This window comes from Salvia hispanica, chromosome 1, assembly GCF_029641045.1.
Source record: "Salvia hispanica isolate PSC_SH4W2 chromosome 1, Shi_PSC_v1, whole genome shotgun sequence".
Taxonomy (NCBI): Eukaryota; Viridiplantae; Streptophyta; class Magnoliopsida; order Lamiales; family Lamiaceae; genus Salvia; species Salvia hispanica.
Window position 1 is genome coordinate 22,090,685 of NC_142692.1, and position 144,179 is coordinate 22,234,863.

General features: G+C 36.8%; 9 protein-coding genes, 2 long non-coding RNA genes and 3 pseudogenes across 17 annotated transcripts in view; 5 read left to right on the forward strand and 9 right to left on the reverse strand.

Annotated features, from left to right (window-relative positions):
• Window positions 1-4,022: 4,022 nt before the first annotated feature.
• Window positions 4,023-9,707, forward strand: LOC125221830 (protein argonaute 4-like; annotated as a pseudogene). The gene is made up of 23 exons (XR_016134470.1): window positions 4,023-4,158; window positions 4,406-4,706; window positions 4,801-5,006; window positions 5,093-5,317; window positions 5,385-5,525; window positions 5,612-5,705; window positions 5,804-5,901; window positions 5,987-6,155; window positions 6,248-6,364; window positions 6,466-6,573; window positions 6,701-6,763; window positions 6,855-6,971; window positions 7,050-7,215; window positions 7,305-7,417; window positions 7,517-7,654; window positions 7,846-7,976; window positions 8,098-8,163; window positions 8,287-8,350; window positions 8,462-8,573; window positions 8,662-8,735; window positions 8,945-9,038; window positions 9,130-9,161; window positions 9,265-9,707. The product of XR_016134470.1 is annotated as a protein argonaute 4-like (transcript).
• A 1,225-nt stretch (window positions 9,708-10,932) lies between these two features.
• On the reverse strand, window positions 10,933-12,504 carry FLU (Tetratricopeptide repeat (TPR)-like superfamily protein). Its single transcript, XM_048124107.2, has 4 exons — window positions 12,266-12,504; window positions 11,777-11,945; window positions 11,377-11,694; window positions 10,933-11,303 (listed from the first exon to the last, which is right to left on the reverse strand). Exons 1-4 carry the CDS (start codon window positions 12,458-12,460, stop codon window positions 11,101-11,103), a joined length of 885 nt encoding a protein of 294 aa, XP_047980064.2. The 5' UTR covers window positions 12,461-12,504; the 3' UTR covers window positions 10,933-11,100.
• A 4,426-nt stretch (window positions 12,505-16,930) lies between these two features.
• LOC125221525 (sulfoquinovosyl transferase SQD2-like) lies at window positions 16,931-20,357 on the forward strand. The gene is made up of 11 exons (XM_048123643.2): window positions 16,931-17,299; window positions 17,643-17,709; window positions 17,911-17,981; window positions 18,127-18,244; window positions 18,378-18,451; window positions 18,724-18,779; window positions 18,852-18,935; window positions 19,099-19,186; window positions 19,265-19,342; window positions 19,437-19,493; window positions 19,602-20,357. Exons 1-11 carry the CDS (start codon window positions 17,184-17,186, stop codon window positions 20,095-20,097), a joined length of 1,305 nt encoding a protein of 434 aa, XP_047979600.1. The 5' UTR covers window positions 16,931-17,183; the 3' UTR covers window positions 20,098-20,357.
• A 6,760-nt stretch (window positions 20,358-27,117) lies between these two features.
• LOC125221524 (HXXXD-type acyl-transferase family protein) lies at window positions 27,118-28,626 on the reverse strand. Its single transcript, XM_048123641.2, has one exon. It carries the CDS (start codon window positions 28,548-28,550, stop codon window positions 27,204-27,206), a length of 1,347 nt encoding a protein of 448 aa, XP_047979598.2. The 5' UTR covers window positions 28,551-28,626; the 3' UTR covers window positions 27,118-27,203.
• Window positions 28,627-36,132: 7,506 nt separating this feature from the next.
• On the reverse strand, window positions 36,133-43,277 carry LOC148933445 (uncharacterized; annotated as a pseudogene).
• Window positions 43,278-65,612: 22,335 nt separating this feature from the next.
• Window positions 65,613-66,979, reverse strand: LOC125219567 (transcription factor DIVARICATA-like). Its single transcript, XM_048121578.2, has 2 exons — window positions 66,392-66,979; window positions 65,613-66,208 (listed from the first exon to the last, which is right to left on the reverse strand). Exons 1-2 carry the CDS (start codon window positions 66,754-66,756, stop codon window positions 65,827-65,829), a joined length of 747 nt encoding a protein of 248 aa, XP_047977535.2. The 5' UTR covers window positions 66,757-66,979; the 3' UTR covers window positions 65,613-65,826.
• Window positions 66,980-73,157: 6,178 nt separating this feature from the next.
• Window positions 73,158-74,125, forward strand: LOC148933446 (protein FAR1-RELATED SEQUENCE 5-like; annotated as a pseudogene).
• A 3,996-nt stretch (window positions 74,126-78,121) lies between these two features.
• Window positions 78,122-79,125, forward strand: LOC125185675 (8-amino-7-oxononanoate synthase). Its single transcript, XM_048082252.2, has 2 exons — window positions 78,122-78,520; window positions 78,606-79,125. The coding sequence occupies exons 1-2, from the start codon at window positions 78,194-78,196 to the stop codon at window positions 79,041-79,043; spliced, it is 765 nt and encodes a 254-aa protein (XP_047938209.2). The 5' UTR covers window positions 78,122-78,193; the 3' UTR covers window positions 79,044-79,125.
• On the reverse strand, window positions 78,412-80,577 carry LOC125185676 (uncharacterized). 3 transcript variants are annotated; one of them, XR_007170208.2, is made up of 5 exons: window positions 80,417-80,577; window positions 80,177-80,283; window positions 80,040-80,105; window positions 78,861-78,979; window positions 78,412-78,549 (listed from the first exon to the last, which is right to left on the reverse strand). It is a non-coding gene; the product is annotated as an uncharacterized LOC125185676 (long non-coding RNA). The 3 variants fall into 3 exon arrangements; XR_016134685.1 differs by having other exon boundaries at window positions 80,177-80,568; XR_016134686.1 differs by lacking the exon at window positions 80,040-80,105 and having other exon boundaries at window positions 80,177-80,542.
• Window positions 80,578-84,878: 4,301 nt separating this feature from the next.
• Window positions 84,879-87,145, forward strand: LOC125185402 (protein OCTOPUS-like). The gene has a single exon (XM_048081925.2). It carries the CDS (start codon window positions 85,058-85,060, stop codon window positions 86,855-86,857), a length of 1,800 nt encoding a protein of 599 aa, XP_047937882.2. The 5' UTR covers window positions 84,879-85,057; the 3' UTR covers window positions 86,858-87,145.
• A 7,924-nt stretch (window positions 87,146-95,069) lies between these two features.
• Window positions 95,070-101,988, reverse strand: LOC125220036 (Transducin/WD40 repeat-like superfamily protein). Of its 4 annotated transcripts, none has more exons than XM_089067710.1 (20): window positions 101,833-101,988; window positions 101,517-101,735; window positions 100,976-101,084; window positions 100,515-100,883; window positions 100,369-100,424; window positions 99,622-99,859; window positions 99,495-99,550; window positions 99,123-99,369; window positions 98,863-99,026; window positions 98,582-98,724; window positions 98,396-98,497; window positions 97,984-98,119; window positions 97,724-97,810; window positions 97,500-97,661; window positions 97,023-97,370; window positions 96,695-96,843; window positions 96,490-96,611; window positions 96,129-96,364; window positions 95,819-95,995; window positions 95,070-95,627 (listed from the first exon to the last, which is right to left on the reverse strand). In XM_089067710.1, exons 1-20 carry the CDS (start codon window positions 101,875-101,877, stop codon window positions 95,298-95,300), a joined length of 3,495 nt encoding a protein of 1,164 aa, XP_088923836.1. In that variant the 5' UTR covers window positions 101,878-101,988; the 3' UTR covers window positions 95,070-95,297. The 4 variants fall into 4 exon arrangements, with proteins under 4 accessions (XP_088923836.1, XP_088923834.1, XP_047978107.2 ...); XM_089067708.1 differs by having other exon boundaries at window positions 95,819-96,025; XM_048122150.2 differs by having other exon boundaries at window positions 96,490-96,614.
• Window positions 101,989-104,242: 2,254 nt separating this feature from the next.
• Window positions 104,243-106,431, reverse strand: LOC125219107 (protein OCTOPUS-like). Its single transcript, XM_048120984.2, has one exon. It carries the CDS (start codon window positions 106,303-106,305, stop codon window positions 104,401-104,403), a length of 1,905 nt encoding a protein of 634 aa, XP_047976941.2. The 5' UTR covers window positions 106,306-106,431; the 3' UTR covers window positions 104,243-104,400.
• A 27,158-nt stretch (window positions 106,432-133,589) lies between these two features.
• On the reverse strand, window positions 133,590-136,037 carry LOC125221028 (uncharacterized). The gene has a single exon (XM_048123152.2). The coding sequence runs from the start codon at window positions 136,035-136,037 to the stop codon at window positions 133,590-133,592; it is 2,448 nt and encodes an 815-aa protein (XP_047979109.1).
• A 7,660-nt stretch (window positions 136,038-143,697) lies between these two features.
• Window positions 143,698-144,179, reverse strand: part of LOC125218185 (uncharacterized) — a 964-nt gene continuing 482 nt past the window's right edge. The window contains exons 3-4 of the long non-coding RNA XR_007175897.2: window positions 143,970-144,160; window positions 143,698-143,769 (exon numbers count right to left, since the gene is read on the reverse strand). This is a non-coding gene — a long non-coding RNA (uncharacterized LOC125218185). The remainder of the gene's footprint in view (window positions 143,770-143,969; window positions 144,161-144,179) is intronic.

The following is a 144,179-nucleotide window of genomic DNA, read 5'->3' on the forward strand; positions in this document are numbered from 1 at the left end:
GTCATATGTACATTCAATTCTTTATTAAGATAGTCATTGAGAAAAAAAAAAAAAAAAAAAAAAGATGTATAGTACTGTAATCTTCTTCTTTTTTTTGTCCGAAAGAAAACTTAGAATAATTATATGATTTGCATTAGTAATCTTGAAGTCATGAACGGATATCTGAATGGTTAACTAGTAATTGATTTTTAATATCAATATTTAAAATAATTATAAGAAATAAATAATGTAAGATTTTGAGTGTTCCATTGTTTATATATCTAATTGGAAATATAAATATATGTATTTTCATTTGTCAAAGATCTATTGGTAGGAACATGCCAAATAGGATTGATACATTGGTATGTGGGATCAGTGAATTTTTTCTCATCAATCGGGTCATTGATTGGAGATAAAATAAAATCTAGTACTACTACAATTCAATGTTTACTCTTTAATAGATTAATCAGGGGTCATTTGATTGTGGATAAGATAAAATCTAGTACAATTCAATTAGAATGTGCTGCAATTATATTTAAGTAAGTTAAATTAGAAATTATATTTTTATTTTGACAAAATTAAATAATTTATGTATAAAATTTTTTATATGCTTTTAAATTTTTGTTTGATAAATGAAATAAGTTTCTAACTAAATTTTGCATTGATTTTAACTTAAATAATTTATTTAGCTTCATATATTAAATTTTAACTCTACCTTATTTGTTTGAGTGAACTACACTAATAGGTCCCGATCTTGTCGAAAAATGCACCAATGGTCCCTAAAAAATTTTATAGCCTATTTGGCCCCTAAAAATTTCATTTTGGTACATGTCGGTCTTTTATACTCCTCTGCATTCGAAAAATCTCCTAAATGCCATGGAGGACATTTTCGGTATCTGGAAATTACAGTTTTGGTACCTCTTCAATCATGCAATTATTTTGGACATACATAAAAGCACCTTTTACAACAAATTTTTTTTTCTTTTGAATTAATTCACTTAAATTTTTTAAATAATTGCTTGAATAACGTATAGATTAAGCTTTATAATGAAAAATTTACTATAATTCACTTTAATATTTTTAGTAAAACAATATTACTTGCAAGAGTTCGCTTTAATTTATAGATATAATTCACTTAAATTTTAATTATTATATTTAAAAATATTTTTCACTATACTATATTTGAATTAACGTAATTAAAATATTTATATTTCACTATCAGTAACATTTAAATATTTAAATAATACTTTTTAAATAAAAATTTACTATAATATTTTTTCTTCTCAAATTTAAAAAATTTAAGTAAAATTTTTAAATAAAAATAAATCTCACAAGGAATTTTCTATAATTCACTTTAACAATTATATTAAAAAAATGTTACTATTGAATATACTTTTTTCTTCGCAAATATACAGATTAAGCTGTATAATAAATAAAATTTAAATTTAAAAATAAATAAAGCATAATTAGAACATTTGGTTTCTTATTTAAATTTTTTAAATCATAAAGCATCAAATATTATTCAAATGAAAGTATAATTGAGTTTATAAAAGATTGGTGATGGAAGAAAAAATGAAAAAAAAATTAAAATGAGAGTAGAAAGGTCTAAAATGCCCCAGAACTTTAAATATTCACCCTATCGTACCAAAAATGATACTCCATTCCATGGGCGAATCTACATGTATTAGTAGTGGGGCAATTGCCCTTGTTCAAAAATGTTCTTCTATGATAATTTTTCTTTAAATTAAAATATTTATTTGAGTTTCTTCTTAAATGCCCCTTCTCAATTCTTCAATTATTTGCTTATGTATATTTTTGCCTCTCTTGAATTTAATTCCTGGCTCTGCCCCTGCTCCATTCGTATTAAAAAAATAGAAACATTTGAAATGGCACGGCTTTTAATGCACAATTGGTGAAGTAAGAGAGAAGAAAAGAAATTGAGTAAAGTAAGAGATAAGAAGAGAAAAAATAGTGAAAGTAGAATTAGTCAAATGTGGGGTCTATTATCTAAAATAGTTGCTATTTTTAAAAAATAGAAGAAGTATAAAAAGCTTTTAGGAACGATTAATTCATTTTTCAATAAGATCAAAGACCACTAGTGTACTTCAATCTATTTGATTTAGAAATTTTGAATGCATGTAATGCTAGCATGTGTGATATATGTCTCGTGTCTACATAGTGTGTCTTATAGGTAAATACGTCATTTTGAGTATGTCTTGTATGTATCTTTTGACCGTCATTTTAGTAATACGTCAAAGTCGTAGTCTAATTAAGGTTAGTTGAACTGTAATTTTTTTGTTTTAAATTTATTTGAAGGTAAATATATATATGAAAAATGTATGTCGCGAAATTTAGTCATTAAAATTATTTTAGATTTTAGATTAGTATATAAACACAGTACGTAGTGATACGACCACCACCTAAATCTGTGACCGTTGGATATAGAATTGTGAGGTGGCCCTACGCAAATCGACGGCTTCAGGATCACATCAATTCTTCCATCTTTATTTGTCAGCCCAATACCTCTTTCACTCCGGAGCGGATCTCCAAATTCATTTTTCCTACACCATTCCTAATACATCTATCAGAACTTAATTAATTTATTAAGTTGTGAGAGATGTATTAGAAATGGTGTAGAAAAATGGATTAGGAGATCCACTCTGCTTTCACTCACACTCTCTTCTCTATAATCGCGCTGATCTTCTTCTTTCTTTCTTCCCAAGCTTCCTTTGTAGGGTTTTCCTTTCTCAACCACTCTTTACATCGTCTTTTACTTCCATTTCGTTTCTAGTTTGTCGTTCCTAGCGTCAGTTTCTGCTCTATGGCTTTTCTCTGTAAACCTTTTTTTTCTTCTAAATTCATCGATTTTTACCGGAAATGGAAGTTTCTTTGTTGCATTGCCGAATTCACTATATTTTGGTTGTAATGTCGGCGAAATTTTTATGGATTTCGCTTTGGCGATTTCTCGTTTTAAATTTTTTTGATAAGTGTGTTTTTACAGGTTCTACCACTTCATCTCAGTAGCCCTAAATTTCTGGAATTTGTCTTTACAAACGAATTTGTTTTCCTAATTTGAAAAATGAGCATGTTGGTTCATAAATGATTCTGTTTTTCCTATCTATAGTGTGACATGCATTGACTGGTACGACTCTTCTCCACCGCCAATTGACTCTGGGAATTTGGAAAACTGCTTGCCCTGTTTATTTATTTATTTTTTTTTTTTTATAATTTCTTTGACATGCTTTGATCTTTCAAGAATTTTTAAAATCATTTTGATGATTTTTTTAGCACTTCCGTCACATTAAACATTTTTCATGCAGGCATAATAAATGTTCATTTGAACGGTTTTCTAGCTATATCTTATGGTCAACGTCTTGCAAGCAGTGACGGAACCAGAAAATTAACTAAGCCGGGGCTGATTTTTTTCAAAAAATTTAATAATATTAAAATATTTAATCTGTTCAACATTTACGACATAACTATTTTCCACTGAGTCGCCATGCCTTGAAATAATCGAAGAATAGTCTTATTTAGAAATTTTTTAAAAAAATTCTATTACTACTAAGAAGTAAGAATCATTCATCCATTCTGTCTCTCGTTCTATTCGCAAATGTATCTTAATAAGTTTTATTAAAGAAGTTGCAATCGTATCATTCCTACAATAAAATACCGATATATAACTATAAATCAATAACAAAAAAATTTCTTAGTGTTAGCTATATATTAATTCAAGACAAATAAATTTACTAACTACTATTTGAATAGTATAAAAACTTTTATATTAATTCTAATTTAAATTTAAAACTACCAAGTGGTTCAAATCCAAATACCATTAAAATTAAACATTGAGGCAAACAAAATATACTATATAAAACTTGTGAGACGTAATGCACTCAAGTATTGCTGCAAATAAGATTATTTATTTGATAAAATTACTTCTATAATTATATCAAATAGTCAATTAGATGATACGAATTACAGTGATACCCATCAATTCTTACTGTGATAAAAACAGCCCAACTACAAACTATTTGGCCCAAACCTAATAGGCCCAAATTATCTTCTTCTTCCTAAATCCTAATTCAGAATTCAATTTCAGAAAGCGGCGCTGCGGCTGGTGTACGGTTGGAGTGTTGGGCTGCTTTGGGGCGGAGACTACTTGGAAGATGGCTGTATAAGGTTGGGTCGGGGTCTGGTGCCGGCCAAGCCCCCGCTGGCGCGGGAGCTTGGCCCTACGTAGTTCCGTCACTGCTTGCAAGAGTTACTCTATGTTCATTGTATTCAATTTTCTGTCTGCATATAGTTCAACAGTAGGACTTGTTGAAAATTTTCATGTTAGTGTCATTTTTAGCTCTGTAACAGATGCTATGTTCAGGCGATCTATGTTGGTGTTCACGACTCATGAGGACTTTATATGTTTTGATAGATCTGAGAATGGATCCGCCGGAGCATAATGGTAATGGGGCACCACCTGAGCATGAAGGTAATGTGGCTCTCCCTGAGGGTAATGGTAATGGGGCACAGCCCGAGCATGATGGGGGTAATGTGGCTCCTCCAGTTCCTTCAACTATTACTCCTTTGCTGATCCAGAACCAGTATCCAAAAAGGTTTTGAGGATCCCAATGGCTAGACGAGGCTTTGGAACAAGTGGAAATAGGGTCCCTGTCCTAACAAATCACTTCAAAGTGAATGTGGCCAGTGTTGATGGGCACTTTTTTCACTACAGTGTATGTACTATTGCTGGAAAATTGTCACTTCTAATGTTTTTAAAAGCGTATGATTGCTCAGTCTGACTTTTCTACCCTTTTATGTTACCTATAGGTTGCCCTTTTCTATGAGGACGGGCGTCCAGTTGATGGAAAGGGTGTTGGCAGGAAAGTGCTTGATCGAGTACGTGAGACATATGATACTGAGTTGGCCAGCAAGGAGTTTGTTTATGATGGAGAGAAAAGCTTGTTCACCGTTGGTTCTCTTCCTCATAATAAACATGAGTTCATTGTTGTTCTTGAAGATGTTACGTCGAGTAGGTATGTATGGTATCTGTTCTTTTCCGGCTGTGACTATTTTACAAGTTTTGTTTTGTCTCTTTACACTGGTGAGTCGTTGCATACAGGAACAATGTCACATCCAACAATGGTAAATCCAGCCCTGGAAATGAAAGTGATAGGAAAAGGTTGAGACGTCCATACCAATCAAAAACATTCAAAGTGGAGATTAGCTTTGCTGCTAAGATTCCTATGCAGGCAATTGCAAATGCTTTGCGTGGCCAAGAATCAGAGAACTCTCAGGAAGCCCTACGGGTTTTAGATATCATATTAAGGCAGCATGCAGCAAGGCAGTAAGCATATTTTTTTCTTCACTGAAGTTCATCCTGAATTTATATCTCATTGTATGCTTAATGTCAGGGGTTGCTTGCTGGTTCGTCAATCCTTCTTTCATAATGATGCACATAATTTTGCTGATGTTGGGGGTGGTATTCTTGGTTGCCGAGGATTCCATTCCAGCTTTCGCACCACCCAAAGTGGATTATCATTGAATATTGGTAAACTATGATCTGTATTAGATTTATTTTAGGCAGATATTCCTTTTGTTAATTGCTAAAATTCTAACTATGGCTAAAATTCTAACTATGATCTACTACCATGATTATCCGTCCTGGGTCTGTCGTGGAATTTCTGGTTGACAATCAAAATGTGAGAGATCCCTACTCTATTGATTGGGCTAAGGTTAGAAGAAAGCATCTTGGTCTTTTTGTGATTGGCTGATTTTATGTATGTATTATTTCTTTATTTACTAAACTTTCTTCAAATTCTAATTTTACCAGGCCAAACGCACACTTAAGAATTTGAGGATTACGACTAGTCCAACAAATCAAGAGTACAAAATAACTGGGTTAAGTGAAATGCCTTGCCGAACCCAGCAGTACGGTTCCTTGTTTTCACGATTTTTTATTACCTGGTTTTCTCCTTAGTTTTTTGTGTGGTTAACCTTCTGAGAATGTCTTTAGGTTCACTTTAAAGCAGAAAAACAATGATGCTGGCGTTGAAGATCAAGAAAAAGAAGTGACTATCTACGATTACTTTGTAAACATCCGAAAAATTGATTTGCGATTTTCTGCGGACTTACCTTGCATTAATGTTGGAAAGCCTAAGCGGCCAACTTATGTCCCTATTGAGGTTGAAATGCTGATTGGATTTTATTTTTCTATGAGACTATGGCATACCTACTTTCAATCATATATTGTTGATTGCTTCTATTTTTTTATTAGCTATGTTCTCTAGTCTCTTTGCAACGTTACACAAAAGCTCTATCAACATTCCAACGATCCTCCTTGGTGGAGAAATCTCGGCAGAAACCACAAGAAAGGATGTCGGTTCTGAGTAATGTAAGCCTTATTTGTTAGTCCGTCGTAGTATCTGGTATAGTATCTGACTGTTGTGTTACTATTAAGTGTTTCTAAGTTCTTTTATTGCTTTCTGATTGTAGGCTTTGAAAATCAATAACTATGGTGCTGAGCCAATGCTTCGTTCTTGTGGGGTTGCAATCAGTAGTAGCTTTAGTCAGGTTGAAGGGCGTGTTCCCCCAAGGTATGATGTGCTGCACCTTGCTTCTGTATACGTATTGCACATGTATATGCATATGTAGAAGTTGGTTCAAAATAGTTTATTACTATATTTTGTGAATGGTCGCTGGTGCTTACTTTGCTAGCAAACAATTGCAGCTCAAAGTTGGTAATGGTGATGATTTGTTTGTTCGTAATGGGAGATGGAACTTTAACAACAAGGTCAGCTGCATAGTGCATATCATTATTTTCTTTATACGATATCCAAATTTTAGTCTGAGCAGATCTTCCAATTACGTCATCTTTTGGTCAGAAATTTGCTAATCCATGTAAGATAGAGCGTTGGGCTGTTGTCAACTTCTCTGCCCCCCGCTGTGATACAGATGGCCTGATTAGAGACCTGAAGAAAGTTGGCGAAGCGAAAGGAGTAGTATGTTCTCTCCATGTCCTATTAACATGCTTTGTGCTTGAAGTATTTCCCTTGATCATAGTACATTTCTTTTGGCAGTCTGTAGAAGATCCCTTTGGTGTGTTTAACGAAAATCAGCAGTATCGACGAGCACCTCCCCTAGTCAGGGTGGAGAAACTGTTGGAAGAGATGCAGTCAAACCTTCCTGACGCACCTAGGTTTCTGCTTTGTTTGCTTCCAGAGCGAAAAAACTGTGACATTTATGGTATGCTTTTATATATCCATGATCTGGAATATTTCAATGAAAAGTAGATTAGTTCAGGATGTGATTGTAAATTGAACTGTTGTTTGTAGGCCCTTGGAAGCGTAAATGCTTGTCTGATTTTGGAGTTGTTACACAATGTCTAGCTCCAACACGAGTGAATGATCAATATCTGACAAATTTGCTTCTGAAGATCAATGCAAAGGTTAACCATGCATGAAATTTTTAATCATGTGATGCTGAGGATCAACGTCTAGGTTCTGTATATTTTGTAGCATTCATGTTGACAGTTTCTTCCTGTCAGCTCGGTGGTGTGAGCTCAATGCTAGCAGGTGAGTTGCCCCCTACTCTTCCTGTGGTTTCAAAGATCCCCACTCTTATTCTCGGAATGGATGTGTCTCATGGCTCACCTGGACAGTCAGATATTCCATCCATTGCCGCGGTTAAGTTCCTTAAGTTTCATGTCTTTAAATATCTTTTATTCTCCTAGCCATTTTCCATATATCCATTGGGATATTACCCCTCTACCATTCATATAGATTTAAGGTTTTCATTATTGTCTTTAAGCAAGGTATTATGGTCTTCATGGAATGTGGATTCTCAATCAAAGACTTCTGTTGTTTTTACTTTCAGGTAGTTAGCTCGAGACAGTGGCCGTCAATTTGTCGTTATAGGGCTGCTGTTCGAACTCAATCTCCCAAGCTTGAAATGATGGATTCCCTATACAAACGGGTATCAGAAACTGAAGATGATGGCATTATGCGGTGAAGTTTTTTACTCCCTGCAGCATGACAGTTCCTTACCAAACAATTCTTTTATATATGTGGTCTGCATGTGAGTTTTAATGATCTTCATTTTCTGGCCCTTGTTTACCTCAATTTGCAGTGAACTTCTTATGGATTTCTATGTTAGTTCTGGGAAAAGGAAGCCGGACCAGATAATCATATTCAGGTAATGGTTGAACCTATATTCACAGTGCTGAGATCATGTTCAGACACCATCTGATTCCACCACTTAGTTCTATTTTGCTTTGTTTTGTTTGTTCTGAGATCTTTGCTTGCATGAACTCTGCAGAGATGGTGTAAGTGAATCCCAGTTTAATCAGGTTCTGAATATTAAACTGAATCAGATTATAGAGGTAGGCCCTCAAGCCAACACCTTAATACATAAGGCTTATGGTGCCTTTCTTTTTCTCTCATGAAGATGATAAAGCATATCCAATTTCATAACTTTATTCTACTTTCCCCAGGCATGCAAGTTCCTCGACCCGAACTGGTCTCCCAAATTTGTGGTCATTATTGCACAGAAAAATCACCATACAAAATTCTTCCAGACAAATTCTCCTGATAATGTGCAGCCTGGTGAGACACACTCACATTCAATCCAATCCAATCAAAAGTATGTGGATGAATTTATAACACTGTTAATTAATACTATTCTGATTTGCAGGGACAATAATTGACAATAAAGTTTGCCATCCCAAGAACTATGACTTTTATTTGTGTGCACACGCAGGGATGATTGTGAGCTTTCTTTTATCTCATATAGAATAATTTATCTTTAGTTAGCTTACTTATGGCTGATTATTTGGTGATGTAATGTTGCATTCATAGTATGTTCAACTATGACGGATATTACCTCCTTTATCTGTTCTGCCCCCAATAAATTTCTCTTTTATGTTGCCATGTCTTCAAAATTTGTACCTCTTTCAAATGAATGCTTTCATTTGCAGGGGACGACAAGGCCAACACATTATCATGTCCTATTGGTGAGGTTGACTTTTCGCCCGATGAGCTGCAGGAGCTTGTTCACTCGCTGTCATATGTGTAAGCTGATGGATGAAAACATTGAAAACATACGCAGTGCAATTCATCAAATCCTATTCTCATCCTATGATTATTTTGATCTTCATTGCAGGTACCAGCGCAGCACCACTGCGATATCTGTTGGTAATGAAATCTACTGCTTACAAACTTGTTTAAATTGTTTTTCTTCATTGCAATTTGTTTGTGGCTTTCCAGGTTGTTGTTTAACACTGTTGCTGTATTGCAGTTGCGCCCATATGCTATGCCCACTTGGCTGCGAGCCAGTTGGGGCAGTGGATGAAGTTTGAAGACGCATCAGAGACATCATCTAGCCACAACGAGACAGGGTTGGGTGTTGCTGCTCCCCCTGTTCCTCCAATGCCTAAGTTAAACAAAGGTGTACATAACTCCATGTTCTTCTGTTAGGCTTTCATGCATGCTGCTCTGTTTACTCTTTTGGGCACAGTAGCTTTTGGTTCAATATTGATCTTTGCTGGTAGCTCGTTATGTTTTCATCATCGACCCCAGAACTCGTAGATATTAATAGGTCGTTTGGCCCTACTTAGCAAAGCTTTTGATTTTGTAAGCAGTGTTTTGTCTATTCTAAGGATGCAACCTACTTGTTACTAGTATGCGACATTGGCTCCTAATTTTGGGTTTGTATCTGTATATTATGCCATCAAAGTTTAAGTGTGGTCCCAAAATAACAAATTGTTGTGGTGATGGCATTTTTACGAAATTCCTATACAAAAAAAGTGTTATGGTGGCGTTATAGTTGGAGCAGTTTTACTTCCACATATAAAAGCATCAAACTTCGTCGTGGAATTCCAGCAATCTATATAGTTTCGTTACATTGTTTTTCTTACTGGTTGGCCTTTCGTCGTGGAATTCCAGCAATCTATATAGTTTCGTTACATTGTTTTTCTGACTGGTTGGCCTTGCTCTCGTAAGGTCAGGCCAAAGAAGAGCCCGGTCACTAATGTGTGCAGCATGTTTGTGGCTGCTGCTTTCAAGCTATTCCAACCATTCACACAGCAAATATTACAAGAAGGGCGGTAGACATCAGAGTGAAATCTAGTCACGTTGAAGTTTATTTGGCACTTGAGGGTTTTCCGTCGTCTAATTCCGTTTAGTTCATCACTGTAAATATATATAATGGGAATTAGAAGAAAAGAGGCTATAGTATAGCAGTTACTTGGAATCTGGGAATTCAGATGGCTGCACAAAGCTGCCACCATATTGCCTGCAGATTTGAGTGAAAACGAGCAAGCAACGAACAAATGAAGACTCTGCTCGGTAGCACAAGTGTAGATTACCTTTGTCATATTGGGATAGTGACCTAGCAGGCTCACGGAAGGTATACCATCCCAGATATGACAAAGCAGGCTAACGGGGCAAGTACACCAGCCATATGAATTGGAGTGGCCATGATCTCCATCTCCACAGTTCTATGTTGCATCGCTGCAGCTGTTGTAGAGACACAGAGAATCAAAGTTGTCGGAAAATAAGGTTTACTCAACAAGCCAGACGAGAACATCCCAACAAACATACCATGGCTGAGTTTCCAGGAATCCTGATCGCGCTTATTTCTGGGTGCTGGCGTGCTTGTGGCTTTACATTACAAATGCCATAAGCAGGACGTGCCAAAACAAGACGAGACAGCTGCTGATAGCTGAAATCAAGTGGAACAGCATCTCGTGTTGCTCTGCTTCAAGAGTCGGATCAAAATTGATGCCAACCCCCTCACATTTGTTCATGCTTTTGGCCACTGAACATATGACCAACTTGACATATACCAACTCGAGAAATTCTGACCACAAAATTAATACTATACTAAAGATTATGGCTTAGTTTCTATCACATGTATTCTATCATCACTATGGCAGCTATTTAAATGAAATAACAAAATAATATGTTTAGGTGTTTATTGGAATTTCCTTGAGAGATATTTTCAATTCAAATCAGAAGGAGGTCAAAGATACAAGTACATTCGATCTACAACAAAATTTATCATCCATACAAGCTCAACCTATGCATCACGTCTGCAACCAAAGGAAAGATAGAGATCACACGAATTGAAAGATCAGTCGGACTGTAACCTCGCAATATACTGATCATAGTTTGTTGCAGCTTTCTCAAGATCTCCAAGCTCAGTGTAACAATCAGCTATAGCACCGTATGCTTCTGTATTTCCAGACTCCTCTCCTTCCTTTTGCGAGATTTCCAAAACCATGGAGTGGTACTTGATGGCATCCCTATACTTTCCCTGCCTTTGCAGCGACGCCCCTAAGAATAGTTAACCATATTCATCAATAAGAGAGGACAAGTTAAAAGTAAGGCAATTATGATATAGAAATACCTAAGCCCCTTGCAGCCTTTTTTGCTTCAATTGGATCTTCGAGATTCTCAGCAAGCTCAAGTGCCGCCTTGAACTCAGAAAACGCCCTCCCGGGGTCCTGATTCCTTAGGAAATTCTTCCCATTTTTGAGACGGGAAATCAAATCTTGCTTCCTTGAATCAACAATGATTTCGTTCTCTGCAATGCGGCCGCTAGGAGCATAACTCAAACCGGGCGCATAAGATTCAATCTTAGCCTGCCTTCTCAGCGCGGAGTTGATCTGTCGCAGCTGTTCATTCAACCTAAGTAGCTCACCTCTCCTCTGCCGTGCAAGAAGCCCTATATTATTCGAATATTAAGCAATAGCAAATGGAAAAGGTAAAGGCAAAATGAAATTCTAAAATGAAGAGAAACAGCTTACCTCCAACAGTTGCCCCAATGAGGGAAAAGAAAAGCAACAATGGCATATTCATGTTGAAAACAGAATTGTCAGCTTCACATGTTTCAGCTAGTGCTTGAAAAGGATTAGCAAACAATATGGCATTGGTGACTATGATTGATGTTGCTGGAAGCCTCAAGACCACTCTCTCCTGACATTATGAAAAGGGAATAACTTCACTTAATTCAGACCTACCAAACTCTGCATTTGAGCATAATTCCACACACTGATATTTCACAATGGATAAATAAACACAAATACTACAACAAATCAACATCGCATAGCTCATCAAAGCTCAAATCAAGCATTAAAAAACATTCTCATATCTTTAAAAGAAAAGGGGGAGAAAATAACAACACGTAATTCACATTCAAGAACGGCAGCAAGATTCAATTTTTATTGAGACTCAACACCAACAAATAACATTTTTCAACCAAAAATAAACAAACTAGGTCTCAATAGCTATAGCACCTTGAGATCGTTTTCCGGTAGCAGAAGAACTTTATCTTCTCCGGTAGAAGCACCTGCAATGCCATTGATCGAAGCAAAGATTTTGAAAAAGGAGTTGGGCTTGGGGTTTTTCGGTATCTTGAGAGATGAGTGAGAAACCCTAGAGAGAGTGTGAGGCCATTGACAAGGGCTCAATGTCAGAATCCCTTGCTTCATCGTCGTCGTCGTAATCCTCTTCTCTATCCTTTTCACTTTGCTACCGATGTTACTTACTCTATTATTTTTATTTTTATTTTTATTTTTATTTTATTTTATTTTATTTATTTTAATTTCGAATGTAACTTTTTTTGTTTTGAACTTTTAATTAACTAGTATTCACGTTTGATAGCAAGTTAGTATTAACTCCATATTTACTTTCAACTTTATAATCCTAAATTAATCATTAGTCTCGTTAAAATGGACATATCTTATTCAACGTGAAATTTTATATAATTTTATTTTATTAGATTTTTTCAGATTTTATATAATTTTATTTTATTATCTTTTCTCTAATTGATTTGTGTTTTATACAAATTGTTTCAAGGGCTTCACAATGCAACCATTCTCAGCGTAGACCAGCGAACTAATCGGGTTGCTACCGATAAAATTAACTTGCTTAATCCAATAAATAATGGTGAAAATTAGTTATATTTATAAAATGTAAAATATTTAATTATGATATATTTGAGATATATGCTTACACTCAAACATAAACACGATCATATGCTAATATTTTAGAAATTTAAATACTCCCTCCATCCCTGAAAATTTGTCATCTATTTCCTTTTTCGTCCCTCCCTAAAAATTTGTCACTTTTCACTTTTACCATTTTTATTAGTGGACCCTACATTCCACTAACTCATTCACACTCACATTTTATTATAAAACTAATGTATAAAAATAAGACCCACATACCAGTAACTTTTTCAACTCACTTTCTATTACATTTCTTAAAACTCGTACCGGGTCAAATAGTGACGAATTATTAGGGACAGAGGGAGTATATTTTTTAGTGAATTTGAAGTTTCTAATTTATATATCTATTATTATGTTAATATATAAAATTGAAAGTTATTTTTTTAGTAATCTATATCATAAAATAACCAATGAAGTGTCGAATTAGAGTCAAACAAATAGAACGATAGAAATTTTATCGGGTTTCCGGGCCAGCCCATCGGGTTTTCAGGTTTGGCCCTAACGGGTTGCGGGCTAGTCGGGCTGTAATTTTATCGGGCTAGAAATTTTCAACTCTAACCTTGTAAATTTGGCAGGTTATTCGGGTCGGGCCATGGATTGTGGGCTACATTGACATTCCTAATAGTGATAAAACTGAATAGAGTCATAGGTGCATATGTGATGAGATATTATTTGGAAGAGAATAAAGAGGAGAGAGAATCAACATTGCCAAGCCTATTAGTCTATAGAAGTTTGTATATCAAAAGAACACTCTTGCTATTGAAAGGTTAGTTACAAATTATTTTTTCGACAACTTACGCTGGGTGAAGCAACTTTTCAACGTTGTTTTCGTATTCGTAGGGATGACGAATGCGATTACTTGGCCAATTGACAAGTACCTCCACGTTGCGGACATGGACGTAGGGCTGGTAAAATATACCGAAATATCGAAATACCGCACTTACCGTACCGAAAATACTGAATTTTCGGTACGGTATGATACATTACCGACAGATTTAGGTACGACAAAGGTATGAATATTGTATATACTGCGGTATACCGCATTATACCGCAATTACCGTATATACCATAAATTTGCGGTATATACCGTAATTTTGCGTTATATACTGTTAAATAATTATATTTAACATATTTATTATTTATAATATTTTATATTTTCAAATTCTTAAATTATTGATAAATAACGCTGTGTTTTTATTAAATAAATACTCCAAAATAAATAATCGCTTATTTTTTCTTTCAATATTTGAGTTTCAACAAATACAATGGATCATTAATATTTTATTACTATTTGATTTAAATTTAGTTAGTATTATCCTTTTGGAAGTTATATGAATTTTGAATATCATGAATTATGTTTAATTGTGATGGAATTTTATCATTTTGGACATTATCTAGATAGATAAAATGTTGTTTTTATTATTTTATATATCAAACAGGTATGATTTGCAGTTTTACCTGTATACCGCGGTATACTGCATCACGGTCGGTATACCGAAATATCGTATCGGTATACCGCATCACGGTACGGTAATACTGAAATGTCGATAAGGTAAAGGTTTTCATATTTTGATCTACCGATTTTTCGGTATACCGAAATGTGGTATAACGCAAAAATCGGTACGATATGGTATCGTGTTTTCTCATATCGTATTTTTCGGTATGGTATGCGGTATGCTCATTTCGGTACGGTATACCGTATCGTGCCAACCCTACATGGGCGGGCGTTGCACAAAAGCAACCAACGCATTTCATGCATTGACAGTTAAATAAACTCTCTCAGTTCTATAGCAAATTTCCTTGTTCGTCCGTTCTATAGAAATAATAGTATTATCCATTTATGGAAACCTTTTATCCTTTAATTTTCACTCTATTATTTATGGGTTCCACCATCCACTATATTATTTCAATCATTTTTTTATTTCTCTCTTACTTTACAAATTATGGTATTACGCATTAAAACTCATGTCATCTCCAATTAGTTTATTTTTATGGACCGATCGTATATCAATATAGATAATATAATAACATAATCAAATATTTTTATATATTATAACATATGAAGTGATAGAATCTTGTTTCAAGAAATATAAAATTCAATTTATATATAATAATATTAAAATTCATCGTTACAAAGTACAGTTTAATTATAAAGTCATCTGGTTACTATAGAATTATAGAATTTCTCTATTAAACTTAATTTCACATTAACATCTACTTCCCAATGATCATACTAACTTTAAAACTAGAGAGGTCAATCATGTTAATCCGTTCAAATTCAGGTAAATCCTATCATAATTCATATTATTGGGCTATTAAGTTACTATATGCATTCAGATTGTAATACTTTTGTGTCATAAATTGTCAATACTAACTATAAACTTTTGAATTCTGAACAATAAAAAAAAATAAAATGAATGTGATCTTGTTTCGAGCAATAAAAACCAATTCACATGCATATAACAATATTAAAATTCATAGTGTCACTATGATTTTATTTACTCACTATATACATAAAATCAATGAGTATTTAAGTACTTTGACAGCGAATCAATATTAACTATTAGCAGTTTAGCATAAACTACAAACTTGAATAATTTAATTATTTTCATGACTGGAAAAGAACTCTATAGTTTGTCATTACACAACATATATGATGCGTCTAATAATTACTCAAGTAAGGAGTAGGATATTCTTATTTGAATATCTTATATCCGAATATATTGGTGAGATCAACTTGCCTTAACGTTTTCAAAATTGTGACGATTTCTTGAACCATAGGCCAAGAAAAAAAATATTATACTACATATTTTTCCTATTTGAAAGTCAACAAATTCGTGATAACGAAAACAATCGAAACCGACCACTTGTTTTTTTATAAAGAATTGCATTTTATTTTTGAATTATTATATCTAAATATAGGTTCAAGAAAAAGAAAAAGAAAAATAAATGTAATGAAAGCAACAAAAACAAATACTATGAATATGTAATCAATGGAGAACAAATTATTGAATTGAGAATTTGAAATTACGTACTCTATTACGGAACAAAATCATCCCGAAATAAAAACATAAAATTTATGAGACGTATACCATGATTATGAATATATTTCATTTTCCTATAAAAAATATTTTTGCTCCTATTATTATAAAATAATGAAAGTAGCAACTTCCAGCATTTGCGAACCACAATTGAACTGGCTGTGCAGCAGATGTGTAACACAGAAAAGTGAAATCGAAATGGATTTTAAGCAATATTGTCATGTGAGTTAATAAATAGAGAGAGGATAATGAGAGATGAAATAATAGAGATTGTGCTATTTTAATTTTAGATTATGTTTCATTTTTAATGGAATATCCTAAAAAGAAAAATATTTCATTTTTAATAAAATAAATGTAGAATGAGCTAATGGCGATGCACAAAGGAAGACCATGAGAGAATGGGCAGTGGTGAGATTCAATATATTTATTTGAGGATAAGACAAATGATTATATAACGTCGCGTTAGTAGTCTATGTCGTATCACCATCAAATTATCGCCAGCCACACAGCGTCGCAGATAGAAGCCATATGAGTGTCGACTCTCTTTGTAGATTTCAGCCAAGATAACTTGCTTTTAGTTTATACTCATACCAAAGCAGTTTCATAAACAAGATAACTCATCAATTTTGGAATTCAAGACAAAAAAAATTGACTAAAATACTTATACTACTACTACTACTTTGTTTATCGTTATCTTTTCTAACAAAATGCCATCTATAATTAATCTTGGCTAGTTGGCTTAACCCACCACATCCCAAAATGATCTTCTCCTATATAGCAAAATTGCCCGATGGTACTAATAATTCGGTTTATTCCAGTTACACAAATTGGTGGAAAGCATATGCTTTATTAGCTCCCAAATTATTCCTCATTCGCCCTTCCTCCAAGAGAATATCCAATTGGAAAGTCCCTTCTCTACTTCTCTCACCCATTAATCTATACCAATTTCCAGCCCCACAAGCATCAATAAATTCCAATAACCCTTCAAAAACCACAATGTTTTTTCTCTGCTTTCTTACAAGCCACCAATAATTCTGCCTAGTTGTCGCATGTAGTACTAGTAATTAAATGGGCGAAACCATAGCCTTTCTCTTTCTATAAAGGTTGAATCTTTGCGCTTGACAAGAGAGAGAAACTCTGCTTCGTTAAGCTGTATTAGCAACATGACTATTCGAGAATTCAAAGATGGGAAAGAGGAAAGATCTCCTCCTCTGTTTGAGGCCGAAGTCAATGCTAAGCCTCTGCGCATTGCTCTGTTTGTTGAGCCCTCTCCCTTTGCGTGAGTCTTGTTTTCGCTTATTTATGAGTTAAACACTTCAATTTCATCATGTTTTCTATGATTTGTTGTATTGTTCTACAAATTCAGCTCTAGTGTTCATTATTAAGGTCTTAATCTGTGATTTGTTGATAGTTAATGACTCCCAGATTCTTTAACATCCCAAAGTCAGTTAATTTAGTTGCTTAATTAGGTAACTTAAGCTAGAATTAAGCATTAAATTCAATAATTAGATTGGTATTTACAACATTAACCATTTAGATTCAAAGATTTTAGATGTAATTATATTAGCAGCAGATTTGTGTTTGATTTTGTGTTGACTAGAGGCCTTTTGAACTGTTTGCAGTTATATCTCTGGATACAAAAATAGGTTCCAGAATTTCATTAAATATCTAAGAGAAATGGGTGATGAGGTATGCACTTCTTGCTTTTGGTTGTGTCTTCTAAATATTTAGAGAATTTGGCATACTTCTACCAATTTTCGTGTGTTTGAAAATGAAACAAGATCACAATGCGAAATTCATGATTATAAGTTATAGTACTAACTCACACTACGGACTCAATCATACTTCCTATAAAATAAGGTTGTTCGACTTGCATTTTTGAATGTTCAGGTCATGGTCGTGACAACTCACGAAGGAGTACCAGAGGAGTTTCACGGAGCTCACTTGATTGGCTCAAGAAGGTCAGTTCTCGAGTTCTTGTCTGATGAAGAAGGATGTTGATCTTAAATCTTGATCAAACCAATGGATAATGTGTCTCCTCTGATTCAACTACTTGTCTACCAACCAATTTATTTTCGATGTAATAACAGCTAACTCTCATTTCAGCTTCCCCTTTCCGTGGTACCAGAACGTACCCCTGTCACTTGCACTCAGTCCAAGAATAATATCAGCAGTTTCCCAATTCAAGCCGGATATCATACATGCTTCATCTCCTGGCATTATGGTGAAGTTTCAAAATCCGATTCTCCTAATGCTTCTTACGTAGATAATAATGTTGTATTCACTTTGAAATAACTTTGGAAAATAACTGTGTGACGTGTCCCTCCTTTAATTTTCGTTTCTTTTTTCTGGTGTAGGTATTTGGTGCTCTCACTATTGCAAAATTACTATCTGTTCCGTTAGTGATGTCGTATCATACCCATGTTCCAGTGTATGTTTGAACTGTCTTTATAGCTTTCATGTTCTTTCCTTTATAGTATTTGATAACTTGATCTTGAAACTTCCTTTCAGTGTCTCGCTTAACAATCATGAACTTTTCCTCGTGCACCAAAAATAATGTATTCGTGTCAACTGAAAATGTGTTCATGTTCACTGTGGATTTTACTTATTGAGTGAAGATGATCATTATAAAAAATGTTTTCCATGTTGATGCTCTTCGATATTCATTTCGCTTTCTAACTAAATTCTTTTTGTATCTTACAGGTATATACCCAGATACACCTTTAGCTGGCTGGTGCAACCAATGTGGTTAGTTATAAGTAAGGTCCACCTCTTACAGATTGAAACCGAATTTTGTGGGGACTTATGTAAAATTTTGTAATGCTCTCCAGAGTGTCTGCACAGAGCTGCTGATCTTACCTTGGTTCCTTCTGCTGCCATTGCGAAGGATCTAGTTGAAGCTAAAGCAACGACAGGTGATATTAACATTATTGACCTAGTTCGATCATTCTCTAAACAGCAACAGACATGTTATCTGTGATTGTCATTTTCTAACACGCAATCGAAAGATGTTGCGTGTATTTTCTTGTCGATGGGTCATTTCTGAATCTAAAACTTACACGTTCCTTTGCTGTGCAGCTAACATGATACGCATCTGGAATAAGGGTGTTGATTCTGAGAGCTTTCACCCTCGGTTTCGCTCCCAAGAGATGAGATTACGATTAAGGTGAGAAGAAACTTCTCCTGGGATAGTTATTTTTAGACATGAGTCCAATTTTCACTCAAAACCCTCTTCTCAAATTAGCAACGGAGAACCCGACAGACCATTGATAGTTCATGTAGGGAGGCTTGGAGTTGAAAAGAGTTTGGATTTCCTCAAAAGGTACTTTTCCTGCCATTCTTGATGTGAAGATTAACCTATCACAGTGATGTTACTTCGAGATGTTGACCGTGTCGGGATGGTATTACTGGTACAGGGTCATGGATGAGCTCCCCGAGGCTCGGATCGCGTTCATTGGTGATGGACCATACAGGTGAGGGTTGAACAGTTTCTTTGACTACCGAAAAAACTTTATTTCACATTTCAATTTGTTTCAATTTTGCTGTCGCTGATATAGTTAGTCGTTGCTCAATGTTGATAGGAAGGATTTGGAGCAGATGTTCTCCGGGATGCCAGCAGTATTCACGGGTATGCTACAAGGCGAAGAGCTTTCACAAGCATATGCGAGTGGAGATGTGTTCGTGATGCCTTCAGAGTCGGAGACTCTTGGACAAGTTGTTCTAGAGGCCATGTCATCCGGACTTCCCGTGGTTGGTGCTCGTGCAGGAGGCATCCCCGACATGATACCTGAAGATCAGCAGGGGAAGACGGGATATCTGTTCACCCCAGGAGATCTCGATGATTGCTTGAGCAAACTGAAACCCCTCTTGCACGACCCAGAACTACGTGAAACTATAGGCAAAGCAGCTCGTGTGGAGACAGAGAAGTACGATTGGAGGGCAGCCACACGAAAGATACGCAATGAGAACTATAATGCAGCCATTTGGTTCTGGAGGAAGAAGAGAGACGAGTTCCTGCAACCATTCCAATGGTTGTTCCAACGTTTCCCTCAAAAGCCTCGTGCCATTCAGATGTGATCGTGTGACGTTGGTTGTTGGGAATTCGGACATCCATACGCATTTTCTGAATGAGAAAACCGTGCAAGTTAGAACGATCTGCAGTTGTGGATTTCTGGTATTGCTGCCGTAATCCTAATAGTAAGTTGGATTATGGTATGTTGTATTTTAGTTGATTGAAGTGAACAATTATTTAAGAATGTGTGTAGCTAGGTTTGGTTGGAAATATTGTTTGTGTATATGTTTTTGAAAATAAATATGAATGCAATTTAGTATGGACAGATTGAGTTCTGGCTTTGTTATGTTTCAATAATGTATTTACTTTGGTATGGTTCGTATTTTAAGGATTGGAAATACTATTATGTTTAATAAGTCTTTTCTACTACTATCAAATTAAACATATATCTTTATAGGGTCCTGTTAGGTTGACAACTATTATAAATTAATGATTGTCTTACGTTATAAAAGTTAATATGAAGACATTCGTATGTTAATTAAATGTTTGTTGTTGACAAATGTATATCAATTATAGTTGTCAACTATATTCAGTTATCTCATTAATTATCATGGCAAGTGGCAACTCAAAGTATAAAGTATTTGTGATTTTATTAATTATCGTGGTAGAACAATACTATTAATTACTAAATGTGTCAAAGAAGGATAAAATCACAAATATAGACTTAGAGACATTTATTAATAAATTATCGTGAAAGTCCGAGCTCCAGCGACCCGGAATCCCGACCACCCTCGGCCCCAGCATCCCGGAACCCCGAGCTCCGTCACTCTGTGAAATACTTGTTGCCAGTTGCCACCAGAGTTTTGACGAAGGAGAATTAATCTTGACAAATTGCGGGCTACTGGGATTGGTTTATTAATTGTCTTTTGGGCCACTAATATTATTACTTGCCCCATTTTTGCCTTTAACTTGGAAGCCCATATTTCACTCCCATTCTCACCTTCTAAATGAGAACAGAATACTGATCGACCAATGGATTTTGTATGAAAATGGATCTACCAAGTACATTCATTGTTTTGCCCATCCAGCACAATTAATAGTGGTAAATGTTACTCCCTCCGTCTACAAAATATAGAGTAATTTGTGTATGGCATGAGTTTTAATGTAGAATTGGTAAAGTAAGAGAGAAGGGAAAAAAGTAAGAGAGAAGGAGAGAAAGTAAGTGAGAAGTAATAGTGGAATGATGTGTAGGGTTATTATTTGTTGAAAACTTTCCATAAATGAATGTGCTATATTTTTTGTGGACGGTCAAAAATGATAATTATGCCCTATTTTTTGTGGACGGATGAGGGATTATAAAAGAACATGGTGATGCAAGTAATTTTTTCAGTCACCATAATTGTTAATACATGTGGAACATCTTGTAAAAGGAAAGACAAATTACGACAATTTGAACATGAAATGATTGTCGAAGGTCTAAAAAGTGGAGAGATTAAAAGTGAAAGAAGTTTAAATCAAGAGATGAGTTTCAAGCGATCGGGTGACACTCGATGTAGACCACACTTCATTACTTTGCTTCATCTAAAGAGTATGTGTCGTCGATAATTAAAGTGCGTGAACGTGTGTATGAAGATTGTTCAAATCCGAATAATAGTAGTATATCAAAAACATTGATTACGTGAATTGTGAGATATATGACTTTGGTTTTTATTTTTATTTTTTATACTTGATGATAGAGTTGCTTGGGTCAACAAATGATTTGTTGACAATTTTACAAATTAGAGATCAAAATATTATTCAAGCTATATATCTTTGATTGATATAGCCAAAAGGACTTTGTGAGATTTGAGGGAGAATGTGTGGAAACAATAATTAGGATAAGTTGAAGAGTTTTGTGTGGCTAATTCCGTTGACGTCACCAATATGAATGAGACCATCAAGTCCCGTGTGCATATGAATCCGGACAAACACATTACCATCATCATTACAAGGTGGAGATTTACCTGTCACATGATTTTACATTTTATTTCTCAGTTACTATCACAAGTAATTATTTGTTTGACTTCTAAATTTATATTTTATCATAAATGTTAGCTTCTTGATTTACTTATTCAGGAGATGAAGAATCTTTTCCAGAAGCAAATACAAAATTGCTTAATTGTCTTAGTCCAAAAAACTCATTTGTTAGCTTTAATATTGACAAGTTGGTTTATCTCACAGAATATTATTCGGATGACCTCTCATTGACTGAATGTATGACTCTTTTCTACCAAGTTAAAACTGACTGTATCAATAATATAAGTTTCAAGTAGATAGGGAGTGTGAGGATTTTTGGTAATGGGGTACGATAAATAATTATACTGACTTGGAGATTCAGAATCGATCTTCTATCTTCTTTTAATGGTATGTTATAATGTTAAGAGTGTTTCCCTTAACATGCACCGGCGGCGAGTTTCGCTCGGTGGTGGGCGATGGCGGAGTTCTGTGCGCGGGAGTCGCTCCCATCAGGCAGATAACTCAGCGGCTGATAGAATACTTCGGCGTCCAATTAGGATCCACAGAGGGAATTTCGGGTATCTCTGTGTGCGGGTTCTTCCTTCAGGCAGAGAGCCAAAATTAGGATTGAAAAACAGAGGTTGATCTTTGGTGAGGAAAATATTTCATTAATTGATTGGATTCTAAAATGATAACAATCTATCCTATTTATAATATTAGAATATTAATACCCTAACTTATTAAACAATATAACAATATATGGAAAGATTTGATGAATCAAAAGATAAATAAATAATTAGGAGATCTTACGGTATAGAATCGTATCATATAAGTTTTCACTTAGAAACTCTATAAAAAAGGAATTATTCTACTACTTGAATGACTTTTAATAACTCTTAACGAATTACTAGTACTTTTTTAGTGTAACTACTTGAATGGCTTTCAATAACTTTTAACGAATTACTAGTACTTTTTTAATTGTTATTACTTGAATGACTTTCAATGTCTAAAATGAAATTTCTTAAAATTTATACTTTATATATTAATATTAATTTTTTTAAGCTTTAGCATAGAGTGTTATTTTTAATGACTAATCATCATTTGATTTATTAAACAAAAGTTTGAATTATTTTCATAAAAAATATGCATTAAAAACTCAAAAGATGAAAATACTAAATGTTTTAGAAAAAGAATTAAAATCCTTTACAAAATAACTGAGAAATGATAAAAATAAAATAAATGTATTATAAAAGAATTAGAAAGTCATTTTAAAAAATTAAATGCATTAGAAATAAAAACATAAAAAGTTAAATATATTAAAATGATTAAGATTTATAAAAAAAATTTTATAGGTAATGCATTATATATATATATATATATGTTTGTGTTAAAATGACAACCCTTCTTAAAATGACACCGTGACACCGCTTATACAACAATATTATAAACGCTACACAGCAATATTACAAACACTACACAGCAATCTATAGATTGCTGTATAGTGTGTCGGATATTGCTGTATAGTGTGTTGGATATTGCTGGACAAGAAATATTGCTGGTTAAAGACTAGCATATTGCTGACCGTCTTTTTCCAGAATTTTTTTTTTTGCCACGTAGAAGCTTATTATTCGTCCACGTGTACAAGTGATTGGCTAGAAATAGTAGTATGGTGTTATTTTAAGGGGTGGTGGCACCATAACATGCTCCTATATATATATATTTTAAATACAGTAGTTTTAGTAAAAGCTGGTTAAAAACATTTGAATTAAAGAGAACAGTTGATGATGGTCTGGAAAGTGAAAATTGAGCATTCTAGCGCTCGGCCACTAAGTTCATTTGTTTCATGTGGATCAAATAGGATATTATTATTACCATGAAAATTTGGAGGTAAATTCTATACTTATTCATCCCCTGCTTTCAGTACATGCGAAGTTATCAAGATAAATCATGTGAGACGGACCAATTTGTTGATATTGAAGATAGAAAAAGTGTTTGTTTTTACTAAAGCAATTCATGCAAGTAAGCAATTATGTTTTCGCTACTAAAAAGTGATTGTCCATCTCTTGAATAGGTTAATTAAGAATTTAACAATTATGAGAAAATGTGACTTAGAATTTTAATATTCACAATTAAGAAATACTAACACGTAAATCTTACTTGATAGTAAACCTCCACCTCGTAAAGATGATAATTACTAATGCATTTGTCATGCTTCACACATACACGAGACTTGATGGTATCATCCATACTAATGACGTCAATGGAATTAATCATTGAAAAATTTTCAACTTGTCTTTAGAACTTGTTCAACCCATCCTCGCTCTGTTCTTGCGAAGTCATTTTTTTTTAATCAGTCAAGGATATATAGCTTGAATGATATTTTGATCCCTAAGTTATAAAATTTTTGATAAATCATTTGTTGACCGAAACAACTCTATGATCAAGTGTAAATAAAAACAAAGTGTCTTTTAAGTTCTCCCTCCGTTCCTATGTAGTAGAGACATTTATTTTCAGCATGAGATTTAAGAAAAATTGTGTTGGTGAGTCAAGAAAATGGATAATAAAGTAGGAAGGGAAAAAGGTAGAGAGATGAAGAGAGAAGAAAGGTTGTTGTTTTTTGCCAAAAAATGAAATTACTCAGCTACAGTTTGACAACCCAAACAGAATACGACTCAGCTAATGAAGGGAGTAACACTTTTCTAACACTAAAAAATTCTCTCTTACCCTCAAATTTTCATTCTAAATTTTTGCACTAAGATTGGCCGTGGCGATCAATGAGAACAATAATATGTTCATTGAAATCACATTGGAAGATGATTCAGGGACTCGATAATGAGTTGTGTCTCTAAAAATGATGGTGAAGAAGCAAAAGAATGAGTCCCCTCACGTCGTGCGTCTATCATAGTCGTTTCCAATAAAATAATTTAGTATTTCAATTATACGATTTTTGCCTTTCAATCAATAGTAATTTAAAGATTTATTTAATTTCAAATTTTAATTAAATTGGACTAAATACTCCACCCGTCCCAATGAAAATCATCTCTTTCTTAGACGATACGAGATTTTATGTTGTACGGAGTATTGTTTTGTGTGTAAATTGAAGAGAATATAAAGTAAAAATGTATGAAATAGAGATAAAAATGATTCTATTTTAAGTAATAAGTAATCTTGATCGAGAAATGATTAATTAGAGAAATGATGGCTTATATTAATGGCAATATAGTCATTTTATATCTAATCTAAAATATAATTATGTTTAACAAACAATTGAATCACTTCTTAGAGCATCCTTAACGCTACCGGGCCGGGCCGCAACTCGCGAGTCCCGGCCCGATTTCAGCATTGGAGGGGGGAGAGTCATGGCCCGGGACGGTCCCGGGGCCGCAGTTCCGTCCCTGGGCCGCTCCCGGGGTCCGGCCCGGCTCAGGGTTATATGCATCGGGACGGGCCGCAAACCCCCAAAATTTTAATTTTTTTTTCTTTTTTTTGCCATTTTATTATATCCATTTCTTCAACATTCTTCCACCAATTTCTCCATTTCTATCCTCTAAATTATTTTAATATTTTTTCTAGGATGTAATTTTTATTTTCTAGGTCTTAATAATTTTTTTTCTCTAGGATTTGTAAAAATTTTTCCTCGGATTTTTAATTTTCTATTTTTCGACTGAACAATGAATTTTCCCGATTTTAATTTTTCAACGTATTCTATTTTACGATTAAAATATGTTGTGGTTGTGAATAGTGCAAATGAATAGTTGTGGCCCGAGTTGTGGCCTACGGAGTTAATGGAGTTGTGGCCTGAAATCCCAAATTTGCGGGAATGATGACGTGGAGGGGACTTGCAGCCCAAATCCGGGATGGGGTTAAGGATGCCTTTAATCATCTTATCTGTCAAACAAATGGTATATTTCTATATAATTATGTTGCTATATCCGGTCAACACTATAAAACAGACCTGACTAGCCAAATTTCTTGCCTCAGGCTGGGGCAGAAGAAACTTCCCATTACGTGACAATAGAGTTGAATACAATGGATACCGCACCATATGGCCTATCCCTACCATTCTACTTCGACATCTAACTGCCATTTCTTATCTTGTCCACTTTCTGTTTTTGTCGCTTTCCCTATTTTGTCGTTGTCTACCCTCCCTTTCTAACTATTAATCATTTTCTTCAATGTCGTTTTATAACCAAACACTACATGTGTCTCCACCTTTCCACTAAATATCATCCACGATGCCTCAATTTTTGCTTTCCAAAATTTATCAAAATTGTAAAAATTTGTTTTTCTATGGATAAGAACATGAATATGAATTCAGTGGATATTTAACTTTACGCGGGTGTTTGATTTGGTGCATGAAAAAAATAAAATTGATCGGATAGGGTAACACTGGATTATTTCGATTGCTTAAATTTTTGTTTGAATGAATTGATTTCAGAATAGAATAACTGAATATTGACAACTAAAATGTACTCCCTCCGTTCCATAGTAATGAAGGCAAAACTTTTCAGCACGGATTAAGAAAAATTGTGTTAACTGAGTTAAGTAAAGAGCGAATAAAGTGGAAAATGAAAAAGGTAGAGAGATGAAGAGAGAAAAAAGTAAGAGAGAGTAAAGTAGGTGTGGAAAAATGTGTTGACTTTTACTAAAAAGGGAAATGACTCTATTACTATGGAACGGACGGAAATGGAAAAACGCCCCTATTACTATGGAACGGAGGGAGTATTAAAAATAGGTATTTTTTTAAATTTTTTATTTAAGTTGCCATTCCATGTTGATTGGACCAAAGTCGAGCCAAGAACGATCATCTACATTCATCACGAACCAGAAACCTAACCCGAGGCAGCCACTGTTCACTCACCTTAAGTGGTTTCCAGTCCCGTTCGAAATCAAGGATATAGATGTACAAAACATATGTTGTTCAAGTAAGATCATAAGTTCCCGAATGAACCAAAATACCTTAATTATGCATTAATTACTACCCATCAAAATATTTAATTTAATTTGATTACTTTACAGATATATGTTTGTTAGTAAGCTTTATTTGAGTTATTTAATATGGCAGGAAAGAAGTAAATAAACGATAAAGATGAAAGTAAGATGGATGTGATATTAAAAATAATCCACAACAGGAGCATATCGTAGTGGTGCGTGAAAATGGCTCCATCCAACCAACTCAAGACACATACTGCATAATCTCCAAATCATTCTCTACAGCCGCCATTGTTTCCGGCGATAGCACCACCTCTAGATCAACGCTCCCGTCCCCCTCCGCCCCCGGGAAGGCCGAGATCTTCCCGTCGAACTTGTTCGCCCTCCCGCTCCTCACCGCCAGCGGCCTCCCCCACCCGAAATCATTGTCGTACATGGGGAACCTCGGCGAGCTTCCCATCGTGATCATCGCCCCGTCGAAATTCCCCAGCGGAAACAGCCTAGGGTTCCTCTCCCAATCCTTCACCCCGCGCCGCACCGTAGCGTTATCGTGCGCCACCACATTCCGATGCAGCAGATCCGCGCTCCACCTCAGATCGTTCGAAAGCAGCTCCCCCGCCGTCGCCACCGTCGGAATGCTCTGGATCGCGTTCCCGAAGTAGAGCGGCTCCAGCCGCGGCTCCAGCCGGTGCCGGCAATTCACCGCCATCCGGAACGTCGTCGTTTTCCCCGCTTCTAAGTTCCTGCCACGTGTCACGGATCGCCACAGCTGCGCGCTCAGCGATTGGAAGGACGAGATCAGATCTGTGTGGTCCTTCTTTTCTAATTGAATTCCATTTCTCTCTCCGTTACTTTTACCGTTGACGCCGTTAGCCCTGGCCTTCAGTTTCGCGATCGCCTCTCTGCTGAAATGGAAGATCCTCTCGCGGAGGGGCTCGTCGCCGGAGAACGTCGCCGACGGCCCTCCCTCCGGCAAATCCAGCACCGCCGGCGAATCGAAAACGGTGTCGCGGCGGAAATTCGGAGGCCGGGAGATCTTCTTGACCCCCTTGGCCACCTCCGCGAAAGTATTGAAGAAATTCCAAAACGAAGTCCCATCCACGACGGCGTGATTGACGGTGCAGCCGACGAAGACGGCGTCCGCGAGCTCGGTGACCTGCACCGCCATCAAGGGCTTGCTATGGCCGGCGTAGCTGAGGGTGCTGTCGTATTGGAAGAAGCGGCGGAAGGCCGGGGGGATGTCGTGATCGGGCGGCAGGAGGAGGGCCTCCGTGGAGAGGTGCGGCGCTTTGGCGTGGACGAAATCGACGCCGGCGTCGTTGCAGACGATGTGGACGTGGCCGGAGTGGTCGGTTTGGAGGCGGCCGGCGAGGGCGGGGAAGTGAGAGAGGGTTTTGGAGAGGGAGAGCTTGAGGAGAGAGAGGAGGTCGGCGGAGGAGAGAGGCGGAGGAGGGAGGAGGACACCCTTTTGGATGTATTGGCAAGAGAGCATTGGGAGGTCGGAAACGGAGAGCTTGAGGGATTTGACGGTGGATTTGAGGTCGGGGTATATCTTGCATTTTGAAACTACGACTAGTGAGGAAGTAGGCATGGTGTTTTTGTATTACTATGAGAGAGTGTATGTGTTTTTGTGAGTAGAAGAGGTGAGGAGCTTATGTATATATAACAACATAAGGTTCATGCACTTTGGTAGTTATATGAATTCCGTTAGTCATTGGTTGTTATGTAGAATATGTGTGTTGGACAATTAATTTCTATCTGAATATGGATGCGACATTCATCTAATGGATTAATTTTATGTTAATCCAGTGAGTAATTTATTTTGTATTCATTATGTATGCTATAAAAAACCATCATAAGGCTAAACTTGTCCAATTGATAATTGTATTCATCATATCATTGCAACGAACTCATTATATGCAAAATTCTTGGAATATGACGAATGCATTTTCAGGAGGGATCAATTGTTAACTTATCATTTAATGGCTAACTAACAAATTAGGATTTTGAATGAAAATGTCAATGTAGTGTTTCGAAAATATCAACACAATGGTTTGAGAATGTCAGCACAATGGTTCGAGAATGTTAACACATTGCTTATATAGACATTCTACATGTATTATATTGACATATTTTATATACTATGTTGACATTTGTTGTAAATTGACCTTAATACCCTCATTGACTTTTTTGTTAATCATATTGACATTTCGAGGTTGATGATCTAGACCCTTAATTTGAATATCCAATGACTATTATTTAGTTGTACTTAGCAATATAACACTCCTCTGCATTTTCATCATTAAAAACTGAAAACAAGTTTAAATATTACTCAGTAAAAGAAAAATTAATCTCATGTTTTCAATTTGATTCGTCCACCAAAATTAGTTCTATATAAAATGTTTTTTTTTTTCCAATTTTTCACTTTACTATACCCACTTTTTTCCGTTCTCTCTCTTATTTTACTTTATCTTGTTATCTCTCATGCTTTACCAATTTCATGATGCACATTGACATGAAAAATTAATTAAAAGAGCATCCCCATCCGTGCTCTTAGCTAAGAGCACGGAGGTGGGCCCGGACCCACTTTTATTCCTTATCCTTAGCTAAGAGCACAACACCCACATCCGTGCTCTTAGCTAAGGACAAGCTCAAGGGTCCCACCATTCTATTATTCAATTTAAATACTCCAATTATTAAAAACATTTCTACATTATAAAATAAAAATTACATAATTAAAATCCTAAAAAATACAAATTACATAATTAAAATACTAAAAATAAAAATACATAATTAAAATAAAAAATACATAATTAAAATCCTACAAATTAAAAATTACAAACGTGGAAGACTATTCCTCTAACCCCAATTGCCTCTTGAGACCCCGGATCAATTGCTCATGTGTTGCAAGTTGTTCCGCAGTCATGTGAGACGTATCGGTCATATGAAGTTGACTCAAGATGGCCCACAACGAGTTGTTCGGGGGTGGAGGAGGCACAAAGGGAGCGGGGGCGGCGGCGGCGGCGGATGGAGTCGGGGCGCCGCGGCGGGTGGTCGTCGCCTTCTTCCTTCCGACCGGCCGGCGGGAACCGCTCGGGCCAGCGTCGGGGCTACCCAAGTTAGTTCCGGCAAGCTGGGTAGCCACATCATCGGAGGAGGATAGAGCTACCGACCTCGACCGTTTGCTGAAGGAGCTGGAGGAGGATGCTACTATGCCGCCCCTATACTTCGGATGTAGGCGCCCCTCCTGCCAACAATCGAGGTACTTGAACGGTTTGAACTCCTCCCATTGGTAGGTCGCCAAGGCGGCACTGATGATGTCGAGCTCGTTCGTGCCGCTCCCCGCCGACCGCTCTTCCTGGAGGTAAATCCCCTGGAACTTCCCGATTGCCTCGTTGCATCTGAACATGCAATTGCGAACCATACTATCATTGCGATATATGGTTCCCTCCGGCCGGGTTTCATTGTAGAGGCGAGTGATGCGCCACCAATAAGTTTCTCCGGTTTGGTTTGTGCCGACGTCCGGATCTTCGGAGACTGCCAAGTAGGCTTTGAACACCGCCATCATCTCACCCGGAGTGTACGGGGTGCGGGTGCCACGAACAGGAGGAGTAGGACCAGAAGTAGGAGTAGGAGTAGAGCTGTTGCTCCCTCCCGATCCGGGTTCGGGTGCCCACCCGAACCCGGGGGCGTTTAGGTCGTGCACCGGGTAAGGACGGTAGCCACCCGGAGCTTGCGAACCTTGGGTTTGAGGAGGGGCCGTAAATTGGGTTTCCGGACTATATCCGGCCTCGGAGTCGAACCAATTGTGGTTCCAACCGCGATTGCCGGAGGGGTGATCGCCGGAGCTGGACATTGTGTAGTGTGGTGGGAATTTAGATGATAGAGTATGAGGAAAAAAGATGAGAGAATGTAGATGATGATAGTATAGATAATAGATGAGAATGTGATTTTTTTTTGTGTTGGAGTGGGGGTATTTATAGATGAAAATGTGAATTTTGGGGGAAAAAAATTGAAAAATAAATTAAAAGTGGGTAGAAAACGGATATATTTTTTTGGGAAGTGGGAAAATATTTTTTTTTATTTAAAAACATTTTTTAAAATAAATTTCAAATTTTAAAAAAAATAAAAAATAAAAAACCGAAATTGCCAACGGCTATGCCGTTGGCTAGACGTCACCACGGTTCATGAACCGCCGGTTCCGGTTCAAAAAAATATGGAACCTGAACCGGCCCGCCTAGGGTCAGGCGGTTTCGGTTCCAGTTCCGGTTCAGTCACGGTTCCAAGCCGGTTCAAAACCGGCGGTTCCCAGACGGTTTCGGGCCGGTTCCGGTTCGGACCGCCGGTTCAATGCTGAATTTTTTTATTTTTTATTTTTAAATTTTATTCCGGTATAGTACTAATTGTCGAGTTGTAGGTGTAGTCGTAGTCTTGTACTATCGAATAAATAAATAAAACGAGAATGACAATTGACAAATGGAGTAGAAGTTGACATTGGAGTTGGAACAATTGGAATTTTATTGAAAGAATCATACAATCATACAAATTTGAACGATATGTGAATGTCGATATTACAAATACAAATGTTGAAAATTGAAATTACAAAAGAATCAAAAGACTTAAATAAAAAAAGTTGAAGTAAAAAACAATAAATTATAAATGTAAATAGATAGTATATATATATACTCTTAGTCGGCATGCCTACGCCTGCATGCCTATACCCTAAACCCTGAAAAGCTACCGGAACCGCCGGTTACGAACCGGCGGTTACGGTTCTTGATTTTTCGTGAACCTGAACCGGCCCGCCTAAACCGCCGACTCCTATCCGGTTCCGAACCGCCACCGCGGTTCCGGTTCACGGTTCCGAACCGCCGGTGACGGTTCCGGGCCGGTTCGGACGGGCTGGTTCGGTTTGGTAACGTCTACCGTTGGCCAATCAGAAGCTGCCACGTAATTGTGCTCAGCGGCACGGACGTGCTCTTAGCTAAGAGCAGCGCCGTGCCGCTGGCACGGACGGACAAGCTCCATCGACGGACGGACGGCTTGGTGCTCAGCGGCACGGACGGACGAGCAGCGGGTTGAGCACCGCTGCGGATGCTCTAACACTGCAATTAAGAGGATTGTACTGTAAGTCGTCATAGATAGATTCAAAATGTAGTATATTTTTTGTGCAAATTTATTCATTCAAACATATGTAACTACAAATCCGTTAAAACTCTCATAAAAATTTCCTTTAATTTGATATTTGGTATGCAAGGAAATAATTTAAATTAAGGGAATTATATAAAATTAAAATTTTTATAAATATTTAAGTAATTTCAAGGCAAAACATATCTAAAGGTCCTTGCACTAATAGATTTTATTTCATTAGGTCCTGTCAACAAATTTTAGATCCTTGTACTTTTATGCATTTTGATTCATTATGTCATTTAATAAGTTTTTATTTCATTAGATTCTAATACTAATGCATTCTGATTTAAGAGTCTTTTTGCTCCAATTTTTATTTAAAGGACTTCATAATTTAATTAACTTTTTTCATGTTAATTATATTTATTTATTTTTATTTTATTTATTTTGAAATTAATTTAGTTATAATATGGACTTAAGAATCATAGGAAAATGATATAAAAAAATTATAAGTTGATAACGAGCAATATTAACAATTTTTTTTTTATTTTTTCACTGATTCTTAAGTCGCTATATTGCAGCTAAATTAATTCAAAAAATTATGAGAAAATAGAAAAATAATTAAATTTAATTAATACAAGAAAATTTAATTAAATTCTGAATTCTTCTAAACAAAGTAAATATTTAACCAAATTGAAAATATAAGTACAAAAGCCTATTAAATAAAAATTCATTAGCATACAGACCTAATGAAACAATTTTTTTTTTATAATGACTAAATGAAATAAATGTATTGGTACAAGGATCTAATGAACCAAAAAAATTTAGGACCTAATGAAACAACATGCATTAGTACAAAGACTTATACATGTGTTTTACCTATTTTCAATTGCCATTGAAAGTCACATATATCTATAAATATTCAAAAATTCTACAACATTATATTCAAATGTTCATATTATATTACAAAAAATCTACGACATTATATTCAAATGTTAACATGCTCCATTTTTGTCATTTTATTCGTTAGCCAAGTTCGCGTTCTTAGTTTCAGACTCAACATCTTCGTTTCTTCAAGCATTATAGCTTAAGAGACAAAGAAGTTCTTGTTTTCTTTGTTCTTCAAGTTCAGTGAAGCCTTTAGATTTGATCCTTGCACAATGTAGTTAACTGTAATTATTTGTGTTAGTATAAACTTTGCTTGCAAGTTTGAAATAAGGTAAAAAAAAACCATCCCTCTTTTCTGCATTTTATATCATTTCATACAGTGATCACACCACGCATCTCACTGTCCTTTTGTACTTGTTAAGTACTCTCGCCGTAGATAGCACGAGATTTTATGCATGCTAATTTTAAAGTGTTTAAAATGGGAAAGAGCAAGTTATTGGGTGTTTAAAAGTAGAAGAGATTAATAAAGTAAGAGAGATAAAAAAAGTTGTTGATGTTTAAAAGTAGGAGACATGCAAAAGTAAGAGAGAGAAAAAGTTGTTGAGTGTTTAAAAGTAGGAGAGATGAGTAAGTAAGAAAGAGAAAAGAAAATTGAGTATTTTAAATATTTTTTAAATAAGAAAGGGGTTATCTTGGTTGGAATAGACGGAAAAGGAAAGTAGGTCATCTTCGGTGGGACGGGGAGGGGGTATGCCATTAGAGTTAAGCACCTACGAACGCATGTGTGTTAGGTAGTTTTATTTTCTCTTTGATTCCTTTTATGCCTGCAGATAGGACAACACTTCAATTCCCGAGGTGATATCCTGTATACTTGACTCGAATTATTTTTAACACGAGAAATACCCGCAAGTATACGGGGCTAGTGTAGCATAAAACAAGTAAGAGTATCGTGAACCAACTTTAACTACTATCTAGACAATCCGGAAAGTTTGGTTTGATTTTGGAAAACAATTAAACATAAACAAGCTAAAAGCGCGTAACAAAATATATGTTTCAAATAAGAGAACAAGGTAGAGCCTTGGATCCAACTACAACGAACACAATGCGAACAATTCAACAACTTCGATTACCCAATTGAAGTCTCTAGGATTACTAGGAAAGCCGCTAGTCTAGGTTAAGCCCCCTCTCGAGTGCACTCAACCCGTTGATTAACCATTAATATTGAAGTCTCCTTCTAATACTTCACAATTAACTCCTTAAAACAATAGGCTCAAGCCCTCACTCTAGAATTCCTTCTCTCGAATGCAAATCATCTAGGCGTTGTTCATTCTTTTATCAATCCTAAATAGGTATCTCTCGATTACTCAAAATTAGGTCAATAAACTCAATTGGTAGCTAAGCAATTGAAACTCAATTGGTAGCTAAGCAATTGAATTGAAAAAGCTCAAGAATGAAACAAAGAAATTACAAGAGCATAGGTAATCAAAAGTCCTTGAATTAATCAAAAGGGTTCATTGTAGTCTTCACCAAAACTCTACAAAAGATTTAGCTACTCATATTCAACGCCAATTCACAAGAGAAATCCATAGAAGTGAACTGAACATAGGAAAACTAATGAAGATACTCCCAAAGGTGGATTGAATGGGCAAATCGTCTTCGTCTTCAATCTTGTTGATGAATCAGACTCTTCGTCGCTTCAATCTGCTCTCAAATCGTTAAAACTGCTTCTGGGGTGTGTGGAATGTGTGCTGAAGTCGAACCCTAGGTCCTATTTATACCCGGATCGAAAAATGCAACAAACATAGCATATAAGCATATAGCCCGGCCGGGCGATTTTAAGTGACAAAACTCCCGGACCGGGCATTTTTCTTGAGTCGCGACCTTGCACAAAATGCCCGACCCGGGCGTTTTTCCATCGCGAAATGCCCGGGTCCAGTGAGGATGCCCGGCCTGGGGAGGTAAACGCCCGGCCTAGTGTAGTAAAACGCCCAGCCTTGTGTGAAACGCCCAGCTAAAGGTCTTTGGGTGCTGTTTCATCCGTTTCCACCCGTTGTGACTACAAAAACTCGACAAACTTATCAAAACACTAAAATAGGGGATAGTAGATGAAAAATCAAGTAATGTGCTACAAAACACTGAAATATGCACTTAAACATCCAAAACACTTGCTAAACTATGAGTTTATCAATACTCCATCCGTCCCTAAAAGTTTATCCCATTTTTCCATTTCCGTCCGTTTTATAAAATTTGTCTCATTTCACTTTTTATAATTTTTGGTAGTGGACCCCATATTTCACTAACTCATTCCTACTCACATTTTATTATAAAACTAATATGTAAACGTAGGACCCATATTCCACTAACATTTTCTAACTCACTTTTCACTATATTTTTTAAAACTTGTGATCGGGCAAAGTGAGATAATATTTGGGGGACGGAGGAGGGAGTACATTGGATAGAGAATTTCCATAAAGTAGTCTCGTCTCTTCATTCCATACCTCATGTTTGCATGTTAGTACAATTCACTTTATTCATAACTACTCCTAGCACTGATCGGCTTGCGCAAGTTATCTTCTTACTTTGTTACTTCTTTTATGTTTCTTTTAACTTACATTTAATGTTTTATGTTTTAGTTAAGTCCAACTTGCTTAGTTTAGATACTTTCCCAAGTTATTTAAGTTACCTTATGGTCGTTTACATTAACTGCCCAAGTTGCCACTTTGTTAGGTTAATTTAGTTCATGCTAGTAGTTAGTCTTAAAACCCAAAAGCTAAAGCGTGGCTGCATGGCCAACGTCCTCTAGCGTTTGAAATCGCGAAGTCTAGTTACCATTCTTCGTGTGTTCGACATCCCAACTCACCGTATACTAATTCATAGTATCTTGGGAAAGTGGGAACAATATAAATCTTGTTGACAGCTAGCTAGGTAGCTCGCATACAACATGTTTGGTCTTTTAAGCTTTCAACACGACACGATAACAACATAATAACAATCTGATCCGGATATTAAACGAATTAAACTTGATTTCTAAACCCAATTTACACGATAAAAATATGATTTTCACAATTATCACCTGATTTAAACAAAATTAAAGAAATAAAGTAAAGCATAATTTTCTTAAAAGATAATGAAAATAATAAATATTATTTCTTAATGGGTTATCCATATCCTACCTGCATCCAACCAAAACTCAACCCGAAATTATCGAGTTCTTAACGGGTCAACGAAGTAAGCACACAAACCCAATAAGACTTTGAACCAAAGTCATTAATTTTGTGTGATTCATGTCGGATTGTCGTGTTGTGCCAAAAATTATTAGCCCGCCTTAGTGTCATTTGGTGCTTTGTATTCGATTTTTTATGGTGATATTTGATTATTACTAGGGTTTGATTTGTACATTTTTTAACATTTATAAAAATAATTTCAGAATTTTTAAATCTTGTTTTTTTTAGTAATTAGTAAAATAAAAAGGAGAAGGGCATTTTGGGTATGAAAGGCTATTTTTGTATATATTCATTTTATGGTTCGAAGTAACTTAAGATTTTTCCTCTATATTAGTATTATTAGATAAGTACCCTTTCGAATATATTTAATGTATCGGTTCAATGAATTACTTAAATCCCTTGATATAACATCAACAATTTTCATTTTATTGTCAAGACATACAACGAAATTAAGTTTGTTTCAAGGATTGTTATTGCTACAAATTTAAATTAATCCCAAAAAAAGTTGGGACGTACACGTACGATGATCTTAATGTTATCTTTTTCTTTGGCCACAAAATTGGCACGAGTGTTTTCCCAAATAATCCTTCACCGTCCAACGTGTTACATTCGCAGCGAATTCCAACTACTAGTGTATATACATACATATATTGTCTCTCTCAATATATAGATGAATGCATGATTACATAAGACATATGTAACACATGAAAAACAAGAAAATGCGAAATTCAATCGATCTTAATCTTCACTTTCGTTTCCACTCAACCCATATATGGTAGGAGCGCTATCGCGCACGGACTCATATATACTTCCTCCGTCCCAAGATAAGTGACCTACTTCTTTTGAGCACGTGATTTAAGGAATGGTATTTAAATAAGTTAAAGTGGAGAGAGTAAAGTATGAGAGAGGGAAAAGTAGAGGATAGAAGAGAGAATAAAGTAGGTGGAGAATAAAGTAAGAGAGATGACTTTTTGCTAAAAATAGAAATAGGTCACTTATAGTGGGACACCCCAAAAAGGAATACAAGTCACTTATCTTGGGACGGAGGGAGTATGAGTTAATGCATTTTATAAGATTTTAATATCTATATGCTAGTAGCTTTTAACTTTGGTTAGGAGAAATTAGGATTTTTGTACTTTTTGACTTTTAGTTCATTTGCTAACGTCAAATCTCGTCAGCTTTTACTAAAAAAGGTGGGGATTATGGACATAAAATTTCATCGTTAATCCCGTCGGTAATTTACGTTGCCGACGGATGATGTGCATCAATATAAGCAAAGCAACATTCATAACATTATTATCAATGGTGCAATTGTTAAATCTTGTTAGTTTTCACTAAAAAGGATGGGATTACTTGGATAAAATTTCATCATTAATCACGTCGGTAATTTAGGTCACTGACGGATGATGTGCATCAATGTAAGCGATATTGTTATTATAACCAATGAACTACCAATGGCGATGTCCGTCATAAAAGTGTTGTCCCTTACACCGTCGTTCGATGAGGTGTGTTCATGGATCACCGATGTGAATCACATTTGCATGGCTCCCCCCTTGATTTTACACTTTTAATTGTTTTATAAAATCAATGAGTAAGTTTGCTTTTGTAGGAAGTAATTCAAGATAGAGTGGACTAAGGAAAAAAGTTAGAATGTAAACCGTAATTGAAGCCCGTACTCTCGAGTATGTATGTTAATACTGTGTACACAGAAAGGAATAACAAGTCTCCTAGGTCCAGTGAATCCACTAGATCACAAGGTCTAGGAACTCACGGATCGTTGGAAGATCTCGGTCGTCGGACACACAGAATATCGCTTCAAAAACCCTCAACCACTTATACTAAAATTAGCACAGGGAAGTAGGGATCGATCCCACAGAGATGAATGCGTAATTAAGCATGCTCAAGGATTCGGGACTATTTTTAGGTTGGCTGCTGCCACGCATTTTTGGGTTGAAGAAATTAAACTAACTTGAGTGAAATCTGCTACGCTAACAGCTAGATCTAGGCAGAACAGAGATCATGCATGTAAACTGGAAAACGAGACAATCACTAGATCTTAGAAACTATTGCTAAATTACCTAGACCTGGGAAATAAACTGACGGTGGGGACCATTTGCTGAAAAGGTAAAATACGGATGAAAAGCTGGAAAACAACTACCTAAAGTGCTAACTAACAACGACATCATCTTCTCCAATCGATTTTCATAAAAATTCAGTAAAAACAGAGATGGAACGTGAATCGGAAACGAAGCAGACTGGATTTAAAGCAATTTAACGAAGAACAATTAAAAACTAAGCAGATCTACGGCTACTAGACGGAGTAAATTGAAAAGAGAGCAAAAGAGTTCGAAATCCATGCACAACTTAATTCCCCTGTTCAGATCCAACCTCGGATGCTAAATCCACTCCGGATCCAAGCATCCGACACAAACTCCGACCAAAGTATATCCATAGCTTCAGATTCAACAAACAACCACCGATCAACAACAACAATTCAGATCCGCAACGTCTTCCCCAGATCAAGCACAGAATTATCCAAAACAGAGATTAACATTCAACTGCCGAAATAAAACTTCAAACAAAAACCCATAATCATAAATCAACACAAGATAACACCAACATGACAAAAACTAAATGCATAGATAACCGATAAGTAGCAACAACCAAATCGACTTCCAAAACAATGAAGTTCGACGGGATAAAAGTACGAAAAGCTGAATGAAAAGCAGATTGTTTCTTCGCCCTCCGAGAGGACGGTGTTACACTGACTTTCGCCGAAGATGAACCCCTTAGAAACCCTAAACTATCCCAGAATTCCCATTTTCCAAGTGTGTGTGTGAGTGTGTGAGTGTGTGAGCTAAGAGCAAAAAATCCTATGTATGGCGTGTGCTGCATGCTCCCTTATTTATAGGCGTTGAAGTGGGTCCAGCGAGGTATGAATAGTCTTTGTTGCCCTCAGCTATTGACTTCCTTCTTCTAGCCATTCTTTTCCCTTCAGTTCTGCTCACTTTCCTTCATTTTCCTTTGCTAGTCCATTGTCTCCAGCTCTTCCTGGATCTAGCGTCTCCTTCACACACCTGGCTTTAAAATTGCGTTAGACCTAGCAAAATAAAGTGCTTTCTCACCACATAACCGATGCATGAAATTAGCCTTATCAAACTACTCACACTTAAACCATATTTGTCCTCAAGTATAAAGACAAGAAAAAGAATAAGGTGAATTTCAAAGCACGGTTATCCCCTGACCGACTCCTTAGACTCTAAACAGACTCCTAGACCTAGACAAAACTAATGCACAGATAAAAACCACTTAAAAATAAAAACACATAGACACATATGTATGAACTAGCTTAAACTTTTAGGCAACCGTCCCCACAAGATCAAGGTCAATTCAACAGGCTGCACTTCTCCAAATTGGCCCCTTCCCTTCTTCTACCTAATCAATATGTCAGTTCGTCAAGATAGCCTTTCACTTCCCCAATTGTTGGATTCACTCGATCACTCATTCCTCACCAGGGATGTTAGGATCGATTCTCTCAGAAGTTATTGCCATACCACTGAAGCGTCGGGTTATGAGAGTTTTCTCCTTTTATACTTCTTTCTCCCCTTTTTTTTACTGGGTCAGGTTACTATTGTTTCCTGCCCTTAGACATATTCCCTCTGGACTTCATCCAGCTTATACCTCCTTTTTATTTTTTTCTTTTTCAGCATTTTTTTTTCTCTGGACTTTGTCCAGCTTATTCCTCCATTTCTCTCTTCTCTCCTCTGGACTTCGTCCAACTTATAACTCCTTTACCTGGACTTCGTCCAGCTTATACCTTCATAACCCAATTCCCCTTTTTTTCTCCGTCATGACTGTTCTCCCTAAGCATTCAGTGGCGGCCCCTTTACATGTGTTAGCTTAAAGTTATTTAAGGCTTATAACTCACTCTTATAGTGGGGCTTCACAACTAAGTAAGCTAAGGCATCCTCTATCGTTCTCACTTCGTCCAGATTGACTTGGCTTATTAAAGGAAAAGGCGTCTAAGTTGAAATACATCCTATCTTCAATTACTTTCACTAAGAAGATCATGCCATATTATATTCACCAGCTCATGCGACGCAAACAAAACCTAGACTTAACGACTCATAACATGCTGACAACTACACGCATTGACTTTCCTCCCCCTCCCACTTCACTCAAGCTTGTCCCCAAGCCATCGTCGTGAAGGGGGGGGGGGGGGGGGGGGAAGGTTAGTCAGTTCAACACACAATAAACAATTTATACAAATAAAAACTTCTCACACTTAGACCGAGCATCGGGCTAAGTGGGAGAAGACACAAATAAAACAAAACAGATAAACTTCTCACACTTAGACCGAACAACGGGCTAAGTGGGAGAAGACACAATAAAAACAGAAAATATAAACTTCTCACACTTAGACCAAGCATTGGGCTAAGTGGGAGAAGACAAATACATATAGTAAATAACAAACAAAACATAGACAAAAACAAAGACAAACAAAATAACTGAAAGCATAAATTAAAAGTTACTTGGTCATGGGGGCGATTCACTTCTGGGTCTGGCTCCCTCGAGAGCCAGATTGGGGTGGGATTCCGGGTCGGGCCATCTTCACTTTCTTTTTCGCCGGCATCTCCGGCTCCTCTTCTTCCTTCTCTTGCTCTGGTTGAACAGACTCTGGTTTTTACAACATCATGGACTTCGATCTGGATGGGATTAATACTGGCTTGGACGCGGACGGGGTAACCATTTTCTTGAGCGGGTGCGGTGGTCGCTGGACGGAGGGACTGCTCTGGCCTGGTTGCTTGACCTCGCTGCTGGACCCAGGAGTTGCCTTCGATTTGGTCAAGGGGAGTGTCTTCTCCAACCATTTCAACATTTTCATTACAAGCTCCACAGTCTCCGTCATCCGCTCGTTCTGTTTGGCGGACTTCACCGCCAGATCCGTAATATTTCCCCGCAGGGTCTTCACCTCTTCCCGGCTACCACTCAGCTCTTTCCTTATCCCACCAAGTTCTTTCACTATTTCTTTCCTCATCACCTGCATTTCTTTCCTCAAATCCTGGACATCCTTTCTCAGCTCCTCGACCTCTTCACTCGGCATAGCCTCCTCAGCCTCCGCTTTCACCTTATCTCCTACCGTGTAGAAGAAGGTTTGTTTGACGTGAGCATGGAGTAACCCCTTGTTGAAAAAGTACTCAACGCTGAAAACTTCCGGGGGTTCGCACATCACGACCAAAGGAACGGTTTTGGCTATCTTCATTTCAATGTTCCGCTGGAGGTAGGCGCCTAGGAGATGGCAGGTATACATATGTCGAGCAGGATTGCTGGTCATTTGATGACATGCTTGAGCCAGCCAATAGCCTAGATGCACCTTAACGCCTTTTTCCATGCACCAAGTGAAATAAAGGTCGGTTGTCGTCAGAGCTGAATTTGCAGTTCCCATTAAGTTGTAGCTGATAAACGTCTGAGCAAAACGGAGGATTCTGTCCTCGATGTGAGAAGCCTTGGAGTAGCTTGACTTGAACGCCCCTGCCTTTGAGTGAGTGATTAGTTCCCATGCTGCTTGTACTTTGAAACCTGGCGTATTCTTCGGCACGCCGATCATCCTCTCGTTCCATATTCCTTCATCATCCTCAACCTAGGTAAACAACCCCATCTTCAAAGACCATTCCCGGATGCTCATCTCGTGTTCTTCATTGAAAAGCCTGAATGTTATGGAGTCCGCGTCGAGGTCAGAGGTGTTCTTTAATCGGAATATTGAGAAAAACTCCCGTGCTAGGTCCACCGGTACCTTCTCCTGACTGTGCTTTAGCAACCACTCGAAACCGATTGAATAGATACATGAGCGAAAGTCCTCATCGCATGCAATCATCCGAAGCTCCTTGGGACTGTACTGCTTGCCAGACTTAGCCATTTTTCCTGCACTGCATTTCTCTTTGTACGCCGTGGCTCGTTTCTGATTGTCGAAACGCCTCATCGACTCCAGCAGTTCCTTAGTCAGCCACACCTCCGGGTGTCCCTGGATAAACTCCTCTTCAGATTCTCCCAGCTCGGAATCGGACCCAGGAGTAGGCTTGTCTTGTTCCTTGGTAGAGGGAGCTTCGGTCACTGGGAAAGGGTCTCCTCAACCTACTTGACGGAGGGAGCTTTCCTCGACCGTGTTGACCCGGTCGCAGCTGCTTTTCCTTTTCTCGCCCTTTCCTTAACCAGACGACTGTCCTCTGCCACTTCCGCTTCCGTCCCTCGGGCAGGGAACTCCTCCTTCTCGGAATAGACCAAGTCATCTACTTCGTCAAGCAGACTCCGCCTGGACCTTCTCCTCTCTGCTCTTTCGTCCACCCGAGGTGCCTCTTCTTCCTGGTCGTCCACCAGGTCCACAATCAGATTTAGCCCTTCCTCAACGGGCTCCGGTACTCCAGTAGTGTATAGATCTGTCTCTTCCACAAGTTTTCCCGGGGTTTCCCCCACATCATCCACCATCAGGGTCGCCCCCTCAATATAAACAGGGGTTGCCCCCCTAACATCACTTGGGGTCACCCCCTCCTCCATGGGTTCAGGGGTCGCACCCCTGAAATCCTTTGGGGTTTCATCCCCAGCCTCCATAGGGGTTTCCCCCTCATTCATCAACTCTCGAACAGGGGTTTCCACCTCAACAACTTCTACCAAAACAGGGGTTTTCCCCTCCACAATCTCCTCTCGAATAGGGGTTTCCCCCTCAGCAACTTTTCTCCACAATAGGGGTCTCCCCCTCCACATTGTCTTCCATAACAGGGGTTCCCCCCTCAGCGATCTTTTCGTGAACAGGGGTTTCCCCCTCAACAACTTTCTCACCCTCAGAGTTAGGGTTTCCATTATTCGGTCTCCACCTCCGTTTCGCCGTCGTTCTGCACACCATCAGCCGACAGTTCATTCGTCGCCTCTTCTTTATCCGCCTCCAGTGAAGCGGTTTCCGCTTGTTGAGAACCAGAGTCCGGTACCCTGGTTGAATCTTGAGGCCTTTCTACTTGGGGAACTGCAGGTTGCGCCGCCGAATCCGCTGGGATCGTCGGTGATGGTATGGCCGCCGCGGACGCCATCAGACTGGTGGAGAACAGAGCGTAAACTTCTTTTTCCTTCTCGACGCTTCCTAATTTTTGCGTCAATTCTGTTGGGGTTTGTATGCTAAAAGATGCTTCGAGCGTACATACCTTTGTACAGTCAGCTTGTGCATGTATACGAAAAACGCCACGTCCACTTGTTTACCTAATTATGAGAATAAATAATATAATATAATGGTTTGTTATTGAAATATGATAAATAAGTCTAAGGCTTTTTACTAAGAAGGTCAAGTAGGGAAATTCGATGAATTTCCTCATGAGTTTTCCAGTAGGGGACTTGGCCAGATCTAGTAAGAAGAAAAACGTATTCACAACCTAGATAGGCTTTGGCTACCTATTGGTACGGTTGCGGTGTTTGTGATAATTCTGTCTTACCTAAGATGAGATTAGTAACACCGGTGTGGTAAAGCACTGAAAGGATCTAATCCGAAATGTATTCTTTATTGCTATCTACTGAAAGAATATATTTCAAGAAAGTTTAGTATTTTCTAGTCTATGATATTAATATCAATATTGTTTATTCAATCAAACGCCACTTTGACTTATCAATATGTGAGAGTTTGTACGTAACTCAAGTTCATGATATCTTGGGTGGTAGTAATTGAATAACATGAAGGTATTGGAATATTATTTCATAGAATTCGCGTGCCCAGTGTGGTATGATTAAATCCCTAAGGGGTGATCCCCAAGAGGTGTTTGAAAGAGGAATTTATTATTCAGAAAACTGCGCAGTTGAAATTTATTCCACGAATAATAAATAAAGTTTCAAACTAGAAAAACTCTTTGGAGAATTAATTTAATTCTAGTCACATAGCAGACAAAAGAATTAAATTGACGGATCAAGATAATCTTAAACGCGGGAAATATTATAAAATAAAATGGACCCAAGTTATTTGTAATTTGATGATTTAAGTGGGAGTGCAATATTATTCTTTAGTGGAATAAAATAATATTCCATTGATAATATATTAAATCATGGGTCATTTGATTTAATTAGTAATTTATCTAATGGGTGAGCCTAACACTTAAGTCATTCCATGGATCCCCTTACTAGCCCAATAAGGTCCACTATAAATAATGAATGAAAGGGAAACCCTAGCACACAATCCAAGACACACTAAACCCTAACCCTAGCCACCAAAATCGGCGCCTCTCTCTCTCTCCCTCTTGGTCTCGATTTTCATGCCTAGCACGTGGGAGAATTAGGGTTTTGATTATTGTTCTTGATCTATCCTAATTCATAGGATTAGATCTAGACAATTTAGTGTTTGTATTGGGTTTCCCTAGATTCATTCAAAGTTATTTAATTGGTTTTCTAAGATCCGCCCACACGGATGGAGAATCAAGGACGAGGGAATAGCACAGAAGATTCGTGGTCGATAAACCAAGGATCTCCGGGTGGTGCAGCTAGCAACGTCAATCCAATGATGGATTATGAGGTAACAATCGAATCTACATCAAATATGCATGATTATGTGTTTATTTGATGTTATATCTATAGATCTATGTAAATTGCATGAAATTGGAGTCGAATGCATAATCAACTAAATAGATCCGTTCTAGGACCTGTTTGGTTTCCGTGTCTTCCGCTGCGGTTGTCCCAACAACTGGTATCAGAGCCAATTTTTAGGCTCTGATTATGTATTTGATTAATTGAATTTTTCGAAAATTATAGTGTTAGAACTTGGGATTTTCGAAAATAATGCAATATGTGTTGGATCTATGTTTTTCTTGATTTTCTTTTCGGATCTATGATATGATGTTCTAGATCGATGAAAGAATATTATGAATCTTGAATTTTATTCAAGTTTTTCACAAAAATATTCTAGATCTATGATGAACATCATTAGATCTATATATTCTAAGTAATATGTACTAGATTATATGTTTGATAATTACATATATGTATGTGTTTAAGTGAATATATGTTTTTGAATCAAGAAATAAAGTGGTCCATGATTGAATACTTGGATCGATGAAAGAATATTATGAATCTCAAATTTTATTTGAGTTTTTCACAAGAATATTCTAGATCTAAACAAGTATTCATTAGATCTATAGTTTTATGTTCTTAATATGCTAGATCTATTTAAATTGCTAAATGCTAGATGTTTAAATATGCATATTTGATATGAACATAAAAGATTGTTACAAATTAAGAAACGATTAATTAAGATTTAAGATCGCGGTCAAGCGTAGCGACCGCGATGAATCGAGTTAATTAAAAATCGAAAAACCAAAAAAAAAAAACAAAAATTTTGAACTAGGGTTTCGAAAACCCTAGCTTCACGCCGACCGGGGATCGCGACGGAGGCGGAGCTCTGGGCGGCGGCCGGCGATGGTCGTCGACCAGAGGGAGCTCCAGTCCAGTGGGAGAGGCGGCAGAGGGCGAGCAGGCGGCGGAGCTGTCGGAGGCGCGTCGGATCGATCTCGATCCGACGGCGTGGGCCTCCGGTGGCTGCTGCAGCGGCTGTCTGACGACGACGGCGCTGGAGGCGACGAATCGGCGAGGCGGCGGCGCTGGAGTCGCGTCGGGTCTGCCAAGATCCGGCGACGTGGGCCTCCTTCGTCGCTGCAGAGGATGATCGACGCTTGCGGTGGCCAAACTCGGCGTTTCCAGGCGACGGCGGCGGGTGGCGTGCGGTGGTTCCAGTTGGCGGTCGACGCCGGATCAGTTCCCAACGGGCCAGAGGCGGCGGCGGTGGCCAGACGCGGCAGCGGCGGCTGCTGCGAGGCAGTGGCGGCCCAAACCCTAATTAGGGTTTGGATTGCGCCGTCTCGTCGTCTCGTTTTGTTTTTCGTGTTTACATTTTGTTTCTTAACACGCAAGCTATTTATAATTGTGGTTTAAAATCCTAAACCTAGAATAATTAAAATATCTTGTGGTAATTAGAATGATTTTGCAATTAAGTCAAGATTCTAATTTAAAGAGAATAATTGCCTTCTTTAAAATTTTGCCAATTGATTAATTAGGTCAAATAAGTTGATTTAATTTGTTAATTAGTTGGTTTTGATGGATTCTTTCCATCTAGATAATATCATGGTAATTAACATAAGGAAATTCAATATTTGATTGATCTAATTTTTGGCTTTTCCTTAATTGGATGGAATTTTAAAGAATATTCTCTTAATATGCTTTCATGTTTTAATTTTAAGGTTTAATTGAAAATTGTCTATATTTTATTTGGTGTGTTATGGAATTATTTCCGAGATATATACCTAAGGAAAAGACATGAGTTTTTCAATTGTTTTAAACCTCTAAAATTTTCGGTATTCCTACGGAGTCTGGTGCTTCGAAAATATTTTTGGAAGATTTAAAATTGTATATACATTTTTTTGGATTTTCCTTTATTTGAAAAGCAATTAAACTATTTACACGCTCCTTTTGAGTATTCCCGAGATTCCCTGGTTCAATGTATATATTCAAAATGTCAACCAATTTACCTGACCCAAGAATTCATCGAGAATACCTCCTTGTCTGTCTAGATGATAGTAGAGAGTGCGTGTAGTGGCACTTCCTCCACTACACACAGCTCAGAATTATCCCTATACACTTTCACTCTATGACCATTAACAAGAAAATGGACAGAGTTAGAGGCACTTCCCTGGATCTCTACTGCTCCATTTGCACGGAGGCCGACAATGGTATATGGACCGATCCACTTAGACTTCAACTTCCCTGGCATTAGCTTAAGCCAGGATTGGAAAAGGAGCACCCTCTGTCCCACATGGAGTTCCTTGACCCGGAGATTCTTGTCATGCCATAATTTTGTCCTTTCCTTATACCACATGGCAGACTCGTAAGACTCCAGCCTCAGTTCCTCCAGTTCTTGTAACTGTAACTTTCTTTCTTCCTCACAAGCCGAAGGCTTCATATTCATCTCCTTTACTGCCCAGTATGCCTTGTGCTCGATACCCACGGGCAAGTGGCACATTTTGCCAAACACCAGCCTATAAGGCGACATTCCGATAGGCGTCTTGAAAGCAGTTCTGTAGGCCCATAATGCATCGCCGAGCCTCTTACTCCAGTCTTTCCTTGACGGATTAACTGTCTTCTCCAATATAGCCTTGATCTCGCGATTAGAAATTTCCGCTTAGTCGTTAGACTGAGGGTGGTACGGGGTAGATACCCTATGGTGAACACCATATTTCTTCATCAGAGCCTCGATGGTGCGATTACAGATATGTGTTCCTTGATCTGAGACAATGGCTCGAGGAACTTCGTATCTGTTGAAGATATTGGCCTTCAGAAATTTTGCCACATCCTTCGATTCACATGTTGTGGTGGCCTTAGCTTCTATCTATTTAGACACATAGTCTACTGCAACCAATATATATGTGTTCCCACAGGATGATGGAAATGGTCCCATAAAGTCCATCCCCTATACGTCGAAGATTTCACAAACAATCACCGGGACCTGGGGCATGTCGTCCCTTCTTGAAATTCCTCCTGTCTGTTGGCACCTCTCGCAACATTGAAAAAACTCAAAGACATCTTTGTTGAGCGTTGGCCAGTAGAAACCGTTGTCCAATACCTTCCTTGCTGTCTTCCTTGGTCCAAAGTGACCTCCACACGCCAAGGTGTGACAATGAATTAGCACATCTCTTTGTTCCCATTCGGGAATGCAGCGTCTAATCACTTGATCCGAACACATCTTCCATAAGTAAGGGTCGTCCCAAAAGTAATATTTGGCTTCGTTTTTAATTTTCATCCTCTGGGCCCAGGAAACTTCGTCTGAACTTGGCACCTCTCCCGTGACCAAGTAATTTTCTAAGTCAGCAAACCATGGTTCTGCGTTAAGTGTTCGCTTCCCCTTGTCGGATTCTCCTAGACCGGTTAATGCCAAAACAGTCTCCCAACTAATCCGTCTGGGAAAATCCCCTAGATAATACAAATGCTCTTTAGGAAAAGCATCGGGTATAGCCTCTTTCGTTTCCCCTTGATGAATTCTGCTCAAGTGATTGGCTACTCTATTCTCCGTTCCTCTTTTGTCTCTCACTTCCCAATCAAACTCCTGCAAAAGCAACACCCAACGGATTAACCTTGGCTTAGACTCTTTCTTAGCCAGTAAGTACTTTATTGCTGCGTGATCTGTGAAAACTATAAACCTCGACCGAAGAAGATAAGGTCGGAATTTTTCGAACGAGTAAACGACAACCAACATTTCCTTCTCTGTGGTATCATAGTTCTTCTGAGCTTGATTTAGAGTCTTGGATGCATAGAAGATCACATAACTCTTTCCGTCAATCTTCTGCCCTAGGACAGCTCCCACAGCGAAATCACTCGCGTTGCACATTATCTCAAAAGGGTGATTCCAGTCTGGCGCCCTGATTATTGGTGCTGACACGAGTCTGTCTTTGAGCAACTGAAAAGCCTTCTTGCATCCTTCGTCAAAGACGAATTCCACATCGTTGTGCAACAAATGAGTGAGTGGTTGCACGATTTTCGCGAAATCCTTGATAAACCTCCTATAAAATCCTGCGTGACCCAGGAAGCCTCTGACTTCTTTTTGGTTAGTGGGGTAAGGTAATTTTGATATCACTTCTACCTTTGCCTTGTCCACCTGTATTCCTCTTTCAGAAACCACATGACCCAGGACAATACCTTCAATCACCATGAAGTGGCATTTTTCGAAATTCAAAACTAGGTGCTTCTCCTGGCATCTTTTTAACACTAGGTCAAGGCTGACCAAACAAGTGTCGAATGAATTCCCGTATAGGGTAAAATCATCCATGAATATCTCAATGCATACCTCAAGCAAATCCGAGAAAATACTCATCATGCACCGCTGGAACGTTCCTGGTGCGTTACACAACCCAAACGGCATTCTACGGTATGCATACGTACCAAAAGGGCACGTGAACGTGGTTTTCCCTTGGTCCTCTAGGTTAATGTAGATCTGGAAATAGCCACTGTATCCATCAAGGAAGCAAAAATGCTGTTTGCCAGCCAATCTTTCTAACATCTGATCAATGAAAGGTAGGGGGAAGTGATCCTTCTTTGTGGCCTCATTCAGCTTCCTGTAGTCGATGCACGTCCTCCACCCCGTCACCAGCCTAGTGGGCACCAATTCGTTCTTATCATTCTTAACAACCTGTATTCCAGACTTTTTGGGCACCATATGGACAGGACTGACCCACTCACTGTCCGGAATAGAGTAGATGATCCCTAGAGAGAGCAATTTCAACACCTCTTTCAGAACTTCCTCTCGCATGTTTGGATTCAGTTTCCGTTGTGCGTCTCGGTGAGCCTTCGCACCTTCTTCTAAACGGATGTGGTGCATGCAGAGATCAGGACTGAATCCTACTAAATCAGAGAGGGTCCACCCTATTGCTTTCTTGTTCCGCCTGATCACTTCCAACAGTTCTTTCTCTTGTTCCTCAGTCAAGTTACTGTTGACTATTACTGGGAATGCCTCCAAATAAACATACTTGAGGCCTGGTGGGAGTGTCTTCAGTTCCTTCCTTGCATTATTCGTTTCCTGGGGCAAGGGATTTTTTTTCTGCAATATCAGGTAATGTTTCCTTCCCAGACCCAGGAGAATTCTCCAGACTAGCCACGTGAGCTGATCCCCTAAATCTAGCTGACTCGGGATTTCTGCAAAACTCCATGATGGCCTCTGTGAGTTCCTCGTCTGTCAATTCCGTTGTGTTCATTGCTGCACACCACCCTACAACTTCTTGATCGATTAAATGGCTCAACTCCGAGTTGTTAATTTGTTCCTGTATCAATTCTGTCTCAAGATATTCTTGGACCAAAGGGTTAATAACATCTATAGCATACAAATTCTCAACATCCAATGGTCTTTTCATTCCCTCATCTATGCTAAATGTATATTTTTCCCAATTATAATCCAAGCAAATTGTTCCATCGAAGACATCGATAATGGTCTTAGCAGTGCGCAAGAATGGTCTCCCTAGAAGCACGCCACTAGACTCAGCAGACTCATTATCGTTCATTTTGATAACATAGAAATCAGCAGGGTATAGAAAATCATGCACCTTAACTATGACATTTTCTAGCACACCTTCAGGACAGATGCAAGTTCTATCTGCTAACTGGATTACCACCTTAGTGGCGACCATCCTAACCCCTGTCAGTTTCTTGTAGATTGAAAGCGGTAAAACATTTATAGACGCCCCTAGATCACACATAGCATGCTCGACTTTGATATCCCCTAGAGAAATGGGTAATATGAACATACCTGGGTCTGTGCATTTCGAAGGCATCCTTCTCTTTTGTATCACAGCAGACACGTTCTCCCCGATCACAATCTTCCCGTCCGGCTTGGTCTTCCCTGCTATGAATTCCTTGATGAACTTGCTAAAGGCGGGCATCTTCTGGGCTTGCAAGAAGGGCAGGTTGATTTCCAGCTTGCTAAAAATCTCCATGAGGTCCTCTGTATCATCCTTCTTTTTCTTTGCTTCCCCTCGATATGGAAACGGCTTCGCTCGCTTAACCTACTTCCTTCTTTACTTACTAACTCAGGCTCTGGATCCAGGAAAAATGGATCAGCTGCTCGAGGTAAAGATCCCCCTAAATCTCCTTTCTGGAGGTCATCCTGAACAGGAACTTCTCTGGGTCTAGGGCTATCTCCTTGAAACACCTGACTCTCCTTCCCTTTACTTACTTGTGCGTACTTCCTCGTCGATCTCCAATGTCGGCCCTTTATAACCCCTTCCGGATCTCAAGGTGATGTGACTAATGTTTGCCCGGTCAGGTGGCTTGACCGTGGCAGGAAGTTTTCCTTCATTTCCCCGCATCTCGTTCAAAGAAACCGCGATCTGAGATAGCTGTTTTGCCATCATGTCCATGGCAGCTTTGTGTTCCGACTGAACGTCTTGCAATTTGTGCACCACGTCGTTATTGGAATGCAAGTTATTCTGCATGAACTGCTGTGAATTCACTAGGTCGTGGACCATGTCATCCAGACTCCTTTGTGGCCTAGAGTTGAATTGATTAAAATTTGATCCTTGACCTTGGTGTTGTCCTTGGGGTTGTCGATAGTTCCCCTGATTTCCTTGGTGGGTATTGTACTGGTTGCTAGACCCTTGATTCCCTTGGGTATGTGGTTGGGAATTCTGATAGTTCCCTTGGTTATTCCTCTGGTGAGGTGGCACATAGGAGTTCCCTGGATTGTTCTGATTCTTGTTTCCCCAATTAGTATGATCCTGATTCCTGTACCCCAATTGCAGTTGCCCCTCTTGATTTTTCCCTGACCAGTTGGACTGCCTCTCTCAAGGGTGTGCATAATTTGTGAGCTGCAGTGGGGGCAGCTGACTTTGATCATTGTCAGTCCATCTAAAATTGGGGTGAGTTCTCCATGGGGCCTCCCTTTGTCTCCCTTGATTCCAACTTCCATCCGGATTCTAACTTCCCATTGAATTTGCCTGGGCTTGGCATTCCCCTTCACAAGGTTGACCATAATAAGGCTGAAGTTGTCTTTCCTCCGGACCAGGGGGTTTCTAATTTTCTGATGGAGCATGAGGGTTGTACTTTTCAATTGCATTCAGCAGTGCTTTCTCCAATTTGTCTATCCTGTCTTCCACCTTCTTGTCATCTTGCTCTGTTGCTACATTGGCTGATCCACTTCTCAAAATGCTCTGCGGGTTATGATAGGCCTTCTTCGCCTCGATCAATCTCCCCAAAGTTTCTCTGGCTTCACTTGCTTTATTCTTGGTAAAATTTCCCCCGCTCGAGGAATTCATCAAGTCTTTCGATTCAGGGTTTGCACCTTCGTAAAACAGATAGTTGGTCTCTGCCTCGATCATCCTGTGGTTTGGACAAGCATCCAACAGTCCCTTGAACCGGGACCAATAAGAGCTCAGAGACTCATCATATTCTTGCTTGCACTCCTGGATCACCTTCTTCAAGGCGTTTGTCTTGTTGGACGAGAAAAAATAATCTAAGAACTCCAGCTTGAAGTCCTTCCATGTGTTGATCGAGTCTGGTGGGAGCCTCAACAGTCAAGTATTAGCCTACCCCTCGAGGGCAAACGGGACTGCACGCAAGCGATAGTCCTCCTCAGTCGCCTCGTTGGGCCTCTTTTGAATGCTGCAAAGCTTACTAAACTCGTTTAGGAATTCGTAAGGACATTCGTTCCTTCGTCCAGAGAATGTGGGCAAAACCCCGAGCAAATTTGTCTTAATATCGATAGACCTCCGGCGCGAGTTTGAGACTATGGCATGGGCGGGCTCACCGTCTAGATGCGCGGTGAGTGATCCTATCTTCGGATCGGGATCCACTAAATGTGCCATATTCACGTCTTCCTCTTCCTCAGTCTCGGAATGCTCTGCTTCTGTGGACGACTTCGGGTCCTCTTCTCCTGACGAGTTCCACTCCTTCTCACTTTCTGATTCGAACGGAAACGGGTCTACTGTCCTTAACCCTGATCTGGTAGTGACGGTGGACGTAGACTCCTTGACTTGCCACTTGTATCGGGCGTTTCCTGACCCAGATGAACTAGCCCAACTTCCAGAATGGAAGCCCGTGTTCATAAACTGTCAAGAAAAAAAAATAACAGAAATTAAACTATTTACACCAAATCCTCAAACGCATAAACAATTAACGCCATCCATCCCCGGCAACAGCGCCATTTGAAGCCCGTACTCTCGTGTATGTGTGTTAATATTGTGTGCACAGAAAGGAATAACAAGTCTCCTAGGTCCAGAGAATCCACTAGATCACAAGGTCTAGGAACTCACGGATCGTTGGAAGATCTCGGTCGTCGGACACACAGAATATCGTTTCAAAAACCCTCAACCACTTATACTAAAATTAGCACAGGGAAGTAGGGATCGATCCCACAGAGATAAATGCGTAATTAAGCATGCTCAAGGATTCGGGACTATTTTTGGGTTGGCTGCTGCCACGCATTTTTGGGTTGAGGAAATTAAACTAACTTGAGTGAAATCTGCTACGCTAACAACTAGATCTAGGCAGAACAAAGATCATGCATGTAAACTGGAAAATGAGACAATCACTAGATCTAAGAAACTATTTCTAAATTACCTAGACCTGGGAAATAAACTGACGGTGGGGACCATTTGCTGAAAAGGTAAAGTACGGATGAAAAGCTGGAAAACAACTAACTAAAGTACTAACTAATAGCAACATCATCTTCTCCAATCGATTTTCATCAAAATTTAGTAAAAACAGAGATGGAACGTGAATCAGAAATGAAGCAGACTGGATTTAAAGCAATTTAACGAAGAACAAAAACTAAGCAGATCTACGGCTACTAGATGGAGTAAATTGAAAAGAGAGCAAAAGAGTTCGAAATCCATGCACAACTTAATTCCCCTGTTCAGATCCAACCTCGGATGCTAAATCCACTCCGGATCCAAGCATCCGACATAAACTCCGACCAAAGTATATCCATAGCTTCAGATTCAACAAACAACCACCGATCAACAACAACAATTCAGATCCACAACGTCTTCCCCAGATCAAGCCAAAACAGAGATCAACATTCAACTGCCGAAATAAAACTTTAAACAAAAACCCAGAATCATAAATCAATACAAGATAACACCAACATGACAAAAACTAAATGCATAGATAACCGATAAGTAGCAACAACCAAATCGACTTCCAAAACAATGAAGTTCGACGGGATAAAAGTACGAAAAGCTGAATGAAAAGCAGATTGTTTCTTCGCCCTCCGAGAGGACGGTGTTACACTGACTTTCGCCGAAGATGAACCCCTTAGAAACCCTAAACTATCCCAGAATTCCCATTTTCCAAGTGTGTGTGTGAGTGTGTGAGCTAAGACCAAAAATCCTATGTATGGCGTGTGCTGCATGCTCCCTTATTTATAGGCGTTGAAGTGGGTCCAGCGAGGTATGAATAGTCTTTGTTGCCCTCAGCTATTGACTTTCTTCTTCTAGCCATTCTTTTCCCTTCAGTTCTGCTCACTTTCCTTCATTTTCCTTTGCTAGTCCATTGTCTCCAGCTCTTCCTGGATCTAGCGTCTCCTTCACACACCTGGCTTAAAAATTGCGTTAGACCCAGCAAAATAAAGTGTTTTCTCACCACATAACCGATGCATGAAATTAGCCTTATCAGTAATCGTCTTAGGAAAATAATTTCCAAATGCTCATATAATGATATCCTTGTCTTCAACTTCATAAGAGCTTCCTGTGGGTACCTTACATGCCTCAAGCAAAGTCTGGTAGAGAAAATTGTGTCTGTCTTACAAAAGTTGCATCCCATTACTTACCTGTTTCACTGGATGGCCGCCACGTGTCTTCACCACTCGGATCACCATCTGCAGACGTTGGTTTGAGGGTTTTGTTTGATGAGTGAGTTAAGTTGCTCCGCCCCTTCGGTTCATTCTCATTCTATTCTACTCTCTCTCTCACTTCCCGTAGATGTTTTCCTCTAGCTTCTCTCTACTCTCTCTCTACACCAAAGGCGATTACCGCCAATCTTCTCCTCCGATCTTCTGCCTCCTCCGATGAATCCATGTTTTAGTTAGATCTATCGGTGAAGATCTTGAGTTAGGTTACTCTCTTGGTTTCCTCTAGAGTTTGGAGTTGAATCTGACCTAGGGTTTCAGATTAGACTTGGTTTGGTGTTTGGAGTGTGAGATCTAGTGAGAAGCTTGTGAGATTTGTGAGAGTTGTGATGTTTGTGAGCCGTGGTGGATGGACTAGTGGTGGTTGGTGAAACTAGGGTTTCAGACCCCTGTGTTCGACGGTTTCTCATCGTGTGACTTGTGGTTGAAGCGTGTGGGGAGGTTCTTGGCCTGGTGTAGTCGTTGTTGTGACCTGAGTCATATATCTGCTTACTTCTTCCTATTGTTACTTTCTGGTTGACATTAGATCCTTCGGGATCAATTCTTTGTGTCTCTGATTCTTTTACTTAGTGTGCAGGATGCTTAATTAGTGTGAGCTTGGATTCCAGATCTGGTCAAGTATCTGTGATCAGCTAGGGTTCCGATTAGTGCTTGTAATCTGTAATAGATAGTTAGATTGTATTTAGGTTTTATCCTATTGTAACCATCTTTTGTATTTGGCTTGTAACTTCTGAGATTAGCCATCTCAGTAGCGTTGTAACCGAAAAGAGGTCCCAACAAATAGTGAATCCCGAATGATCTGATCCCTGCATTATCTATAGCTTATCTATGTTTTATGCTTTAGTTTTTTAAAAGCTTTTCATTCAAGTTGCCTTTTTATTTCAATTAAATTTTTTTATTTCATTTGCTTATTTTTTTAAATAGTTACATCAACTTGTTTTTCTACAATCAGATAAAATAATATACTAACTCATCAACAAATAGAAAATAATGATACATATTTATTTAAATAATATCAAATTTAATTCTATAAAAATATAATCACATGTCAGTTCCTAATATAAGGTCAGAGGTTAAATATCTATCTAATTGGCTAATCACAAGCAACTGAACGATTCAGCTGGTGGGAGTATTAGGTCATCCACATCATGTTTGAAATTCCAGCCGCATTTAGTTCACAAGCAAATGTTTTAGCAATAGGAATTATCCAACTAGGTTGGATCTAGAGAAGTGGTGGATTTGTTACTTGGTGCGGAGGAGAATACCCACAAGGCTTAATCCTAGGATACAGATTCCGAGCATCCTCTGTTCTTGTCACTACTTTATATATGTTGCTTTTGCATTTAAATTTTTTAATCAAATATCAATGATATTTATATGTTTGATTTATTCTAAAATTCCTAATTATTTACATTAGTAAACATATTTGTATGATATTTATAATAAATTTAGATCTGTCTCTCACGTATGTTTTCATGTATGAATTATACTAGTGAATAACTAATTATAACTAGAAAATAGATCAAATAATTATAAATTAAATAATAATTTATTCAACAAAATACTTGTTTAAATTAGACCAAGTTTAAATATAGAAAGTTTTTAACCAATTACACACTACTAAATACTAATAAATGAATCCCACAATCTACTACTTTTTCACTCTCTCTGTTTCTTTAACAATTGCAGATTAAAACTCGTGTTATATACAAATTTGTCTATTTTTTTAGGATAGAGGGAGTATATAAAAGTACAGCTCACATTTCACTATTGAGTAACATATACTATTTTCGTCTCACTTTAAATGACATATTTTATTTTTTTTGGGATGTCACATTCTAAATGACACATTATTTAAATAAAAACAACATTTTTTTTCTATTTTTTTGGTTTTTAAATTTTTTTACTTTAATTATAAAATAATATCATATTAAATTCAGTATCGGATAAAAATATTTTACTCTCTCCGTCCCACTTAAGATAGCCATATTCTTGAATGATACGAGATTTTAGATAGTGTTGTTAAATGGAATAAGTAGAAAGGAAAAAGATAGTTAAATATTTTAATAAAGAGAGATGAGAGATAAGGTTATTTCTCAAATTGAAAAGTGATTATTTTAAGAGTGAACTACAAAAATGGTCCTTGGACTATGGGTTTATCTCGGCCATAGTCCCTGGACTTTGAAAATATCGCCAGTAGTCCCTGGACTAAGGGTTTATCTCGAAATTGGTCCTTTTGGTTTTTTTGGTACGAAAATGCCCTTTTGAGGGTTTTGGGGGGGTTTGGGTAATTTGGTCTTTTTACACTTTTAACATTTTAAATATGATATTATTTCAGTTATTTACTAAATTTGATATTATTTCAAAATTATCATTCTTCTTCCCTTTTGTCATCCTTCACTTTGTTTATTTAATTCAATATTAGATTTAATTTTACAAAATTTTAAAATTTAATTTTTAAATATTAATAAATTTTTTTAATTACAAAAAATTATTAAATAAAAAAAATTAATAGTCATAATCAATATTTTAAAGTGTATAATATTCAACGACTTAGTTTTAATCAATATTTAATAGCTTTAATCATAAATATATCATATAACACAATTTATTCTAAATAAATATGCATCTAATGTAAGACTAATATAATTTTTGTTTATTAATTTGAAAACAATCAAAATTTACTAGTAATTTTCAACAAAAATACTCCTATATAAAAATTTTAGTAGGATCAAATTTTTAGTCAACTTCATAATATTCAATCACAAGCAATTATAACAACCGAACGAAGGCTAAATAGAATAGCTCTTATTTTTCCATCATGATTAATATTTTTTGTGTGTACTTCTTCAATTCAGCTGAATATTATATTAAATAACAAAAATTAATAGTTTTAATCAATATTTATAGTGTCCATGAATTAATAATTTAATTAAAATTTTTATTGATATTTAAAAATTAAAATTTAAAATTTGATTTTATAAAATTAAATATAATATTGAAATAAAAAAACAAAGTGAAGGATGACAAAATGGAAGAAGAATGATAATTTTGAAATAATATCAAATTTAGTAGATAACTGAAATAATATCATATTTAAAATGTTAAAAGTGTAAAAAGACTAAATCGCCCAAAATCCTCAAAATCCCCAAAAATAGCATTTTCGTACCAGAAAAAGCCAAAATGACCAATTTCGAGATAAACCCTTGTTCAGGGACTATTAACGATATTTTTAAAGTCTAGAAACTATAGACGAGATAAACCTATAGTCCATGGACTATTTTTTAAGTTCGCTCTTATTAGAGGTGAGATCTATGGTAAAAAGAAAAGTGACCGTCTAAAATAGGAGGGAGGGAATAGTTAAAAACAGAGGGAGGAATGAAAAATTAGTGGTACGTGGTGGTGTATACCCCATTAAATGGAAATGTAGGCCCACGCAAAGCCTGTCACATATTTGTGTTATTGGTTGAACAACAGGCATCGAATGTCTTGTCTAAACATGGTGCCAACTGCCAAGTTGTAAATTCCCGACAATGCCACGTGGATAAACAATTCATTAAAAATAATAGTGTTGATTGGATAATGTCCTTTTTATGTTCAAATATCACTCCTTCTATTTTATAAAAATACAATATACTTCCGTCCCATGTTACACATAAGACCTTTCTTTTTAACACAAAATTTTTATCTAAACAATTGTAAAATATATGATATAAAAAAATTTTAACACTAAAAATTAGAGCCCAAGTAATAAGAATAGAAAACTTTTACGCTTTAAATTATGGATGAAAAATTAAATGTAAAATTCATAAGTAATGCAAGAGAACGAAAATCTGAGGGCTAAAAAGTTTTGATGGTGGATGTTATTGCATAAACTAAAGTTAAAATGACCATAAATAGGAATATATGAGGGCTAAGGGCATCCGCATCGCGTCTTGATGCGGGCTCTATCTCGTCTCGGAGAGACGAGACCGCATCGAGACGGCGATGCGGGATGCGTCTCGTCTTTACAAGACGAGCCATCTCATCGCGTTTCGCGCGAGGAAGAGGCCGGCCTCGAGCTGGCGAGCCACGCGCGCGCGCTGGCGGATGGCGTGACGCCCACTCGCCGGTCCGCGAGTGGGCGTCGGAATTATGACGTCATAAATTTATTTATTTTTAAAAAAAATTCGAATTTTTTTTTTTGTAATTTGTAATTATGTATTTTTTAATTTTTCAGGCCTTTAAATTTTTATTTTTATTTTATTTAATGAAGTGTGTTTTTATTAATTGAATTTGTTGGAATTAAAAATAAAAAATGAAATTGAATGAATAGTTAAGGGATGAGATGGTTAAGAGATGGATGAATGCATGTGTTATCTCTTAGTTAAGAGATGGGGTGAAAAGTATACTGGGGCCCATGAATAGTGAAAAGATGAGACGGTTAAGAGACAGGGATGCGGATGGCCTAAAGAGTTTTGATCGTGGATGTTATTACATTAATTAAGATTGGATTCAATTCAATAAAATAATAATCCAATTAGCACACAACTTGATAGAGCCAGACCTAAAATTTGATGGGTTGGCTGGGTAGGTTAGATACAACTATTATATAGGAGTATTATTTATTCATGACACATAATTCGACGTATCATTAATTAATTTTATAATATACATAAATATACACAACAAAAATTCAATTTTATACTCCCTATGTCCGCTATTAGGAGTCCTATTTTTTAGCGGCACGAGTTTTATGAATTATTAAGAAAGTGAGTTGAAAAAAGTTAATGAAATATGAGTCTCACTTGTATATACTCCTTCCGTCCTAGCTCAAGTGATTAATTTCTTTTTGGCTGCTGTCTTGGGAAGATGATAATAAATAGTTAAAGTGAAGAGAAATGAAAGTAAGAGATAGAGTAATATAGAAAACAGTCGTATATACATTATTCTATTAATTATTTAACTTTATCTCCACTTTAACTATTTATTACTCCCTTCGTCCCCAAAGAATATGAACTTTGAGTTCGGCACGGGTTTTAATGTAAAATTGGTAAAGTAAGAGAGATGTAGAGAGAAAAAGTAATCAAAGTTTTATTAGTGGAGAATGGGTCCCACCTCATTAAAGAGAAAAGACTTTTCAAAACTATAAAGTGCATATTCTTGTGGGACAAACTAAAAAGAAAAGAGTGTATATTTTTGTGGGGTGGAGGGGTATCATTTTACTCAAAACACGTGCTGAAAAGCAGTCCATCACTTGGGATGAGACAAAGAGAGTAATAGTTTTAAATGGAATGATAGTTGAATGAGTTATTGGAATGTGCGACAATATTACATTTATGTTAAAAATGAATTAGGACTCCTATTCACGGATGGACGAAAATAGAAAAAGAGACTCCTATTCGCAAACGGAGGGAGTACTTAATATACATATGTGTTAGACTTTTATTGATATAATAATATATAAATAAATAAAATATCATATTAACTATAGTAAATATTCTAATTCTAAATATGCTTTAAATTTTCTCAAAATATATTAATTTTCATTTTAGTTATACACATTTTAAATTGGTATTTAATTATATTTGACATAAATATACAGTATATCATAAAATTATCATAATTAAATATTTTACATGTATTGGATTAACCGCATGTTAACTAAATTGGTAGCAGCCTAATTTGACCACTAGGCTACCCCAAAATCCGAATATTTAGGGTTAGGGTTGAATATTTAACCCGATAAAATCACAATCTGATTAGCCCGCATCCGATTAACGTGAAAAAATTGTATGAAAATAAAAATGGAATATGTCATATTTTTATATACGTATTAATTTAAATAAAATAAAGTTAATAGAATGTATTACCAATCTACTATTTAAAAAAAAAGTCAAAACTTTTAATAGGAGATGGACTAAAATGGACAGCCAACCTCCTATCGAAAAATGGAGGGAACAATGATATGAGAAAGGAGGGGTAATGGTGAAATTGCATATCAATGATAAGGTATAATACGTATGTAAGTTGAATTGGTTTGCGTCGTTATTTGATAATTAAAGATACATTCCAACATGTTTTTATCATTACTGATTAACATTCACAAAAGACAAGATACCCTGTCTTATTAGTGATATTTTTCTCTCTTGTTTACTAATGTTATGGTACAAATACAATGAATGAGGAAGCAGACACTAGTGAATATAATTTGCCTACTAAGCCTATATTTTGACATTTCGTTTGATTTCTCTATCCTATATGTATCAAATTTATTTTTAAATTTTTGGGATATGATTGTTTGGTAGATTTATTTAACAAATAATTACCGCGGTCCAGGACCTTAATTTAGAATTAGTAATTTTGTCTTTTTTTATGATTATTAGCGCTACTAAAGAAATCGTTAAAAATATTTTTTAATTAAAACACCTAATTTATGTTTTTAAATATAGCACAAACAATTTTAAAAAGGTCTTTATTGTTGATGTCCCAGACAATATTAGAGGACGCAAATGGAAGCATACTGAAAAAGTAAAAGATTAAGCAAATTTTTCCTTCATTTAAGATCGCTATCTTTTGCATCCTAAATTGTTGTTATTTTAAAAAAAATTCTAACGTACTCCATAGGGGTGTCGAAACGGGTACCCGCGGGTACCCAAACCCGATTTTGCGGGTACCCGTACCCGAAAACTTAAATATTATACTACCCAATCCCGACCCGTATAGTTAAACGGGTAATTCCATACCCGCATCGGGTATCCCAAACCCGCAGTTGCGGGTACCCAAATCCGCACACATAATTTGAATTGTGTATTATATTATTCAACGGTATTATGCTTTTAGTTTTCGCTTATCATCAATGCTAGTCATCTAATACAATATTTTTTTTTCGTACATGTTTGAAATTATAGAATGAATTTTGAGATTGTTGCTAGTTGCTAAACTACGATTTTAGATTTATATTTTTTTTACTTTGTTGTATTTGCATAATTTCCAACTATTAACTATGCACAAATATGATGATTTCTCATCTCTTAAATATAATATGACTATGTATGAAATATAATGCAAATCCAAAATTCAAATAAGCAACTATGATATAAACATCAAACATGTCTAAAATTAAATCACCATTCAAAAGTCTAATATAAAATAAAAATTAATTCACTTTCATCAAAAGTCTAAATATACATAACTTCAACTAAAAGTCTATATACTTTAAATCTTTAATATAAAGACACTAAACTAATAAAAGTTCCACTTTCACCAATCTTGCAATCCTTCATTTGGTAGCGGATAAATAATTGGAAATAAAGTGTATCATCGGGGAGTATATATGGATTTGAAACTAATTAACTAAAATAAAATATTTGAAACCCCTATAAATAACGGGTATTATCGGGTTTAACAGGTATACCCGAGCGGGTAGCGGGTATACCCATACCCACAAAAATTTAAAACAAACTATCCGATCCTGCCCTGTTTCCCATTGTCATCGGGTAGCGGGTACCCATAACCCGACGGGTAGCGGGTCGGGTTGAGGGTTTCCCAATACCTGCTACCCGTTTCGACACCCCTAGTACTCCCTTCGTCCACAAAAAATAGGGCACATTTACCATTTTTGGCCGTCCACAAAAAACACAACACATCATTTATGGAAAGTTTTTCAACAAAATAATAACTTTACACATCATTCCACTAACACTACTTCTCTCTTACTTTTTTCCCTTCTCTGTTACTTTACAAATTCTACGTTAAAACCCGTGTCATACACCAATTGTCCTATCTTTTATGGACGGAGGGAGTTATATTTTTGTGTCTTTAAAAAACAAGTTTTTTGTAGTGTATAGTAGTATCAGATTATATTTATACGTGTCTATGTACTTCCTCCGTCCCTTATTATTTGTCACCATTTGATCCGACATATGTTTTAAGAAATGTAATCAAAAGTGAGTTGAAAAAATTAGGGGTATGTAGGTCCTACTTTTATATATTGGTTTTATAATAAAAGTGAATGTGAATGAGTTAGTGGAATGTGAGGTCCACTACCAAAAATAGTAAAAGTGAAAAGTGACAAATTTTTAGGGACGGATAAAAATGGATATAAGTGACAAATTTTCAGAACGGATGGAGTATATCTTTTAGTCCAACTAATTAGTGACATGGGAGAGCTCCTACCTACTAAAATAAATAAATACTCCCTCTATTTTATTAGAAATGATACATTTGATTTTTATCATGAGATTTTATATAATGTTATTTTGTGAATTAATAAGGAGATCGGGATAAAATAAGAGATGAAAAAGTAGAGATGTTTTTCATTTTAAAAAAATATTTCATTTTTAATGAGAGAGTTCGAAAAGAAAAACGCTTTATTTTTAACGTGACAGAGAAAATATATATATAATAGTTTATAGAAAGGGATGGGAAAAATAAGTTTACAATTCTAAAATCAAGTATAAACCGACTTCCTATTATATTTCAAACTAGTACTCCCCTCCATTCCGTGATAATAAAATTATAAAAGAGAAGAATATTATACTAGTGTATTTGTTCTATAATAATAAAATTATTACTAAAAAACAGAAGAATATTATACTAGTGTATTTGTTCTATAATAATAAAATTATTTCTTTTTAGTACGGAGATTATAAAAGAGATGTATAGTATAGTGTATTAAGAATGACGGAGATTATAAAAGAGATGTATAGTATAGTGTATTAAGAATGGCGGAGATTATAAAAGAGATGTATAGTATAGTGTATTAAGAATGGCGCCTTCCATGTAAATATTGTAATGGGCTGGATATGGCCCATACGCTTATTAAGAGAAGCATCCATTCGCTTAACCAATAATATTAACAAGTCCTTCCTCCGTCCTTGACACCATTTGATTTTCAGGTTTTAAACAATGCAGTGGAAAAATTAGTAATAAAAAGAATTAGGGAAATGTGAGTACAAAATTTATATATTAATTTTATAATAAAATGTAAGTATGATAAATTAATGAAATATAAGGTGGAATTCATGGGTTCATGGGTTTGTTGGAATGCTGGTGACCACCGAGGAACATGGGTGTTCCATTGGGATTTGACGCGTTTGGCCAACCGTTGGGATTCATTTTTTAGAGAGAGAAAGAGAATGGAGTGAGAGGTGAATGGAATGAAGAAAAATGGTGTATTTATAGAGTGTAAAAAAATTAAAAATCAGACTCAATCAGATGATTTTATCGGCAGTCGAGCCTACAATAGGCGCCGAACGATCGCCGATCGCGTTTAGCACGGAATATACATAGGGTGTTGGGAGCACTGGTGATCGACGGTCTCCGTGTAATAGGGTACGATAAAACCATCGATTGATCAACGATTTTACTGTCCCCTGTTGTAAATGCCCTTTTGACGAGGAAAATATGCACGGGTGGGGCTTGATAAGGCTCGCCTTTTTTTATTACTAGTAAATAATTTGAAAATTTTCAAGGCGAAACTTTTGTCTTGAGATATTAACTAGGGTCTAGGAGTTCTTTACTACTAGACCAACCACACACATTCTTACTTCTTTTTATGTAATATGTGAGAGAGGAAAACTAAACTTTAAAAACTAGGTGTGATAAGCCTCGAAAGGCATCGGGATTTGAACTTTCGACCTATTGCTTGCATCAGCCTCTTTTTGTTAGCAAATTGCAATATGAATTTGTTACTCCGTTCAATGCGTATTAAATTTGAAATTTGTTGACCTAGATTCACGTCACATTCCTCATGATATAAGAACTTGTACACATAAAGATGAATTAATCACATATTTCTGACATTATATCAGTATCACATAATGTTTTTCTTCATTGAATAATGAATATAGACATTTTAGTGTAGCTGCAAGGGAATCGAATCACAGCTGTAATATGAATCAACTTTGCAGCTGCAAATTACATGAATCTCTCTCTCTCTCTCTCTTTAGCTTAGCTTGAGTGGACCAAAACATCAAATTGCATATTTATTGTTTTGTCAGGAAATTCTAAGCCTATCTGAATTTAAGCTAATTTCATTATAAAAATTTATTCTTGTGCATCTTTTTGTAGGGACAAAGAAATACTATATGCCACAAAGGATCTAGTCAGCTCAGAGCCTCAGATCATTTTCTCTCTTCTTTTGTAGAATCAATAGTGTTGCATCAATTTAACATCTTATTAGAGAAAGGTATCAGAATCAAATGAGAGCTAGAATAAAGTACACACAATATTAATGTTATTCTTTTTTTCCTATTGATTTTGGTGAGATTTGGTATAGGTCTAAATATACTTGTGATGAAGGGGGGAATATCACATCAGAATAAAGCAATAAAGTTTATTTTAGTGGTGCAACTTGCAAAAAGTTGCACCTTTGAAAAAAAGAAAACAGTGGGGTTAGTTTGTCATTTACCAAAATTCTTTGGCTAGTGGGTGGGACCTAACCAACAATTCTGCTCCCAAACAGTATATGGGAGCATGAAATCAATGTAAAAACGTGAATAATTTGATTTACGTACACCATTTAATTCTGATGAGATTCATGTTAAAGGTGATTATGTGAATGTGGTTGATCAAGATCAACTGCCATTTCCACTATAGATTAGACTTGATGAGAATCTAATAGTATTACAATAGTTTCATTCCACTAATAAAAGAAGGATCTCAACTATTTGAATATCTTAAGTTGCTTTACTTAAACACTCTGGAAAAAACTATAGGAAATAACTTCATGGGAAGATATGGTACTAGTAATAGAGAATCAAAGTAATTAAATTAATAAGTGGATAATGAATTATGCGATAAAATCAGAATATAATTCATCGGTCTCACTTTAGAAATCTCATTCAAACAAGCAAGAAAAGGGAGATACGCAGGTATCTTACAAGGCAATGTGGTAATGGAGCATCAATCTAATCCTATTAACATCGGATGCTAATATCAATTTTAGTCAATGAAACACGAACCAACAAAATGTTTATTTTATGACTAAATTAATTTTAACTTCTAATCAAGAATCAAATGCACAATCACATTAAGAGCCGGAGCAACCTTAGAACAAGCAACATCGTACATTATCAATTGGAATTCGTATGAACAATAGTAACAATAATAAAATACATACATTTGTTGAAGCCTTAAGTTTTTATTAGATGATTGTACACTAGTAGAAAAAAAAAAGAAGAAATCAAGAATCGCTTCCAAATTATATATGAAGAAGTTGCTAATTCAATACTAATCTAACAAACTCAAAGATTTGGAGTTGGATTAATGTAGAATATAGTACTATCATGAAAATGCTGGTGCCCAATGGAGGAAGACCTCAGTAGATGATAGCCACTATTTGTTGAAGAGCCAAACCCCATATGATTACTCAGCTCAGAATCATCTGTGGCTCTAACCATGCTCGGTGAATCAGCACCGTCCTTGTGCGATTTCGCTTCATCGAGATCAACGGTCGTGATGTCATGTATGCTCGATCTCCTTTTATCCTTCCCTCCCGACAACTGTCTAATAAAATACTTCTGAGCATGGCTTGCAACCTGCGTTGGAGTCCTCGTCGTCACAAAATTGCGCGAGATGTTCCTCCAATCCCCCTTCCCGTACTTGTTCAATCCCAACAAAAATTGTCTGAACATATAAAAACTTAAGACCTAAAATACCGTGCCAATTAAACACAAGCTAAATAATAAATGCTCCGTGTCCGACCACTTATCCATTAGGCTACTGATTTAATACAGTTTTGTATAAAATCAGCGGCCTAATGGTTAAGTTATTTGTCTTTTAAAAACAACGTTATAAATAAAATTGGACCTGTGTTCTTCTTCGGTCCACGGGACGCCCTTCTTGCGGTCGTGGGCTGAGGTGCTGCGTTTGGGGGGGCCGCGATCGGCCATCCACTCAAGAGTGAATGAGTTGTTGGAGTAGCCGGGAACCGGGATGAGGCCAGCTTCGATGTCGCTGACGTCCTCGACTAATTCACGGTATTGTTTAATGACGTCGGCGACAGATTTTCCCGGGATCATGGAGGCCACATTGTGCCAGCGGTCGGGGGTGTCCTTGTCGAACAATGCCAGGGCAGTCTCGAACCGCTTGTTCTCCTCCGCCGTCCATTTCGCGCCGTCTTCGAACAGCCAGTTTGATGAATTACTAATGTAGGAAGTGATTTCTCTCTTCATCTCCAATTTTCATAAAAGTAGAGAGAAGTGTGTAGACTGTAGAGAGAAAGAGAGGAGTTAGTTATGGTCGGATTAAAATTTGGGAGAATTATTGTGTTTGGTTGGAATCTGGTAACTTTTTGACACATGGGGCGGAATCTGAGAAAAAGGGGCTCAAGCTTTCCTAAATCCAAGGAGGAAAAACAAGTTCCATAAAATGTGTTTCAAATTTACTCTTTTTTGCAATTAGTGAAGAAAAAAAGAAATATGATGAAATGAAATCAGGAGGAATGATGATGAATATCGTTGGTGTTTCAAAGCTTACTTCTAATTTAGCGTTTTGATAGATGTAGAGATTTTCAGCAATAATTATGTTTATTAATACTCTCTCGTATGCAAATAGGAGTCTTATTTTTCTATTTTGATCCGCATGTGAATAGAAGTCTCGGTTCATAATTACCATAAATAAGTCACACATTCTACCAACTCATTCAATTCACATATATTATTTAAAACTAATATATACTAGTGGAACACATATTCCCCACTAACTTTCTTCCATTCACTTTTTTTAGCATTTATTAAAACTCGTGTCATAAATAAATAGGACTTCTATTCGCGAAGGGTCAAAGAGTCTGTTGTGTTTGTGAATGATTGGTTGCCCGGTTGGAATCAGCTGACTACTGCTCTTTTAGAGAGAGGGATATAAAAAATACTACTAGTAGTAGTTGTAATTTTAAGACTTCCAATAGATAAAAGGGACTTTAGATTTTACCACCTTTGAATTTAATAATATATTTTAATGCATTATTGGTAAAGTAAGAGAAAAATAAATAGAGAAAGTTTTTAAGTATTGTTAGTAGAGAATGTGTCTCATCTCATTAAATAAAAGAGAGTTTCCATAATTGAAAGTTCATATTCTTTGGGAACAGACGAAAAAGGAAATATTGCATACTCTTTAGGGACAGAAGAAGTATTAAATAGTTAAAGGCGAAAGAGAATAAAGTAAGAGAAATATAAATGAATGGAGAGAGTATTATTTTGAATTATTCTAATACTAATGTAATGTAATTTATAAAAAATAAAAATACAAACTTTAAAGTTTCTGGATTATCTATATTTAATCCATGATTTATATAGTTCACTTTTAAAAATAGAAACCTATTTCATTTATGAATTGGTTCATAAATATTCATATATATATATATAGGGATGTCAATCGGGCTAACCCGTTCGGGTTCGGGCCAGCTCACTCGGGTCACCGGGCTATTTGGGTGCGGGCCATTCGGGTTATGGATTTTTTGGGTCATAAATTTTCAGCCCTAACCCTAACCCGTCGGGTTTTGGGCTAACCCATCGGGCTATTCGGGCCTAAAAGCTTTCGAAAATAATCTCTTGTATCAAAATTTTCTTCTATAAAATGATTTTAAATTTTAGATACTTTTTTCTTTTTAGTTTATAATCATATAAAATCTTCAAATTTTCATAGTTTTCTTCAATAATACTTGAAAAGAAGCCTTTCATCTCGATCAACTACAATATAAATTAAAGTTTGTGTTCGTGTCATTATTATGACATTGTTCGTAACTAATTCTTAATGAAAATTAAAAATCATACCTTACATGAATCATTATTAAAATGATAAATATATTAAGATTTTGATGGGTTAGTTTTTAATTTTGTCTTGATTGGTTTTGGTGGTGGTACGACACTAGTGGCAGATGATGGGGCGATGCAATAATGAGTTGAGATGGAACTTGAAAGTTGATATTATGAGAAAAGTGTAGAATGAATATTGAATAAGACTAATGATCGTGTAGAATGAAGATTGAGGATTAAAAAATATAAAAAACTCCTAAAACTTAATATTTTATAATTAAAACTCACAACCCATCGGGCCGACCCGCAACCCGTTCGGGCCAACCCGTTTAACCCGCCAACCTATTCGGGCCAATCCGTTTAGCCCGTTTTGTATTCGGGTAATTAAATTACAGCCCTAACCCGCTCATATTACCAGGTTGTTCGGGCCGGCCCACGGGTTTCGGGTTGAATTGACATCACTATATATATATATATATATATATATATATATATATATTCACCGTTACTGGGAAGAAAAAATATTATGGGATGTTATTAAATTTTGTACTCTTTCTTTCTCATAAAAGATGTCATATTTGTGGGATATTTGTGGGATGATACAGAATTTTAGAAGGTTTCATTTTGTAAGTTAAGTAAAGAGAGAAAATATATTTTTATATAATAATGTGAGAAAACTTTTTCCAAAAAAGGAGAGTGACATCTTTTGTGGATAAACTAAAAAGGAAAGTGAGACATCTTTATGGGACGAAGTAACACGTTTCAAGTAAATTAACACTTTTTTAATTTTTGGAGAAAAATGCTCATAAAGCCATAAAACATACTCCTTCCATCCCGACTAAGATGACACATTTCTTAGCCAGCATGGGATTTTAGGAGCTATTAGTTAATGTGTCTAATTGGAGAGAGAAAAGATGAGTGTAAGTATTAAATAGATAGAAAAAGAAAGATGAATATTTTATTAAGAGTGAGAAAAAGTGGTTGAGTGTATTAATTGGAGAGAGAAAATTTCCAAAATAGGAAATATCATCTTATTTGGGACAAACTAAAAAGGAAAACGTGTCATCTTAAATGAGATTAGGGGGAGTAGTATTTAATACATTTTCACAATAGATTAGAGGTGGATCGGTACGGTATACCATATTGACAATGCCATACCACATACCGTACCGAAAATTGCAGTATGACAAAATATATTATTGATATCATAACGAATTTTTAGTATACCGAATTTTGTACTGATACATTACCAAATTTTTACTTTTTTAAACCGTTACCTTACCGTTACGGTACGGTATACCTTAATACCTTTATGGAAAAAAAGCTATTTTATACAAAAATTATTTAAACGTATGATTTTCGGAGATGGTTTCTTTTTTTATTCTATTATATACATAAATATATTAAATATAATATACTCCCTCCATCACAAGGAAGATGACTCATTTTTTGGGTGGCACATGATTTTATGCATCTTTATCTTGTGTGTTAAGTGGAGAGAGGAAAGTAAGAGAGAAGAAATGAAGTAGAGATAAATGTGTTTTCAATTTTAGTAATGAGTCATCTTCATTGGGACAAACAAAAAAGGAAAGTTGTTCATCTTCAATGGGACGTAGGGTGTAATATTTATATAAAATTTAAACATATACCGATTTTCAGTATGCACCAAGGATTCAGTATATCGCGGTACACCGAATCTACGGTATATACCGTTGGTTTGGTATACCACGGTATAGGTGTGCCATGTTATAGAAAAATTGATACCGTTACTGTACCAAAAGATATCGGTACCGAAACATTGCGGTATACAAAAAAATTGGCGTTTTCGATATTTTTTTGGTACGGTAAGTGCGGTATTTCAGTATTTTTCTCCACTCTTACATTAGATACCTAAATACAGTACTCCCTCTGTTCTTATACTGTAGATTCGGTATACCACGGTATAGGTATACCATGGTATAGAAAAATTGATACCGTTACCGTACCAAAGATATCGGTACCGAAAAATTGCGGTATACAAAAAAATTGGCATTTTCGATATTTTTTTTGGTACCGTAAGTGCGGTATTTCGGTATTTTTCTCCACCCTTACATTAGATACCTAAATACAGTACTCCCTCTGTTCCTTGTTAATTGAGACATTTCTTTTCAGCACGGAATTTAAGAATAATGTATTAAATGGATGGTGAATAAAGTAAAAAAAAAATAACAGAGAATAAAATAAAATAGAGAGTTATTTTTGCCAAAAATAGAAATAACTTAATTAATTTGACACTTTTCAAAATAGAAAATATACTCGATACTAGGGGTGGGGATTCGGTCGGTTCGGTTAGAACCGAACCGATAAGTCGGTTAACCGAATCCATTTTTTCCCAAATTCAAGAACCGGAACCGAACCTTTTGTCGGTTCGGTTCCTTGAGGAACCGAACTAAGTGCAATACATTCAGTTCAAAGTATATTACGAAAAATTCCTACTGTATTTCCTACCGGAAATCTGCATGACAATAGGTTAAAATTTAAATCATATTCATAGTATTCTTATTCCATAATTTTGCAAGTCAGATACGTTAGAATTTCAAAATAATTATAATCCAAAAGTAAACTATTATAGTTACAGTTCAAAACCACAATTCAACCGTGTGCATATTACATGCGTACCTATAAAGTTCGAACAGTGGCGTCGAGAGAAGAGAATGGAATCGGAGTCGTCGCCTCCTCGATGAGAGCAGGCTAGCAGCGGTGTCGAGTGAAGAGAACGGTTTTAGTGAGAGAGAGAAGGGTGAGGGAGAGAGGTGTATGCAGCTGCGATTTTACCATGTATTACGGTAGGGGTTTTAGCTTTTTACGATTTTCCATTTTACACTTCTAAATCAATGTATAAAAAATATAAAATCAAATAGTATTAAAATTAAGCGGTTATTCGGTTCTAACCTGTCGGTTCTCGGTTAGAACCGAGAACCGAGAACCGAGAATTGTGTAATCCCCCTAACCGAAACCGGACCCGGACCTTCTTTTTTTGGTTCTCGGTTAACTAAGAACCGACAAAATAAGGTTCGGTTCTCGGTTCTCGGGGTTCTCGGTTAACCGAGAACCGAGAACCGTTTTCCCAGCCCTACTCGATACTATACATTATTATAAATATTTTAGATTGTACATATATATGCTTTCGTTATAACAACATTTCATGATTTCATTCAACCTATTCTAATAGCAGTAATTAATACAGGTAACTTTTTGTGTATCTGATTTTATATATTTTATTATTAAAAGAAAAAATAGTTTTTATTATAGTTTATTATAAAAGTTTAAAACTCATTAAAAATGTGTGTTCAAAATTCAATACATGTATATTGTTGGAGAGAGATCCCCTACGATGCCAATACATACAACACTTGGTGTTGTGCAATAAAACTACGCCGTATCACCCAATTTTCGTTTCCTGAATTATGAATTATTAACTAAATTATACTCCCTTCGTTCTTAAAAATATAGTACAACTTTTGTTATTTTGGGATGTCCCTTACAAATAGGTCATTTCTATTTAAGGAAATTTTCTTTCTAATGAGGTATGTCACATTATCCACTAACAATACTCCAAGCAGCTTACTTTATCAATTGTTCATTAAAACTCGTGTTATTTCAAATGTTGTCAATTTTCTAGAGACATAGGCATTAATAAATTATGATGAATAGAAAATTAACTCCTAAAAAATCACACCTGGGATTTTATTTCTAAAACTCAATTTTCCTCTTCCTCCATTTTCAAAATATCCGAAACATTCATATTCTTTATTTTCTTTATTTCTTTCTCTCCCGCACTTCTATCACTATTTCTCCTCAATCAACAAATAGTGTTGCTAGAATTCAAGAAAGCTAGATTTTAATCTCTAAGCATGCACTCTTCAAGAACTCCCAACTATTTCGAGCTCCTGAAATTTTTGAGAACTCCTAGGTATCAACTGCCATATATTATTTGATTTTTAACTTTATTAGATGAGCAATGAGGACAAAGAATTACTCCCTCTGTTCCTTAGCAGTTGAGTCATTTTTCTATTTTGGTCCGTTCCATCATAGTAGAGTTATTTCCTTATTTAGCAAAAAGTAACATTTTTCCTTAACTTAATTTATTCTCTCTACTTTTCTCTTTTTCCTACTTTATTATCTATTCACTTAATATATTTAATAACTCTTTCTTAATCTTCATACCAAAAAGAAGTGACTCTACTACTATAGAACGGAGGGAGTAATTTCTAGACAATTATTCTATGAAATTTTGTAAAAATGGTTTATGCATATGATTCCGAATTCTTACTTGAAATACTAGCAATTCATCAATTTAAGCATGTAAATTTGGATTTGCTTCGTGTTCATGTTTTTTTAATGTATATATAATCTGTTTCAAATAAAGTAGTTTGTTGTTAATTATAGAATCATATTGTGTTTGTTTGTTTTTCAGTTTATACGATTTGTGATAATTATATCACCAGTGAATTTGAGTTTGGATTCTGATTATAAGTCTAGAGTTGGTATAGAATTTAATAGCTTAGAGAAATTTGAATGTGTAGGGAAAGTTGAATTCGGAGTAAGGCAACATTATTTTAACAAAAAAAAAAAAACTTGATAAACAACCTCCTATAAATATGTTTGTTGTAAGGAAGGTATGCGTAAAGAAGACAAAAGAGATTGCTTGGTGCTCAATTCCCGACATGAGACTCGAACAAATTGTAAACTACACTTGGGGGTCACTTATGTGAAGGGTATATAGAGTAAAGGAGTTTATGGAAGAACATAACCATCCCCTCTATCTTCCTGAGACAGTGCACATGTTATCTTCTTAATGTAACTTTACAAACGTTCAAGCACATGAGATTGATTTGGCAGATGATTTTGGAAATATGCAAAAATAAACTTTTAATTTGATGACTAGACAAGCTGGAGGAAGAGATGATATTGGTTACACTATATTGGATGTTAAGAATTATCTTCGATCTAAGACGCAAAGAAGCATGGTATATGGCGAAGCCGGTTGTCTAATGAGATACTTTTAAGATCAGTTATCTAAAAATCCATCAGTTTATCACGTGAGCCAAATGATATGGATGAACAGATAACTTATGTCTTTTGGATAAATGCAAGAATGTTGATTAATTATGAGTACTTTGGTGATGTTGTGTCAATGAATACCACATGTTGTATAAATCGTGATATTAGACCACTTGTATTCTCGGGTTTTAATCATCATAGGAAGGCCGTGATTTTCAGTGCATCACTTTTATCTGATGAAACATCAACGTCATTTAATTGGTTGTGTGAAACTTTTTTGGAGGCACATAAAATAAAAGGCTTTATACTGTCTTCACCGATCAGGATCAAGCTATGGAAAAAGCGTTGCATGAGGTAATATCAGATAAATTTCTTGGATTATGCACCTGGCATGTAATGCAAAATGGAATCAAGCACATAGAAAACCTTATGAAAGAATGATCATGTTTCTTGACATATTTTAAGAGGTGTATGTATCACTTTGAGGATGAGACTCCATCAGAGGAGGCTCAGACTACTTTATTAACTAAACTTAAACTTTGAGACAACGCATGCTTGAAACACATACAATGTGAAGGAAAAATGGGCACGCTGCTACATGAATGCCTTCATGTTTGGTATGAGAAGCACACAACTTAGTGAGAGTGTCAATTCAAGTATAAAGAATTGTCGAAGCCCAACTCCAACATTGAACAATTTTAAAAGAATTTTGAGCAAGTTATGGAGGAGAAGCGGTACAATGAACTAAAGTGTGATTCTGAGACATGCCAAAAACTATCTAGATTCAGGTTAGAGAGTTCTAATCTGTTAGGGCATCCACAATGGGCGCCCTAAAGTCCGCTCGATGCATCGGGCGTGCCTTAGGGCGCCCACTGCTGCACCACGCCCTATGCCACTTCTATCCTCCGCGCTCTATGCATCCTCCGCGGACGATGCCCCATTTTTAGCATCCTCCGACCTATCCTCCGCCCCATTGTGGGAGGGTAAGGAGGATAGTCCGGACGATGAACACATTTTCTTTTTCTTTATTTAATTTTTTTGTATTTTCTTCTATATATATCACCAATTTTTTTACTCCTTCATTTCACACCTTTCACTCCACTCTCTTCCTCATCTCAATTTCTCTCTAAGTTCAATAATGAATTCCGATGATTTTTCATATTTGCAAGCTAAAAAATAAAAAATAAAAAATAAATATTGACAATGGGATTTGCCTTTAATTTGTGGTGTTTTTATATTTATTCGTGCTCATTGATATGTTTGTAGACATAAAAAAACAAAAAAAAAAAACAAATATAAAACAGGAGTTAAAATTATAGGGCGGACTTCACTGCAGGTGGAAGGGTAGGAGGATAGAATGATGATGTGGCGGAGCATAGGGTGCCCTTTAGGGCGGACTATAGAGCGTCCCATTGTGGATGCCCTTACAACAACTCTCTAATATCTACACTTCATGCTACTTTCAAAATTTATAGGAAAAATTAGAAAATTACAAAAATTTGTAACTTTTAAGGTAGTTTACCCTTTAATAATTTCAATCAAAACAATATTATATGTTGCTCTAATTCACTATTTTCAAAATTATGGTGTGTAGTTTTTAGACAATAAATCATTTCCCCTTTTCTCAAGAAAAAGTTCATCATCATGCAATGTTATTGAGTTCATGAGACTATAAGGAATATACTAGCTAGTACTTCATGCATCTTTTTCTAAATAGAAACTTTTAAAATGACATAAATTTTATTGTAAAATTAATAAATGAAGAGGGAGAAAAAAATAGCTAAAGTAAGAAAGAGGAAGAGAAAAGATAATGGAATTAGTGTTAATTGATTATGGGGTCTAATTTTTAAAATAAAAAGTTCCAATTTAAAGAAACGAATAAAAAAAGAAAAAGAGTTTTTATTTAAAGAAATGGAGGGAGTATATGATTGAAAAGGAAGTTCTGTTCTCGTATATTAAAAAGTCGGAAATTTTATATTCTGATAGTGAAAGTATGTATAAAAAGACATTTGCATGCTTAAACAATCGAGAAAATTAACTAGAGTCTTCAATTGATAAATTAATTGATCTAATATAATTAATTTCGGTAGATGTTTTGCAGATTAGGCAGGAAAATAAAATATTTTATCTTTCAAGGTTCAACGTACTTAGCGTACGATATAGTATAAAATTGTATAGGTAATATAATATGACTATCTTGTCACAATCTCCCTACTTTTGTACATTAGAGTTTATTACGATTTTTATTATTTTGTGGGTATGTTCCAGCGCATTATTCGTTAATTTCAATTATTGGATGTAGGTGTTATACAGAATAAGTTGGAGCATTTAAAAATATGTTTTGCAGTGGCTGTTAAGTTTTTTGGGACCATCTATTGGCTGGCTTTTCAATTGAAGTCATATTTAATTCTTTCTAATTACTATTCTTTCATTCATGCTCTATATAGTACAATAAAAAGAATCGTTAAAGATATTTTTTCTACTATTATGGATGTTAATTTGTGTATCTAATTATACTATTAATACTTTATAAAATTTCTTATTATTAATGTTCAAATTAAAATTAGGAGACATAAATAGAAGTGGAAAAAAAAATGGAAATAAAGGGAGTACGATGAATATTCGTATGCATGTCAATGTCCCAGAACAAGAGCTAGAGCATGAGTCAGAGCTAAAACCTGATAGAAAATTGAGAAAAAACAGTTTGCAGCAAATTATTCTACTATGCGCATAAAACAAAAGTTAATGTAGAAATAGATAGTGGATTAGAATCCTGAAGAAACATTGGAAATGAAAAAAAGTTAACTACGCTATTTTAAAAAGTAAAACTTTCCATAAATGGAAAGATTGTATGTTTTTCCACATTTCCGAAAGTATACTCTTATAGAGTTGTTGAACTCCTATTGGTTATACTGACAACTTGACGTATATTGAATATTTATATTCCTTTAATTATATAGTACTACTATTCATCTACCAAAATGATTTTAAATTATGAGTTCTGATAAATCGATGTGGTGCATATGATTGGAGTTTACACATTTTGGTAGTTCTTCGAGCGCGGCCGGAAGAACATTTGACAACACTGATCAAGCCTTTTGATCTAGAACTCATAACTATAATTAAGCATGATTACATAATCATGTAGACATATAAATATTATTACTATCTTTGTCTTTAGCAGTTCAGATTAAATTCATCACAAATTTTAAAAAATAAGAAAAGTGAGTGCGAAAAATAACTGAATGTAAATTCACTTTTATATAATCTAACCGTCTATCCATTAAATATCTCATATTTACTTTTCTGTCCATCCATCATTAAATGTGACATTTCATATTTAATATATTTGATAAGTGGGTCTTATATTTTACTAACTCATTCTACTCATATTTTATTGTAAAATCAATAAAAGTAGAACTAATTTTCCACTAATTTTTTCTATACACCCTTCTTTATAAATCAAGTAATTTTTGTAAAACTCATGCCGATCAATTATATGATATTTAGTCATGGACGGAGGGAGTTGTAACTTGAGCCATGAAATGAGTGTTGTTAACATGTGAGAAAAGGGTTTGTTTATCCTCAAAATAAAAGTAGACGGAGATACTCAAATCAACAAAAAAAAAGAAGTGTTAACGAGTTTATAGAGAAAGGAAACCGCATATAATATCACCCCATCCCTTCTTGAAATTATACCTTGAGTTCTTGAAATTGGAAAGATTGTAAAATTAAAGCTAAAATGGATATCTTTTTTATATGTATAAGTAGAAAGCAAAATGGGAGAACCCAATAGAATAGGCCCAGTCATGCTTCAATAGTCCTAAAGGTATAATTTAATTTTTAAGGGATGAAGTTACTTCAGCAGCCCATGGTCCGAAAATAGATTGAGCCTAGTGAATCGTGCCCAACATCTCCAGCCCAAATAGCCACAATTTTGCGTAGGGAGAAGTATTTTTTTCTTTTAAATTAGAAAGAATAAAAATTATTTATACAATTATCAATCCGCACGTTATTTATGTTAATAGTAGTAATTTTTACTATTAGCTAAAACGGGGTATTCATTTCTTAACCTCACTTTATATAAAACATACGGTGACTACCACGGGGTACGATCATATCATAACTAATATTTATGTGATAACCTAATAACCCTATCATTTTATGGGTCAAAGGTATTATTTTTACTAAAAATGATATTTATACACGATAAAATGATATTTTTCCAGCATGCATAAAATGATACTTTTATTCCATAAAATGATATTCTGTTCCATAAAATGATATTTTTCGTCCATAAAATGAGGGTTATTAGGTTATCACCATAAATATGGGTTATGATATGATTACATCCCGGCTACCACGTAACTACATCTATCTATAAAAAATAATTGTACATTTTTTATTTTATACAATTAATCTAAATTAGTCTTTATCTAATTAAAATAAATTTCTCTTTCTTGTTTTTCACAATTAATACTCCAATCATTTAAATAATAAAGTTTGCATTAAAACGCCATTACTAAAATATTTTTTTATTGTATTCATTTTTATATTGTTAACCTAAATTAAAATAATTATTCTTCAGTATACGTGTATTAAGAAACGGGTATGAGAACGACGGTTGAAAAACTTCTCTATTGTGACAGTTACCTTGTACAAATCTAGGCCCAACATAATACTTCTTTTCTTTGGCTGCAATATTTAAACAAGATAATGCATTAATATTGGAAGGTCCAAAACTCTCCCCAAAGTGTTCTCTCTCTCTCTCTCTCTCTCTCTCTCTCTCTTCTTACTTTACCCAGCAATATACACTATGATTTCTCTGAAAGCAATCCAAACTGCCTTCACCCCCAACCATGGCCCCTTCCCAGGAAGAGAATCCTTGAGGAAGAGAAGGACAAGCCTCTCTCTCTGCAACTCCAAAAACTCAGATGAAGAAACTCCACCATCACAAGAAGGAGACAAGCGCAAGCAGGAACTCCTTGCCAGGATTGCAATGCTCCAAACCCAAAAGGTCCGGCTCACCGATTTCTTGGACGAAAGATCGGAATATCTAACCCAGTTTGCTGAGGAAGCCAATGCCGAAATCGACCTGATTGGAGAAAATGCCCTCAAGGAATTGGATGAAGCTGGTGCCAGGGTATTTTTCTTCTTCCCTTGTGAACTCAGCTGCATGCAGAAGTGGACTTGTTAGGAAAAATTTGATTCTTCATTTTCTTGAGCAGATAATGGGAAATATAGAGAGTCGAATGCAAGCGTTCGAGGAGTCTATGGAGCTCAACAAGGTGGAGATTGAGGAGAATGAGAAAATGGTGGAAAACTTCGAAGGCCAAATCCAGAAGGAACGAAACGAAGGGATGTTTTTCAAGAATTTAGGGGAGAAAAAACCGGTCGACATAGCACAAGCTAAGGAAGAGGCTGAAAAGATCAAGGAGGTGACCAAGAAAAGTGCTGGTTCGGTAATGAGACGGCATATATACCTTGCTCTGATGGGGTTGGTTGTTATTGGAATTGCTGATGCCTCAGTATCTTCATCGCCTGACTGGAGGAAGGTAGCATTTCTTGGAGTTATTTTGGCGGGATTGATCACTCAATTCTTCTATGAAAAGAGTATGTCATCAGAAACAGAGCAAGAGAAGAGTAAAGAATCTAAGAGTGAATGAAAATTTTCTTTTGTAAAGAATATACAAATTCCTTCACATGTATTGTGTAAATAGTGGTCTCTATTGAGTAGTTTGGTTTTCAGTTTTTCTACCCAAAAAGGGGAAAGGTGCGAACGAGCATGCCAGAAATGAAATACATAGGGGGCTAACAAAAAGAATCCAACCATGAATGTAGCATGAGTTATAACTCCAAATAAAATATAAATGTCGGAGCTGATACACCACGTTGAACTTGCTGTTGCAGTGTTGCATCAATCTAAAGTTCCATGATACAAAAATTATGATCACTGAAGCCATGTTGATGCTGTGTATTGAATTTCTACATATAGGTGGCGTTCGGTTGTCATGACTAATAATCATGAGACTATCCATCTAAGATTAAGTTGTGGGATTATTTTAGTTGGAGGGGAAGGCTATGACTAATTATCATGAGACTATCCATCTAGGATTAAGTTGAGGGGGTTAATCTTATGAACCAAACATGATACATATTTAATCATGAGATTTAGTCTTGTCAACAGAACACCCCATAAGAATGAAAAATGAATAATACTAGTAATTTGCTAAGGAAGTTCAATCAACTTTCATGTTTCATCAATAAAATTTCCAGAATCTCCAGGCTTCTAGCTTAGGGGCTAACATGAAGACTGAAACATCATACTTATCTTATAGATTTAGTTTACTTAAACCATACAACATAATCACTAATTCTCACTGAAATGTAGCATGAGTCATAACTCCAAATTAAACATTACAATTTGGGGCTGATATATCAGGCTGAACTTGCTGTTGCATCAATCTCAGGTTCCGTGATACAAAACTTATGCTCACCGAAGAGATGTTATTGTCGATGCTGTCTGTGTAGTGACGACTGACGTGTTCTACTATCAATTTTACTCAATAAAATTTCCAGGCTTCTAGCTTAAAGCATGCAACATAATGCCATGTTAAACATTAGTGACTATTTAGTGTTAGGCAAGTAAGGGTATAACAGACCTGGAGTCAACATAACTTGGTTTAATACACAATTTGTGCTCATTCCTTAGGGGAATTTATCTAACCCTGTATCAACAGTTTCTGAAAACAGTCAAACACAAGGAAGCACAGTAGATTAGGGAAAAATAAAGTGATACCATTGCTTGATAAGCAAAACAATTAAGAACACATCCTTTCTCCTCAGCAGTCTTCAATTGGATAAGGCAACATCAATTAGCCTCTCGCCTTGCCGAATTCCCTCTCCCTACAATCGATTTTGAGCAATACTAGTATTTAAAGTTTCTGAATTCGGAGATACAATCATAATCCTGAAATTCCCCTAAAACTCAGTTCATTTAAAGCTACAAACGCATTCGTCAAACTATTTTACGACTCACAGCCAAAAATTGTCCATTTTGTTGAAAATCCCCATAGCCTGCTCAAATCTTCAGCAAATAGGTCGACGATGCTGGTTATGTTGGGGATCGTAGAAATGGGGCTAGGGCATAAAAATCACTGCCTGATAAGGAAATCGGGCTAAACAGGCCCACTGGGCTGCAATAAAATTTGGGTTTTTCTCTAATTTTGTGTTTTAAATAAGTTGCGTGTTGGCGGACTTTTCTTTTTATATATGTTCTTTATTTACTAAGGAGTGGTTTGGTTTGGCATTTATGGTTTCTCAAGAAAAGGGATTGCTCTTGTTAGTGATTCCCTTTTGATGGTAAGAGAGAAATATATTTATTGTTTGGTTTGACTTCAATGTTTTCTATAGTTAAAATTCAGATGTTTGGTTTGTATTTTAGGCAATTAAGAATAGCTTGTAATACCAAAAATATTCTCATGTATTTTTCTTATTTCCAATTTTATCCTCATCTAACCGTTGCAATAAATTGGTTGAGGAGCCAGATACTTAGAGAAGGTTGAGCGCTTCCGAGCTCTCGAAAAATATTTCTAGGTTATGTTGTTTGTCTATTGTTTTTGTGGTCGAACCATATCTGCATTTGCACAAAAGCACAACTGCAATTAGGTAATTCACATATACAATTTCGAAATTCAGTAAAAGAGCTATTGAATTGCAGTAATTGTAGTTTGTAATCTGAATCACAAGTTAGGGCTTAATTTGATACAAATCTGAAACTGTTTTATCAAAACCCACAAGATAAACTTGTGGGCTTCACTCTTCACTCACGAAATTGATGATTCAGCGGAGAGAAGACGAGAAGAAGAAAACAATGCCAATTGATGAGAGGAAGAATACGCAGGTGGAAGATAACCTTGGTCGTCGTGGGTATTTAACTCGAGGTCCTAGAACAAGCCGATGCTAATTGATATTCAGCGGAGATAAGACGAGAGGAGAGCAGGCAGCGGCAGCAGGCAAAAAAGTGTAGAGAAAGGGAGGTTGAAGAAGATGAGGAGAAATGAGTCATTTAAGTTTTCTAATGAGTGGAAAATTTTTGGGCAGAAAACGTTTCTTCCCAATTTTGGAATGAAATGGGCACAAAAGAGGCGGGCCGGACTCATTAATGGAGGCCCCAATGAAATGAGTTAAAGGAGTTAAGAGTCTAAATTGGAAGTAGACTTCGATAATTAGAATCTAATATACCAAGTGAGTGCACGAGAGAGAGACCTTATCCTAGGGTTGCGACTTTCCTAACGATCTTGAAGACACAAAATAGGTAATAGGTTTAGTTAGTTGAATCAAGGTTGAGACTTTGTAGTTGGATCCAGAAGCTCATTTGCTTTATTTACTTTTATTAGATTTAGTTAGTAATTTTAGGATTTATAAATAGAACAAATCTCTTCATGCAGTCTAGATACAGTCTAGATAGTGAACCACAATAATTTAAGATAGTCAAGTGCTATTCAGTTTTTGTAGATATGATACTCTAGTTTGTCTTTACTACGATAACTCCGTACACTTGCTAATGCCCCTCGTGTCGACTCAAAATCTGAAATTACACATGGGCACCATCTTACCCTGATTTACAAGAGGCCATTTTTCATTCTTGACATTTATTTGAACATTAAAAAAACTTATAGCCGTAATATAATAATGGAATAAAAGCAAAATGCTTGTCTAAAATGGCAGGGTCGTTTCTTTTTCTTCAGAAAACACAATTTGGACTCATTTGGACACAGATGTCCCTACTTCCCTTCATTCCTTTTGCTCATATTTCACATCTCGAATAACAAATATAATCGTAATACAAATATTTTTTGTGTTCCTGAAAAATATACCACAATTTCTTTTCGATCCATTCAAACAAATCGTTACTTTCATTTATGACAGTGCGAATCACATAACGCACCGTCAAATTTTTCACAAAATTTCTATAGATATAGTTTGAAATAAAAACTAAATCTTTAACTGTGAATTTAATCGCAGTGAAAACCATTTTTCATCCGTTCAATAGACAAGGTAATTAAAATTATTCCATCTCCTAAAGTTAGGGATATCAATGTAGCCCACACGCGCCCGTGGACTGGCCCGAATAGCCCGCTAAATTTATAGGGTTAGGGTCGAAAATTTCTAGCCCGATAAAAATAAAACCCGATAAGCCCACATCCGATTAACCCGCAACCCGTTAGGGTCAGACCCAAAAACCCGATGGGCTGACCCGATAACCCGGTAAAATTTATATTTTTCAATTTTTTACTCCTAATTCGACACTTCATTGACTAATTTTTTGACATAGATAACTAAAAAAAGATAACTTTCAATATTGTGGTAAATATATAAATTATATATTGAATTTTTATTAATATAATAATTGTTAAATAAATTAATCTCACTAAAAGAATATTTAAATTTTTAACATGCGTTAAAATTTCACGAAATAGCACAAATATTAGTATTTTATGTTTGAGTTTAAGCATATATATCAAATTTATCATAATTAAATATTTTATATTTTATAAATATAACTAATTTTTATCATGTCTTAACCTTATCGATAGCAACTCGATTAACCCGTCGGGCTAGCCCGAAACCCGAGCTTTTAGAGTTAGGGCCGGACTTTTACAACCCGAAAGAAATCACAACCCGGCAAGCCCGCACCCGATTGGCCCGCAACCCGAGTAGGATTGGCCCGAAACCCGTAGGCCGGGCCGATTGACATCCCTATCTAAAGTGCTTTGTTTTAACAGTTTTTAATTTCTACTTTTTCGATCTACATTCTGTCAAGTAGCCGTTTATTTAGCATAATTATAAGAGTAATAATTATGTAAAGAAAGTTACTCTCTTACTAAAAAAAATTAAATGACCTTTAAGAGTTTGACTCTTGAAATTAATACTACTAGAACGCAATAAACGGCGAGGATTTTTCTGTGAAAAATATATTACTAAAAATTTACAAACAAACATTTATCTACAGTGAAAGTCTTCTGCCATAATATCCATTAATCATATCCTAAATGTGGACATGTATCATGTTAGTCAAAACCTGAAAAATTAAATAAATTAAGAACCCGAAATGTTCGGAAAAAAATTGGAAGAAGTTTTATCGTATGGTGTTGATAAAACAACTTTTATTATAATTAAATGCGTATTGTAAATAATTCTGATTACATTCACACATTTATCTGGAAAATAATTCAAACTTAAATAAAAATTCTCTACCTCCTGAAATTAACCGCATAAAAAGGAACAAACAATGATCCATAACTTTAAGAATAAAAAAGAGAGAAGGAGAAATATAAAAAGGAAAATGTATACCAACAATGATGAACTTGATGTTGGTTAAAAATGTAAAGGCGACTGGAAAATTGCTCCAAAGGAATAAAGGGGAGAGAGTGGAGCAAATTAATCAAAGAAAATATTAAGATAAAGAAAAAAGAAAGTAGAGAAAGCGATTTGAGGATGCAACACATTCAGATTTTACAGAGAGAGAAGAGAAGAGAGTGTGTTGTAAATTGTAATGCGTGATTTGCTTTTGCTTTCATTTCAGACAGGAATCTTTTGAAAATCTAAAGCCACTCGCCAACACACGAAAAACAAAATTCTAGTGAATTTTTCCTTTTCTCCTTTGATGTGTCTGAACGAATGAAAAACTGTAATACTCCCTCACCAATTAATTTGAGGTATTTCTATTAGGCATAAAAATTTAAAAATTATACTCTCTCTGTCCCAAGATAAATGACCTACTTCTTTTGGACACGGGATTTAAGGAATGGTATTTAAATAAGTTAAAGTGGAGAGAGTAAAGTATGAGATAGGGAAAAGTAGAGGAGAGAAGAAAGAATAAAGTAGGTGGAGAATAAAGTAAGAGAGATGACTTTTTGCTAAAAATGGAAATAGGTCACTTATTGTGGGACACCCCAAAAAGGAATACAAGTCACTTATCTTGGGACGGAGGGAGTATTAAATAAATTAAATAAAAATTAAGCAAAAGAATAATGAAATCTAAATATGAGAGATAGTAAAAGATTGTACTCTGTACTCCTTTGTCTCAATTAAAATGATATACTTTTATTTTAAGTGATTTTCTCTCTTTAATTAATACTCTCAACCATTTAGTAATATTAAATATTCATATCTCTTTCTCTATTCATTTAATACTTATGCATACTCTTTAACCCTCCAATTAACCACGTTAACCAACGACTCTTAAAAACTCGTGCTAACTAAGAAATATGTCATTTTGGTCGGGACGAAGAGAGTAGTAAAAAAAAAAAAAAAATTAAGAGTGATCAATATTTGTTTTTTGTCTTAAAAAAAAAATTCAATTTAATTGACACATCTCAGAAGCACAACTCATCTTAGTTGAGAAGTACATACAAAATTTTTTAAAATATTTTAATGTATATAAAATAAATTTAAATAAGAATATGAGATAGTCGAGTAGAGTGGAGAGAGATGATAGTAGATTATATAAAGAGAGAGATGATAGTAAATTCAGTCTCGCAATCTCTCCCCTCTTTAATTTGATAGTTTCATCTCTCAAGTCTCAATACACATCGCACACATTGTGCAATGCAATGTTGCCGGCGTAGGTTACTAACATGAGCGGGGGGTGCACAGCATCAATCACTCACTCCATATGAATACCACCACTTCTGCAGACCCAACTGCGCCCCCACCTCCGCAACCGCCGCGGTCATCCTTCAGCTGCGATCGCCACCCCATCGAGCAATTCACCGGATTCTGCCCCTCCTGCCTCTGCGAGCGCCTCACCACCCTCGACATTTCCTCCTCCAACACTCCTTCCTCCTCTCGCCGCCCCTCTTCCGTCGCCGCCGCCGCAATCAAATCCCTCTTCTCATCCACTTCCAAACCCAAACCCTTGAAATCCACCACCTTCATCCCCGAACTCCGCCGCTCTAAATCCTTCTCCGCATCCAAGAATGAAGCTTTAGGGCAGCTATCCTTCGAGCCCCAGAGGAAATCCTGCGACGTTAGAGCTAGAAGCTCTCTTTGCACGCTCTTCTCGCTTGACGAACCCACTAAAACTGGCATTACTCACAACAATCCAACCTCTGCTTCCACCCTTCCTTCTTTTTCATCCAATCCAACCCATCAAATCAGCAAAAAAATCGAATCTTGCGTAGTCGGAGAAGTCCAAAATGGGGAAAGTTTTAGAGATTCTCAAATTGTAGAGGACGGAACAAGTATTGCATTCGTGGACGACGAAGGAGATGAAATTAGGCCTGTTCAAGATTCCCATTTGGAGGGTTTGAGAAAATCCGTGGAGTTAAGCTTAACTAGCGGCGAAATCGTGGAGGAAGTGTTTAGTTTGAGTACCATGAAGGATCACATAGATCTCAATTCTCAGGAAAAGAAGAGCTCAGGAGGGAAAATCTGGGCTGCTGCATCTGTTTTCAGCAAGAAATGGAATAACTGGAGAAGGAAACACAAGGTGAAAAAACAGAGCAATGGCGAAAACCTTGCTACATTGCCTGTCGAAAAGCCGATTTCGAGGCAGTTTAGGGAGACTCAGTCTGAGATTGCTGATTATGGATTTGGGAGGAGATCTTGCGACATCGATCCTAGGTTTTCTCTTGATGCCGGGAGGATGAGCTTTGACGATGCACGATACTCGTTTGAGGAGCCTCGTGCATCTTGGGATGGCCATCTCATTGGGAGGAGTTTCCCGAGAATGGCGCCTATGGTCTCTGTAATGGAGGATACACGCCCTGATATGCAGATTCCGGTGGAGGAGCTTACTAAGAAATGTGGTGATGATGATGAAGGTGTGCCCGGTGGATCATCGCAGACGAGGGAGTACTATCTAGATTCTTCTTCCTCGAGGAGGAGGAAGAGTCTTGATCGATCTAGTTCGATTCGGAAGAGTGTTGTTGCTGAGAATGATGAAGTTAAGGTTTCACCGGTGGCAAAAGGATTGGACTTGAGCTCAAACTCTGTGAGAGATGATCTGTCTGAGACGTTTGAGTTGAGCAGCGGTCTCAATCCAAGCGAGGGGAAGGAGGAAAAGAAGTCGAGGAGATGGGGCTGGAAGATTTGGGGGTTTATACAACGACGGAATGGTGTGAGCAAGGACGAGCAGGATGATAGGGCAAATGGGGTGGAGAGGTCGCTGTCTGAGTCGTGGCAGGGGAGAGAGGGGAATAGGAGCATGTTGAGGAGCAATAGCAGTGTGAGTTGGAGAAATGGGAGCAACATTGAGGCTAGTGGTAGGAGATCGAGTGTGGAGGGGAAGAGGAGGAGTGAGTTCATGGTGGAGAGGAATCGGAGTCGTAGTGGTAGATATTCGCCTAAAGGCATTGACAACGGGCTCCTCCAGTTCTACTTGATGAGGGGCGGGGGGCGAGGAGGGGGGATGGGGAAGATCAAGCCGGCAAACTCGCAGCCGATTGCAACAAGTTTGCTGCACCTCTACTAAGATGGCTTCTCTGCTATGTTGCTCTGCAATTTAGGGTTGGTTGGGAGCATGTTCATCTGTGTAATCACATCAGTTATATTGTTGTTTGCTATGCTTTATCAGATTACTATGGAGTTGGTTTCTTGCAGTAATTAGAATTTCTCTTGTTTTGGGTGTCATAATATGATCTTGGTTCAATCTTGGAAGTTTGATACTACTATGTTTCAAGGACTCATTGTATGTTTGACTGGTGTTGTGCATTATATTCTCTTTTCTTTTTCTTTAAAATGAAAATAAATTTAAAGGTCATCGGGTGCAGAAGCAAATAAATATACTCCTTCGTTCAGTGTTACAGTGAACTCGAACCTGGCACCTTTGGTCACATAGGTATAATATTCTCTTTCCTTTTTTCTTCTTTGAGCTGTGTGCTTTACAATTATCTATCTGCTTTTGTGATTTCAGATTTACAAAGGCGAAATTTTCGGAAACATGAATATGTATAAGCTGATGGCCTCTCAAGTCTCAGGTCTCATTTTCATTTGTATTTTGTTGCATTCGCAAGTCTATCTTAAGCTATAAATAAAATACTTTCTCATTCCCAGCTAAAAATGATATGAAAAATGATATGAGTATTTTTTTTTAGTTTGTCCTATATATGAAATGACATAGTACATTTGTTTTTGATAATAATATAGCAATTTTTTTTATATAGAATAGAACTAATGTACAAACATTTTTTTTCTCCAATTATAATATGTATCTCTCCCCATTTAATACCAACATTTTTTTTTTCTCACTAATAGTACTTCATACATTCTTTGAAAATAGAAATTCTTTCATTTTTGGAGCATCTTCTAAAAATAGAAACCTTTTACTTTAGGAAGGTTCTTTTTAATAAGTTGTGATTTCCTTCTCTCAATTTAATACTAACATTCACATTTTCCTCTCTAATTTACTATAGTATATCAACTAATGATTCATAACTTCATTGGCTATGAAATATGTCATTTTAATTGAAATGAATTGAATAGAAGTTTGTAAAATAAAATAAAATAAAAATAAAATAAAATAAAATAAAATAAAATGAAATGAGAGAGATGGTGGAATCGAATTTGGGAGGTGATTATGTTAATGATTTTTGGCAATGATTACTGTCAAGGAGGACTCATTGTTGTTAGTCATTATCATAGGAACAAAGCAGAGTGGGCAATCCACCAAAAAAAGAGAAACAATAATTTGGTCGATCCAAAACTTTCAAAATGGACAAGAAAATTCTCTCCAAATTTGTACATAATTGACTTGGTACAAAGGGAATGTCTCGTTGACAGCATCTAAATTACATGCGTGAATATATATAACAGAGCCGATGTGTTGCCACTTGACTCTTGAGCATTCACATTCCCCATTCACATTTGGGAGAGGCTTCCCGCCGAGCCGCAATTTTTTTTTTTTTTATTTTATTATTATTAATATTATTATTATTATTTTATTATTATTATTTTATTTTTATTTTTTTATTTTATTTTATTTTATTTTATTTTTTATTTTATTTTATTTATTTATTTTTTTTTACCATATTGCAACTCTCATAAAGTCATACTTCCTTCGTCCCGGCTAAGATGACACATTGTTTAGCCGGCACGAGATTTTAGGAATTATTAGTTAAAGTGTTTAATTGGAGAGAGAAGGTGGGTGTAAGTATTAAAGTAGAGAGATAAAAAAAGATGAATATTTTAATAGGAGTGAGAAAAAGTGGTTGAGTATATATTAATTGGAAAGAGAAAGTAACCAAAAAAGGAAATGTGTCATCTTAGTTGGGACAAACTAAAAAGGAAAACATGTCATCTTAAGCGGGACGAAGTGAGTAGTTCATAGTGGACATTTTCTCCTTACGCTTCTTCTCATGCTTCTCACATTAATTTGCACTTTTGCAGTATTTATTGTTTTACTTGTAAATTGAAATATGAGATGGACTAATATATAACAACAAATTGCTTCATTAATAATCAAATAAAATTACAAATCCTAAATATTCTAAATTTAAATATCACAAATATAAAAAAAATTAAAGATAAAACAAAGATCGATCAGCGCATCATAATGTTCAATCTTCTTAGTGACTATGTGAATCTTCTTAGTGACTATGTGCACCATGACATTGTGTATTTAAAGCCAATTCGGGGTCATAACCGACGTATCATTGGCTACCAGGTGGTCCATATGTTGGAGGCTCACAATAAGGTTAATGTTTTCAAAAGCCATCGAAATCCTATCAATAGACAGGTTGGGTGGGCTGGCACAATACTCGCACTTCCTAAGGAGATGGCCTTCACTCCCCTTTTCTCTTCATTGTTTTACTACCCGTCAGACTGCTCTGGTTGCCAAGCAATGACATGAAGGTATCGGGCTCCTCCTCTACCTGATTGAGGAAGCAGCTCCACTGCTCACGGAGTAGTCGCAGTGGTCGAAGTTTTGTTCTCTTCAACGCACCACTTCCAGCCTCTGACCCACTACTGAATTTGGGGCTCCTTTGGAGAAGTTGACAAACGTCGAAGAACTTAAAGACCTTCTCATCATTGAAGAAGACCTTATTCGGCTTCTGGGCAATGTCGGCCAAGTTGTGCCCGCTCGGCCACATCTTCTAGGTGTTGGCACTTGGCATAGATGCCGCCGCACTTTATCACGCCCTTTTTGAACCCGCGACCAGTGCTTCCTGAGCATTTCGTACTCATGCTCGATATAGCCTCTCGGCCTCTGAGCGTTGTACTTCTTAGTAACCCGGTCCTATAATATCTGGAACATCTAGTTGTTCTCGATAATAGGGTCCTCAGAAACATTGATATAGAACCTCGTCAACGCTATCGTTAGTTCGGAGGTATACTTTCCAGACCTCGCCTCGCTGGTCTTCTTACCCTGCCCCTTTTCCCCTTCCACAACTTGTTGTCGTCTCCATTTCACTTATTACATAGTCATAAGTGTTCACTCCCGCTATTTTGATAAATCTCACTCACCGCTTGTAAACCACCCCCACCTCTCCTCGCTTGTCGCAGCTTGCACCTCCACAACGGGCATTCCAAGAACCCACACCTCTTCCGGCGCCCGTCAGGATGCCCTGATGCATACATGGTCAAAATTATTTAGTTTTGTTTTCATTTTCTTTTATGAATCAGGATTTCCTAAAGTTTAAGCTATTCTGGTATTTATTTGCTTTCTTATTTAATTAGAATAAGTAGATGGAAATTTGTTCACTAATATTAATTGACTTTGATATTCTTTCCTTCTCCCAATTATGATTTCATTTCTAATTTATTTTCTTTAAGTTTTATTTATTTCTTATGTTAAGGATGCCTTTTGCCTATATAAAGACCTCATTGTTGGACTAAAAAGATATATACCTTTGATAATTAATATTGTATTGAGTTTTATCTCTCTCGAGTGCTCTCTTGAATTTTCAATTCATTTAGTTCTTTTATCCGACTTATCAAACGAATTTTTCACAATCATTTATGGTGTCATTCACTCCATATCACAATTTATGAACGGTTCATTCATACCCGTTGTGACGTCATTCATTAACCCTACCAGTCCACTGTATTCAATCCATCCATTCTGTTCTTAGTTGATTCTTCGTCAGTCTTCAGTTAAGCGATGTAGAATCATATCATGATCCTCCCCAAGCATCAAGTCAGTTGCTCATCCATCCCCAACCCGCCACAACATAGGGCGATGCCAATCCCCCCAATCCATTGGACTCGCGGCTCCCTCTCTTTCACTCTAATATGAATGCTCTAAGGGTCTCCACGCGTACGAGATAAAATCTAAATTCACAATTAATACTGCCAGTTTTGTAGTTAAACACAACAGCTAGAAATATCTATTTATTTTGTTATTCAACTAGATTTAGGAGTTGAATTCACCATTACCAGTATCCATGCATATTCCGATTTAATACGGAAACAATTCATAATATAATAGTTCTACAAAAAAGCTAAGAAATCTCTGTAAAACTCTACATATTTTTCGTGTCAAGTGAATTATTCTATGTTTTTAATTCTCTATAGTAGAGGAATAGAGTGTAACCGATTGAAAAATGAACTCTTATTTTCTCAAACATTGACAAAATGATTTGTTGGAGTATGTATATATACTCCCTCAGTCTTTAACAAATAGACAAACTTGTAAACGGTACGAATTTTAATGTGCAATTGACAAAGTAACAGAGGGATGAGAAAAAGTATAAGAGATAAGGGAAAAAGATATTGAAAGTGACATTAGTTACTTGTGGGGTTCACATTAATAGTGGTGTGTAATTGGTTAAAAACTTTTCATATTTAGACTTAGTCTAATTTTGAAGATGACCCAAAATGGTAAAACTAATCTATTTGTTAGGACGGATAGAGTATATTATTTCATAGGCATACAACTAACTATATATAGCTGATGATTAACATCATATATTCCACAGACCAAGACCACTACAGAAAAGTTAGTACCATTATACTCCATTATATATTATACCTTTAATTAGCCTATTAAATATAAATGATATAGTTAGTAATAAGATATGATAATGCACCTAAGACACATGCACAACCTCTAAATAAAAATGGATATTTATATATACTAGTGAAGGAATCCCAAGAATAAATATAAAGTTTGGCATGTTACTAAAGCCAGACAAAGGAACATAGCCAGTGAGAGATTTGTAGGAATATATTCTTGGGGATTGACAAATATTCCTAATTAACATATCTTTAGCCGATCACTTTGAATGTTTTCAAGGGTTGATTACAGCGTGATTCAAAATAAATAAGGAAAAAGGGCTTTTGCGGTGCTTACTTCTTTTCTTTTCGATTATAATACTATTGATATTGCATGAAAATCATCACTGTGTGAATTCCTAATAGTGAAGGATTTCGAAAAAGAGAAATGTGGAGTTATATGAGCCTTTAATTTGTTTTTTGTTCAAGACTTTTCTTTTCTTTTTCGATTTATAAAGTGATCATTGATGTGACGGATAAGAGAGATATAAATTGGTAGAATCATAGAAAAGACAATTCTTGGGTTCTTTTTTGCTGTGTTGTATTTTTGGTTGTGTTAATTGTATGACAATTCATTTACGTCTAACTTAAAACTAGGAGTATATTTTTGGTCCCTATATTTGCTACAATATTTTTATGGTCCTCATTTTTTGATATCTTCAGCTTTGGATATATTATTGGTGGAAGAAATTTTGCATTTTTTGAGCCAAATAAACTCATCAAATTAAATCCCCGATTTAATCAAATTTTGAACACTAGCAGAAAATAATAAGGGGCGAAAGAGTGAGTTTTGGGAGCGGGAATGGCCGACCGGGTCACACACGACACGACGTCTCCGGTGAGCGCCAATAACCGAAAATAACAACAGACGCATGCATTCTAGCTAAGTGTTTTGCTTAAGCTAATAAATAGTTTATTTGAGCCAAATAAACTCATCAAATTAAATCCCCGATTTAATCAAATTTTGAACACTAGCAGAAAATAATAAGGGGCGAAAGAGTGAGTTTTGGAAGCGGGAATGGCCGACCGGGTCACACACGACACGACGTCTCCGGTGAGCGCCAATAACCGAAAATAACGACAGACGCATGCATTCTAGCTAAGTGTTTTGCTTAAGCTAATAAATAGTTTATCTTTATAAGGGCGTCTTTGCGAGCCAGTGAAGGATTGGGGTAAGAGAAATGAGTTAAGGATTTATTAAGCGAACAGATGGGCTTTCCTAACCTACATTATTATAGTGGGATTTTGTACACTATTTTATGTGGGCAAATTGATCAAATGATTTTATGTTTCAAACACGTTTTACGTGAAATATATTCAGTAATGTTTTGTCTTGACATGTTTTGTTTTATTGGCTTGTTACGGACTCAATTCCCACATCAGTTGTGAGAACAACTGGTGTGGGGTATATAGACTAAATGAGATCTCTCTCCTAATAGGATAGTCTTTTGGGATCTGTTCTCATGTTTGGTATGCATGTATCAATTGATGTTTTTATTGAGAGCCCAAACGGCTCAGAGAGGTGACCGGGCAACGAACTCGTCGTGACCAACGAGTACGTTTGGAACCGACTCGAAGTGGTGGCCGGGCGAAAAATCCGCCGTGACCAACGTTGTTGTGACCAATGAGAACTCGGAATGGTGGCCCACGGAGTGATGGTCTGGCAAAAAACCAGCCGTGACCAACGAGGACGTTGGCCCTTAAAGGAGGGTCGAATGTTACAGACTCAATTCTTACATCGGTTGTGAGAACAACTGGTGTGAGTTATATAGACTAAATGGGCTCTCTCTCCTAACATGTTAGTCTTTTGGGATGTGTTCTCCTGATTGATCTGTATTAGGACTGTATATTTGTTTGGTTATGCCAAAATATATAGAATGGAAATCGAATTCAGGTCTTGCCAAGGGCTGCAAACCCTGCTCAAGTTAGTGTACACATACATATTTGCGACCGTGTATTACCTTTCGAGTTGACCGGTTTACTGAACTTGTGGAATGTGGCCACATGCTCGGTTCACGTATTGGTTCAGATATTGTATTTTATTGAAAAACGGTTGCAGCTGACTTTTATAAAGTGAAAATATTTTAGTGTACTTGGGCCTTTTTAAAGAGGAAAACTCTAAGTTCATTTATTGATTGGCTTGACAAAGTTGTTTTTATAAAACGTTATTCCAGCATGTGCTCATTGAGTATATCAAGTACCAGCTCTGCATGTGTTTTAAAAAATGTGCAGATTGAGGTGGTGATGATCATGGTGGGTGTTGAGGCCGAGTGTATCCTTTGATTGTAATCCTCCTTTCTTCTTCGCTTCTCAGCTCATCCCCTAGTCGCGATCACCATGATTTCTATCCTTTGGAAGTGTAGTCGTGACATTATGAGCAAAAATGGCGGGTTGCATGATGAACGACAATGGCTGGAGGCCCAAAGACACAACGGTTGGGATGGCCAATAGTAAAGACAGTTAATTATAATGCAAAAAATAAAAGACACTAATACTTTAGAACCATATTGTATTGAATTGGATAATACTCCCCCCGTCCACAAAAAATCGTCCATGTGGACAACACGAGTTTTAATGAGAAATTGGTAAAGTAAGAGAGAGGGAGAAAAGGTGAGTAAAGTATGAAAGAACAACTTTCCATTTTAAAAAATGAGACTACTTTTAATGGACATCCCAAAATGACTAATAAGACTATTTTTCATGGACGAAAGGAGTAGTCTTTTAATTGTTACATGATCTTTTATTACTCTAACTTTAGTATGGAGGGAGAATTAAAACAAAAACTCGTGTTGTTTATGTCTATTTTTTTAGAATAGAGGGAGTATTAAATAAACTTAAAGGGTATTAATGTCACTTTTTATACGTAGTAGTTAAAACTAACAATTTTCTCTTCTCCATAAAATCACCTTAAAACTTTAAATTTACGTAACTCTCTTTATTTAAATTATTTTTTCGTAAAAAATATAGCAAATTAAAGGAAAGTTTATAACAATTCTAACGAGATATCAATTGCATATGTTGACGATGATCGGATGATAGAATTTTTATAATTTCTTTTCAATTTTCGTATATGTTGATAAGCAGATTTTATATCAATAAATGCATCAAAAAGTTTCAATATAATGCATGCACAATATCAATAAAACTATATTGAAGTTTTCATATACGTGTTGAAATATTTATATCATTGTGTTGATATTTTTAATATAGTATGTTGATATCAGAAAAACCACAAAAAATTACTCCATACGTCCCATTATAAGTGAAGTGAAACATTTCTTTTTATGTCCCACTATAAGTGAAACATTTCTTTTTATGTAAAAAAACATCACTCTATCTCTATCTTACTCTATCATCTCTCCTACCTTTGTGTCTACTTTTTCACAATGATACTTTGTTCTCCCTTTAACAACTAAACATCACTGCCTACAACCATGTGCCCAAAAGAAATGTGTCACATGTAATAGAACGGAGGGAGTATCATATATGACAGATTGACAATTTTACCACTTTATTAATAATTTATCTTCTACCTTTGGCCGCCATTAGAAGTCTCAATTTACCATTTTAGTTTGTCTGTCATTATAATTCCCGGTTCACTTTTACTATAAATAGTAGATAACTTATCACAATCGATTATAAAACTAATTTATTTAAATAGGTTCCACATTCCACTGTCTTTTTTCACTCACTTTCCTTTATTGAACAAAAATGACATTTTTATTCATAAAATTCCATCCCTAAATGAGTTATCTAACCTGCCAAACTTAAACTTAATATCTAATGGTATAGGACTGGTCTTAGCTAGGTATTTGAATATTACATGCAGTTTAACATGACCCATAGAACCTATTATTATACCGAGAAGTTAAAATTATTTAGACCTAGAAATCGATCATTATATTAAAGTCCTAAAGAAACTAGCTCGTCGAAATATCCACCTCATTTTTCTCCTGGGATGGGTGCAGTAATTTCGCTAGAGCCTCAACCTTTCTCTCTATTATATGAAGCTGTTGAAACCTCTTTGACTCCTCTCCAATATTTACAGTTGTTAGTTTGGAAAATGCCTGCAGTGCTTTCTCAGTTGCAGCTTCCAGATTATGCAATGCTTCTTCACACGACCTCACGATTTCCAATTCTCCCACTCTATCGACATCAAGTGCTTGCTTGCCTCCACTCTTCCAGATTCTCAAGTTCAACGATGAGTCACCCTCGTTGCCAACACCAGGGATGTCACTGGAACCGGCATCCTGTAGAGATTTACATGATCACGTTGATAGTGATTTTTCAATGCAGCATCGAAACAGTGCAGTTTTTAATGGCATTACTGAATAACAATCGACTAAGTTTTTGTTAACTTGTTCTAAAAGATTTTTTCACATTTTTATTTTTCCTGTTTTTGTTCATGCAGCTTCTCAAGTTTCTTTTTCATGTCACATACCTTATGGGAACATATGGATGAATTTTTTGGTAAAAAAGAGGAGTCAGTGTTTGGGGATCCACCAACGGAATCTTGAGCATGCATGCATAAAGAGCTCTTTCTTCCTTCAACATGTTCTCTTCGTACAAAAAATCCAGGAGGGTAGTTACTCCTGCTCATTGATTTTCCCCTTTTTGTCTGCAAGAAAAATGAAATTGTGGCACTTCGCTAACTTAGCCACAATCAGTGGAGGGAGAGAAAAGTGTAAGCATATCAGTGCTAGAAAGAGGGGTTTCCTCCTGTAAGATCATATGATTTTCTTATTTCAAACCTTCTGCTCTGCAGAGAAATTCTCAAAATTCATTTTGTAGATCTTTTGTTCTTCATCTGTGGCAGGAGAAAAGCTTGAACTGTCAGTCCAGAACTCATCTGCACAACCATTCTTGCACTTGTCCAAAGGTGCATCGTGTAAATTAGCTTGCTCGCTACTCCCAGAATTGGGTTCTGTAGGAGGATTTTCAATGCTGGTGCTTGGAGAAGAAAGCTTGATGCGCTTGTTAGTAGTCTCTGCACAGTAAAGAATTTAGTTCCTTCATGTAAATCATAATGCCCTTCGAAGACTCTTATCTGATCAAATGCATCTAGAGAAGGATATGACCTATTGACTACCAATGGTAGTGTAAGTATCTTACCCATACATCTGCTGTCTGTCGATGATCGCTGAATATTTAGGCCCTTCATCGTACAGGTTGCAGGGGAATCAAGTAAATCCATGCAAACAGTATGTATTGTTAACCATCGAGCGTTTGATGCCCTGCTACTCAACCAAACAAATAATGTTAGACTGCCTTATGAAAGCAGAATTACCCTTTAAAAGCAAATAAGTTGTCATCTCACTTGTAACTTTCTAAAGGACTTGGAGATAGACTGCTTTCTGTCTCCGAGAAATGTCTGGATAAGGTGCTAGAATAATGTTGGCCAACTTCTTCATTATCTTTAGACAGACTTTGTGATTGGTGACATACAAAATCTTGTTGTGAATCAACCTAAAGACACAATTCATAAGAAGTGAACTGCACTGTTATATAATTTCCATAAGCATGGTGAATTAGTGAAAATAATGTCCATTAATATAACTTTTTGCAAGGTGATTCAAACAAAATGATCCTTTTCGTCCAGAAGACACTTTTACAACAAAACAAAATGAAAGACGTAGATGTTCTACCTTTGATGAATTGGAGTTGTCCACAGGTACTGAATTTTCAGTAACTTGATGTTGTGCCCATTTAGGAAGTCGTGATACACTGAACCGAAATCCTGTTTTCTCCAGACTGGTTTCGTCTTGGTATAACGTGTCACTGGACCAGTGTTTAACATTTCCATTTGCAGGTTCTTCTTTGCTGCAGTCTTTTTGCAGGAGGTCAAATTGATTGGAGTTTATCTGATTAAAAGCCACAGGAATATTTATGCTTTCCTGTGGAAATTCACTAGAGATTCTCTTAGATCTTTGCAACATTTTTGAAGAAAGAAGAGCAGGGAGCTTCCAGACAAAGATACAGCCATCAGAACCAACCTGAAGTGAGTAAATTTCAGGAAAAGGGCAATAAAAACAGAGCACGACATTTGTCCTGTATAAGTATACAATATTGGAAAATATTGCAATGTCCGCTTCTTTTGCGAAGTTCGAGTAAAAATGACTTACAGAGACTAGATGCGAGCAGTCAGATAAAAAGATGACTCCTGTAATAAGACCACTGTGCCCTGTGGCTTGTGCAGCCATCTCCCCAGTTGCATAGTCATAGATGTAGATGCATCTATTAGAGTAAGCGCAGGCTAGATAACTGCCACTTCCATCGACCGCAACCTGTAGTCAACATCTAAGATAAGGATATCTGGATGGAACTTCTTAAAACTGTGAAGGCATACCTTTATTGGGTCACCAACGTCTCCATCGTGCTGAAACCATCTAATTAGTTTTCCGGATCGAATATCAAATGCATTTATCTTCTTATCCTGCAAGAATATGATGTGGCCAATATAATAGAACAATCTCACCAACTAATCGTGATAACAATTAATTGTATAAAAGTTAATGAATCCTGATAACAATGTTTATAAAGATCCGTGTTCCATTCATCATTTCAACAGAAAATCTGAAGATAAGGGACATCCTTCATAATTCTTACATCGCCAACTGTAACTGCTACATTCATTGGATGATCAACAGCCACATCGTTAATGATCCCATTAGCTGCAATTCTATGAAGGCAAGAAATTTTACATCCTGCATCACTGACATTCAGACTATGAAGAACCAGGGACCTACACCAGGAAACAAACAGAAATGTCAGTTGGACATACAAAAACAGAGCATTAACCTAAAGTTTATCTTTAGGTGTGCCGCAACCCACATGCAGCATATTACATAACATTACCATCCAACAGTTAATAAACATAACAGCAACCAGTTTCAGTTAACAAAACAATGATGTAGACTCCACAGTCCTTGTGCAAACATTCAAACCTACATGGAACACAAAGTAACTTTATGTAAATATCCTAGCCAATCAGAGGTCCAAAATCACTCAGATGACTCACCTATCAGCACTGCAACTGAGAATCTCACGACCACTTCGGCCAACCTTTGCTACAGTAATGCCAGATGAGTGGTAATCAATACTTCCTTGGAGATTAAAGTTCCTGGTTCATAGTATTAACGAACTCGCGTTCAGCTATTTTACCACTTGCAAAGAGTTTATAATGTAAAAACTAAAAAAAATTAACCTGGAAACATCAAAAAGATTGATAAGTCCATCCCGTCCTGCTGAGGTAAGAAAGAGGCGATTTTCTAAAGCTTCACTAGAAGGAAAATCATCCTTGCCTGCCAAGTTGAAACTCAAGGAAAGAACTTCTAGACTATGAGCATCCTACAAGTACCCACACACAAAGAAAGGTACGAGGCGAAGGATGAATATAAATCTTTTTAAATATAAAAAGTGAAATTATATTCTGGTAATATCATCTGCAATTTTGAATTTTGCAGATGAATGCAATCATATATGTACCTGAATGAACATATATTCAGAAGTGTGTAAATTAAAGATATGGATGTTTCCCTGGCAATCACCTGCTGCCAGGTGCTTTCCATCTGAACTAACTGCCATTGCTCTAAACCCGTGAGGGGAAATATCTTTTGCAACAGAGTCGCGTTCAAAGATGCCAGCACTCACTGCAGCATAGAAAAAGAGCAGACATGATGAATTCTTATGAGCAAAAGGAAAAGCTTAGATTGTTGGATCAAAAAAGGCAAGAAGTTAGAAACCACCTAAACACACGGCTCTACCAGGGCTATCACCCCCAGGATGAAACAACCTATTATCTGATGAGGCAGACTGAACAGTAAGATCCCACAACCGAATGATACCATCAGCTGAACATGTTGCGAAAGATAATCCACCAGAACAGCCTTTAGCAACACAATACAGAGATGGATCGTGCAGATTTTCACATGGAACATTTTTAACATCCCATATGCATCCACTATGTGAGACGAGCACACAACACCTGGTAGCCTGGATAAGATAGGATTCCGTTACTGCAATAAGTTCAAGATTGTGTCTTCAGGGATCAAAATTCAAAATTATTAATGAATAAATATTGGAGATAAGATTGAGAAAAATAAAAATATCGTAAGTACCTTGTGCACATCATTAATATTCCATACGTAAAGGCTATTGTCATTATAAACCACCACTGCAAAGTAAAAATATTGCTTAGCAGACTGCATTGAAAATTTTCAACAATAAAGAACCGTAGTAACTTGCCAAGCTTTTCAGAAGTCGAAAATTGACAAGCAATGGCATCTGGAAATGCAGGCAATGTTTGAAATTCAACTTGGCCGCTTTCTGCTTCACAGTCTATAGAACTGGACTCTTTGCATCTTTTGGTTTCAAGTCCACCAGCATATTCAAGAGAGCGGGAGGCAAATAGTTTTACAACTCCATTATTGCATGCACAAGCAACCAAATATGAGGATGCCGATATTGCATAACATTTCTCGACCTGAATTGAAACATAAAATGGGCTATATCACAAATGACTGTTGATCTCGTAGCTATTTTCCAAAATTGGTCTAAATTAATTAAAATCTGATCCAGAAATCCAGTTGTTCCAAAAAAGTGGTGGCAATGATAGATTCAGACATTCAGTTTCATAGTTGACATTGTATATGCATCAGTGCATGCAGTTTCGCTAATTAAATATAACAAACCCCCACGAGGAACCTCGTGGGAAAGTGAGTTATTTTTTTATGTGATAGCAAAGCACATGCTTGTAGCCTTGAATTGAAACAGGCTTTGTTTGACGATCCATCAGAAGGAGTTAACCACAGCACAGGTATACTTTTATTAGAAGAAATACTATAATAAGTTTCCAAAATGAGACAATAGACAATTCAAACAACCATTGTGCATCCATGATCCCACTATACACCGAGCATTTGATAATAATACATAGGTCAGCTCAAATTTTAAGAAGAATATACAGGAGTAACAGATGTATGATGTATCTACCTCTAACTCCACTGATTTATTGACCTGCAAGCCAGGAGATACCATGTATAAAGTCCCTGTTGATAAATACAAGTGGAGAAAATTTATCACTTAAAAATTTTACTTATCAGAAAAAAGTTTCTCATTGACTATAAGTTTGTTCTTGCCTTTATTGGTAACTGCATAGAAAGGAATTTGCTCAGCAGCCTGATTATAATTGGCACTACTGCTCTTACACCTCTGAGATGTAACAGCTACAAATGACAATTCCTTGGGACCAAGATCAACTTTCCTCAGAAAGGTTAGTGACACAGATCTAGTAGTCGTACGAGACACTGGTGACCACCGAACTCTCCAGAACTTTAGCTGATTCTTCTTAGCAGCAACAATGAACTTGCTATCTGTTGAGAACTCAATGGATGCAATAGGAGAAGAAACTGAAGATGATTTAACTCTTGCAGCTAAAACCTTATTTTGCCAATCCCAGAGACATATATATCCATCACGAGGTAATCCAGCAGAGACCACATATTTGCCTGTAATTATTGGTAGATGGTTCCATCAACAAATAATCCCGAGTGAATCAAACTTTCCAAGCATAAATATAGTACGATTAAATTCAACTAACCATCAGCAGACAGAGCAATGCATGCCACGCTGTATGTGTGGCATTTGAACTCGCATTTGAAGGCTAAGGTCTCACAATTCCATATCAGTACTGCAGGTTGCTGCCCTGACTGGAACACCAAATTAGATGCCAAACGTGAATATGAATTACTACTTGAGAAAAAATAAATCTATATTATAAAACATCTAAAAACTTTTTTCAGTGTGCAAATTCATTTCTTTAACAGAAAACAAGCTGACTAATAGTAGTATTATATTGCCATATTTGTTAGCAATGGTTAATAAATTGCTTCTCCACGCGCACGCTATCGAATGTACTTGCTGATATGTAGCTTTATAAAAAGCCTTAACTGAGCCAACATCAATTTCCAATCATATTCTAGTTTCTTTAATAATTAATATCCAAAAAAGGTATCCACGGTTGATAAAAAATCTAGTTAGGCGCAAAAACACAAGACAAATTCCAAGTGAGCTACCAAGTAGAAGAAATAAGGCACACGAAAAAAAACAAGGAAGGATGTGGCTAGAAACAGAGCTTATACCTCGCCTGCTGCAACGATACCTGCATTGCTCGATAAAGCCACGCAGCTCAATGGTTTTGGAACTCGATTCGGCGCAATTAAATGTGACTGAGTACCTGAAACTACATCGTACAGCACCACCACACAACCGGCAATATACGCGCATTTCGAACTCAAAACGCTCGACGACAATCCGTTCCCATTTTTAATAGTTAAACCAATTACTTCCTCCAAAATCAGCTGCAAAAGACGGGGGCCGAACAAATCATTCAACTGATTTAGAAATTAAACAAACAAATAAAATCAAATAATGCCGAGGAGATTGGTTAATGCAAACATTTTGAGGCGCATTTGGTTTGCTTCGATTTCTGACTCGTTTCATGTTGTCCGGCGTTGAATCAATGAAAAGCCCTAGCAAGAATACAGTAGAACGGTGGAACCGTGGAAGTAAACTATGTATGGATTTGTATGTATTTGCGGAGAGAGAGGCGGGATATCAGTGTGAATAGAGAAAATCAATTGCATTCAAATTTAATTTTGAATTACTCTTTTTAAGTTATCAAACAATATTCCATTAACTTTTTCTACCACTTTTATTTATAAAATTAAACAATTTCTTAAAACTCGAGTAAGTAAAAAATGAGATATCTATTGATGAATGGAGGGAATAATCCTGCTCCGACATGTGGTGTTGTTGGGAGGAGGTAATGAGGCTGGGATAGGTTCGAGGCCACCAGAGGGGCCGAGGCCACGCCTGGGTGTGTTCGGCCCGACGTTGCACGCTCCCAGGAGCCGCACAGTTGCGGCCCGGCCTAACGCTGTTGGGCGCTCAGGCGAGACTAGGACCCCAATTCATTTTTTTTAAATTGTTTTTTTTTTGCCTATTTCAACTCCACGACATTTTCATTCCTTTTCTACATTATTCTTATGAATTTTTCGAAATATAATTGTTCGAAGTTTTCAAATTTTTAGGAATTATTCCCTCCGTCCCTAATAATTCGTCACCATTTGACTCGGCACGAATTTTAAGAAATGTAATAAAAAAATTGAGTTGAAAAAGTTGGTGGCATATGGGTCCCCTACTTTTATATATTAGTTTTATTTTATTATAAAATGTGAGTGTGAATGAGTTAGTGGAATGTAAGGTCCACTACCAAAAATGGTAAAAGTGAAAGGTGACATATTTTTAGGGACGAATGGAAAATGAAATAGACGACAAATTTTCAGAGACAAAGAAAGTATAATTTTTGAATTTTTAGGACTTGTAATTTTTAATTTATAAGGTTTGTAATTATTTTTTAAATTTCTAGAGTTTGTAATTTATAATTTTTGAATGAACAACAAATTTTTGAAATATAATTGTTCTACATTTTCAATTTTAAGAGTAAAATAGTTTGAAGTTGCGAATAATGCTAATTAATGTTTACGGCCTGAATTGGGCCTGGATGGAGCCTGCGGATTTGTGAGAGTTGTGGCCTGATGCATAAACTGAGGGGAATGATAACATGGAAGGACTTGGAGCCTGAATCCGGCAAGAAATTGTGGATGCCCTAAGAGCACTCCCAATGGAGGTGGCGAATTCTCGGCGATAAATCGCCGATTATCGCCGAATTATCGCCGGCCATTGTGGCGAAGTCGGCGATAATTCGGCGATAATGTTACCGTTGCTTCGCCGAGTGGCGATTTATCGCCGGATTATCGCCGAGCGATCGCCGGCCACTGTGGGCGACGCTCGGCGATAATCGGCGATTTTTAAAATTTTTTTTTTTTTTTTTGGCCGAACGGCTATTTTATCCCACCCCTATAAATATTTCATCCTCTTCCTCCATTCATCACCCACAAACTTCATTCACACAAATTTTCAATCTTTTTTCTCTCCATCTTTATTAAATGAGTTCTGATTCATCGTCTCAGGCGTTCATGGACATACACCAGAAGGAGGCCCATCAAGCACTACAACACGATATCATCGAAGAATTGTGGGCAAATAGAAACCGCGCCCACCGCCCTTGAATTTTTTTTTCTTTGAATTTTTTTTTTGATTTTTTATTTCCATTCGTGTACTTTTTTTTTTTTTAATTTTCTTCGTTGTAATGTGTACCCGTGTTTAATACAACGAACTTTATTACTATTTATTTGATTTATCTTTATAAATTAAATAAGCTAGCTTTATTATATATAAAAATAAAACAATTAAATTAGTGATGATGTAAAAATGAAATGTTGAGTTAGGGAGAAATAAGGGAGAAATAAGGGAGAAACCATTGTAGGGGTTGGCTAAAAACTGGGGATAAAATGTGATGCTGATGTGGCGCTGATGTGGCAGGAGTTAGGGAGAAATAAGGGAGAAATAAGGGAACTCCATTGGGAGTGCTCTAATAATGTCCTGACCATTACATTTTTATTCATCTATTCAACCATCAAGTCATCACATCTTTATTTTACCATGCAAGTTGCAACGTTCCAATTCATCAATCTCGCTGCTACACACGTGACATAACTTTCATTGGTGCAACAAGATTCAAGTTTTCGCCTACAAACACAATTTTGATAGTGTGACATCGTTTTACTCCGAAACTTTGGCTTTGTAGAAATCTACTTACAAAAGCAGACAACTCCAAAAGAAAGACAAGAGATTGTGATGTTTACTTTACAGGCCCTGATTAAATATCAAAGACAAGAACTAGGAACTAAATTAGTAGCCATATATATGATCTGAAATGACAATTATATGTAGGCAAGATCTGTTTCCACAAATGCAAACAAGAGTAGTCATTATTGAAACAACTCATAGTATTGTGATCACAGATTCACAATGCATTGCAAATAAAAAAAATATGTAGGGTAGGCTTATGTGATCACACAACAAATTGCAAATTGCCTTGAAGAATGAATGCAAAGCATCTCAGTAGAGGCGCAGCACACTTCTTGCAATTGGCTGTGAGTTTGTCGGCTTGATCTTTCCCGTCCCCCCTCTCCGACTCCCCCTCATAGGTGTCAAGTAAAACCGGAGGAGGCCGTTGTCAGCGTTTTGGGGCGAATATCTACCACTCCGATTCTTCTCCAACACCAACTCCTTCCTCTTCTTCCCGTTCCCATACATCTCCACGCTCGATTTCCTACCACTAGCAAATGGAGGAGCTCCACCATTTCTCCAGCTCACACTACTATTGCTTCTATACATATTCTTGTTGAATCTGCCTCCCCTCGTCTCCTGCCAAGACTCAGAGAGCGACCTCTCCACCCCGTTAACCCTCGTGTACTTGGCATCCTCCTCATCCCCATCCTTGTTCCCACCGCTGCGTCCCTGCATAAACCTCCATATCCTCCAACTCCACCTCCTAGACTTGTTTGTCGTCTCCTTTGCCTCAACCACAGACTTGATATCCCTCAATCCACTGCTCAGCTCAAACGTCTCCGACAGATCATCTCTCATCGAGTTTGAGTTTGAGTTCGAATCCACCAACACTTTTGCCACATGGAAGGAATCAGCAGTGGCAGGTGAAACCTTGGCATTATAGGCCATCTTATGCTCATCTATCTCAGCAACAACGCCCTTCCTAATCGAACTAGATCGATCAAGACTCTTCCTCCTCCTAGAGGAAGAAGAATCTAGATAATACTCCTTCGTCTGCGATGACCCCCCGGGCACACCTTCATCATCATCACCACACTTTTTAGTCGGCTCCTCCACCGGAATCTGCATATCAGGGCGTGCATCTTCCATCACAGAGACCATAGGCGCCATTCTCGGGAAACTCCTCCCAATGAGATGGCCATCCCAAGATGCACGAGGCTCCTCAAACGAGTATCGTGCATCGTCAAAGCTCATCCTCCCGGCATCAAGAGAAAACCTAGGATCGATGTCGCAAGATCTCCTCCCAAATCCATAATCAGCAATCTCAGACTGAGTCTCCCTAAACTGCCTCGAAATCGGCTTTTCGACAGGCAATGTAGCAAGGTTTTCGCCATTGCTCTGTTTTTTCACCTTGTGTTTCCTTCTCCAGTTATTCCATTTCTTGCTGAAAACAGATGCAGCAGCCCAGATTTTCCCTCCTGAGCTCTTCTTTTCCTGAGAATTGAGATCTATGTGATCCTTCATGGCCTTCAGATTACTCAGATCAAACACTTCCTCTACAATTTCACCGCTAGTTAAGCTTAACTCCACCGATTTTCTCGAACCCTCCAAATGGGAATCTTGAACAGGCCTAATCTCAGCTCCTTCGTCGTCCACGAGTGCAATACTTGTTCCCTCCTCTACAATTTGAGAATCTCTGAAACTTTCCCCATTTTGGACTTCTCCGACTACACAAGATTCGATTTTTTTGGTAATTTGATGGGTTTGATTGGACGAAAAAGAAGGAAGGGTGGAAGCAGAGGTTGGGTTGTTAGTGGGTTCGTGGAGCGAGAAGAGCGTGGAAAGAGAGCTTCTGGCTCTAACGTCGCAGGATTTTCTCTGAGGCTCGAAGGATAGCCCTAAAGCTTCATTCTTGGATGCGGAGAATGATTTGGAGCGGCGGAGTTCGGGGATGAAGGTGGTGGGTTTCAAGGGTTTGGGAGGCGGGGGAGGGGGGAAGTTGTTGGGCTTGGAGCTGGACGAGAAGAGGGACTTAATTGCGGCAGCGGCGGCTGAAGAGGGGCGGCGAGAGGAGGAAGGGGTGTTGGAGGTGGAGTTGTCGAGTGTGGTGAGGCGCTCGCAGAGGCAGGATGGGCAGAATCCGGTGAATTGCTCGATAGGGTGGAGATCGCAGCTGAAGGAAGACCGCGGCGGAGGTGGTGGTGCAGTTGGGTCTGCAGAAGTGGTATTCATATGGAGTGAGTGATCATGTTAATAACCTACGCCAGCATTGGCAACATCGCATTTGCACAATGTGTGTGATAATTCGAGAGAACCTCAAAATGTGACTGTGATTGGGATTGTGTCAAGTGTGAAGAGGGAGATTGGAATTAAAAGAAAGAGCCAACGAGGAGAGAGAGTAGTAGTCAATTCTCTTTCTACTTTACCTTTTCTTTTCCCCTTTGTGCTTTGCTACACATTACACTTCTTGATCTGTACAGTATTATGAGCGTTTTACCATTTAAATTACTGGAAATAATCAATTGCATTAGCATACTCCTATGATTTAAATTTTGTTCTTTGCAAGTTCATAAACAAAACAGCAAAATGGAGTAGTTTTGATTGTGTTCGTGGGAGTATTTCGATTTTCAGAGATTCCTGTCTGAAAGGAAAAGCAAAAGCACGCCACCATTTACACCTCACTTCTCTCTCAGAAATCTGAACGCGTTTGCATTCTCAAATCGCTTTCTCTACTTTTCCTTTTTTCCCCTTTATTTTGTTTCTCCCTTTTTTGCTTTTTCATGTTTGGCGCCATTTTTTCATCTTATGATTTTTTGCAAAAAATTTTGACTTCATTTTCTCCTTTCCTTTTTCCTGATTAGGGATTGGGGAAAATACCGAAATACTATTCATGATTAGGGATGGGGGAAAATACCGAAATACTGAAATACCAGCCTTATCGTACCGAAAAAAATACCGAAAATATCGAATTTTCGGTATACCGTAACTTCCGGTACGGTATGATACCTTACCGAAAGATTACGGTAAGGTAACGGTATGAATTTTCAAATACCGAGGTATACCGCTACATACCGAAATTTGGTATATACTACAAAAATATAAACACAATTATATATAAAATATATTTTATATATTTTTAAATTATAAAATATATTGTGAAATATAAATATAATTATGAATAAATTATTTTTAAAATTATAAAATATAAGTAATATTCTAAAAACTCTAATTTTCTAATTTAATTGATGCTGAAAGTCAGGTATACCGCAAAAGTATGGTATACCGAACTTCGGTACGGTATCGGTATGGAAATTCGTCATACCGAATATAAGGTATACTGAAGTTCGGTATCCGAAAACTTTGGTAAGGTAAAGGTATGACTTTTTCGCATATCGTATTTACGATACGGTATGCGGTATGGTGGTTTCGGTAAGGTATACCGTACCTACCCACCCCTATTCATGATTATGGAAAATATACTTTGCAAATGTAAATTGAAAGAACGAAAAATAACTAATTCACGAAACAGATCAGATTTGTAGTTTGGAATAGTAATTACATTAAACGGGTCGAAAAAATTAGAAATCTTTTTCTTAGTTTATCTATTTCTCATACAATTTTTAGATTTTAGAGAATATTTGAGTTGAATTGGCTGTACTATGTTTTGCAATTTGGGGCTTGGTGTTTCAATTTTATATATTCGTGTAATGTGGATTTTATTTTATTTATTTTAAATTTTTGTTAAACACGAGTATATGTGCAAAAGGAATGAAGGGTCTGTCTGGACATGTGTTATGTGTATGTCGAAATTGTATTTTCTGAAGAAAAAGAAATGACTCTGGCAGCCATTTTAGACATTGCATTTTGCTTTTATCCACTACAACCAAAATAATTGTATTAAATTAATTATATGACGCAGACGTAGTCTGGAAAGATAAATTAGATTAATTCCTAAACATTATAGGTTAGGATAGTGATCACTAATGGAGCCTCTATATAAATACAAATACTCACTTTTTTGGGTAACCACTAGTATTAATTACACCACATATACCTCATAATGAATGCATTCACGATCCTCTCCCGTCAATTTTTCTTTTACTACATATTTGTGAGAGATGCATAGCTTTGGACCTTCACGGGCTTCTCTCCATTACTCGATTTTATTTGGTTAGAATATTAGTATGTTTTTAATTTTTGCCACTACAAAGATCATATATACTGACAGGTACAATGACGGATCTAAATATGAAAATTATTGGATTCAACAATGTGAAGAAAGTCGTGACCAGCGTCAGAAAATAGAGATGATGTGGCGATCACCATTAACATTGGATGATAGATGAATAACAAAAATTAACCTTAATCCTATTAAACTATCACACTCGAAGTCAGATATAATTATAAAGACTAAATTTAATATAGTTTTACAAACAATAAACTTGGTATAACAGAATTCTTTACATTATCAATTCTCTGAAATTTTATAATATTAGACCACAATCCCATCAATCTTAGATCTCAAACCACACAATAATTTATCATTTTTGTTTAAGTTTTTTACTTGTCAACCAATTTTTTTTTTTTTTTGTAAAAGAAAATTTAAAAAGGTTAGATTTTAAACTACTAATAAATTGTATATATAGATGAAAATTAGTTTAGTTTTTGCCTCGAAATAATTTTGATTAGAAGAGTGAAGAAAAACTTTAATAAGTATGTACATATAGTTATAAACATGTTTTTTTTTTTATCTAGAATTAGTTATAAATTGACTGTCTGGTCCATACTTCATATAGCCGAATTATAAACTGTACTATGATCATTATTTATTTACCGTTTTGGGGAATATGATTATTTAATTCAAAAAGCTTATATAGCAAATTGCATAATTTAGACTTTAGAGCAAGTTGGTTTTTGTGTTTTAGACTTTTAGTGATCTGTGAAAGAAATAACCAAGAAATCAACCTCACGCGTGCGGCCCAATGTCACAAATTTATCCGCAGCCATTATGTCTAATAATTGTGTTTTATATTAAGGAGTAGGGGGTGTCGAAACGGGTACCCGCGGGTATCCGCACCCGACAAGTCGGGTACCCGCACCCGATTTCGCCCCCAATGTTAGTCCCGATACCCGTCCCGCACTGTGTCGGGTATAACCGATACCCGAGTCGGGTATCCCGCACCCGACGCCGTGATCACAATCATAATATTCGTATCCTGATTTATTCTCTATGATGTATGCCTCTAATTGCTACCATCATTTTGCTTATAAAGTGTCATAGTAATAGGAATTATTAGGAAAAATTCAATTTTGGAGTAAAAGTTTCGACAAAAGCACCAGTAAAATAAAAAAATTGCATATCGAATAATTAGCTTATTTGTTGTTAACATACAAACATGGTGGCTATGGCCACGCCAGTCTCTAGGCAATTTCAACATTTATCTTCTTTCATGATTAAAATTATAAAAACTAATTCATTCATATAGTTTTATTTTAACAAAAATTCAAGCAATCTAATTTTATTTTTTAACGCTCACCAAATAGTTTTTGGTAGTGATGGTTATGATTGATACCCTAATCACTCACAATGAAAGATCAATTAAAAAATCTAGTGTAATAATGTTTTATTTCATATTTCATATAAGAACTTTTAGCCTAATAAATCTGAATCCTAGGATTATCAACCTAATAAGCATGCCTAAACTAATAATTATATAGTTAATTAGGAATCCCAAGAAAGAATACATAGTGTTTGGCAATTGGCATGTTACTAAAGCTAGCCAATAAATAGCAATTGAGAGGTTAATAGTACTAATTTTTAGGGATTGACAAATATTCCAAACATAACTTTAAATGATCATGGTGAATGTCTCCGGACTCACTATCAAACAAGAAAATAAGCTTTTGATGCACCTCCTATCTTTTATTTTACATAAAATATTAATCTTGTAGTCCCTAATGAATTGCATGAAAATCATCACTCCCCTTTTGCTTTTTTTTTTTGTGTGTGTGTGTGTATAAAGTGATCATTGATCTAAGTGGGAGAGAGAGAACGGACCTACTTGTTATAGACTAAAATCAAATGCATCTCTTAATGAAGTTTTCATTATGTTTAATGGAATTGCATTTTCATTTCTCTCAATATTATTCTACCTAGATCAAAATGGGCCAAAATATGATGGGCCTGTATATTTGGTTGAGCGTATAATGTTTAAGTCATACTCTCAATGGCGGCTCTACCCATATGAATGCCCACATACAAAATTGGACTTCATCTAACGCTACACCAAAAGTTAAATTTTGTGGCCCAAATCAACCAAATATTCAGCTGACCTTCGTTTAATCAAGTAATTTGATTATTGGACGGTTAAATCTATTTTGTTACTAGTACAATAAATCTATTCGTTGCATTTCGTTATTGTAATAAAGATATATTTTCATACAAACTTTTAACACTAATATCCACATGCAACTTTTTATTTAAAGAAAGTCTAGTAATTCACCAATCCTTTGCATTTCGTTAATATAATAAAGGTATATATATGTTCATACGAACTTTAAATATATAATACCATCATTTTTTCATTTAAATGAAAGTCTAGTAATTTTCTAATCCATGACATATAAGTTTATATTCTTAATACTAGTATTAGATAAGAAACTTTCAGCGTTCATATTTTTGCAAATTAAAATAATCGTTTGTATTTTGTCACATACATACTTTTCTAAATTAAAGACTAACACGTGCTCTACATCCATCATGTTAAGTTTCAATATGTGGACTACTTTGTTACCGGTGATACTAACTCATGGCCTCTGAATGATAGGAACCAATCAACCACCGCATGTTTATTAATAGTACATGTTTATTAATATAAACAAGTTCGAATTAACCTATTCAAGTAGTGATTTGTTTACATAGAAGTTAGTTGGTGGAAGAAAAATAATTTTGGGATCGATTACACCTGATCAAAAAGGGATATTCCCTGTTATTTTGTTAATCAACTGATTGATATTTAGATTATAAATTATGATTTGAATATAAACCGAAATAATAATGTAACCAAATCATAAAAATTCACAATAACCAAATACTATCAATTTGTCAAATTACATTACCATATGATATTTATCATACTAGGGTTGCGTTAGTGTGCTAACTAATTTACAGTAATAACTAATAACTTTCAATTCTATGCGTTAAAATTATCAACACAAAGACATAATTATATCAATACAACATAATTATATCAATACAACATAAAAATTTTAAATATCAACACAAAGACATAAGTTTATCAACACAAGAATATTGATAAATTTATGTCTTTGTGTTGATATTTTTAACACACTAAATTGATATTAGTTATTGGTTATTACTATAAATTAGTTAGTATTTGATCACACACAATTAATAAGAAATATGAATCTGTTCATAACTTTCCAAGTGAATTTAATTAAGTAATAAACGGAGGAGGAAACTATCATGCTAAATACACGCCCGTTTTACCTAAATGAATTTATTTAAGGAATAAATGGAGGAGGAAATTATCATGCTATACCTAAGTGAATTTATTTAAGGAATAAATGGAGGAGGAAACTATCATGCTAAATTACACGCCGTTTTACCTATGTGAATTTATTTAAGGAATAAATGGAGGAGGAAACTATCATACTAAATACACGCCGTTTTACCTGATAAATCTATAATCGACCTATATTAAGCGATGCATGTCAGCATGTATGCTACGTGCCTTAAGTGAGCATCACATCAGACATGTAACATATCATATCATTTCCCTTCATGTGCATTACATACTATTTTAAAATTATTTTGGTCGTAATATTAGTTGAAAATTATTGGGAAAAACTTATAAATTGATAATATGCAATATCAATAAATTTTCTATTTTTCAATAATTCTTAAGCAATATTATATTGCAAATGAATTAATTTAAAAATAAATCAGAAAAATATAGAAAAATAAAAAAATTAACTAACTCAAGAAAAGTTAATTATATTGTAAAGTCCGTAAAATAAAGATACAAACAAATTTTGAAAAAAAAAATTCTATTAAATAAAAAATGTATTAATATAAGAACCCAATAAAACTAAAAATGGTAAAGAACCTAATAAAACAAAATACATTGGTACAAGGACTTAAAAAACCAAATATTTGTGGAATCTATACTAATATAAAAGGTGAGTTTTGGGCATATTTTTAAATATTTATAAATTTCAGTACTATTGCGATTACTTAAAATCTATAGCTATATAATAAGGGCGTGTTTGATAAGTTAGTACTACCAAGATAGAGAATTATATATGGACATTTTTAATTGTCTCCGTTCTATAGTAATATATCATTTTGCCATTTTGAAACGTTGCATAGTAATAGAGTCATTTCTCTTTTAAGTAAAAGTCAACACATTTTTTACACCTACTTTACTCTCTCTTACTTTTTTTCTCTCTTCATCTCTCTACCTTTTTCATTTTCCACTATATTCTCCCTTTACCTAACTTACCTAACACAATTTTTCTTAATCTCCGTGCCGAAAAGAAACACCTCCATTACTGTGGAACGGAGGGAGTATCATAGTAAGCTTAAACCAAAGCCCAAAATATAAGACAAGGGCCCGCCCAATCTTACCAAAATTATAACTTTAACCATGTTTATGTAACCCACCAATTGGTCAAGTTAAACCATGTTATTTAATATACTATACAAATTTAGATAATTTCTGTTCTATCAAACAACATCTAAAAAAAATTATATCTTTGCATATCTTGACATGAAGCCCGTATTTCTTATTTTATTTTACATATCTTCTCATATCCCATCTTTTTTATCAAATGAGTCCTAAGTGTAATGATATGACATGAATATTGTAAGCATTTTTTTATCAAACAGTTGGCTAATTTAACTAGATATTGAGGCCATGCTAATTAATTAATACTAATTAATTATGAGAGTGAATGCTCCTACACCATAACTAATTAATTATGAATTAAATGTGAGAAAGAATACTAATTATGTACTAATATTTGTGTGTGACCGACCGTTTCATTGTTGTGGAAATTATATGTCAATAATTATATACTTCTATGTTTCATAGGGATGCGTTAAAATGACAACACTCTTAAAATGACACTGTGACACCACGCTAGACTGCAATATTATTAACGTTAGACTGCAATATCCAATACACTAGACTGCAATCTATAGATTGCAGTCCAGCGTATTAGATATTGCAGGCGGGAAAATTGCAGTCTAGCGTATTGGATATTGCAGCCCGCGAAAATTCACCCTTGACCATTTTTTATGATTGCCACATGGCAGCTGATTATTCGTCCATGTGTACAAATGATTGGTTAGGAATGGTGGTATGGTGTTACTTTAAAAGGTGTTGTCATTTTAACACAAACCATGTTTCATATGTACACACACACTATACATACATATAGGAAAATGATCAATACAAAAATGCATCTCTATATATATTATTGTAAACGAATTCATGTGATTAATGATTTCTTTTAATGTGATCAAATTAATTCTAAAATGAATAAATTAATATGTAATTGATTATTATAATTTTATCCTAAATGACGAATGTTAAATGTTTTTATAGTGTTATGGTTATTTTTTTTACTATAAATATGATATTTGGACGCTTATTATTCACACATACCTACTTATATATCCTATATAGTACGTAAAACTCAAGCTTTATATTTTTGTTCTTATTAGGAAGAAAGGTTGACACCATGAAACCATTCCATATCTTGCTCAATGATCTGGGGTTTCCTCAATTTATTCGGTTATAAAATCGTTGCATTCATATTTATAAAATCGTTTAGAGTGTGTTTTTCATGTCGTGCGGTGTGTTGTTATGCGGTATTGTTTTGTGCATAGTTTTAAATTTGTATGCAAATTATATGAAATCATTAATTACAAAAAAAAAAATTTCTTAGGCGTTAGAAGTCGAACAACTTTGCTGCGAGTTTTACATGAAATGTTCGGTGCAATACTTAAGGAAGGGAGGTGTTTTCGTATAATTTCATATTTACTATTTGTTGTATTTGCAATGCGGTTAGGTGTTTTTTTTTGTTTTTTTGATGAATTTCTTAAATTTATCTGTCCCATAAAAGATGTCTCACTTTCTTTTTTAGTTTGTCCCACTAAAGATGCCACATTTTCATTTTTAGAAAAAGTTCTCTATCATAGTAATATAAATATTAATATTTTCTTTTTCCACCCAACACATAAAATAAAACCTTCTAAAATCCCGTGTGATTCAATAAGTGTGACATCTTTTGTGGGACAGAGGGAGTACTATTATTTTGTACTCCTATAAGATTAAATTATTATTGTATACATATTTATTTATGTTAATTTCTTTATAGCGTGTAGGTATTGCTTAATTTTTTAAAGAGTAAAGGCCAAAATTGGTCCTGAACATATGACCAATTTACGATTTTGATCCTAAACATTATCTTTTAAATTTTGTGGTCCTGAACATATGAAAATTAGATCATTTTGGTCCTCCGTCAACATTTCCGTTAAAAACTAACGGTCAACAGGTTTAATCCCGATTTTGACCAAATGAAACTTTTAATTCTGATTTTTTAATTCCCTAATTATTTTTAGGCTTCAAATTCATCTCCTTCCTCCTCCCCTCAAACCCTAGCTATGGAGGGTTGAGCGCAGAATTCCCTTCTTCAGCAGCTGGCTCTGGCGCTGCTTCCTCAAAGCCTTCCTGCACAAGCCCGTCGGCACCTTGTACACCGGCAGCACCCAGATTCAGCATCCCGCACGGGCAGCAGTAGCACACCGCCGCGCACTCCGCCGTCGTCCCCCCAGCCATCTCTGCCACCTTCACCCGCCCCATCCCGCCGCTCGACGAGAACTCGCTATTCAGCAGCGGCTGCCGCCGCGCCCCCATCGAATACGACTGCTGCAGCTGGAATTGTCCCGTCATTTTTTGATCTCCTTTTTCGGAATTAATTAGTGTTCGAATTGTTCAATCGAATTCCCCTCCTTCGCAATCACACCTCTAGATAACTGTCAATTGAAATGAAATTTGACCTAATTGAAATTGTGTGAGATTAAATTAGGGGAAAAATTGACCTGCATTGGCCAGATAAATTTGACGGAATTGGAAAAGAGAGAAAGATGTGCCATTGCCGGAGAGAAGTTGTGGGCCGTGTTCAAAGATGTTCAAAGATGAGAGGAAGGAAGAAGGGTTTGAGATAATGATTGGTCAATTTTACTAAATGTTGAATATATGTGGACTATTATTGCTTGGGCCTGATTTAATTTGTGTCTGGGCCTTTATCCATTCTTTGGACTTGACCTAGAAGCCCAGCTGCTTCTCCCTCTCACACCAGATGCTGCCACGTGTCTCTTCACTTGGATTGTGCTCTTCAGCCGTTGGATTAAGGGTTTATGATGTGTGTTTGTTTATGTGTGAGACTAGCCGGTTTGTCTTCTCTCATTATTCGATACACACTCTCTCTCTCTACTCTCTGAAACTCTCCATCTTCTCTCTACTTTCCGATTGCCTTTCCGGTTGATTTCTAGAGATGATTCACCATTCTTGTGTGAAATACTTGATCCCTGAGTCGTTTGGAAGGCAACTGCTTCGGTTGCTTGTAGTGTGAGAACTAGGGTTTCTGTTCTGAGGTGGTTCCAGTGACCTAATCCGGTGTGAAGGGGCGGTTCGGTGAAGGTTGTGACGGTGTGAGGGTAGACTCCAGTCAATTCATCGTTGCTCCCTTGGATTTGGTTCTAGTTGAATAGATCTGGGCTATGTGGCGGGCTCTGAGCCATATTATGTGATCTATTCAGTTGTCTCTTTATCATACTGTGTTGATTGTTGTTTAGATCCGCAAGGATCTTGTGTTGTTATACTAACAATCTTCTTGAGTGTGTAGGTGTATCAAGATGTCAAGATTACTCAAGAACCCTAGCTAGAACTAGTTACTGTAATTGTAATAGTTGTGAGGGATTCTCCTTTGTAATCTGTAAGCATATCAGCCGCGTGGGTGAGAGTTTGGTTGAGCTCTCTTGTACAAGAACAAAGAGGTCTTGGTAATTAGTGAATCCGACCCTAATCTGATCCCTACAGTGGTATCAGAGCCACGGGGGGATTAGGGCGGCACGCCAAGTCGCATAAGGAGGTGGGCAAGTGGAATCCTCCTTCGAGTGAGGGTTCGCTCTGGTAAATTGGCTTTATCTCCTGGTTTCTTTACCTTTTCTGTTTAGTGCCACTATAGGCTTGGGATCTTGTTTTCTGGTAGATAGTCTCTGGCAAAGACTTAGGTCTCTCTGTGCTTTCTGTGTTGCTTCCGCTGGTTCTTGTGCTCTGTGATCTTGTGATCTCATTTTACTTGACCACCAAGCACCTATACTGCCCAAGTGACCCCCTGCGCCCTCCACAAGTGAGTGATTGCGAGCTGGAATAGCCTTGGCCAGTGTTGCTCGTGACAGTCAAGGATTTGAGGTCCTTTCTGTTGTGTGAAAGCTTAGTACCTGTTCTTGTGTTTGCTGGTGGATGTCTGTGTGTTCTTAGGTGTGTAAGTTTGCGTGTTTTAGCCTTGCCTCCTGTGTTCTTGCAAAACTTGTTGTAAAAATGTCTCAGCCTGTTGGTGTGGTTCCTTATAATGGAAAAAATGATTTTGCTATTTGGAAACAGAAAATGAAATGTGTTCTAATTCAACAAAAAGTTTTCAAGGTTGTTGATGGTTCCTTACCTGAGGATACTGCTCAGGATAAGAAAGATGAGATGAATGAGTTGGCTAGGGCCACTATTGTGCTAAATTTGTCTGATTCTGTGATTAGAAAAGTTGATCATGTTGAATCTGCTTCTGAAATGTGGAAATTACTTGATACTTTGTTCACTGAAACCTCTATGTCCTCAAGGATGTATTTGCTTGAAAAATTGTTTAAGTTTAAGCTTGATCTTACTAAGGACATAGATGATAATGTTGATAGGTTTCAGAAGCTTGTTCAGGATATTAAAAGATCTGGTGACACCACAATAGATGCTTATACTAGTATTGCCCTAATGAATGCCATTCCTGACTCTTATAGTGATGTTAAAGCTGCCATTAAGTATGGCAGAGACTCTGCTCCTCTGGATTTAATTGTTAGCTCCCTAAAATCTAAGGAACTTGAACTTAGGGAAGGAGCTGCTGATAAGAATGCCTATAACAAAGTCCTTAATGTTAGAGGTAGGTCTAAAACTAGAGGGGGAAATGAATCAGGTAGTGGCTCTAACTCAGGTAATAATGGCAAGAAGAAATATAGATCTAGGTCCAGAAGTAAGGATCCTAAGACCTATAGGAAGTGTTTTAACTGTGGGGATGTTGGGCACTATAAAAAGGAGTGCACTAAACCTAAAAAGAATAAATTCCAGAATAATAATTCCCAGGTTGAACCTCTTGTCAATGTGGCTACATATGATAACATGAATGATTCTGTGTTCATGGTGCATGATCTGCCTCTTGTGAATGCTTCCCCTGCTTGCCCCTTTACTACTAATGATTGGTTATGTGACTCTGGGTGTACTTATCATGTGAGTCCTTTCAAGGAAGTGTTTTCTGAGCTAAAACCTGTAACTAAAACCTTTGTGTCAATGGCTGATGACAAGAAATGTGAAATTCTTGGTATTGGCACTGTGTGTTTGAAGTTTGAAAATGGTTATGTGCCTAACTTGAAGGATGTGAGATATGTTCCAGATCTGTGTTATAACCTTATGTCTTGCACTGCTCTTGAAAATGAGGGTTTGGGGGAAAAGTGGGGAGAAGGCTGCATGAAAATCTGCAAAGGGTCTATGTGTCTGTTCAAAGCTAACAAAAAGTGTGGTTTATATGTCTGTACTGCTGTGCCTCTTTCATGTGAAAAAGCTTATGCCAATGTTGTTAAAAATGATAGAACCATGTTGTGGCACAATAGGCTTGGTCACATGAGTGCTAAAGGTCTGAGTATTCTGAAAAAGCATGCCATCCTGTCTGATAATGATGTTCAAAGTGAGTTGCCCTTTTGTGATTCTTGTGTGCTGGGTAAACAGCATAGGGTTTCCTTCCCTACTACTCCTGCACCTGCTAATGTGAGTAAATGCATTCTGGAATACTTGCATATGGATGTTTGGGGTCCAGCTTCTGTGTCTTCTCACTCTGGTTGTGTTTATTTCTTATCTGTGATTGATGATTTTTCAAGAAAAGTTTGGTGTTTTTTGATGAGACACAAGTCTGATGTTTTTGAAAAGCTTAAAACTTGGAAAATCTTGATAGAAACTCAAACTGGTAAGAAAATTAAGGCTATTAGAACTGATAATGGTCTGGAGTTCTGCAATAATCAGATGGATGACTTATGTGATGGTTTTGGAATTAAAACTGTGCCATATACTCCCCAGCAAAATGGGGTTGCTGAAAGAATGAATGGGACTCTTCTTGAAAAAGTGAGATGCATGCTATCTAAGTCTGGTTTGTCTAAAAAGTTTTGGGGTGAGGCTTTATTAACTGCTACTTATTTGGTGAATAGGTCTCCTTCTGTGCCTTTGGTTGGTCAGTGTCCTGAATATGTGTTCTATGGAAAACCTCTTAATTTTTCTCATCTAAGGGTCTTTGGCTGCTCTGCTTTTGTGCATCACAAGTCTGATAAACTTGAGCCTAGGTCTAGGAAAGGTGTTTTCCTAGGGTACCCTGAGGGTGTTAAAGGTTATAGGGTCTGGATTAGGGATGAACCTGGGTTTAAGGTCATCATAAGCAGAGATGTAGTCTTCAATGAAGATGAATTCCCCTACTTAAGATTGACAAGTACCCCAGATCCCATAGATGTGGACAATGAGCCTCTTAGTGAGGTGGAGTCCACAGACTCACTCACTGCTGTGGAGCCTCTCAATGATGCTTCAAGTGAGGTGGAGCAGTCCTTCTGGAACACCTATCCAGCCTATATGCCTGATGAGACACCTAATGAAGGCCACCCAAATGGTGTTCAAAATGATGTGACTGCACAACATGTTTGTGACAACCTGCCAGATATGCATGATAGTCCTGCTAGAAATTTTCCTCCTGCCCCTGTTCAAAATGTGATTAATAGCCCTGCTAGTATTCAGAATGCCATTGAGGTTCCTAACTTACAGGATTATGTGCTTGCTAGAGATAGAGCTAGAAGAACTAATGTTAAGAAACCTGTTAAGTTTGATGGCTTTGTTGGTTTAGTTGCTCTTATAAACTTAGCTTTCAATGTTCATGAGTCAGATGGGGATGAACCCAAAACTTACAAGCAAGCTACTAAATCTAAATTTTGGAGTCAGTGGCATAAAGCCATGATGGAGGAAATGCACTCTTTAAAAATTAATCTTACTTGGATTCTTGTACCTTTGTCTTCTGGTGCTTCTGTGGTTGATTGCAGGTGGCTTTATAAATTGAAAAATGAGATGGAGGGCTTTAGGTACAAGGCTAGACTAGTGGCAAAAGGCTTTACCCAACAAGAGGGGGTAGATTATACAGAGATTTTTGCCCCTGTTGTTAAATTTACCACTGTGAGATTAATGCTTCCCTTATGTGCTCATTTTAATTGGGAATTAAAACAGATGGATGTTAAGACTGCCTTCTTGCATGGTGAGTTAGATAAACCTATTTACATGAGACAACCTGAAGGCTTTGTTGACCCCAAGTTTCCTAATCATGTGTGTTTATTGAAGAAGGCCCTGTATGGTTTGAAGCAATCTCCCAGGCAGTGGAACATCAAGTTCAATAATTGTATGCATAAGTTAGGCTTTGTTAGAAGTACCTTTGATGCATGCTTGTATATTAAAGATCTTGCTTCAGTTCCTGTGTTTCTTTTGCTCTATGTGGATGATATGCTTATTATGGGACCTTGTTTGAAAACTATTAAGGCTGTGCAATCTTCTTTGAGTGATAACTTTGATATGAAAGACTTGGGAGATGCCCAGAAAATTCTTGGCATATGCATTGTGAGAAATAGGAAACAATGTTCTCTTGTTCTGCATCAGGAACCTTATGTGTATAAAGTGTTGAAGAAATTTAACATGTTTGATGCTAAGCCTGCTTCTGTTCCCCTTGCTGCTCATTTTATGTTGAGTAAAGATATGTGCCCTAAGTCTCAGCTTGATATTGATGCCATGAAGAAAGTCCCTTATGCTAATGCTATTGGATCAGTGATGTACTTGATGGTTAGCACTAGGCCTGACATTGCCTATGCTGTGTCTTGCCTTAGTAGATATATGGAAAATCCTGGTTCTGTTCATTGGGAGGCTTTGAAGTGGCTTCTAAGATATCTTAAGCACACTGCCAAGTATGGGTTGTGTTACTCTAAATGTGATGATGGTGTTTTACTAACTGGTTTTGTGGATTCCAACTATGCTAATGACAGAGATAAGAGGAAGTCAACTACCTCCTATGTGTTTACTGTTTGCAGGTCATGTGTTAGTTGGAAATCACAGCTGCAGCATATTGTGGCCTTGTCTACTACTGAATCAGAATATATTGCTATCACTGAGGCAATGAAAGAAGCTGTTCGGTTAAAGGGAGTTCTCTCTGAACTTAAGTTTGTGAATGAATCTCCTACTGTGTTTTCTGATTCTCAATCTGCTATTCAGTTGTGTAAAAACCCTGTTTTTCATGATAGGACAAAACATATTGATGTGAGATTTCATTACATTAGAGATATTGTTGAAAAAGGTGAAATTTTTCTTCAAAAGGTGCACACTGACAAAAACCCTGCTGATATGGGGACTAAATGCTTGCCTGTTGATAAATTGCTTACTTGCATTAGGATTTTGCATTTTGATTGTGGTTAGCATGTGCATGTCCCGGGGGTAAGTCCTAGGTGACTCTGTGAGCCTTGGCTCTTTGAGATCACTAAGCATAAAAGACCTACAAGACTAGTTGATTTACCAGTGGTGATCTTCTTGTAATCTTGTTAGGCAATGCTTTGGTTATTTCCTTGACTAATGAGCATTAATGCTCTCTGGTGTCAGGATCTAACCTTGTGGGCTATGATGAAAATGCCTAAGCCTTTAGCCCATGATTGGTTTCCTAGAATAAGAGTCCAAGGTGGAGTATGTTGAATATATGTGGACTATTATTGCTTGGGCCTGATTTAATTTGTGTCTGGGCCTTTATCCATTCTTTGGACTTAACCTAGAAGCCCAGCTGCTTCTCCCTCTCACACCAGATGCTGCCACGTGTCTCTTCACTTGGATTGTGCTCTTCAGCCGTTGGATTAAGGGTTTGTGATGTGTGTTTGTTTATGTGTGAGACTAGCCGGTTTGTCTTCTCTCATTATTCGATACACACTCTCTCTCTCTACTCTCTGAAACTCTCCATCTTCTCTCTACTTTCCGATTGCCTTTCCGGTTGATTTCTAGAGATGATTCACCATTCTTGTGTGAAATACTTGATCCCTGAGTCGTTTGGAAGGCAACTGCTTCGGTTGCTTGTAGTGTGAGAACTAGGGTTTCTGTTCTGAGGTGGTTCCAGTGACCTAATCCGGTGTGAAGGGGCGGTTCGGTGAAGGTTGTGACGGTGTGAGGGTAGACTCCAGTCAATTCATCGTTGCTCCCTTGGATTTGGTTCTAGTTGAATAGATCTGGGCTATGTGGCGGGCTCTGAGCCATATTATGTGATCTATTCAGTTGTCTCTTTATCATACTGTGTTGATTGTTGTTTAGATCCGCAAGGATCTTGTGTTGTTATACTAACAATCTTCTTGAGTGTGTAGGTGTATCAAGATGTCAAGATTACTCAAGAACCCTAGCTAGAACTAGTTACTGTAATTGTAATAGTTGTGAGGGATTCTCCTTTGTAATCTGTAAGCATATCAGCCGCGTGGGTGAGAGTTTGGTTGAGCTCTCTTGTACAAGAACAAAGAGGTCTTGGTAATTAGTGAATCCGACCCTAATCTGATCCCTACAGTGGTATCAGAGCCACGGGGGGATTAGGGCGGCACGCCAAGTCGCATAAGGAGGTGGGCAAGTGGAATCCTCCTTCGAGTGAGGGTTCGCTCTGGTAAATTGGCTTTATCTCCTGGTTTCTTTACCTTTTCTGTTTAGTGCCACTATAGGCTTGGGATCTTGTTTTCTGGTAGATAGTCTCTGGCAAAGACTTAGGTCTCTCTGTGCTTTCTGTGTTGCTTCCGCTGGTTCTTGTGCTCTGTGATCTTGTGATCTCATTTTACTTGACCACCAAGCACCTATACTGCCCAAGTGACCCCCTGCGCCCTCCACAAGTGAGTGATTGCGAGCTGGAATAGCCTTGGCCAGTGTTGCTCGTGACAGTCAAGGATTTGAGGTCCTTTCTGTTGTGTGAAAGCTTAGTACCTGTTCTTGTGTTTGCTGGTGGATGTCTGTGTGTTCTTAGGTGTGTAAGTTTGCGTGTTTTAGCCTTGCCTCCTGTGTTCTTGCAAAACTTGTTGTAAAAATGTCTCAGCCTGTTGGTGTGGTTCCTTATAATGGAAAAAATGATTTTGCTATTTGGAAACAGAAAATGAAATGTGTTCTAATTCAACAAAAAGTTTTCAAGGTTGTTGATGGTTCCTTACCTGAGGATACTGCTCAGGATAAGAAAGATGAGATGAATGAGTTGGCTAGGGCCACTATTGTGCTAAATTTGTCTGATTCTGTGATTAGAAAAGTTGATCATGTTGAATCTGCTTCTGAAATGTGGAAATTACTTGATACTTTGTTCACTGAAACCTCTATGTCCTCAAGGATGTATTTGCTTGAAAAATTGTTTAAGTTTAAGCTTGATCTTACTAAGGACATAGATGATAATGTTGATAGGTTTCAGAAGCTTGTTCAGGATATTAAAAGATCTGGTGACACCACAATAGATGCTTATACTAGTATTGCCCTAATGAATGCCATTCCTGACTCTTATAGTGATGTTAAAGCTGCCATTAAGTATGGCAGAGACTCTGCTCCTCTGGATTTAATTGTTAGCTCCCTAAAATCTAAGGAACTTGAACTTAGGGAAGGAGCTGCTGATAAGAATGCCTATAACAAAGTCCTTAATGTTAGAGGTAGGTCTAAAACTAGAGGGGGAAATGAATCAGGTAGTGGCTCTAACTCAGGTAATAATGGCAAGAAGAAATATAGATCTAGGTCCAGAAGTAAGGATCCTAAGACCTATAGGAAGTGTTTTAACTGTGGGGATGTTGGGCACTATAAAAAGGAGTGCACTAAACCTAAAAAGAATAAATTCCAGAATAATAATTCCCAGGTTGAACCTCTTGTCAATGTGGCTACATATGATAACATGAATGATTCTGTGTTCATGGTGCATGATCTGCCTCTTGTGAATGCTTCCCCTGCTTGCCCCTTTACTACTAATGATTGGTTATGTGACTCTGGGTGTACTTATCATGTGAGTCCTTTCAAGGAAGTGTTTTCTGAGCTAAAACCTGTAACTAAAACCTTTGTGTCAATGGCTGATGACAAGAAATGTGAAATTCTTGGTATTGGCACTGTGTGTTTGAAGTTTGAAAATGGTTATGTGCCTAACTTGAAGGATGTGAGATATGTTCCAGATCTGTGTTATAACCTTATGTCTTGCACTGCTCTTGAAAATGAGGGTTTGGGGGAAAAGTGGGGAGAAGGCTGCATGAAAATCTGCAAAGGGTCTATGTGTCTGTTCAAAGCTAACAAAAAGTGTGGTTTATATGTCTGTACTGCTGTGCCTCTTTCATGTGAAAAAGCTTATGCCAATGTTGTTAAAAATGATAGAACCATGTTGTGGCACAATAGGCTTGGTCACATGAGTGCTAAAGGTCTGAGTATTCTGAAAAAGCATGCCATCCTGTCTGATAATGATGTTCAAAGTGAGTTGCCCTTTTGTGATTCTTGTGTGCTGGGTAAACAGCATAGGGTTTCCTTCCCTACTACTCCTGCACCTGCTAATGTGAGTAAATGCATTCTGGAATACTTGCATATGGATGTTTGGGGTCCAGCTTCTGTGTCTTCTCACTCTGGTTGTGTTTATTTCTTATCTGTGATTGATGATTTTTCAAGAAAAGTTTGGTGTTTTTTGATGAGACACAAGTCTGATGTTTTTGAAAAGCTTAAAACTTGGAAAATCTTGATAGAAACTCAAACTGGTAAGAAAATTAAGGCTATTAGAACTGATAATGGTCTGGAGTTCTGCAATAATCAGATGGATGACTTATGTGATGGTTTTGGAATTAAAACTGTGCCATATACTCCCCAGCAAAATGGGGTTGCTGAAAGAATGAATGGGACTCTTCTTGAAAAAGTGAGATGCATGCTATCTAAGTCTGGTTTGTCTAAAAAGTTTTGGGGTGAGGCTTTATTAACTGCTACTTATTTGGTGAATAGGTCTCCTTCTGTGCCTTTGGTTGGTCAGTGTCCTGAATATGTGTTCTATGGAAAACCTCTTAATTTTTCTCATCTAAGGGTCTTTGGCTGCTCTGCTTTTGTGCATCACAAGTCTGATAAACTTGAGCCTAGGTCTAGGAAAGGTGTTTTCCTAGGGTACCCTGAGGGTGTTAAAGGTTATAGGGTCTGGATTAGGGATGAACCTGGGTTTAAGGTCATCATAAGCAGAGATGTAGTCTTCAATGAAGATGAATTCCCCTACTTAAGATTGACAAGTACCCCAGATCCCATAGATGTGGACAATGAGCCTCTTAGTGAGGTGGAGTCCACAGACTCACTCACTGCTGTGGAGCCTCTCAATGATGCTTCAAGTGAGGTGGAGCAGTCCTTCTGGAACACCTATCCAGCCTATATGCCTGATGAGACACCTAATGAAGGCCACCCAAATGGTGTTCAAAATGATGTGACTGCACAACATGTTTGTGACAACCTGCCAGATATGCATGATAGTCCTGCTAGAAATTTTCCTCCTGCCCCTGTTCAAAATGTGATTAATAGCCCTGCTAGTATTCAGAATGCCATTGAGGTTCCTAACTTACAGGATTATGTGCTTGCTAGAGATAGAGCTAGAAGAACTAATGTTAAGAAACCTGTTAAGTTTGATGGCTTTGTTGGTTTAGTTGCTCTTATAAACTTAGCTTTCAATGTTCATGAGTCAGATGGGGATGAACCCAAAACTTACAAGCAAGCTACTAAATCTAAATTTTGGAGTCAGTGGCATAAAGCCATGATGGAGGAAATGCACTCTTTAAAAATTAATCTTACTTGGATTCTTGTACCTTTGTCTTCTGGTGCTTCTGTGGTTGATTGCAGGTGGCTTTATAAATTGAAAAATGAGATGGAGGGCTTTAGGTACAAGGCTAGACTAGTGGCAAAAGGCTTTACCCAACAAGAGGGGGTAGATTATACAGAGATTTTTGCCCCTGTTGTTAAATTTACCACTGTGAGATTAATGCTTCCCTTATGTGCTCATTTTAATTGGGAATTAAAACAGATGGATGTTAAGACTGCCTTCTTGCATGGTGAGTTAGATAAACCTATTTACATGAGACAACCTGAAGGCTTTGTTGACCCCAAGTTTCCTAATCATGTGTGTTTATTGAAGAAGGCCCTGTATGGTTTGAAGCAATCTCCCAGGCAGTGGAACATCAAGTTCAATAATTGTATGCATAAGTTAGGCTTTGTTAGAAGTACCTTTGATGCATGCTTGTATATTAAAGATCTTGCTTCAGTTCCTGTGTTTCTTTTGCTCTATGTGGATGATATGCTTATTATGGGACCTTGTTTGAAAACTATTAAGGCTGTGCAATCTTCTTTGAGTGATAACTTTGATATGAAAGACTTGGGAGATGCCCAGAAAATTCTTGGCATATGCATTGTGAGAAATAGGAAACAATGTTCTCTTGTTCTGCATCAGGAACCTTATGTGTATAAAGTGTTGAAGAAATTTAACATGTTTGATGCTAAGCCTGCTTCTGTTCCCCTTGCTGCTCATTTTATGTTGAGTAAAGATATGTGCCCTAAGTCTCAGCTTGATATTGATGCCATGAAGAAAGTCCCTTATGCTAATGCTATTGGATCAGTGATGTACTTGATGGTTAGCACTAGGCCTGACATTGCCTATGCTGTGTCTTGCCTTAGTAGATATATGGAAAATCCTGGTTCTGTTCATTGGGAGGCTTTGAAGTGGCTTCTAAGATATCTTAAGCACACTGCCAAGTATGGGTTGTGTTACTCTAAATGTGATGATGGTGTTTTACTAACTGGTTTTGTGGATTCCAACTATGCTAATGACAGAGATAAGAGGAAGTCAACTACCTCCTATGTGTTTACTGTTTGCAGGTCATGTGTTAGTTGGAAATCACAGCTGCAGCATATTGTGGCCTTGTCTACTACTGAATCAGAATATATTGCTATCACTGAGGCAATGAAAGAAGCTGTTCGGTTAAAGGGAGTTCTCTCTGAACTTAAGTTTGTGAATGAATCTCCTACTGTGTTTTCTGATTCTCAATCTGCTATTCAGTTGTGTAAAAACCCTGTTTTTCATGATAGGACAAAACATATTGATGTGAGATTTCATTACATTAGAGATATTGTTGAAAAAGGTGAAATTTTTCTTCAAAAGGTGCACACTGACAAAAACCCTGCTGATATGGGGACTAAATGCTTGCCTGTTGATAAATTGCTTACTTGCATTAGGATTTTGCATTTTGATTGTGGTTAGCATGTGCATGTCCCGGGGGTAAGTCCTAGGTGACTCTGTGAGCCTTGGCTCTTTGAGATCACTAAGCATAAAAGACCTACAAGACTAGTTGATTTACCAGTGGTGATCTTCTTGTAATCTTGTTAGGCAATGCTTTGGTTATTTCCTTGACTAATGAGCATTAATGCTCTCTGGTGTCAGGATCTAACCTTGTGGGCTATGATGAAAATGCCTAAGCCTTTAGCCCATGATTGGTTTCCTAGAATAAGAGTCCAAGGTGGAGTATGTTGAATATATGTGGACTATTATTGCTTGGGCCTGATTTAATTTGTGTCTGGGCCTTTATCCATTCTTTGGACTTAACCTAGAAGCCCAGCTGCTTCTCCCTCTCACACCAGATGCTGCCACGTGTCTCTTCACTTGGATTGTGCTCTTCAGCCGTTGGATTAAGGGTTTGTGATGTGTGTTTGTTTATGTGTGAGACTAGCCGGTTTGTCTTCTCTCATTATTCGATACACACTCTCTCTCTCTACTCTCTGAAACTCTCCATCTTCTCTCTACTTTCCGATTGCCTTTCCGGTTGATTTCTAGAGATGATTCACCATTCTTGTGTGAAATACTTGATCCCTGAGTCGTTTGGAAGGCAACTGCTTCGGTTGCTTGTAGTGTGAGAATTAGGGTTTCTGTTCTGAGGTGGTTCCAGTGACCTAATCCGGTGTGAAGGGGCGGTTCGGTGAAGGTTGTGACGGTGTGAGGGTAGACTCCAGTCAATTCATCGTTGCTCCCTTGGATTTGGTTCTAGTTGAATAGATCTGGGCTATGTGGCGGGCTCTGAGCCATATTATGTGATCTATTCAGTTGTCTCTTTATCATACTGTGTTGATTGTTGTTTAGATCCGCAAGGATCTTGTGTTGTTATACTAACAATCTTCTTGAGTGTGTAGGTGTATCAAGATGTCAAGATTACTCAAGAACCCTAGCTAGAACTAGTTACTGTAATTGTAATAGTTGTGAGGGATTCTCCTTTGTAATCTGTAAACATATCAGCCGCGTGGGTGAGAGTTTGGCTGAGCTCTCTTGTACAAGAACAAAGAGGTCTTGGTAATTAGTGAATCCGACCCTAATCTGATCCCTACACTAAAATTCAAACTAGATCCATGATTAAATTTGACATTTGGGTACCTTGTGGTGCTACGTTTGGAGGCGTTAATGATGGAAAGAGGTGTTGTTTTTTGGGGGAAATTTGTGTGATTTCCTGCTTGGGCTGAGGTTGCTGTAGAATCTGGTGAGACGATGATAGTTCTTGCAAAACAGAGAGGGGAGAAATCGGTTGAATTTGTTGTTTCCAAATTAGGTGATAAACGGATCTTTGGAGAAAGTAAAGCTCTCCAAACGGGTGGGGTTTTGGGAGGAGGAGGAAGATGAATTTGAAGTGTAAAAGTAATTAGGGATTAAAAAATCAGAATTAAAAGGTTAATTTGGTCAAAATCGGGATTAAATCCGTTGACCGTTAGTTTTTAACGGAAATGTTGACGGAGGACCAAAATGATCAAATTTCCATATGTTCAAAACCACAAAATTCAAAAGATAATGTTTAGGACCAAAATCGTAAAATGACCATATATTCAGGATCAATTTTGGTCTTTACTCTTTTTTAAAATTTAGATAAATATATAAATTAATGAGTGGTGAATAGTACAGGTGTTACACTAGTCATTTAATAAAACAAATGAGTTAAGTACCTTAGAGATGTGTTTTGTCATTAAAGAATGAGTATGACTTTGAAGAACTTCTTCCAACGTAACTAAACTTTTTTGATATTTTATCATGGAAATAAATTTATAAACATGATTAATTTAATGTAAATCACGTATTAATTATTTTTCAATAATTTATTAAAATATTAAAAATTTAACTTTTAAATTAAGTATCTATATATTTTAAGAAAAAAGAAATTTTTATTGAATATTCTATTTATTTTTGTTTCATTAGGCGTTTCTATAAATTTTTCGTTCATTAGGTTTTTGTACAAATATATTTTGTGTCTTTAGGTTCTTTTACATGTTTTGTTTAATTAATTTAATTACATACTAATTATTTTTAATAATTTAATTAAATATCTATATATTTTAAGAAAAAAGTAATTTTTTATTAAATATTCTATATTTTTTAAAATTAACCTCAAAATTATGTTGAAAATTTTTCGTAAAATTTCTATATAATTTCTTCTTTATTGATATAAAATAATGTAACTAATAATAAAACTAATATAGAATTCATCCAACTCAATTTTAAATTATACTAGTATCACGCCTGTGCTATGCACAGATTAATACTATATTTTTAAAATATTAATTTTTAATTTTAAATTAATTAAATAAAATTAGAATCAATATTAACAATGAACAATATGAGTAACAATTTTAGTTATATGAGAATAAAAAATCCATTGAAGCATAATAAATTTGAAACATATCACAAAATATAATGTTTAAACATTAAATCATGGAGTAGGAAATAAAAATCTATCACAATAAAGAATAAAACACAATAGATAATTACGCATCATTTTTAAAACTTCTTTATACACTACATTAATCATAAAATTAAAATCAATCTCATCATTATAAACTAAAACCTTCAATAATCGTCACTCTTCAACAAAACTTATAGGTAAAATAACTCATTGTTCATTTTTAAAGCCGCCCGTCTCACCTAAAACTACAATAATATAAGGAACAAAATCAATTTGCAATGCACAAAATCAATAATTAATATGTATTAAAACGATCGTCCGTAGAACAAAACATAAGATGAGACACATGAAAATACACAATCGAAACACCACATGAATTCGATGAAAGGACAAAAAATACCTAACACATGGCTAAATATGTGTGAAAAGTATAAAGCTCGTACAACTTAACCTGAATCACATCATTGATGGAAACAGCATTAGTGTTTGCCCATTCTGGCAATTGTTGCACTTGCATTAGAGGTAGCTTATTCTTAGAAATTCAAAAATTCCTAATTCCCTCAATCAAAGTGTTGGGCTCTTGATTAGTTGCAGACCAGGGCCAGAATAGTTGAAAATAACAGTTTCAAAAATGTAGGTAAGTGGGTTGATAGGGAATGAAATAATCAATAATGCTCCTTAAATTTGGAACGTGTAAAACCTCCCACTCACCCCACTTAATCATACATTTAATATTTAATTATATATTTAATGGCCTTTAAATTATATATATTTAATTTAATATAATTTTTAAATTAAATGACAATCTTATAAATTTTTCCAAAACTTCCCTTTTATATATTACTAACTTTATGCACAGTATTTGGTATGCACCTGTCAGCATATTATGCCTAACTTTATTCATGATGAGGATTTCTATCCTATTGTATTATTACTATTGGTTTTCAAAGCATTTTTTATTTGTCAAGTCTTTATCGTTAATACTCCATATAGTGAAAGGTTCAGGATTTTGGGCGGAATGGATTGAATCTTACCTCAACAAAGAGGAAGGAATTGCAACGTTCGAGTGCTCAAATATCCGTAGAGCAAAGCATAAGATGAGACCCATGAAAGTACGCAAGATTATTGATTTTGTTCCTTATTTTATTGTAGTTTTAGGTGAGACAGACGAACGAATTTTGAAGAATTGAATGTTTTAGTTTATAAAGATGGAATTGATTTTAATTTTTAAGTGTGTATATTTGATGTTATGATCCAAACATAAGTGTTATCCGATTAATCTTTACCTATATACAATTAAATAAAGATTGATTTTTTCTTCAACATAATAATGATCAGATTTACTTCCTCAAATCAATAACGATGGAAGAAAATCCACAGTGCAATATGTTTGATCATAAATTTGTGATTATCAAATATGAACAATAGCATAAGTGGAATGGAAAAGCAATTCGATCCATCTAAAATCAACATAATCTAATACGGGGGGGGGGGGGGGTCTCGTATCTGATCGGAATGACGTTGATTCGCCGGATTGCGACGGAAAGGAGCTGCCACAACTAGGGTTTGGCGGCTGAGAACAAAACTTGCGATGAAAGTAAAGGAAATAAAGTTAGGAAAATTCTGTGTATTGATTTTTTGCCAATTTCAATGTCCAGAATTCCTATTTATACTAAGGACCCTAGGTTTGGTTCGACTCGATCATTTCGGAAAAGAACCAACAAGAAAACCCGAAACGGAGCTTATAATTGCTCGACTCAAAAGTTCCAAAATAAATAATGTCAAAAATAAAGTAAAAACAATAACTAAAGCAATTAAGTCTAATAATAATAAAACTAGCGTGAAACATAATCTCCAATTCATGTCGGTGTCCTTCGTAGTCTCAACGGCCGGCCTGACTCTTCCAACTCGTCCTCACTGCTCTGCTCTATCTCCGGCGGCTCAGGTACATCAGCTGGACTATTCTCCGGCAGGGTCTCCGCGACCGGTGTCTCCCCCGTTGGACGAGGGATCATACCCGTATCAACCCCCTCCTCGATAACAGGCTCCTTGTCCTCAAGGAGTGAAGGAAAACGAGCTGCGATCACCTCCAGCGGCTCCCACGAAGCCAGGTTGGCATCTTCCCCCGACCACCGGACCAAAACCTGCTCCACAGGCTGGCCTTCAAGCAATGCAACACGGCGATCAAGAATTCTGGTCGGCTCAACCACAGAACGAGCCCCCACAAACTCCTTTGGTAAAACAACGGGAATAGCCGAGGATCCCCCCTCCACAAATGGTCGAAGTAGACTCACATGGAACACATCATGTATGCGGGCCCCGGGTGGAAGTTCTAGGCGATAAGCAACTGGCCCGATTTTCTCAATGACAGTGAAAGGCCCATAAAACCTCCGCGCAAGCTTCGCAGATAAAGGCTTCGCGACAGAATGTTGCCTATAATTTTGTAGCTTAAGGAGAACTTTATCCCCTACCTCAAACTGCACGTTCCGCCGGTGATGATTTGCGGACGTGCGCATACGCTGCTGCGCGCGTTCCAGATTATGCCGCAGCTCAACCAAAAGCGTCGCGCGCTCCTGAATCAACGCTGCTACCGTCGGTTCGTTCCTGATCCGCCCAGCAGAAGGCTGCGAAGCGACAAGAGGTGGTGGGTCCCGACCATAGAGCGCCCGGAAGGGTGACGTACCGATGCTCTCATTGTGGAAACAATTCAAGGCAAGCTCCACCCATGGTAAGAAGGCAGTCCACTTCGAAGGGCGATCAGCAGCAAACGCCCTCAAGTACTGTTCCAAACCGCGATTACGGACCTCCGTCTGACCGTCTGACTGCGGGTGATACGCGGTAGAGAAGTGTAGTGTGGTCCCACTGAGACGAAGCATATCCTTCCATACATCACTCAAAAAGATCGGGTCGCGATCAGAAACCATAGTCCTCGGAAATCCATGGTGTTTCACAACAGTGTCAATGAACAGCCGCGCCACTCTCAAGGCATCAAATCGCGGCGGTAGGGTTGCAAAATGGGCGTATTTAGACAAGCGATCCACTGCTACCATAATCGTAGTATAACCTCGGGATGGTGGCAACCCCACTATAAAGTCCATCGTAACATCCTCCCAAACCTGAGTCGGTATCGGCAATGGTTGCAACAACCCGGCGGGCTTCTGCGTGGAATACTTCGTGGTCTGGCAAGTAACGCAAGAGGCGACAAAAGACTTGACGTCCCGACGCATATTGGGCCAATAGAATGACATAATCAAACGACGCAATGTCCGATCAAAGCCCGGATGACCTGCTAAAGGTGTGCTATGATGTTCGTGCAGTATCGTTTCGCGCAGAGGCGAATCTCTGCCCACCACAATACGACGCCCCCAATAAATCAATCCATCCGACACGGAGTACCTAGAATCCGCTTTCCCCATCTCAATCTGATCGCGCAGGGCCCTCAGTTCCGGTGAAACCGCCGTCTCCTCGCGCAACAGCCCCAAAAGATCCGGTATGGGGTGGGCTAAAGCCGACAGTAGGGCTGCTCCGCCCTCCATCTCCTCATCGCGGCGGGACAGCGCGTCGGCCACCTTATTGGCTGCCCCGGCCTTGTATTCAATCGTGAATATATAGCCCATCAGCTTACGAACATAAAGGTGTTGCTCCGGAGTCTGAATAACTTGCTGTAACAGTTCCCGCAAGCTTTTTTGATCGCTCCTTATAACAAATTCCCAGCCAAGCAGATATTGGCGCCACTTCTGAACTGACTCCACTATCGCGTACAGTTCTTTATGATACGTGGAGGCGCTCCGGCGACGGGGGCCCAATTTCTTGCTAAAGAAGGCAAGAGGATGTCCATTCTGCATGAGTACTGCGCCTATGCCAAAATCAGAGGCATCTGTCTCCAAGTAAAAGGTTTGAGAAAAATCTGGAAGATGAAGAACCGGGGCGGCGGTCATTGCTCGTTTCAGCGCCTCGAAGCTGGCAGTCGCCCCCTGAGACCAAGAAAACGCCTCCTTTTTAAGGAGATCAGTCAGTGGCGCTGCGATGACGGCATAATGTGCAATAAAACGACGGTAATAGCCGGTGAGACCCAAAAAACCACGAAGCTGCCGGACTGATACTGGCGTAGGCCAGGCGACCATTGCCTCTATCTTGGCGGGGTCAGCCTTGAGTTGGCCTTCCACAATCAAATGTCCTAAATAGTCAACTGTAGTACTGCAAAACACGCACTTAGATAGTTTCACAAAAAATTGGTGGACCTCTAAAGTAGATAAAACCTGATCCAAATGGACAGCGTGTGCCTCCAGGGTCGGGCTGTAAACAAGGATATCATCAAAAAATACAATCACCGATTTCCGTAGAAGTGGCTGGAAGATGCAGTTCATAGCAGACTGAAATGTAGACGGGGCGTTGGTCAGACCGAATGGCATCACCAAGAACTCGAAATGGCCATCGTGTGTACGAAATGCTGTCTTATACGTATCCTCCTCATGCATCCGAATCTGGTGGTATCTCGAGCGAAGGTCCGATTTGTAAAGAACCGAGCTGCACCCAATTCATCAAAGAGCTCGTCTGCCGTCGGAATAGGAAAATGGTCGGGAACCGTAGCCTTATTCAAAGCCCTGTAGTCGATGCAGAACCGAAACGTGCCATCTTTCTTGCGAACTAATAGAACCGGTGACGAAAAAGGGCTATGGCTCCTCTGGATCACCCCTTGGTCCAACATATCCCGAACCTGACGTTCAATTTCGTTCTTCTGGAAGTAAGGGTACCGATACGGCCGCACATTAATCGGTTTGCTGTTGGGCAATAGGTGGATGCGGTGATCGAACTTCCGGGCAGGTGGAAGGCCGCTGGGCAGGTGGAAGACCCCCCGATGGCTGGCCAAAACAGCGCTGATCACTGGTGGCAGGTCAGCCGGGAATTCGTCCGTCGAATTTGGCAGTTCGGTTCCCGTCGATGGAGGGACCGAGATTAACTCGTATAGATCAAACGCCGCCGAATGCGACATCAGCGAGGCAAAAGAGTTCAAAGATAGCAGCGAAGGTGCTCGCAACACGCCTGAAAGCACAATCAATTCCTTGCCCTTGACGAATTCGATCGACTTAGTACTAAAGTCCGTGGTAACTCTTCCCAAGGATTCCAACCATTCCATGCCTAAAATGACGTCCGGACCATGAATTGGAAGAATATGCAAGTCTATAGAGAACGGAATCCCCTGCAATGATAGCCGTGTTGCCTTGCACAAGTGAGAGCATAGTAGGGAGGCACCATTCCCTACATATACTCTGAAGGGCCGAATCTCCGTCAGCGGTAGGTGCAACTTTTCTGCGATTTTTGGATGCAGGAAGTCGTGTGAGCTCCCGGTATCGATCAAAACTTCCACGGTCGCCGAGTCAATCTTGCCCGCGAGAGTAAGGGATTTCGACTGTCTCCCTCCCTCAATTGCCAACAAATGAGACAAGTCTGCTTGAATAACCTCATCTGGGACAGCCTCCTCTGTGTACTCAGTAGGGTCATCCTCATCTTCACACACCCCCATATATGCCAAAATTCGAGTGCCACAGACGTGGCCCGTCACCCATTTCTCCGGGCAATAGAAACAAAGGTTGAGGCACCGACGTTCCGCCTTTTCTGCTGCCGAAAGGCGAACGATTGGTGTCGCGGCAGAATCCTGGGAGCGTGGCGCCGAGAAGGTCGCACGGTTAGCCGCTGCCGGCGATGCCTGGCTGGCTGTGACCTGCGGTGTAGGCTGGCCCTGTCCTCTGGTGTCGCGGGGCTGCCACTGACGGCGGCCTGAGGAATGTTGCGGTTGTGGGGTCTCCTGTCTGCATGATGCGAGCTGTGTGGCAAGGGCGAAAGCCGCTGACAAGGATGTTGGGCGATGAAGTAACACCTCGTCCTGTATCGGTTGCCTCAGACTGGCCACATACAAATCAAGAAGCACATGGTCAGGAACACCGACCACTTTGGTCTGTAATTTTTCAAAAGCTAACTGATAGTCATAGACCGTACCTATCTGTTGTAGTTTTTTGAGAAGTCCCACGTGACTAACGTAGCATTGAGGGTCGAACCTCCGTCGAACGTCATCCAAGAATTCCGGCCAGGTGACGAATTCATGGCTAGAGCAATAGTTCCAGATCCAATCAGCGACGGCCGGCTCAAAGAGCATAATGACGTAATGCAGCCGTTGTGCCTCGGGTGTACCCACGTGATAGAAATAAAATTGGATGCCCCGAATCCAGTTATTCACCTCCGTCCCGTCAAACCTCGGGGGTTCCATCTTAACTTTGGGTCGTTGCTGTTCCGATTGGAACGACCCAAACGTCGTCATCGGTCCCGGCGGGCCCCAACCCGACGATGCGCTCACCATTTGAGGGCGCGAAATAGGGGGGATTTCCGTGGATCGCTGTTCAGTGCAGCTGAACTGCCATGGCTGTGAGACCGGCTGTGAAAACCTGGTCGTGATCGGGATCGATCCTCCGGTATCACGAAAACCGAACTGTGGTGACGACATAGGCTGTGAAGGGCCTAGGGTTTGCGAGAACCCTGGGGGAAGGAACGGCAGAGAAGTGGGCATGGTCTGAGTGCCCACGGCGGACGACGGTGTAAAGGAGAATACCGGTAGGGAGCCCGTCGAGAGTGGTGAATAGGGTATGGAAAAGGGCGGCGCAGGTGGCGGTCGGCCAAACATCAGAGAATCGCCCGGACTCTCCATCCGCGATCTCATCTCGCTCACCATCGCGGTGAGTTGCACCACTTGCGACGAAAGGGCAGACACCGCCTGATCCGAAGAGACGGTCTGTGGTGGTGGTGGCAGCGGTACGGTCACACCGAGCGGTTCAGTGCGTCCAACACCCGAATTGTGGTTCGTCATGGAGCACGGAAGGGAGAGATCAGGTGAAAGCACCAGTTAATACGAGGGGGGGGGTCTCGTATCTGATCGGAATGACGTTGATTCGTCGGATTGCTACGGAAAGGAGCTGGGTTTGGCGGCTGAGAACAAAACTTGCGATGAAAGTAAAGGAAATAAAGTTAGGAAAATTCTGTGTATTGATTTCTTGCCAATTTCAATGTCCAGAATTCCTATTTATACTAAGGACCCTAGGTTTGGTTCGACTCGATCATTTCGGGAAAGAACCAACAAGAAAACCCGAAACGGAGCTTATAATTGCTCGACTCAAAAGTTCCAAAATAAATAATGTCAAAATAAAGTAAAAACAATAACTAAAGCAATTAAGTCTAATAATAATAAAACTAGCGTGAAACATAATCTCCAAACCATGCCGGTGTCCTTCGTAGTCTCAACGGCCGGCCTGACTCTTCCAACTCGTCCTCACTGCTCTGCTCTATCTCCGGCGGCTTAGGTACATCAGCTGGACTATTCTCCGGCAGGGTCTCCGCGACCGGTGTCTCCCCCGTTGGACGAGGGATCATACCCGTATCATAATCAAATGTGTTGTGATGAAACTATGAATATCAAATTCGATCATTAAAAGCTATCAATATCAAAGAGTAACTTTACCGCAGTAACAGCCGGTGACGATAGCGAAATTCGAAGCATATATAGCTGAAATCGTTGAAAGGCCGGGATTATTTCTGTATCCTACAGATCCTCCAGCAATCCCTAGTTTTTGGACAAAAACAATTCTCTAAATCTGACGACGATTATCCGAAAAAGAATTCAGAATGCAAGAGAGAGAGAAAAAGACAAACCTGCGAGCACAATGGGGATCAGAATGCGCTGCTTCCAGTGGTCCGGATTCGATGAAGACAAATTCTAGGAAGAAGATAACGGAGAATTTGGTGTGATTTAATCTGCGTTTTTTTCGTCCAAAGCCATTTGAGCTTAGGGGTTGAATCAAATTATCTTTGGTAACCTCCCACTATGAAACATGAGAAACTAATCTCCACTAATAATAAGAAACGTGGGAAACCAACTAAGTAGGATTATATATTTATTAGAATTAATTTCTGAATTTTATATTAATTGCATTTACATCCTCAGCATAAAAGGATTATTCAAAATCTCCCAAAACTCGAAAGAAACTACTCCATTAAAATCTCTGAAACTTAAAATAAGTCCAAGAAGATAAAGAGACTCCAGAGGTGTGGAGGAAGAAGAGACTCAAAGCTGCTTATATTTTAGGTTATGAACTTATTATTCGTTCCATGAGTTAAAGGTGGCTGTAATTCAAGGGCATGAACCCAATAAATTGGGCTTGATATTTAGCTAATGTAATTGGTTGGATTGCCGTGCTAATTACCAGGCTGCTATATGAGCATCAATCTCATTAGAAGAAAAATCAATCCATTGCTCAATTTGACCCTGTGGAATCCAATAAACCAAACAAAGAAACATAAGAATAGGAGAAATTATTAAACATATGAAAATAAATAAAAGCAAGACTACTCCATGTCCAGAAGCCAAACAACAGTCCCTTACGTATGCAATAGAGGAAGAGCCAAACAGGTTGTTGTCGGTCGGGGTTTAACCGAGCCACTGCACAACAGAAGCAAGAATCAGGACAATACAAATAAGCTTGAACAGTCTCCACGTTTCACAACAAATTACTTACCATAGCGTTATGCGAAAAAAATGATCACAAATCAATCGCTTTGTTTTCTGCTTCTACTCAATCATATTATTTGTGTGTTGAGGCTCTCAAAAAAATGATCAAAATGATTGGTCACCATTTTGTATTATTATGAGAAGGCATGTCAACCGTTTTTCAAATTAATTTAGACAATACAAATATATGAGTCATGCTTACGTGTAATCATGATGGATATTTATTTTTTTACTCTCAAAATATATTAATATGTGCATAGCTCAAAATCTAGATTAGCTCAAAATTAAAAATATATTAATATGTGCATAGCGCATGTGTGATACTAGTTTTGGGTATAAAGTTAGGGTAAACCTTATGCAATATTCTTATTTCATAACTAATAAATATTTCAAATTCATTTATATCTGTATATGAAGCGTTGGGAGATTTTATAATTGTGTACAAAACAGTTACTATAAATATCTAGATTTGTCCAAAAGTTTTAAAATATTTAACTTTATGCCCAAAACTAATAAATATTCAAATTAATTCTCTAATTATGTAACTTTATTGTTTATTTAAAAGAATATCAAATTTCTTTCTTCTTCATTTCTCATTTGATTTGTTTATACTATTATACATCAAAATTTATTTATTTAAATTGTTTCTTCTTCATTTGTCATTTGATTTGTTTATACTATTATACATCAAAATTTATTTATTTAAATTGATAAATTTTCAAAAAACACATGCTTATTTAAAACATTAATTAGTTTAAATTAATACGGTGAGTAACAAATTGTGTATCTAAACTATCAAAAACTGTTTTACTCTCTTTACCTTATAGTAAAATTTGTAAATATTTGATCAGACATTTAAGCTTGAATTTGTAAATATTTGGACCCGATTACCAATTTTTATTTCTCTATGCCAAAGAGTAACAGATAACGAATCCATTTTTACTTTATTTTGAATCAATTCGGAGTACTGAAAACATCATATGGACTAAATTAATTAAGAAGGTACTATAAATTTGAAGGCATTGTGACAACAAATATCTATGTATAGGAGTAGTTGTCCTGCATCCTATAAAATTAAGTCAGCTAGTTCTCTTATAAATAAAGGGCAATAATAATCATAGAAGTATATCCAGTTGTTTGGCCGTCATTTTTAAATATTTTTGGTGACACATATTACATTCCTTGTTGGTTGAATTTTGTTGATGGAAGGGGCATGCATTTCGTGGCTCAAACGTAAGCACTAACCAGAGGACAATTACGTGTTTATTGTTAAAAGGAAAAATAATTTAAATTTAAATTATAATATTAGTGTAACACCCAGGGAAAGAGTATGGAGTGATGCGGGTGCAGAGGCATGGACAAGGAGCGGCTCCTACATTTGAAGCGGAGGGGGACATGAATGAACCAAAACACACCCGAATGAGAGGGATTCTGAGGATATGCAGACTGCATATCCGAGGAGAGTTTAAAAGATTTGATAGGTGTTACTCATACCAATAGATGCATCTTCTTTTCTGATATTCATCTTATAAGAACTCCGAAGTTAAGCGTGCTTGGATTGAAATAATTCTAAGATGGGTGACTCCTGGAAAGCTGCTCCTTGGAAGCGTGTGAGTGAGGACGAAGCATACTGAAAAGACTTGTGTTGGTCTGTCGGGACAGCCGTCAGTCTAAAAGCCGGATCGTTACAATTAGATTGATTTATGATGCATTTTATAAATTTTAAAATTAGTGAATTAAACTTTTTACACTTTGAATTTGATACATGCAATTAAATTTTTGATGAAATTTGTTGTATCTCTAGTATTTTTGTCATTATAAATTTATATTTATGATTATGTTTATGTTCAGTTTTTTTTCATAATAATATGTTGTTACACTTCTATGTAGTATAAGTTTAGTTTTTTTTTTTTTTTTTTTTTTTTTTTTTTTTTTTTTTAATTTATACTTCTTGTTTAAGTTTAGTTTTTTGTTTCATAAATAATTTGTGATAGTGTTAGGTATTTTTTGTCCTTTCATCGAATGCATGTGGTGTTTCGATTGTGTATTTTCATGTGTCTCATCTTATGTTTTGTTCTACGGATGATCGTTTTAATACATATTGATTATTGATTTTGTGCATTGCAAATTGATTTTGTTCCTTATTTTATTGTAGTTTTAGGTGAGACGGGCGGCTTTAAAAATGAACAATGAGTTATTTTACCTATAAGTTTTGTTGAAGAGTGCCGATTATTGAAGGTTTTAGTTTATAACGATGAGATTGATTTTAATTTTATGATTAATGTAGTGTATAAAGAAGTTTCAAAAATGATGCGTAATTATCTATTGTGTTTAATTCTCTATCAAAAACTATTTTACTCTCTTTACTCTCTTTACCTAGTATCTCTCCCGTGCTATGCACGGCACATTATATTTTTTTCCATAATCTATATAATACCAAATAATTATGTAGTATGAATATTAAATGGAAAATAATTTTTCATAATTAATCCATAAATATTAATGAAAATATTTACATATCTAATATAAAAATTGCAAACACACATCAACAACATATAATTAAAAAAATATATATAATTCAATAATTTAACACTATCATCAATAAATAAAAAATACAACTAAAAACTCATGATAAAAATTAAATGTTGTATATCATGAGACTAAAAAATAAAGTAAATTTACATCATACAAAACAAAAAAACCTAAAGAATGTATAATTACCACTTCTCCTAATGAGATTTTAGATATTGTTTATCAAAAGCTATAATTTAAGATTGCATTGGTGAGACACTTCCTAGTCGAACTCCATTTGATTACTATATAGTGACTCTATACACTAAAAACTCAAACCTTGAAACCTAAATCCTAAACCCTTATCTTTAAAAGGGTTATTAGCCTGTAAATATACGAACTTTCAATATTTTATCATTTTTCCCCCCAAACTTTACTTTTTGAATATAAATGCATGAACTTTGGGTTATTTTCATTTTTCCCCAAAACAAAAAATCAAAACCCATGTGGCAAATTATAATCTAGGTGGCAATTAAAAAAAATCCACATCATCAACTTCCCAACACACCCACATCTTTCTCGTTGCTGTTTCTTTCCAGCTCATGTATATCCCCCCTTTCTCTTTCTATTTCTCTGTCTTAGTAATCCATTCAAGTCTTCTTCCTCAGCACCATTTTCCCCGTTAACAAATCTACGTCAAACAAGAACGTCATATCAAGATTGAATTCGGTGAGGGGACTTCTGTGCGTGTTTGTGATTGATTTCTTCTTCGATCTCGTCGGCGGCGAAAACGCCTCTCCAACAGGTGGTCTCGACGTATTCCTTTTCATGTATGTGTTGATGAGTTGACCTCGTCATTTCTTGGTCGGCGATCTGTTGCTTCGACGCTGAAGTCGTCATTTTGATAGGGTTGAAGCTTGACACGTGGTTGTTGCTGAATTGCAGGAGCTGCAACTTCCCTAGCTATAATTCATGGCTTTTAACAGATGAATTGCAATGTTGATTACCAAGTTCCAATAACACGCGTTCTAATATCAAGTTATATTAGTATATGTGAGTTGTTTGTGAATATGAAATAAACGTATGATACATAATTTTACAGAAAGAAAGGGGAAGGGATTAGGCGGAGAGACAAGGGTATTGCAATGATGTGGTATTTTAATTAATAAAATTAAAATGTTACTGATTGCCACCTAGATTATAATTTGCCACATTGGTTTTAATTTTTTGTGTCGGGGAAAAATCAAAATAATCCAAAATTCATGCATTTATATTCAAAAAATAAAGTTTGGGGGAAAAATGAGAAAATATTGAAAGTTCGTGTATTTACAAGCTAATAACCCTCTTTAAAATATACTCATCATGACCAACAAAATGAGCCAAATATCAACAAAATTCTCCCTCCGCCCCGATTCAATTTTACTTTGTTGATCACTTATTCTATTTGGGGGGTTTTGGATCTGTATTTGATATCTTAATCTGGATCGGCCTACTTGATAATCCTTACTGATAGTAGATGTTCTTTTTACCCGAATCTTGATTGTAAATCTGTTTCTATGCTCATATCAAGAAAATGCTTTACAATAGGACTATGTGAACGATAAAAAAAATCTTGCTTGCATTTTGATTGAAAAAATTGTCTTCTAAAGAGTATTTATAAACATTTTGTTTTATACCAAAAGTCTTTTTGATTCAATGACTCTTTATATGTTATGAGTATTGATTGTAGAATAAAGATAAAATTAACGACAGAATGACGGTAGATCGATCAAATAATACTTTTTCTATTATTGTTGTCTAGTTTATTTTATTTTATTATTCTAATGATATAAAAAAGGGAAATAAAGATTCTAATGATATAAAAGAGAAAAATAAATATTCATAACCTCACATTTGAAACTGTCGTAAGACAAATGTAATTAAAAAATAGTTTTAATTATACTTTATAATTTTTAAATTTAAATGGCAGTTTTGTAAATATTCCCAAAACTCCCATACATTTTATCATTATACTTGGATAAGTCTTCTGTCACAAAGACTTACATTTGACATTATTAGTACACGCAAATATACATACAAATATTATCTATACTTGAACGTATTAATTCATCACAAGTGATCATCATTTACCACATAATATAATTATAATGTCTGTGATAGTATAGATACACAAATAATAAATTGTGTAACGATGGAGAAAAATAAAGTGTTACAATTTTTCCCTACTTTTAACTCTTTACAATCTAAGAAAAAGAATAATAATAATAAATGGAATGAAAATTACGATGAAAATTATAACATAAATCGAATTATAAGTCAAGTCGAGGAAATCCCTCTTAAAGCAAGACAAATTACGGCACAACTAGTGCTCTCAGATTGATATATTATCCCTACAGATAAAACGACATTCTCCTAACGTGTAGAAGCATCTTAAACTAGCTAGTCATTGACGTACTTGATGGAGCTATGAGAATCTAGCAATACAATGCTCCTGAAATGGAAAATAAAATGTTGAGAGATTGAGATAGAATGAAGAATGTCTTTGTTGATATATAATTCATCTACAATTCTATGCCTTTTATAGAAAAAATAGACAACATAAGATGTCTTGAAATTAAGGTACCATAAATCATGAAGTGATGACAAAAGAGGTTACAAATTCTCCACTACACATGTCATTACTCCAATAAAAGATCCCATTCAATTTTTTCTTAGCATACTATTAGACGTCATATGCGATAGTTATATAAATTAAATCTTTTCATTTCTTTAATTATCACATAAATAAATAAAATATTTTCATTTTTCTAATTTTATTTAGATAAGATGTGTGAATTTAACACTCACATGGGAGTTATTATTTTTTATAATAAATATATAATCATGCATGAAATATATTTGAGAAACAAAATGGTACACCTTATCTACTCCTATTTGATGATAATAATCTACAAACTTGAATATCCTAACTGCCGGTTGAGATATATACAAATTAATTATCAAAATTTAATTTATTCTAATCATTCTAGCCTCAACATTTTTAATTCCATAAATACCCCCAAAACTCCCCCTGATAATTCCATAAATATCCCCAAAACTCTCATTTTATATATGTATAGACTAGTATCACACATGTGCTATGCACAGATTGATATACTTTTAACATATTAATTTTTAATTTTCAATTAATTAAATAAAATTAGAATCAATATTAACAATGAACAATATGAATAACAATTTTAGTTAAAAGAGAATAAAAAATCTATACAAATCAACATTAAAGCAAAATAAATTTGAAACAAATCACATAATGGATAAAAAAATCTATACAAATCAACATTAAAGCATAATAAATTTGAAACAAATCACATAACATAATATTTAAACATTAATTCATGGAGTAGGAGGATAAAAATCTATCATTATAAACTAAAACCTTGAATTTTTCATCATTCGTCACTCTTCAACCGAACTCATAGGTAAAATGACACGTTTGTTTCTTTAAAGCCGCCCGCCTCACCTAAAACTACAATAAAATAGGAACAAAATCAATAATCAATATGTATTAAAATGATTATCCGTAGAGCAAAACATAAGATGACACCCATGAAAGTACACAATCGAACAATTCACACCACATGCATTCGATGAACGACAAAAATATTGTTTTGCAAGTTCCTCTTTCAATCACACAATTAGATCACATGACGATACAATTAGGCTTACGATTAAGCTCCTCCAGAAGCTCTCAGCTTCGATGATCAGCCCTGCTCAGGCTCTCTCTCAGCTCTCGTGCAACTCATGTTCCGCCTTCGCCTGAAGTTCCAGTGACTTCAGATTTGCCTCCGCTCGAGCAGCTCTCTCCTCAGCCAACATTGTCTCCAGTTTCGAGAGCTCTCCTTCATCTGAGCCTCAATCTGCAATAATCCATCAATC

Excerpts from the sequence above, each read along its gene's own strand:
- LOC125219107 (XM_048120984.2), bottom strand. The coding sequence starts at position 106,305 with ATGAATACCACTTCTGCAGACCCAACTGCACCACCACCTCCGCCGCGG.
- LOC125219567 (XM_048121578.2), bottom strand. The coding sequence starts at position 66,756 with ATGAAGAGAGAAATCACTTCCTACATTAGTAATTCATCAAACTGGCTG. Across the intron at positions 66,209-66,391 it reads TGGACCGAAGAAGAACACAG|ACAATTTTTGTTGGGATTGA; the intron begins GTCCAATTTTAT and ends TTATATGTTCAG.
- LOC125221524 (XM_048123641.2), bottom strand. The coding sequence starts at position 28,550 with ATGCCTACTTCCTCACTAGTCGTAGTTTCAAAATGCAAGATATACCCC.
- LOC125185675 (XM_048082252.2), top strand. The coding sequence starts at position 78,194 with ATGATTTCTCTGAAAGCAATCCAAACTGCCTTCACCCCCAACCATGGC. Across the intron at positions 78,521-78,605 it reads TGGATGAAGCTGGTGCCAGG|ATAATGGGAAATATAGAGAG; the intron begins GTATTTTTCTTC and ends TTTCTTGAGCAG.
- LOC125220036 (XM_089067701.1), bottom strand. The coding sequence starts at position 101,877 with ATGAAACGAGTCAGAAATCGAAGCAAACCAAATGCGCCTCAAAAT. Across the intron at positions 100,425-100,514 it reads CTATGCAGTTACCAATAAAG|GGACTTTATACATGGTATCT; the intron begins GCAAGAACAAAC and ends ATTTATCAACAG. Across the intron at positions 99,551-99,621 it reads TTCGACTTCTGAAAAGCTTG|TGGTGGTTTATAATGACAAT; the intron begins GCAAGTTACTAC and ends TTTACTTTGCAG.
- LOC125221028 (XM_048123152.2), bottom strand. The coding sequence starts at position 136,037 with ATGACGAACCACAATTCGGGTGTTGGACGCACTGAACCGCTCGGTGTG.
- LOC125185402 (XM_048081925.2), top strand. The coding sequence starts at position 85,058 with ATGAATACCACCACTTCTGCAGACCCAACTGCGCCCCCACCTCCGCAA.
- FLU (XM_048124107.2), bottom strand. The coding sequence starts at position 12,460 with ATGAAGCAAGGGATTCTGACATTGAGCCCTTGTCAATGGCCTCACACT. Across the intron at positions 11,946-12,265 it reads TACCGGAAAACGATCTCAAG|GAGAGAGTGGTCTTGAGGCT; the intron begins GTGCTATAGCTA and ends TCATAATGTCAG. Across the intron at positions 11,695-11,776 it reads CATTGGGGCAACTGTTGGAG|GGCTTCTTGCACGGCAGAGG; the intron begins GTAAGCTGTTTC and ends CGAATAATATAG.
- LOC125221525 (XM_048123643.2), top strand. The coding sequence starts at position 17,184 with ATGACTATTCGAGAATTCAAAGATGGGAAAGAGGAAAGATCTCCTCCT. Across the intron at positions 17,982-18,126 it reads CACTTGATTGGCTCAAGAAG|CTTCCCCTTTCCGTGGTACC; the intron begins GTCAGTTCTCGA and ends CTCTCATTTCAG. Across the intron at positions 19,343-19,436 it reads AGTTTGGATTTCCTCAAAAG|GGTCATGGATGAGCTCCCCG; the intron begins GTACTTTTCCTG and ends TTACTGGTACAG.